This window comes from Hyperolius riggenbachi, chromosome 12, assembly GCF_040937935.1.
Source record: "Hyperolius riggenbachi isolate aHypRig1 chromosome 12, aHypRig1.pri, whole genome shotgun sequence".
Taxonomy (NCBI): Eukaryota; Metazoa; Chordata; class Amphibia; order Anura; family Hyperoliidae; genus Hyperolius; species Hyperolius riggenbachi.
Genome location: NC_090657.1, coordinates 154,014,426 through 154,136,321, shown reverse-complemented (window position 1 = coordinate 154,136,321; position 121,896 = coordinate 154,014,426). Strand labels below are relative to the sequence as shown.

The 121,896-nt window shown below is 45.3% G+C and overlaps 1 protein-coding gene across 1 annotated transcript; it reads right to left on the bottom strand.

The window, feature by feature from the left end:
• Positions 1-9,004: 9,004 nt before the first annotated feature.
• On the bottom strand, positions 9,005-95,748 carry LOC137542351 (BPI fold-containing family B member 4-like). Its single transcript, XM_068264191.1, has 18 exons — positions 95,693-95,748; positions 90,806-90,940; positions 87,162-87,296; positions 86,684-87,080; positions 74,208-74,312; positions 65,137-65,280; positions 64,993-65,056; positions 62,263-62,323; positions 58,142-58,233; positions 54,297-54,482; positions 43,977-44,030; positions 42,841-43,011; positions 39,330-39,397; positions 33,462-33,504; positions 32,289-32,352; positions 16,728-16,804; positions 13,452-13,483; positions 9,005-9,161 (listed from the first exon to the last, which is right to left on the bottom strand). The coding sequence occupies exons 2-17, from the start codon at positions 90,921-90,923 to the stop codon at positions 13,460-13,462; spliced, it is 1,803 nt and encodes a 600-aa protein (XP_068120292.1). The 5' UTR covers positions 90,924-90,940; positions 95,693-95,748; the 3' UTR covers positions 9,005-9,161; positions 13,452-13,459.
• Between the last annotated feature and the right edge of the window lie 26,148 nt (positions 95,749-121,896).

Below are 121,896 nucleotides of genomic sequence, written 5' to 3'. Positions count from 1 at the left end.
TTGCGCTAACCTTATTTAACCTTATGGTTAGAGCTAAACTATATTGGTAATAAATTACGTTTTTACATTCACATTTTTACAATGCGAACTGCAAATCTGTGAAATTCAGAATTTTTTCAGAATTCTGTGCAAAATTTTGGAACATCCCTAATGCAGATATGAGCCCAAAGGTGACAAAGGAGTAAAGGCCAAGTGTCAACAAGGAAACATGACTGATAGCGAATAGGGTTAGGGCAGGAAAAGATGACCAAGACACAGGGCAGGATTAGGCAGGGCCAGTTTAAGGGGCCCCAGGGCAAATTTAAGCGAGGAGCCCCCCTAAACTCTCCCCCCATGGTCATTACTCCACTGCTCTCTGGGGCCCCCATACATGTAGCAGCATTAATCCCTCACCTGTCTTGGCGGGCGGTGGCTGCACTGTCCATGCACTCTTCAGCCTCGCTGTCAGCCTCTTCTGTATCTGGCATGTGTTATGTGTAAACAAGGCCAAATAGAGAAGAGGCAGCTAGAGTGGCTAAGAGTACACGGACGGTGCAGCCACTGTTCACCGGGACATGTGAGGGGGCCCTGGGGAGCAGTAGGGGGAGACATATTGCAGGGGGGGGGGGGTCCAGCAGCGCAGGGACCCATACAGTTGTCAGGGGTCCTGAAGCATTTCCCCTCTTTCCTTATCTGGCAGCCCTGGGATTACAGAGAAAACTGGATACAGGGTGACAGACTGCACCTTGGAAGAACTAGACAGATAACAGTGAAAGTACGCTCTTTCTCAGTTTCCACCTGTTTAAAGAGAACCAGAGCTGAAACATTAAAAAGCTTTTATACATACCTGGGGCTTCCTCCAGCCCCATAAGCCTGGATCGCTCCCACGCTGCCGTCCTCCGCTGCCTGGATCCGCCGGTACCAGGTCCCGTAGTTTCGGCCACTCGGCCAGTCGGAGTCAGCACGCGGCTAATTGTCCGCAACACAGGGGCTCCCTCCATACCCTTACGCGTGCGGCTGCATACTGCGCAGGCGCATGTGTAAGGGTATACCGGGAGCCCCTATGCATGCGGAAAATTGGTCGCGTCCGCCGGAAGTGACGAGACCCGGTACCGGCGATAGAGGAAGCGGAGGATGGCGGCGTGGGAGCGATCCAGGTTTATGGGGCTGGAGGAAGCCCCAGGTATGTATAAAAGCTTTTTAGTTTTTTCACGATCGTTCATCTCTGGTTCCCTTTAAGTTTTAAAATAAAGAGTGTTACTATTGATAATAAACACAAATTGCATTTGGGTATTATCCCGTTTATTGCTTTGCTTAAATGATGTTGTTGGTGCAATGTAAAGTAATAGTGTCTGATTTTGAAATGAAAGTATGTTTTTCTGTATTGTGTGCTATTCTCTTTTTGTACTGTATTAAAAATAAGAATATATTCATGGTAGAAAATTACAATGAGGTTTATATGTAGGGTAATTTTATCTTGTGGAGTGTAGGGCCTCAAAAGTGAGCGTGGTTTAAAAGTGGCCAGTGGCGTAGCTAAGGAGCTATGGGCCCCGGTTCAAATTTTACATGGGGCCCCCCAAGCTCTGTATTCATAACAATTGATATGGTGTACCAAAACCTGCCAAGGACAACCACAGTGTCAGAGTTGCAAGAAGGGGATGGGGAACAGTGTGTTGAGGATTACTACTACTTAACCCCCTTGGCGGTATGAAAAATACCGCCAGGGGGAAGCGCAGCAGTTTTTTTTTTTTAAATTTTTTTTTAATCATGTAGCGAGCCGAGGGCTCGCTACATGATAGCCGCTGCTCAGCGGCATCCCCCCGCCCGCTTCGATCGCCTTCGGCGATCACCGATCAGGAAATCCCGTTCAAACAACGGGATTTCCTGGAGGGCTTCCCCCGTCGCCATGGCGACGGGGCGGGATGACGTCACCGACGTCAGCGACGTCGGGACGTCATTGGGAGACCCGATCCACCCCTCGGCGCTGCCTGCCACTGATTGGCCAGGCAGCGCTCGGGGTCTGGGGGGGGGGGGCGCGCGCCGCACCGGATAGCGGCGATCGGGCGCGCGGCGGCGGCGATTGGGGTGCTGGCGCAGCTAGCAAAGTGCTAGCTGCGTCCAGCAAAAAAAAAAAAATTAAGTAAATCGGCCCAGCAGGGCCTGAGCGGCACCCTCCGGCGGCTTACCCCGTGTCACACACGGGGTTACCGCCAAGGAGGTTAAAGCATCTATAGAAGTGATTATCTGCCTAGATTGCCTTGTGGATGACCCTGCTCTGCTAGACAGCCATAGTGTAAGGGACCTATGACTCTACTCTGCTGCTGTAGATGTAATTACACCTGCTGTGAATATATACATTTTTTTCTTTTACAAATGCAGAAGGTGACATGGCCTGCTTCACACTGCAAGAGCTTTTTTAGCACGAGTGTTTTGAAAAGCTCTTGTCAATGCAATGCTAAGGGTGGAGTTTATAAAATGACATTGCTCCAGTAAGATCACACCCATTACATTAGCAAGAGCTTTTAAAATGAGAAAAGCTCTTGCAGTGTGAGAACTGAGAACCAGCCTGCTAACAATCACCTCCTTTATCTAGCTTCAGATTACAATAACAAGTACATCTTGCCAGATTTGCTTGTGTAAGATTTGACAATTGCACATCATGTGAACATTTGACATCGGCGTCGGTTACTCCTTCCAGGTTTTGATACAGTGTTTCCTTTGTTATATCTGAAATGTCTCATTTAAAAATCAACATATACCTGCAAAAGAAGAAATGTTTGTTCACTCTTGGAAGCTAATGCAGTATGTGTTAATACCATGCCCTTTTATACGGCTAACAGGGCACGTTGGGCAAACAATTTGCCCTATATGCCTACTAGCTTGGGTTTTGTAACCACTTTCCTACTATATACCCTTTAACTACCTAACGACCGTTGTCAGGAATATAGCAGCTAGTTATGATGTTAAGGATAATACAGGAACATATTTTTCATTGTGTGTCACATCACGTGTGTATGGTTGAAGGAGGCTGCTACCTTGAGTCTGTATTCAGTCCTTTGGAAGTGGGATGTTGCTAATTGGATCTCCTGTAGTACATTTGCATCTGAGGGTGAACAATAGCAGTCAGGTCATCACCTTTGATGTGGTCTCAGATGTGATTGTCTGTGTCTGGGTACAGGTAATTACATAACAACATTGCTTGGAACTCTGTGTACATGTAAACAGCTACCTGTGGGCCACAATACAATCTAACTAATTGAGTCTGCCAAGTTCAAAGTGGACAGGAAAAGCCTTGGAATTTACATATGACAGGAGGAAGCCTCACTTCACAATATTTTGATGTATGGACTAGACTATAGTTTTACCTGTGGAAATTGGGTTTATGGAAGTGTTCTGAAATCTCTGAAAAGATCAAACACTAAGGGCCCGTTTCCACTAGTGTGACGCGATTTCGCCGGCATTCCGACGCTTGTAAAAACGCATGCGGGTGCGTTTCCGCATGCGTTTTACCCGCGATTTCGCGTGCGATTAACCATGACACTGCCAGGGCAAAATAACATTGAGAAGGGTGCGAAATCGCACGCGAAATCGCGGGTAAAAACGCATGTAACAAACGCATGCGTTTTTACTATTAAATACATTAGCGGCGATTCGCACGGATTCCCGACGCAGGCGAATTCTGCGGGTCCCGCCGTGCAGATTTGGCCCGCCGCCAAATCGCTCCCACACGCCGCACAGGTGGAAACAGCCCCATCCACTAACATTAAGTATGCGAATCCGCATGCAGTGCCCGCATGCGGATTCGCCCTAGTGGAAACGAGCCCTAACACAGGAACGCTTTGAAGTTGCACATGTTAAACAGGAAATTGGAATATTCCTGGACCTGGGACATTGGGGTGGCCCCGGGGCACACATTTTGCTATAAAACAGCAGCTAGGACAGTCACAGATCATCTTCTCCCGAGACCTGTGGCTGTGTGACTGTCCCTAAAGAGTTAGGGTTCGCAGGTCCCCGGGGGTGAAGGTGGGGGCGCAATTTTTACACCCTTGCTCTTGGTGCAATCTAGCCTAGAAACTGCCCTGGCTGTGCGGATCAGGTAGCTGCTATCCACGCCGCTCTCCACCTCTCCTGAGGCCCACACTTTCACTTTCATGACCTCTGGGTCCTGATACTGGAAGGAGAAAAATCTCTCTCCCAGTGTGCAGGGAGGTGGAGGAGCAGCAGGGGGCGTGGCCAGGGAGAGCTGCCCAATAGCAGCTCTGGAAACCCTGCGGGAGCGCCCCTAGTGGGAGTTTGAGAAGGGAATCCCTCTCCTCCCATTACCCTCCGAGATAGCGTAAAACATAGTCACTAATCTCGTGGGGGCTATAGTGCGGCGGTGGAGGGGCAGAGAGCGGCGGTGGGGGGACACAGAGGTATGTCATGAGGCAGAGAACATTCCTCTCTGTCCCATCTTCAAAGTAAACCTGAGGTGAGATTTATATGGAGGCTGCCATATTTATTTCCTTTTAAGCAATACTAGTTGCCTGGTTATCCTGCTGTTCCTCTGCCACTAACACATTTAGCCATAGACCCTGAATAAGCATATGCAGATCAGATGTTTCTAACATTACTGTCAGATCTGACAACATTAGCTGCATGCTTGTATCTGGTGTAATTCAGACACTACTGCAGACAAATAGATCAGCAAGGCTGCCAGGCAACTGGTATTGTTTAAAAGGAAACAAATATGTCTCCATATCACTCTCGCCTTGGGTGCACTTCAAATACAAATGGCCAAGTCAAGCTGAAAGTTTGTTTCAGAAAACAATTATGCCTTTTGAGAACCATGATAGGTCAGTTGTGGTGATTGCTGTGATCACATGATCAGAGAACACACTGATTGGTCTTAGAGATAGGTACTTACACAACAGCATGCAGTAACTTTCAATGGCATCATTCAATTAAAATGCATCTCTACTTTACCAAGGAGAAAAATTCGGCCCACCAATCCTTTTGTGGTGGCCTCCGAAGCAGACATTAATTCAATGCGGCCTATAGGCCATAGCTGTAGTGCCACATGCAGGGGCCACCTTGTGTCGCTGCTCTGCCACCCCCTTAGCTTGCCTGTAGGCTATTAGCCACCACTGTAGCAGTAGCAGCCACTGATTAGCCACTGCCATTATGCCAGCAGCAGTAACAGCCACTGATTAGCAGCTGCCACTGTGTCATTAGCCTGCATACTGAAAGGGACATGCTAACTGTTAAAGGTATATGGCTTATTTCCCATTTATTTGTCAAGATGTCACATGCATAGTGTACCTGTAACCCGATTTATTCATTAGCACTCAGCCCCTACTGAGAGGAATCCACCAGACACTGACTCAGATGCGATTATAGTCTAATATTTTCTCTGGGTGCGGTCCATGGATCTCTTACGAATCACATGTAGATCAGCTGGGTCTCCATATATCTCTTCTAACACTTCAATGATTGCTTCTAAAGGTGCCCATACACCTAACGATTTTCCCGCCGATATACAGCCGTTTCGAAACAGCCGTGAAATCGCCGCTGACAGAATGATCGATTTCCGTCCGAAATCGATCGTTCCTGTCGATTCCCGTCGACCCATCCGTGCGGAAGATTTTTCTCGGTCGCCGGTGGGTCGGGAGTGCGTCGTTAGCGGCGTTCGAATGCCCGACGACCGACGCAATACAGCGGTAATACATTACCTGCTCCAGCTGGCGCGAGTCCCCTGGTCTTCTTCTCCGCTTCGGGATTCGGGCTCCAGAGCTACACAGAACTTCCTGTTCCAGCAGGAATTTAAACAGTAGAGCGCCCTTTACTGTTTAAACTTCCCCTGGACAGGAAGTTCAGTAGCCGGAGCGTGGCGGGGCCGGAGCGGAAAAGAAAACCAGGGGACTCGCGCCGGCCGGAGCAGGTAATGTATGAGGGGGGGGGGGGGGGGGGGGGGCGGCTGCAGCGGCAGCTCCACAGATTGTGATCGGTTTCATGCTGAAATCGATTTACAATCTGTTTGCAGTAAAGGCAGCCATACGATCCCTCTCTGATCAGATTTGATCAGAGAGGGATCTATCTGTAGGTCGAATCTGATGGCAAATCGACCAGTGTATGGCCACCTTAAGGAGGTTGGCTCAGGCAAATCAGAAGTCACCGCTGTCTTTCTAGCATCTCCCTCCAAAGCCAAGATAGCAATCTCTCGCTGAATGTCAAGGGGTACTTTATAAGATTTAATTGCGCTTCAAATTTTCTCCACCCAATCTTGAAGTAGCATATTGGTGCCATCAAACTTCGGAAAGTAAGTTGCCATCAGACCTACTGATGTCATGCTGAAAGCGGTTGACGCTGGATCAGATCTTTCACCTGCGGCTTGTGAACTAGTGTTGTCCGGATCATGAACGATTCGGATCTTTGATCCGAATCTCTTTTGTGAGTCGAATCATCCGAATCATCAAAATGAGTGATTCGGATCGCAAAAGGGGCGGGGCCAGGAGCGACACGCCCGATCTCAGTGGGCAGCGGAGTGGAAGAGAGAAGAGATGGATCGCTGAGTTGGAGGGGAGCTTGCAGGGACAGATAGATGAGAGAAAGGGGACTTGGTGCCACTGCCAGATATGTGTAGAGCACACGTACTGGCTATAACCTGCTGCTCATTACAGGCTGTCTTTCCAATTTGTTCACTGTGCACAACTACAGAACACTTTTGGCTCAGCACAGCTCAGTAACTTTGCAGGCACTGTGATTGCTGTGCAATATGATTCTCATGCACTGCTCTATACAGCTGCACTTCACTTCTGGGAATGCTTTGGGGAATGGAAGCTGGGAGTATACAGATGAACTTATAGGTGAAATAATACATGTAAAGCATAATGATTGCAGCATGTGGGTATTGTGTGCACACAAACATTTCTGCTCTCTGCTCGTCCCTCCTCCCTTCTCTGTCCACTCCCTGCCCTCTGTCCATCTTCTCCCCTTCTCTGTGTGTCCACCCCCCTCCCCTTCTCCTGTCCTGCTAGTCATTTCACCCCCGAATGCTTCCCTTGTAAAATGATCCGAGATTCGGATCAAAGATCCGGATCTTTTCAATGATCCGATTCGAATCATCCGGATCATTGAAAAGATCCGAACTTCGCATCTCTATTGTGAACTGGTTCCAGGAGTAATGTCTTGACCTTCTTGCTGTAGCTCCTCCTCCATCCTGCCAACTACGGCAAAAAAGTATGTAACCCGATTTATCTGTTAGCACTCACTGTAACTGAAATTAACTGGATAAATGGGACTCATAGGAATCCCCTGTCTAAACATTCAATCCACACAAGGAGCTGCGAGCTGGTGTTCTTTTGGCCAAAGAGATTTGTGCTTTATTTCAACCTCAGCATTCATAGGGGAACTTTGTGCATATTCTTAACTGTCTCTATACTTAGCAAACCTCCACTGAACGCTAGCCCTTTTCTGAACACACACACTGTGGCTTATAGCTGGTGCAAGGCCTATACTCATCTGGCCTGTCAGGGTCGCTCTCCTTCCGTGCTAGCTCGGATCTTGCCTGCACTTGGCCTCTGGTAACTGTCTGGCTCTGTTACCGCGGCCCTCCTCTCTCTGCTGGTGGTCTCTGGGTTGCTGCCAGACCCCTTCCTTGCCTCATGGGGTGACTGCTGCGGACAGTCTCTCCTCACTCTCGTCTCCTGACTCCCTTAAGCGCTCTGAGGGAAACTGGTTAAAACCAGTTCCCTCTGGCTGTGTCTCGTGCGCTCTGTCCCTCTGCGCCAGCGCTGTGCTCTCTGACTGGCCGCACAGAGCTACTAGAAGATTCCACTACTTTGTATACATGGTCGCCTTAGCACACACACACACATATGAACACACACATTACCATATGCACAGACACCTACACACGCATGGACAAACACACACTATATGTACACACAAACACACACAGACAAACAAACAGGTGAGTACTAAGAACCCGGTGGGCCCCCTGCCAAACCCTACCCTGCACACACATTAAGGGCTCATTCACATTAGAAGCGTTTTTGCCCAAATTTATTCGCGGACGTTTTTCAAAAATGCCCTGAAAGCGCTTACACCATTATTCTCTATGAGACAGTTCACATCTGAGCGGTTTGTTTCTGATCCGCTCAGAAAAGCGGTGCAAGGGCCATTTTTGAGGCTATTTTTCCTCAATGGAAGGTATAGGAAAAATGCAAACGCTCACAAAAAAATCGCTTTGTGCAGCGATTGTGTTGGCATTTTTAAGAATAAATACATTGTATTTATTTTTTTCCGGATCAAATAGTTCACTTCCTGACTGACGTCAGGATGTGAAAAAACGCAATCGCTCAGCAAAACCGCTTAGAAAAGCGGTTCAAAACAAACAAACAAACAAACAAAAAAAAACAGTGCGCAGGTAAATCGCCAGGAATCGGAATGAAAAATCACATAAAAAAACCACCAAATGCGGAGGGAACGCAATGTAAACAAGGCCTAAGGGCTGATGCACACCAAGAGCGCTTCTGAGCGCTTTTAAAAATGACAACGCTTTGAAAAGCGCTTGGCTAATGTATTTAAATGGATCACACCAGAGCGATGTGATTTTCTCGCAAACGTGGGTCTTGCAGCATTTCTGCTGATTTCGGAGGTGATTCAGCCTCAATGTAAAGTATAGGAAAGTAGAAAATCGCTCTGAAAAGTGCTAGATCAGAGAGATTTTCAGAGCGTTTTTGTGACAGAAGCGGTTCAGTTACAGCTCTACTGTAACAAAAATAAAAAACGCTACACCAAAACGCTCCAAAAATAGCTAGGCATGATTAGAAAATCATGCCTAGAATCACCTAGAAATATCGCTTCAAAAAGCGCTGAGCGTTTGCGGTTACGCTAGTGCTTTTTGGTGTGCACTGGCCCTAAGACATGCACGCACACACAAGTGCTCACATGCACACACACACACGCTGCAGCACAAACATGCATAGTCCGTACAATGAAAAGACTGAGGTTAACAACCCTTTAAAGACTGTAGATTTCTTTATTGGCAACAGTCATTGATCATCTTCTATGCAGATTTCACGCTTCTGCTGTTCCTTCATTGCCTTTAAGGACCTTTACAAGCAATGAATAAGTATATTCATTCTTCACAGCACTATCCTGGTGATATTCATTTACAAACTTTGCATCAAACTTGAGTTCTGTAAGGAGAGAAAAGTTAAATGTTTACTAAAAACAAGGAGTGTGAAAACCTCTCCCTCCCTTGCTTTCTGTCTCTTGCTTTCCCCCAATATCTAATAATTATATTAGCAAATAGTGTTTCTGATTTAAGAAATTAAAACAAAAACAAATAAACAAAACAATTTACAGAGCATTTTTGTAATAACCTTTAATAATTAATAATTATTTGCCCTTTTGGGATCGGACGGCTCTGGCTCCTTAACGCAATTGGGTCCCTTTAAGGACCAGAGGCTTTTTTTTTCATTCTCTCCCTTCCCTATCTCTATGATTGGCTCACAGTGATCAGGAGGTCAGGAGCAAATGAAAACAGTTCCTGACCAAAAGGAGGAAGCTCGGCTATCACATGACAGCTGAGTTTACTTCCTCCCAGAACAGCAACATTCGGCTCAGGACTGATGTAAGCCGCGGCGTAGAATCTAGAGTATTAGAGTGCCACAGATGCAGCATAGATTCTACCTACTGTAAGGACAAGAGCTGTCTGTTCCTTATTCTGCCCTGTGATTACTGTGATTGGCTTACTGCAATTATGGAGTCAGTCAATGAAAATGACCAAAATGCAGAAGCTCTGCAGTCACTGAGACAGCAGAGCAAGTGGGAGCAGCGACAAAACAGCGGCGCTAGCAGCAAGGATGGCGTGAGTGCGCGAATAGTTGGAATCCACGTCCCGTCAAAGCTGCACAGCCACCGGCAGGATGTGGATTCCAACTACGTTGGTTCAGAATAGCTTAAAAACAAATGAACAAAAACACTATACATTCCAAAATTTAAAGGAAGTGTACCACGACCCCCATGCTCAAATAGCAGGTAAAGAGTATTTCAGATTTTGCTAGTAGAGGTCATGCTCATGCAAACATTCTTTTCAGATGTTTTTTTTCAATGTTGCAAGTAATCAATAAACATTAGGCTCATAGGGCTTTATTCATCAAGCTGCGCTGCTAACGCAGCACAGCTTAATGTTCTGTAGTGCGCGCTATGGATGCCTTACATAGCAGCGCTTGCTGCCATGTAAAGAGTGTGCCTTCCTTAGTTTAATGCATTGCTTCCTTAGCAATGCGCGTAACATTAACTGCGGGTGGTCCTGCTCCTGTGAATTATCGCTACCGCTACTACTGTGTTAATTTATATTATTATGTAAATTAACACAGTAGCGGCCGCAAGTGAAGTATCATGGTAGCGATAATTCACAGGAGCAGGACCACCCGCAGGTAATGTTATGCGCATTGCTAAGGAAGCAATTCGCGTAACTAAGGAAGGCACTCTCCTTACATGGCAGTGAACACTGCTATGTAAGGCATGCATACTGTAGTGCGCACTACAGAACATTAAGATGATTGAATCAAGCCCGTAGAGAGGTATGAGAGTATCAAATGTATAAAAAATATGCTGCAATGATCATACATTAGATGGGTAAATCTTATACACACACTTAGTTACTAGTAACACACTGTTGTTTGTGCGAACACCGTGTTATGATCACAATGTTTCTCTCTGTTTCAGTCGACCCTAGAAGGAGCATGTTGCTTCTAGGGTTGGCTGAGACGACGGGAAAAATTGTGATTAGAACGCGTCGTTTGCGCAAATGTCGGTGTGTTACTAGTAACTACCATATGTAACGGCGTATAAGACGACTGGGCGTATAAGGTCCCCCCCAGCTTTTTCAGGTAAAATATAGAGTTTGGGATATACTCGCCGTATAAGACTACCCCTCTTCCAACACACATCAAATAAAAATGTAAAAAAAATCATATAGTGGTGCTATGGATGAATAGATACTGGTACTGTACTGTATGTGGTACCCAGTATATAATATTTTACAGGTGATTGACTGTTTGGATTGGTCAACTCTCCCTCTCCATAAGTGGATTGGTCAGCTCCCCCTGTCTCCCTGTTTATCAGAGCGGTATGGAAGAATAAATTGCACTGTGTCCATAAAACACGCCTCTTTCACCCGTCTGGCCTGCCTTTGTATCCTATTTACCTCCTTCTCCGCCTCTCAGATCTCGCACATGTGTACCTGCGCTGTTTCACTACAGTCCTCAGCAGCGAGATCTGAGAGGCGGTAACAGGATATGTCGGTCCAGACGGGTGGAAGAGGCGTGTTTTATGGGCACAGCGCGATTTCTTTCTGCCATACCCTGGGTGTCCCAAACGTTGCAGCGCGAGCGATGAGCTACCCCCCCCCCCCAGCATATGCGGTGACCGCTGAATCTCCAGCACCCAGTAATTAATCATCAGCATGTCGTGTATGCGCATCACATATCAGCATTACATAAACATCAGCATGTCCGTATGTGCATCGCGTATCAGCATCAAGTATCACCCGGCATCAAAGACACCCGGCGTATAAGACGACCCCGACTTTTCAGAAGATTTTCAAGGGTTAAAAAGTAGTCTTATACACTGGAATATACAGTAAGTGTGCGTGTGTAAGATTTAAATATCGCTCACCCCCGCGGCTCCATGTACCCCATGGGGGGTGAAACCTGCCGATAGCCACCAGGAGATGTCGAATGCTTCCCTGCACGCTTGTAGAGAAGCATTTTACTGACACGTCAACAGACGCCTGTGTGACCCAGCTATGTACAGAGGAACATGTCTCCTTATTTACATGTAGTCTGGCCTCCATTGTTGTGGTGACTGTTGTCACACTGGGAGCCTGGCATTCCAATAATTTTGCAGTGCCAGGTATTTGTAGCCTGGAGCTATAGTTATTTAGATCAGTGACAAGTATTGTCATATAGGACGTTTAGGGGAAATTATTCATTAGCACTAATTCTATTCTGTTCCCATTTTTTATGCTGGTTTATGAGTAAGTAATTTACTAAATTGCAGAAAGCATTGTATCATTAACTACTGTCAAGTTGTACCTCCCAAATATCAATCATTTTAGCTCATAACCATAATTAGATTTTCTTGATTACTACTGTGAACCCCTATTTAAAGTAAGAATTATATATATATGTATATATATATATATATATATATATATATATATATATATATATATATATATATTTTTTATTATCTCTGTCACCCTATGCAAACCACTGTTATATAGCCTACTCGCTTCTCCCAAGTGGTGACATAAGGGGGTCTGAAATACATTTCTTGACACCTTTCACACAGTGTGGCCTTCTCAAAAGCAGAATTAGTCCAGACATGGAAATGGGACAGTAGTGATTGCTTATTATTTTGGCAAACCAAAAAGAAGCTTAGATTCATAATACATTAATTTTAAGCTATGTTAAACGGGGACAGGCAAAAATGGCGCACAGCGCCAATAGTGTCAGAATGGCGCTGCATTACAACGATATTTATCGTTTTATATGTTCAATTTTTTTAGCAGGGATCGGGCTGGAGAGGCAGTGGGCTGGCAGCGGGGTCGGGCTGGAGAGGCAGCGGGCAGTAGGCTGGCAGCGGGGGTCGGGCTGAAGAGGCAGCGGGGTGGAGGGAGGATTACGCAGCATGTGTATATTGTGTATACATTACCTTGTCCCGGCCGGCGATCGCTCCTTCACTTCATAGCTTGCACGAGTTCTGCATCCAGCCAATCACCATGCGGAAACTGAAGCCGCATGGTGATTGGCTGGATGCAGGACTCCTGTAAGCTATGGAGTGAAGGAGCGATCGCCGGCCGGGACAAGGTAATGTATACACAATATACACATAATGCGTAATCCTCCCTCCACCCCGCTGCCTCTTCAGCCCGACCCCCGCTGCCAGCCCGCTGCCTCTCCACCCTGACACCGCTGCCAGCCCACTACCCGCTGCCTCTCCAGCCCGACCCCCGCTGCCAGCCCGACCCCCTCTGCTAGTTCCCTGCATTTTTCAATGGCGCACCGTTCTGCTGTTTTATAAAACGCTATTTACCGTTTTAATGTATTAACATTAAAACGGTAAATAGCGTTTTATAATCGGCAGAACGGTGCGCCATTATTTCCTCCGCGCCATTTTTTACTGTATGCATCCTAAACTGCTTTGAGTTCCTGTCATTACACTTTTACATTTCTTCCTGGGTTTCAAGAGAACTCAGCTACTGGCCAATCAAATGCTACACCCTGTGGTGAAGGTCCCGCCTCTTCCTTCTCAGCTTTGCCAGTGTCTGTTTAGCTGGTCATGTGATTCACCTCAGATCTGCAACAGTCAGCAAGAGTCTCTCACAGGAGAGTCTTCTGTCACATTTCCTTGATAACTCCTTTGCATATCACTCATCATCTATAGTCTGCAGTTGTGTTATTGTGATGTCTTACCTGCTATATTAAGAGTTCAGTACAACAAGATCCTAAGGGAAACAAAAGGATTAGATGAGAGATTATTATTGGAATTATATTCATTTCAAGCTCATAAAACAATGGTAACATTTCTGTGAGGATTCACAGCCAAATCCACAAGTTGAAAAATTCCTTCTCTGCTGGAGCTTAGTGATAAAGCATAATTACTTCTGCCTACAATGCAAAATCATTTAAATACAACTATTTTTGTGGGTTTTACATCAAACAGACCATCTATAATAAATAGTTTGTGTTGTATTATAAAATAATAAAATACCATCATTACCTTGATCTGGGATGCACCCATAAAAAGCCAGAAAATAAAATTGGTATAGAAATAAAGTAGAACTTTAAATTTAGGGTTGACTTATCTGTGAGCTAGGTCCTCATGCAGCCCTCTTTAAAGGATACCTGAAGTGAGAAGAATATGGAGGCTGCCATATTTATTTCCTTTTAAGCAATACCAGTTGCCTGGCTATCCTGCTGATCTCTTTGGCTGCAGTATTGTCTGGATCACTCACCAGAAAGAAGCATGTGACTAATCTAGTCAGACTTCAGTCATGAAGAGCATCTCAGCAGTTCATTCTTGCAAGAGCTTGGAAATGGATATTATAGTCATGTGAGCAGCAGAAGTTACTGTAGCGGAGCTCTTGCAAAGAATTGAAACAGCAAGGACAGGTCTGGAGCTGTTCAGTATGTACCCTGCCTGTGTCATGCTGTCTAATGCTTACTCCACATATAGGGCTGTGTTGGTCTGAAGCAGAGAAGGTTTAAGACAAAATGGGGTCCAAGGGAAGAGAGGAGTTTTGGCTCCCCCCATAGTCATTGATATACTGTGGTAGAGGGGTCAGAGAAGGCCAGGCCCTTCTATACCCTTTAGGCCCCAGGCTCCTGCCTAGGTTTCCTTGTGGATGATCCTGAAGTACATGTAAGGTAGGGGCTCACTTTTTGTATTATTGGTGCGTTGCCATATTTTGTGACAGAAAATCTAAATGATCAGCTTTTCATTATATCTAAAGCCCTGTTTTCCAATGCTGTGCTGTGTATAAATTCAGGGAACACCTTACTGGCCAAGCAGATTTGGCCCTTGCAACTGGTATTCTGACCATGACTTGATTCTCTGCACCGTTTGTATTCATTTAGCAAACAAATTGATGTCAGCGCCACAGAATATGTTGCCGCTTTATAGATCAATAATACTAGTAATGTTAGAATTTGGTTTGTCCAATAATAGGTTTCGGAGAGTTTTCAGGTGTGTTCACAAGCATAGTCTGCTTTGCCTTATGCCTTTCTAGTAGTCCAAGCATTACACAATGCACAGAATGAACATGGCCTCAATATTTTATAGCGTAAAAGATCTACTACGTTTTAACTAAGGATGCTCAGTTGGATGTCGCGGAAATAAAATTTCTGCATTTCTGATTGGAACTCTGAAAACGGATTTCTGTGGAGATACTGCATTACCGCAACTTGCTAATTTTAGGCCGATCACAGAACCCGGAAGCATTGGACCAATCCGAGAATACAGAGTCAACTCAGAAGCATTTGGCCAATCAGTGAATGCAAAAAAATGACCAAAAAAAAGACTCCTCGGAAATCGGAAAACAGAAATGGGAATTTGGAAATCTGCAGAGTAGGTAATCGGCATTGACAGAACTTGGAATCTCTGTGGAATTGGAAATTGGCATTTCCGCCCATCTCCTTTTTTAACGCATTTATCCAAAACAGGTGTATTGACTAATGAATAAAAAGCAGTGAGGCTAAACACACAAGCATAGTTCTTCATATCGGAATATTAGGATAATCCAAAGCCAATGAAAATATTACAGTTAGAGTAGAGATATGTTTTCTGCACTAAATGCCATCTCCAGGTTATTTTCCCTAACTAGCCTGTTCTTCCCTCACTAACTGAATGCCGCAATGTGTGCCCTCCACTCCCCCTTCCACACTATTATGCAGGAGAACTGAGGTGCCAAGAGGATAAAAGGAAGCTAAATGAGCTTAAAATCCAAATTCTTGGTAAATAGAGGCGGTAGTGGTGGACTTACCTCCTCCAAGTAGACGCACAACGACTGTACAAGAGCCAGGCTCTTCTACTGACCACACACGCTATTGCTCCGTTGTTATTGCCTGATGAAGCGGGATCAAACCTGCGAAACGCGTTGCATATTTGGAGTTCATAAATAAAATATATTGACTGTCTTTACTACAGTCGTTGTATGTCTACTTGGAGGAGGTAAGTCCACCACTACCTCCTTTATTTAACAAGAATTTGGTTTTTAAGCTCATTTAGCTTCCTTTTATCCTCTTGGCTCCTCTGTTCTCCTGCATAATATTGAGTCCACCCTGGGTGGAGGGTTAAACCCCTTTTTCTCATTTACAGAAAGCAACTTCTTATTCCTGAGTGGGGTCAGGAAAATCTCCCCACCTGCCTTTACAGTGGTTGCCTAATGGTAACCCTGGTTTGTGAGTATTAATATTTACTCTATCTAGTAACCATTTACCAGTACATATTACACTATTGGGGCTCTTGGTGTTCCTTGTTTTTATCCCTTCCACACTATGTTCACCTCTGAGAGTCTTCTTCTTTGGGGTCATATTACCCCACCACTGCCAGTCACGGCATGGAGCTGAAATAACTTTAAATGCTTTGGCTCTGACTGGTGTTGTCCAGCCTCTCCCCACCCCTCAACCCCCCCCACTACATCCCAAGAACCTAAATGTCACTGCCATATTGCCACAGCCCCCCAAAAGCATGCCCCACTACCTGAGGTATGTAGAGACGTCTGTAGCTATAATAGCTTGCCCACCCTTTCAATTAGTGGAGAAGTACCTGGGTGACCGGCACAAACATCATGCCACTTTTATATGTCACCATGGGAGGCTAGGTCATTGTGATTGTGTGTCTGCTCACCTCCAGAAGCCAATAAGGAATGAGACAGAAGCCCCACATAATATCATCACTGGAACTCTTAGGGATTCTAGTGAGCATGAGTGGGGGTTTGGAGGGGGGGGGGGGTGAGGTGTGACATTTGAAGTTGTTGGGGGTATGGAGGTTGAGTGATGCTTACAAATTTAATATTTCAGATGATCCTTATTATCACTGAAGAAACCAGTTGGCATATCGACAGCTCAAAGTTTTTGGGGCCTATTCCTGCTGTCTGTAAATTTTTTGAAACAACTATGAACACAGAAACCTTCCAAATGTTATCACTGCCAATCTATCATGATGATTTGTACAGTATGTGTACTTACGTCTAGAATGTCAATATCGGCTCGGCTAAAGTCTATATTCATCAGCTTTGGCAGAGGTATTCCATTTCCTACAACAGCTGTAATAGAAGTAAACGTACACGTGGTAAGTTACAAATTATATTTAAAAGAAAACAATTACCTTACAGCAGTTATTTTTAGCGTTTCTATTTGTGAAATGTTCTCAATGGAACTTTCAGTGTTAAAGTGCCCACACTCTTTCCCGTTCGACTCCCTGCTGATTCAATCGATTAGCAAGGAGCCAATATGCCCAAAATGTCAGAGCTATCGACTTTTGGTCACTTCGATCGAAATAATCAACTTAACTAGGTGAAGGATCTAGTTAGAATGGGGCTAGAGCGGCGGTAGATCGGTTGCACTGCATCGACAGCACGGTAGCGTAGGGATTAGCACTCTCGCCTTGCATGGTTCATGGCCCATGGTTCGAATCCCAGCCAGACACTATCTGCAGGGAATTTGTATGTTCTTGTGATAGAACACGGAAAAGCCGCCGCGTGTACTGCCGGCAAGGCGGCTGATTCCGCGACCAGCGCGGCGGTTTGTCCGCAGCAGGGTTTGGCTGGGTCTGTTAGTTCACACAGGTTGAGGAAAACGTGCGCGCGCGCTGAGAGGCAGACCCTTTATGACAAACGAGGAGGGATCAGCTGACCAGGTTGGTCAGCTGACCTCAAAGCAAGTGGCTATTGGTTGATCGCTGATGGGTGGCACGGTAAATTGGGAGGTAAATTCAGGTATAATTCTATATATAGTCACTGCTGGTCAGTCTCAGGTTGTGTGCCGTTGCGAACACTTACGTGGAAGCACTCAGACCTTAGTCAGATCCTACAGTGTGTTAGAACCAGGAGGACCTGGGAATTCACACTGAGCCAGATTACTTCTGTGTTCAGCCATGGCAGCTACCATACCTATTTAAGAGCTGGAGCTTGGTCACTTGTGGCCTAGGTCACTTGTGCCATTTAATTCCGAAGTGCCATTTATTACAAAGTGCTTTACAACTTACCATGAATTTACCAGGAATTGTAGTACTGCTATATCTACAAGCTGCTTCTTGCATCACCTAACCTGCATTATTTTCATCTTCCTCATCAGGTATGCTTGCTACTCCCTTGCAAAGTCTGCTGTACAATCTGTGACTCCAATCGTTATCTGCACGATTTAATTGGCACACTGCTGCATACATTGCTACTAAGATTGTTTAATATACATTTAAGTAGTTCAGCAGTGTTAGTAAATTCCCATATTACATTTGTGAATCCTTTGTGTTCCGGCCCAGTGAGCAGTAATTATTTATTGCAGCAGGCCTGGTTTTTGGTAGCCACTCCTATCCTCAGCTGAACTGTTTTCCCAATTTCTAATTGAGAATCACTTCCAATTCAGCCATGGCAGCTACCATACCTATTTAAGAGCTGGAGCTTGGTCACTCGTGGCCTAGGTCACTTGTGCCATTTAATTCTGAAGTGCCATTTATTACAAAGTGCTTTACAACTTACCAAGAATTTACCAGGAATTGTAGTACTGCTATATCTACAAGCTGCTTCTTGCATCACCTAACCTGCATTATTTTCATCTTCCTCATCAGGTATGCTTGCTACTCCCTTGCAAAGTCTGCTGTACAATCTGTGACTCCAATCGTTATCTGCACGATTTAATTGGCACACTGCTGCATACATTGCTACTAAGATTGTTTAATATAAATTTAAGTAGTTCAGCAGTGTTAGTAAATTCCCATATTACATTTGTGAATCCTTTGTGTTCCGGCCCAGTGAGCAGTAATTATTTATTGCAGCAGGCCTGGTTTTTGGTAGCCACTCCCATCCTCAGCTGAACTGTTTTCCCAATTTCTAATTGAGAATCACTTCCAATTCAGCCATGGCAGCTACCATACCTATTTAAAGAGAACCCGAGGTGTGTTTAAAGAATGTTATCTGCATACAGAGGCTGAATCTGCCTATACAGCCCAGCCTCTGTTGCTATCCCAAACCCCACTAAGGTCCCCCTACTCTCTGCAATCCCTCATAAATCACAGCCGTGCTGTGAGGCTGTGTTTACATCTGTAGTGTCAGTCTCAGCTGCTCCCCCGCCTCCTGCATAGCTCCGGTCCCTGCCCCCGTCCCTTCCCTCCAATCAGCAGGGAGGGAAGGGATGCAGGAGGGGACTGGAGTTCTGCAGGAGGCGGGGAAAGCAGCAGACTGACACTATAGAGATAAACACAGCCAGCTCTGACAAGCTGTTTGTCAGCAGCGTGGCTGTGATTTATGAGGAATTGCAGAGTGCAGGGGGACCTTAGGGGGGTTTGGGATAGCAACAGAGGCTGGGCTGTATAGGCAGATCCAGCCTCTGTATGCAGATAATATTCTTCAAACCCACCTCGGGTTCTCTTTAAGAGCTGGAGCTTGGTCACTCGTGGCCTAGGTCACTTGTGCCATTTAATTCTGAAGTGCCATTTATTACAAAGTGCTTTACAACTTACCAAGAATTTACCAGGAATTGTAGTACTGCTATATCTACAAGCTGCTTCTTGCATCACCTAACCTGCATTATTTTCATCTTCCTTATCAGGTATGCTTGCTACTCCCTTGCAAAGTCTGCTGTACAATCTGTGACTCCAATCGTTATCTGCACAATTTAATTGGCACACTGCTGCATACATTGCTACTAAGATTGTTTAATATAAATTTAAGTAGTTCAGCAGTGTTAGTAAATTCCCATATTACATTTGTGAATCCTTTGTGTTCCGGCCCAGTGAGCAGTAATTATTTATTGCAGCAGGCCTGGTTTTTGGTAGCCACTCCCATCCTCAGCTGAACTGTTTTCCCAATTTCTAATTGAGAATCACTTCCAATTCAGCCATGGCAGCTACCATACCTATTTAAGAGCTGGAGCTTGGTCACTCGTGGCCTAGGTCACTTGTGCCATTTAATTCTGAAGTGCCATTTATTACAAAGTGCTTTACAACTTACCAAGAATTTACCAGGAATTGTAGTACTGCTATATCTACAAGCTGCTTCTTGCATCACCTAACCTGCATTATTTTCATCTTCCTCATCAGGTATGCTTGCTACTCCCTTGCAAAGTCTGCTGTACAATCTGTGACTCCAATCGTTATCTGCACGATTTAATTGGCACACTGCTGCATACATTGCTACTAAGATTGTTTAATATAAATTTAAGTAGTTCAGCAGTGTTAGTAAATTCCCATATTACATTTGTGAATCCTTTGTGTTCCGGCCCAGTGAGCAGTAATTATTTATTGCAGCAGGCCTGGTTTTTGGTAGCCACTCCCATCCTCAGCTGAACTGTTTTCCCAATTTCTAATTGAGAATCACTTCCAATTCAGCCATGGCAGCTACCATACCTATTTAAAGAGAACCCGAGGTGTGTTTAAAGAATGTTATCTGCATACAGAGGCTGAATCTGCCTATACAGCCCAGCCTCTGTTGCTATCCCAAACCCCACTAAGGTCCCCCTACTCTCTGCAATCCCTCATAAATCACAGCCGTGCTGTGAGGCTGTGTTTACATCTGTAGTGTCAGTCTCAGCTGCTCCCCCGCCTCCTGCATAGCTCCGGTCCCTGCCCCCGTCCCTTCCCTCCAATCAGCAGGGAGGGAAGGGATGCAGGAGGGGACTGGAGTTCTGCAGGAGGCGGGGAAAGCAGCAGACTGACACTATAGAGATAAACACAGCCAGCTCTGACAAGCTGTTTGTCAGCAGCGTGGCTGTGATTTATGAGGAATTGCAGAGTGCAGGGGGACCTTAGGGGGGTTTGGGATAGCAACAGAGGCTGGGCTGTATAGGCAGATCCAGCCTCTGTATGCAGATAATATTCTTCAAACCCACCTCGGGTTCTCTTTAAGAGCTGGAGCTTGGTCACTCGTGGCCTAGGTCACTTGTGCCATTTAATTCTGAAGTGCCATTTATTACAAAGTGCTTTACAACTTACCAAGAATTTACCAGGAATTGTAGTACTGCTATATCTACAAGCTGCTTCTTGCATCACCTAACCTGCATTATTTTCATCTTCCTCATCAGGTATGCTTGCTACTCCCTTGCAAAGTCTGCTGTACAATCTGTGACTCCAATCGTTATCTGCACAATTTAATTGGCACACTGCTGCATACATTGCTACTAAGATTGTTTAATATAAATTTAAGTAGTTCAGCAGTGTTAGTAAATTCCCATATTACATTTGTGAATCCTTTGTGTTCCAGCCCAGTGAGCAGTAATTATTTATTGCAGCAGGCCTGGTTTTTGGTAGCCACTCCCATCCTCAGCTGAACTGTTTTCCCAATTTCTAATTGAGAATCACTTCCAATTCAGCCATGGCAGCTACCATACCTATTTAAGAGCTGGAGCTTGGTCACTCGTGGCCTAGGTCACTTGTGCCATTTATTACAAAGTGCTTTACAACTTACCAAGAATTTACCAGGAATTGTAGTACTGCTATATCTACAAGCTGCTTCTTGCATCACCTAACCTGCATTATTTTCATCTTCCTCATCAGGTATGCTTGCTACTCCCTTGCAAAGTCTGCTGTACAATCTGTGACTCCAATCGTTATCTGCACGATTTAATTGGCACACTGCTGCATACATTGCTACTAAGATTGTTTAATATAAATTTAAGTAGTTCAGCAGTGTTAGTAAATTCCCATATTACATTTGTGAATCCTTTGTGTTCCGGCCCAGTGAGCAGTAATTATTTATTGCAGCAGGCCTGGTTTTTGGTAGCCACTCCCATCCTCAGCTGAACTGTTTTCCCAATTTCTAATTGAGAATCACTTCCAATTCAGCCATGGCAGCTACCATACCTATTTAAGAGCTGGAGCTTGGTCACTCGTGGCCTAGGTCACTTGTGCCATTTAATTCTGAAGTGCCATTTATTACAAAGTGCTTTACAACTTACCAAGAATTTACCAGGAATTGTAGTACTGCTATATCTACAAGCTGCTTCTTGCATCACCTAACCTGCATTATTTTCATCTTCCTCATCAGGTATGCTTGCTACTCCCTTGCAAAGTCTGCTGTACAATCTGTGACTCCAATCGTTATCTGCACAATTTAATTGGCACACTGCTGCATACATTGCTACTAAGATTGTTTAATATAAATTTAAGTAGTTCAGCAGTGTTAGTAAATTCCCATATTACATTTGTGAATCCTTTGTGTTCCGGCCCAGTGAGCAGTAATTATTTATTGCAGCAGGCCTGGTTTTTGGTAGCCACTCCCATCCTCAGCTGAACTGTTTTCCCAATTTCTAATTGAGAATCACTTCCAATTCAGCCATGGCAGCTACCATACCTATTTAAGAGCTGGAGCTTGGTCACTCGTGGCCTAGGTCACTTGTGCCATTTATTACAAAGTGCTTTACAACTTACCAAGAATTTACCAGGAATTGTAGTACTGCTATATCTACAAGCTGCTTCTTGCATCACCTAACCTGCATTATTTTCATCTTCCTCATCAGGTATGCTTGCTACTCCCTTGCAAAGTCTGCTGTACAATCTGTGACTCCAATCGTTATCTGCACGATTTAATTGGCACACTGCTGCATACATTGCTACTAAGATTGTTTAATATAAATTTAAGTAGTTCAGCAGTGTTAGTAAATTCCCATATTACATTTGTGAATCCTTTGTGTTCCGGCCCAGTGAGCAGTAATTATTTATTGCAGCAGGCCTGGTTTTTGGTAGCCACTCCCATCCTCAGCTGAACTGTTTTCCCAATTTCTAATTGAGAATCACTTCCAATTCAGCCATGGCAGCTACCATACCTATTTAAGAGCTGGAGCTTGGTCACTCGTGGCCTAGGTCACTTGTGCCATTTAATTCTGAAGTGCCATTTATTACAAAGTGCTTTACAACTTACCAAGAATTTACCAGGAATTCACCCAGGAATTCAAACAGGATTCAACAGCCACAGGACTCTGCTGGAAACAACTACTCTGCATCCACAACTGCCTCCAATGCTGTTGCTAAAAATGCCACTGCTGGACATATGTTGCACAGCCAAGTAGACTCTGCTTCTTTATTTACACAGGTTTGCTTGCACTAACTGCATACTCATTTAAACTGTTTAGTGGTTGGAAACTTCCTGGTTATAATCAGAGACCATTACCATGTTTACTGCACTTTTTCTTATGTTCTGCCTGTCTGCAAACATCTACAAGTTGCATTGCAATATGCATCCTCCCAATGTACCACACTCCATATTCATTTCACCTGCTCTGCTTTCCTCACCTTACTCAGCTTCTCATGAGCTGTTAGCTCTCCTGAAATCTCTCTCTCCCTCCAGCAGCTCAAAAACCTCACAAACATTTAAATCCCATTCACATTTGCTTACTCTCTCCCTCCTACTCTTACTTGCAGCTGGTGATATATCACCCAATCCTGGGCCACAGCCTGCTGCCAGACAAGCATCCCCTGCAGACCTGCTCCATACACTTCACAGCCCTCTATCCACAAATCGTGACAGTTAATAATGGCGCACAGCGCCAGGGGAATACAAAGGGCGCCCCATAGACTTACATTATATAACGCTATTTAGCGTTATAAGTGTTAAAAAATGGCGCAGGCAGTGTGCCTTACACTTATAACGCTAAATAGCGTTATAATTGTTCAAGAATGCAGCGGGGGTCGGGGGAGGAGAGAGTCAGCGGGACACTGGAGGGCATAGGCAGCGGGGAGGATGTGTGCAGAAGCATACGTTACCTTGTCCCGGCCGCCGATCGCTCCTTCCCTCCACTCCTGCACTTCTTCCATTCGTTTACTGTAGTCCTGCAGCCGGCCAATCACCATGTGGCTTCAGTCTCCGCATGCTGATTGGCCGGCTGCGGGACTACAGCAAACGAATGGAAGGAGCGGAGGGAAGGAGCGATCACTGGCCCAGGATAAGGTAACGTATGCTTCTGCATACATCCGCTGCCTATGCCCTCTAGTCTCCCGCTGCCTCTCTCCCCCAGCCCTGCATGTTTATCATGGCGCACCGCTCTGCAATCAATGTAGCATAAAACGAAATTTACCGTTTTATTGTATTTACATTAAAACGGTAAATAGCGTTTTATGATACATTTATCGGCAGAACGGTGCGCCATTTTTCTCCCTGCGCCATTTTCGGATGGACCCCCACAAATAACCTCAACACCCATCCTCGCTCCAACCTTATTTCCATCCATCCCACCCACAAACATATACTCCCCCTACCCTGCGGTCTTTGGAATGCCAGATCCGTCCGCAACAAACTTACAGCAGTCCACGACCTCTTCCTCTCCAAATCCCTCACCATCCTCGCACTCACTGAGACATGGCTCACCCCCTCTGACTCTGCCGCAGAGGCTGCCCTCTCCTACGGGGGGCTTCACCTCAGTCACACCCCCAGACCAGACAACAGGACCGGGGGAGGGGTGGGTCTGCTCCTCTCCCCATCCTGCACCTTCCGTGTCCTCACACCACCTACCTCTCTACAATTCACATCCTTTGAGGCCCACACCATTCGCCTCTACCACTCCCTTCCTGCCATTGTTGCGGTCTTATACCGCCCTCCGGGCTCCACCCCACAATTTCTCGATGACCTTGCCTCCTGGCTCCCTCATATCCTCTCCTCTGACCTCCCCACCATCATCCTTGGGGATTTCAATATTCCCATCGATGAAGCCCAGAGCTCTGCTGTGACCCGGCTACTCACCATTGCCAACTCACTTGGACTTGTACAACACGCCAACACCCCCACTCACACTGCAGGTCACACTCTCGACCTTGTATTCACTAAATCCACCACCATTGCAGACCTTGACATCGCACCCTTTCCACCCTCAGACCATCACCTTCTCACCTTCAACCTCCTCACGGAAGGCACCTCCAAATTAGCCACCCACCCACCTGGTCGATGGCAGCGAGACCTACGCAAGCTCAACCCTAGTGTCCTTGCTGACCCCCTCCATGCCCTCTCCTCCACTCTCCCCACCCTAACCTGTCCTAATCTTGCTGCAGCTCAGTATCGCCAAACTCTCTCATCAGCCCTAGAGAAAGCTGCTCCACCAATATTTCGCCACAACCGACCCCCTAACCCCCAGCCCTGGCGCACTACCCATATTCGCATCCTCCAGAGGAAAACACGCACCACTGAACGGAAATGGAGAAAAACTAGACTTAACCAGGATTTCCTACAGTACAAGACCAACCTGCTGCAGTTCCACACTGCCCTTGCTCATGCGAAGCAGGAATATTTTACCAAGCTCATCGGAGCACAAGCTTCCAACCCCCGGCGTCTTTTTGCCACCTTCAACTCCCTGCTTAAACCCACCCCCCCCACCCTCCGTTTCCTCCCTCTCTGCCACAGATTTAGCCACCCACTTCACCAACAAAATTGTCTCCATCCGCCAGGAAATATCCAATCTCCAATCTTCACCTCCCACCCCCTCCCAACCAGCTCCTCCTCCACCCTATCCTCCCCTCACATCCTTCACTCCTACTACCACCGAGGAAGTCAACCACCTACTGCAGACTTCCCATACCACTACTTCCCCCCTTGACCCCATCCCTTCTGATTTACTCCAGCCTCACTTCACGGAATTGGCCCCAGTCCTTACTACCCTGTTCAACCTCTCCCTATCCACAGGCACCTTCCCCACAGACTTCAAGCAGGCCATTGTACTACCCCTGCTCAAGAAACCCTCACTCGACCCCTCGCTACCCTCCAACTACCGTCCTATCTCCCTCCTCCCCTTTGCCTTGCCTCAAAACTCCTTGAGCGTCTGGTTCACAAACGCCTGACCCAGTACCTCAATGCCAACTCACTGCTAGACCCACTCCAATCTGGATTTCGGCCTGCCCACTCAACCGAAACTGCTCTCACCAAAGTGGTCAACGACCTTGCCTTAGCTAAAGCTGAAGGTAAATACTCCATTCTTCTCCTCCTTGACCTGTCAGCAGCTTTTGACACAGTAGATCATCCCCTACTCCTCCAGTCCCTCCAGTCCTTGGGCATTCACGATCTCGCCCTGTCCTGGCTTTCATCCTACCTCTCCAACCGCTCCTTCATGACCACCTTCAATGAGTCCTCGTCCACCCCCAACCACATCTCGGTGGGAGTCCCCCAAGGTTCGGTCCTTGGCCCCCTACTGTTCACCCTATACACATCCTCCATTGGCAAGGTTATCTCCTCCATGGGTTTTAACTACCATCTGTATGCAGATGATACCCAGATCTACCTCCACACCCCTGACATATCCACCACTGCCATGGACAAGGTCTCCTCCTGCCTATCCACCATCTCCTCCTGGATGTCTGCTAGGTTCCTGAAACTAAATCTAGACAAAACGGAATTTATGATCTTCCCACCCCGGCCATCCACGAACCTCCCAGATGTGCATGTCACTGTTAACCACACTACCATTCGCCCTACCTCTCAAGCCCGCTGTCTGGGTGTCACCCTGGACTCCGCACTCTCCTTCACTTCCCACATCCAAAACCTCACAAAGTCCTGCAACTTCCACCTTCATAACATCTGTTAGATTTGCCCTTTCCTGACCTCTGCCACCACCAAACTCCTCATCCATGCCCTCATAATTTCCCGCCTTGACTACTGCAATGCCCTGCTGTCTGGTCTCCCTATGACCCGAACAGCCCCACTGCAGTCCATCATGAATGCGGCAGCCAGAATTATCCACTGCTCCCATCGCTCCACCACGGCAGATCCCCTCCTAGAATCCCTCCACTGGCTTCCTATCCAGTCCAGAATCCGATTCAAGATACTGTGTCTGACCTACAAATCTGTCCACAAAACCTGTCCAACCTACATTTCCGATCTTACTCAGAGGTACACACCTAGCCGCTCACTCCGCTCTTCCAATGAACTTCGCCTAACCGCCCCCCGCATCACCCAGTCCCATGCACGCCTCCAGGACTTCTCAAGAGCTGCTCCAACACTATGGAACTCCCTACCTCCACCCATTAGGGCAGCCCCCTCCTTCAACATCTTCAAGAAAGCCCTCAAAACTCACCTTTTCACTCTGGCCTACTACCCCTCACAAGTGCTCTAAACCTACAGCTGAACTCTGGTCCCCTACCATTCGTGTCCTTACCTCTCCCTCTAGATTGTAAGCCTTTGGGCAGGGTCCTCCTCCTTTTGTGTCCTATCTGATCTGGCACCTCCATTACTGTGAACCCATGCTATGCATCTGAGTGAACCTAACTTGCCTAATCTCCATGCTTCATCCAGTGACTGACTAAGCATTACCTTGTACTAATACTGTGCTGTGTGATCTGGTTTTCTTGTATTCCTGTATTGTCATATTGCTGTATGTCACCCCTAAATATTGTCTGTAACCTAAATTAATGTTCAGCGCTGCGTAATATGTTGGCGCTTTATAAATACAATAAATAAATATTATTGTGTTATACTTCAGACTAGTTCCAGGGTGTTGAGACCACGGACCTCACACCCAAGATTAGGGACTCTGTGTTATCACTCTGTTATACTCCAGACTAGTTCCAGGGTGTCGAGACCACGGACCTCACACCCAAGTCTAGGAATACTCTGTACCATCATATTATACTCCAGACTAGTTCCAGGGTGTAGAGACCACGGACCTCACACCCAAGACTAGGCATTGTTGATATCTGTTATGACCTATTGCATTCCTGACTATCCCTCTGCTTTCTGATTTGGTACCTACGTATACCTGATTACCTGTTGCCAAACCCTGCCTGCCTTTGGATACCGAATCAGCCTTCTGTCTTTGTACCTTATCTGTCTGTGTGTTGCCGACCTGGCTTGCCCGACCTAGAGAGCTATCTCTCTCCTTAAGAGATAGTCTCCAGACCTGCTAGTGACATCCACCTTTCAGGTGTCACTCACTCACAGGTCCTTCCTACTTTCATCCTGGGACTCCACCCCTTTGGAGGTCTCAGGCTGCTGGAGGGTTTTTTGTACTTCCCAAAAGGCGGTATCGCCCGTACTGCTAAAGACCACCTGCTCCTCGGGTGGTCTTACTCAAAGTCATTACTGTTGCACCAAACACTCACAGTATAAAGGTGTCCAGAGGTTAGTTATACTTGGATTATCGGTGATTCTGCAGATCATCAATAATCAGGTATAATCTGTATTCTTGGTGATACTGCAGATCACCAATAATCAGATTCTCTCTGTGTGCTGACACCGACCGTTACAGTTCTCCCTGTGTCTGCGTGGGTTTACTCCGGGCACTCCAGTTTCATCCCACATTCCAAAAATATACAGATAATTTAATTAGCTTCCCCCTAAATTGGCCCTAGACTACGATATGTACACTACACGATACATACATAGACATATGACTACGATAGGGATTAGACTGATATATGATAAAAAGATGTGCCAGAAAAAATAAAATACACTAAAAGTGGGAGGTAGTGGTGAATTTACCTCCCAACAGATGACACAATGGGTCTTTCAGTATAGAATACAATCTTTTGGGAATTTTACTCCACCTTGTTGAGACGCATTTCACGGGTCGAGACCGCATCCTCAGGTAATAGGGGAGTAATTGTGAGAAGTCTCTCAGTGCACGGGCGCCTCTGCACTGAGACGATTTTTACAGTTACTCCCCTATTGCGCGAAGAAGCAGGCTCAACCCGCAAAACACGTCACAACAAAGTGGAGTAAAACTTCAATAAAATTATGTTTTATACCGAAAAAGAACCTTTTTTTGTTGTCTGTTGAGAGGTAAGTTCACCACTGCCTCCCACTTTTAAACAGCTTTTATTGTATGTTATTCTTTCCGGCGCCTCTGTTTATCCTATATCAGTCTAGTTGTTGTCCACCCTTGGTGAAGGGTTATTGTCCCTTTCTTGCGACTACAGAGAGCAATTTCTTAAAGAGGAACTCCAAAAATAACGTAATGAACAGAAGTGCTTAATTTTTACAATCATTATGTATAAATGATTTAGTCAGTGTTTGCCCAATGTAAAATCTTTCCTCTACCTGATTTACATTCTGACATTTATCAAATGGAGACATTTTTACTGCTGGTAGGTGATGTCACTGGAAGGAGATGCTCAGGGGCGTTGCTAGCCCCAAACATCAGTAGCACGTGCCTCGGGTCTATTCTGGGGTGCCCCGAATGTCCCCCAGGCAGAGTCAGCTGTGCTGCCTCAATGGCGGGCATGCTTGGAGCTGTGGTGCTTCAATCGGGGTATGCTGGGTGCTGTGGTGTCTCAATGGGAGAGGCCTGTGGAAGCATGGTAGAGGGTTCACTAGAAGGTCAGGGAATGCTATGGGGGGGGGGGAGGGGGGACTGCCCAATAACCTGGCAGCAGGCCAGCACGCCCAGCAGAAAGGCAGACCAGCCAGCACAGAAGCCAGGTAACTCTGCCTAGTTATGTTTATGTGACCGTGCCTATTTATGTGATTTGCTGAATTTTTTTTGTATTAAATACTTGAAGACCGCTCCACGCCAATGGGCGTGGCCGCGGTGGCAGCCCCAGGACCGCCTAACGCCAATTGGCGGCAGGTCCTAGGGCCAGCTAATGCAGGAGATTGCGTGCAGGGTGCGCGCGCATCTCCTGCTCGGGGGACGGAGCTCTGCCCAGCCTTCAGTCTCCGAGCGGCGATTGGCGTGGAACGGTCAGCAAAAGGTTATTACCAGGTTCCCAATGACTTTAACCCAAGTGGGGTCGGGTCTAATCTTCTCACCTGCATTTACAGTGGTTGCCTAAGTGGTAACCCACACTTGTGAGTATTATTTCAGCTGTCAGTTTTGCCTCCAGCAACAAACCTTTATATACTACACTATAGTCGGCTCTCGGTTGTCTCCCCTCCCTTTCCCCTTTTTGTATTCAAGCTATGGTAGGGATTAGATTGTGAGCTCCTCTGAGGGACATTTTAGTGACAAGACAATATATACTTTGTACAGTGCTGCGGAAGATGTCGGCGCTAGCCGCTATATAAAATCTAAATAATAATTATAATAAATCGATCAAATTCAATATATTCCCCGCTAGAATGCATTGAAATCGATGTGCAGTGTGTGGTAGCATCGTTTTGCCACATCCGGTGGCAATCTTTGGCCTAGTGCACACCAAAAAACGCTAGCAGATCCGCAAAATGCGAGCGGTTTTTGAATCGTTTTTTCTATTATTATGAAGCGTTTTGCTAGCTTTTTGCAGTTTTGTGTAGCGTTTTCTACTTAAAGTGAAGCGTTTTTGGTAGCGTTTTTGTGTAGCAGATTACAGATATTGTTACAGTAAAGCTGTTACTGAACAGCTACTGTAACAAAAACGCCTGGAAAACCGCTCTGATCTGGCGTTTTATCAAGCGTTTTGCGTTTTTCCTATACTTAACATTGGAGGCAGAAACGCCTCAGAAATCCAAAAAATGCTGCAGCCCGGGAGTTTGCACTTCAGCTAAAACCGACCCGCTCTGGTGTGCATCACCCCATGCACCAATACATTACCCAAGCGTTTCCTCAGCCGCAAGCGTTCCGGAAAACGCAACCGAACCACTGTGGTGTGCACTAGGCCTATCAGTGTATGTCCAGCTTTCTACTTCAGACTTTGTCACTAGGTGCTCTACTGATTGTTATTAGCCTGTTCACAGAGTGAAAGGACTGGTTGCTGGAAATATAATTTGTATAACCTCCAACATGTCCCACTCCTGCAGGTAAACAATACTCTGCTCCTGCACTATTATTAACCATTTCAGCCCACGGGTATTTTTCACCTTATGGATGAGTGGAATTTTCCCATTTCAGCGCTTCTCCCATTCATTCCCCAATAACTTTATCACTACTTATCACAAAGAAATGATCTACCTTGTTTTTTTTCTGCCACCAATTAGACTTTCTTTGCATGGTACATTATGTTAAGAATTATTTTATTCTAAATGCAATTTAATGGGAATAATTAAGAAAAAAATTGAAAAAATCGTTATTTCTTAGTTTTTGGCATAGATTTAAAATACCACATGCTACCGTAATTAAAATCCACACATTTTATTTGCCCATTTGTCCCGGTTATTGCAAGGTTAAAATGATATCCCTAGTGTAATGTATGGTGACGATATTTTATTTGGAAATAAAGGTACATTTTTTCAGTTTTATATCCATGGCTAATTTTTAGCCCATAAATTTATAATAATATGCCCTCTTGACATACATATTAATTTTTTTTTTATTCCCTAAAGTCAGTAGGTGTAATTGGCCACAAGATGTCTCCGCTGAGCAAATCCTATTAGCGTACAATATGTACGCTACATGGGAAACAATGTGTTGCTACATTGTAACTAGGGAAGTGACGCAGGCAGCGATCACGGTAGCCTGCGGGGAGATTAATGAATGGGTTCCCATTCATAAATCTAACGATCGGCAGTGGAAAGCTGCGGAAATCGGCGGCTGAAGGAATCGCTGCGGCTCTATTTAAGAATAATCACTGTTTTTGAACAAAAGCAGTGTTTATTCTTGGCAGACATGTACGGATTGGCACAGCGGACTTTTGTCCCCTGCAGCCAATACGCCCTGCTACCAGTAACATCGCGATCCACACTAGAGCCCAGTATAGGTGTGGATTTCACGTAGCCATTAGAGATGGTCGATGAGATGCAGACTCATGTAAATGGTATGCAGCTTGAATTTGGACCAATCAGAATAACTTCCTGTCACTTTTTATTGGTCCAATTTCCAAAGGTATAATTGTTAGTGCCAGGGGAACAGTTTTGAATATTTCTGCTGATCTCCTGGGATTCTCAGGTACAGCAGTTTCAATGGTTTACTTAGAATGGGAATAATTACAATAAATAAAACTTCCAGTGAAAGACCGTTTTGTGGAGAGAAATTGTGATGAGAATGGCCAAACTGGTTTGAACCACCAGAAAGACTACAGTAATTCTCATATCCACCCTTTACGACTGCGGTGAACAGAAATGCATCTAAAAATGCAAAACGTGTCAAACCACGCCAGGAGGTTATCTGCTGCTTATGTTCATAACAAAAATAAATGAAAGCAGCAGGGATAGTCATACTATCCCAGGAAACAAAAACGCATATAAAAGTAGATAAATACTTGTTCTACTTACATTTATTGTACTGTCCACATTTTTATTTCAGTGCATTTTATATAGTAAATAAAGAGAAAACTGTTTCTGGCATTTTCCACTTTTCCTTATTTTGACTGAAGCCAATCCTGATGTAATTTCCTCTCTTTCTCTTTTTTTTCCCTTCTAGAAACCGCACTGTCCCATCTAGCTTGCTTTGTAAACACATGTGAGCACAGCATAGATCCGATTTTAGAAGCTTCTCCCATGTTACATTGAACTGCCCTTAGGAAATCATTGAGGAGCAGGAATATGGGAGGGGAGATAACAAGCTTCCTTTCAGCCAGACTGACTGAGATAAGACTTACAGTATTAAAGCAGAAACATTTATGATTAGATTGCAGTGCTTGCAATGCAGGGTTAGTTTGCAGGCTGCATAATGAACACAGAGCAGGGGTTAAATGGAATTTGATTTTGTGACTGAGAATCCCTCTTTATGATGAAAATTAAATTATATCTATTAATGGTAAATGGTGCTTACTGTTAATTGAAGGCAGGAAGGCAAGACTGAAGAGGTTTCCAATCAATCCTTCTAGAGCTGATACCTGTAAAAGAACAAATAAGAAAAGCATGATTATGGCCTTAAAAGCTTTGCATCTGATTATTGCACTTTATCGCATGGTCATGTGAGGGCACTTTCTTTTGTAAACAGAACAAACTTAATATCACTGGAAAATACCCCAAACTGCTGCTTATCGCTGCTTTAGTAAGTCCGCCCTTGTGTGTGTGGCATAGCCCTTAGGTTCCCCATCAGATGTTCTCCCTCATTTCCTGTTCCCTGGACCACCAGTATCATAGTTACATAGTTAGTTTGTTTGAAAAAAAGACATCCGTCATAAATAAATAACCAAAAATTAGGTACATTTCTGTCCTGCACACTCACATCTTCCAGTTGATCCAGGGGAAGGAAAAAACCCTTACAAGACATTGCCAATGAACATTTATAGAGAGAGCAGTCATCCTGGATCAACTCTACTACTCTAGATGTCCTTCAATGCAAGGAAAGCATCCAAGTCTCCTTTAACTGCTTCAGCCGCACGTCCGTGGCTGCTATAGTCGCACGGATATGAGTCATGTCCGTACACTGAGCCGGGTGCTGCCCACGATCGTGCGTTTGGACGAGCGTGCTCCCGATGGTCCCCAAAGCAGGAAGGATTGGTGGAAGGGGACATGTGTACCCTGAGCCGATCCGTGCCTGCGTAGTGAGAATGATTGCTGTTACAGCCAGTTATGCATGAAGTACAGGTCTTCCTGAAATAATAGTGCACGTGACCATCTACTGCAGCATCATTGGACAAAGGGATCTTGTGATCTTATGACCCCTGTGGCTGCAGTGATTGGCCCAAGGGATCATGTGATCCCTTGGCCAATCAGTGTCCTCCTAGTTCCTTAATGATGACTGCTAGTAATACTGATCATTGAAAAAAATAGTTAAAAAGGTGTGTGTGTAAAAAAAATAATTAAAAAAATGTGTTTGCGAGTACCCCGCTTTTTGTGACAAATTATAATTTTCATGATATGCAATACTGTTTGACAAAAATTAGATAAATGATGGTTAGCGACGTGCGGCGATCACAATCGTCTTGATAGATCACTAATACACTGATCGTTCAGAGCAAAAAAAAAATTTTTTTGCTTTTTTAATTACACTTACTTCAAAACGTCCAACTGCAGATGAGACTATAGAAGGGCGAATGCTGCGGAATATAAGAAGAAAAAGATTAGCTGAGGTGCCGCTGTTCTCATCTGAAAGCTCACCAACTGAAGCAGTTGCAGGCTACTGCAGTGCAGAGCGCTCCCGATCCCGGTAGCACGATTGAGGAGGCATGCATATCATGCACTGTAGCCCACTACTGGTGACTTTTTGGAGGAGCACAAAAGAGCGGATCGTGAGGAAACTGAGGGACCTGTAAGACTGCGGGGCTGGAAGAAGCCCCAGGCAAGTAGACTTGCATTTGTTCCTCCCCTCTTCGGTTTACTTTAAATCTGTAATTCAGCCTCTCATTTTTTAATACGTGATGGCAAATTCACATCACTTAGCAGGTCACAGTTTGTGCGCATTGCACACCCGTGTACCGTTTGCTATAAATATTTTGAAAGTTCCCGTGTAGCAGCATCCTCTCTACCTCCTTATTGCCAGTAGACTGAAAGGACACTCCCCAGGGCACAGCTGATCATCACCTAACCCAGCCCACCGCCTCCTATTGTTGTGCAAATCTGCAGTTACTCTCAACAGTTAACCCTTTTCATACCTTCTAAGTGTGTTTATAATAGGCAGTCCTTCCTAAAATAAGACACCATTGCTTTCTGCTCTTTTATTTAAAGTGTGTTCTAATAATAAAAAAGGGTAGGGTGTAGTAGGGTCAATGCTTTATTTAACACAGGCCAGGTAGAGACTAAACAAGACTTGATGAGAAAACTCTGTAGAGCGTACCTGCATTGCTGGCCACAAAGAGTTAACCTTTTTGTATCAGCAGAAAGGAGTTGGGCAGGGTCAACTCTGTGCTCACAGTGAAAGACTGGCTGGTCTCGCCTCCCAGCTCCTCCCTGACTTCCTTATGTGATGATAGATAATGGGATAGGAAGAGAACTAGTTCAAAGACTGTTGCTCAGTCTAATCTAGTTCACTTTGTCTGCCCTAAAGGAAATTTTTGATTAGTGCTTCCAAAGACATTCTCAGTCATTGTCCTCAAAATTTCCCAGGATGTAGCTCAGTTTGTAATCAGTGTCATTCAGCAGAATGGCTAGCATGATGGAGAACATTCCATACTGGTCTGGTCATCTGACGCTATGAGTTGCAGTGTGAGCTCTCTTTCTCAACCCACCTTCTCTAACTGAACTGGCTACATAATTCCCCATTCACGCTCCAATCCATCAAGCAATAGTGCCATCATTATGGACTCCACCTTCTCGTAAGCAATCTTGGTAGGTCTGAAACATACACTGGATAACAACGTATAACAATGCAGCCACAATTTTAATAAGGCTCTTATATGATTCCTTCAGCACATGTAATACTTAAATGCCTAGGAGGAAAGGATCCCACGCACACCCTGGAGTCACCTATTATTTCCCTGAGCAGAAAATAAATACAAGTGGTTGGGGACCATGAAAGAAGGCCTCACATTGGAGCTAATAAGCTCCAGGCAAGCAGCAGGACATTTGACCCTAGGAAGTGGCAGCTACAGGTGCCCAGCCAGCCCTACCTACTCCCTGATAAACTGTAGCGGTGAAAACTGCCTATTGCTAGTAACTCCATGACACCCAGCTGGAATGGAGCTACCTGGTGTCTTATTTTATTGATAAAGAGTGCTTCTGCTTCCATTAAACTCCACTATAATACTTCCACTTTTTCATCCACATAATGGTAGTATAATACATTCAGGCTGGATTACGCTATTTTTCTTCACAACCTTTTCTGTTTTTGAGCCCAAACACAGTGTGAAGCAAGACTACCAGAGAGACATCTTGCGATTGAGCCTGATTTGCTTATTTGTAATTGAATCAGCTACTAATATCGGTGAGAGTGTATTATACTACCATTCTGTGGATGAAAAAGTTGAAGTATTATTGTGGACTTTAAAGGACTATTCTATGCAATGACATGTATGCACAGTGTGAGTGCTGCATAAGCTCTGTTTTGTAATTCTGATAGGGTGGTGATACCGCCCATTTTTTGCAGCGATCCAATTAATTAGTGTGGAAAGGTTATACTTATCCAGTGTTCTCTGTGAGGAGTGCTCATACCGCTATAGAAATAACACTACTCATATAGTGTTAGTACAGCAGAATGTATAGGTCAGCTGCAAAGTCTGGATACAAGCAGTATAGAGAAAGGAGGGGTCAATATACACAGGCTCCATGTACACAATGAAGTATGATACTATACTGTATATGTGTATCAGAATCAGTGCTACAGTCAGGGCCGGATTTGTACTTCTTACCGCCCAAGGCCGACTATTACCAGCCGCCCCAACCGAAACCGTATCCTACCACCTCTCTCCACACACACCAATCCAAAAATTTTCGGGCCGATGGGGTCCACTATTGGGGCTAGTGCCGAGGTCTCCATGGCAACGTGAAGTGAATCAATCATGTCACACGGGGAACTGGTCAATCAAGCGATCTACAGGTGATGGGTGTGGTGGGAGCTGTCCACCACACACACATAGTCAAAAATGGCTCACAATTGGACATTGGGTGGGGTCAGCAACACGTAAAAGTGAGTCCTGTACCCACTGCTGTTTTCAGGGTAACAGTGCTGGCCAATCAATAATTAAGAAATGGGTACTGTGAGAGGCTGCCTTCTGTATTCTGTACTATTTGCTGGTGCTGCCCCTGGTCCTTTCATCCCCCACACCAAGTGCAGGGGCAAACGCAGGATTTTTAAGGGGGGGATTCCTGAAAGGTCTGGAAGCACGTATGTCCCCGAGTGTTTCCGAAGACAGGTGGCTCCATACTGCCCATGCACAAAAGTGCGCTGGCGTATTACGGGGCTACCTGTCTTTGGAAGTACTCAAGGACACGAGTGTTTCTGAGGGCTTCTGGTAGCAGCAAATTTGAATGGGGGACAGCGCTGGCACAACTCCCCGAGAGAGGAATGGGAAATAGACTTAGTTTGGACAATTCAGTGGAATATGCCACAGTGTCACATAGCGCAAGAGATAGCCATATGATGCAGGGTTATATGCATCTGCGGAAGATGGCGGCGCTATATAAATACTAAATAATAATAATTTGCCTCACCAGGATTGCGCTTTTATTTAGCTTTCCTGTATGACAAGAAGATACACCCAGCACTAGGGAAGAGGGAAACAAAGGTGAATGAGGGAGGGTTGGTGCACACCAAGAGGGCTTCTGAGCGTTTTTCAAATCGACAGTGATTTGAAAAGCGCTCGCTTGGCTAATGTTACCCTATGAGGGTGTTCTCACAGCAGCGTTGTGATTTTTTCAAAATCGCAGGTATATTGCATTTAGCATTTTTTTGAGCAATTCATTCAGAAATCGCTCTGAAAATTGCTTCACAAAATTGCACTCACTAATTGCTAGCGATTGCTATTGTGATTTTGGCGTGCATTAGCCCAGTAAGAGGAGGAGTGGAGAGAGACTGAGAATAGCCTGAGATGGAGCAGAGAGCTTATCTGTACTGCAGAAAGCAGCCCTCCTGGAGTCTCGGGACTGTCAAAAAGTTTTCACCTTGTTTTAAGGTGGCCATACACTGGCCCGATTTGCGCCCGTTTCAACAGCAGATTCGATCACTGGGATCGAATCTGCTGCCAATCGTTCGCGCTACACGCCGAATTTCGATCCATTCCGTGCGATCCCGTCGATCGCGCCGTGCGGAAAATAACCATCGATCGCCCGCGGGTAAAGAGCGCATCGATAGCGGCGTTCGAGTGCCCGACGACCGACGCAATAGAGCCGCATACATTACCTGCTCCGCCGGCGCGACTCCCGGGTCTCCGCTCTTCTCCGTCTCCGCTCTGGTCTGCTCTGGTCTCCGGCATGCTTTCCTTCTTCCTGTCCCGGCAGGAAGTTTAAACAGTAGAGGGCGCTCTACTGTTTAAACCTACCCCAGACAGGAAGAAGGGAAGCATGCCGGAGACCAGAGCAGACCAGAGCGGAGACGGAGAAGAAGAGCGGTGACCGGGGGCAATCGCACCAGCGGAGCAGGTAATGTATGCGGGCGGGGGGAGCGGCGGCAGCACCACCACCACAACAGATTGTGATTGGTTTCAGGCTGAAATCGGTTCACAATCTGTTTGCAGTAAAGGTAGCCATACGATCCCTCTCTGATCAGATTCGATCAGATAGGGATCTGTCTGTTGGTCGAATTTGATGGCAAATCGACCAGTGTATGGCTACCTTAACACCTTATCCACACATGCAGTCATTATAACAATGAGGAGAGACCAGACATATGTTTGCCCACGGACCCTCCAGGCAAGCTATACATCATGCTGTGTATATTTACCAGCTTGCCTCCCTCTAATTGCACTTTTATCTGCTAGCCTAGTATTTCACCTGAATACACCAGACACAAATCTCTGAATGAAAGGCTGCCTGGGGGGAGATTGCTCCCCTTCCAGCCAGCACTAGGGGAAGGAGGAAAACAATAGTGAATGCAGTAGTGATGGGTCGTTGGCGAACGAGCCGGCTCTAAGAGCCGGCTCTTTGCTGCGAACGACAAGAGCCGGTTCTCAGTTTTAAAAGAGCCGATGCCTCAGCCGCCCCACACAGCTCTGCTTTGCTCTGTGATAAAGGGCACTGAGGCATGCTGGGAAATGTAGTCCTCCTCTTTCAGCTTGTAGGAGTGTATGGGGCGGAGCAGAGCAGTAGCAGGAAGGATTGCCCCATCAGATAAGCAGTCTGGAGTTGTCATGGAGATGGGGGCGGGCTTTTACTCCGATTCTGAGTGGTGTCTAGTGAGTTTTAATGAAGAGCCGATTGAGAGCCGTAAGAGCCGGCTCTTTAATGGGAGCCGATTCAGAAGAGCCGATTCTCTGAGAAGAGCCGGAATTCCCATCACTAGAATGCCGAGAGAGTATCTGTATTGCAGTCCCACATCACACAGGCTACTTGCATGTGTCTCCTGTCCCTGCCAGCCAAATCCAAAAAAGCTTTATTGGCAGGACCAAATACATTTAGCATTGCCAAAGAAAAAACAAAACATTAACAACATAGTGGGGGGGATTGTGGGAATAGGGGAATGATATAGGTATACCGTCCATAGGGGTGTGGAGGATGTAAGGGATATTCAGCCAGCCTCTCACACAAGCTGCAAGCAGCCCTCCTGGAGTTTAGGGACTGTCAAAACTTTTCAACCTGTTAAATACCTTTTGTAGCTGTCTACATGCAGTCTTTACAATAGTGAAAGAGCTGAGTTTTTGCCACAATCCCTGCAGGAGGCAAGCCTTTACCAGCTCGCCCGCTTCAGCGATTTCAGGGAATTTTTTTTAAAGGGACAGGAGTCTCAGGGGGGTGTTCCATACACCCAGAACCCTGGTCTGGATACGCCAGTGAAGTGCGTGAGCCCCGGCCTTCTGTAACTGCCTGCAGCTGCTGCTATGTCATTGGACAAGGTCTGGCTTTTTGCTAGTCACACACTGTTCACAAACGTTTGGTTAACGGACTGCAGCTGCCTGTAGCACAGCACAGGCAGATGCCAGCTGGTACTAATAGTGCAGTTATCCTGACCACTTTAATTTGTTTGGACACTTGCAAATAATGCCCTGCAAATAATGCCCACTGTCTGCAGGCCGCCCCTTGTTTATCTGGTGCCCTAGGCCATGGCCTATGTGGCCTTGCCAGAAATCCAGCCATGGCTACAGTACAGCTATCCTTTTATTGTCCTTCCATATAGAGAAGAGAGCTCAGTACACACAGACTCCATGTACACAATAAAGTCTGGAATACTGTATAGTGTATCCGAAATCAGTACTACAGAAGGACAGCTATCCATTCATTGTCTTTCCGAAACAGATTTATGTAAAACAGAAGAAAATATATAGTATATATTTACCTTTCTATTGACATGGAGATGATGAGTTTATCTCCTGCAACAGCAAACTTTGCTTCTAAATGAGCATCCTACGGTTAGATATTGACATTGTGTTAAAAAGCTATTAATATAATGCTGTACAGTAATAGACATACATGGGTTGACTAACGGCTAAAATCTGACAATCATCTAACCTGGGAATCAATTGCTTGCATTACTATTCTTTAACTACCTAACGACCGCATCACACCGATGGGCGTGACCGCGGCGGCAGCCCCAGGACCGCCTAATGCCGATTGGCGTCAAGTCCTGGAGCTGCAGTTTATCAGGGAACGCGTGCGCGCATGCGCGACCCTTCCCTGCCGTTCGTGATCAGCCTGTTAGCCACGATCATGGCTTGCAGGCTGTTTTCCACCTAAAGGGGAAATAATTCCCCTTTGTTTAGAGGAGGAGATCGCAGCGCTGTACGGCAGACACACGGCTGTCCCCCGGATTGGCTGGGGAATGAAGCCCTCTCATAGGCTGATGCCTATGAGCGGCAGAGATGAGTGCCGATCACCGTCCTATGGCGACTAGGACGGCACAGGGGGGAGGGAGGGAGAGGGAGGGAGGGAGGGAAAAGCCTCCCTTTTCTCATTAAAAATAAATAAATAAATGAAAAAAGATTGCAGCAGTGATCAGAGACCTCCGGCAGAGAACAAAAGGAGGCAAAATTAATATGTGTGGTGAGCTGTAGGGCTGTGCAGCAACATGACTAAGCTGCACAGCCCTGTATTGAGAAAAATGGCCTGGTCAATAGGGGGGTGTAAGCCTGCGGTCCTGGAGGGGCTAATTACAAAGTGCTGACCTTTACAAAGTAGATCAAATTTGATGAAACAACTTAATTTGGTTCCATCTGTAAATTAATTGCCAGCTAAGGTATTTGATCAGATGCATGCAAAACTTTTGTTTAACCCCGCAAATTCTGGATCTGACTGCTCTGCACAGCAAGCTAAAATGCATTGAATTTTCCATCACCCTTTTCCAATGGCCAACATACATTTTTCATCAGTTTGTGCATCAGTAGATTGTTTGTCAGCTTAGGCAAGATGAGCTAGCTCCCCCTCCCCATATACAGGATCTTCTCAAAAAATTAGCATATTGTGATAAAGTTCATTATTTTCTGTAATGTACTGATAAACATTAGACTTTCATATATTTTAGATTCAAATACACACAACTGAAGTAGTTCAAGCCTTTTATTGTTTTAATATTGATGATTTTGGCATACAGCTCATGAAAACCCAAATTTCCTATCTCAAAAAATTAGCATATTTCATCCGACCAATAAAAGAAAAGTGTTTTTAAAACAAAAAAAGTCAACCTTCAAATAATTATGTTCAGTTATGCACTCAATACTTGGTCGGGAATCCTTTTGCAGAAATGACTGCTTCAATGCGGCGTGGCATGGAGGCAACCAGCTTGTGGCACTGCTCAGGTGTTATGGAGGCCCAGGATCAGAGCTGGGACAAGGTCCTCCAGCACCCAAGGCTGATACAGCAAAGTGCGCCCCTCCATCCCTCCCACCCCAGCCGTCACACACTGATTGCTATTAGACTAAGAGGCGCCACAGGGCCCACATCCTCCCCAACACCTTAATATCTAGTTATCTGGCTTGCAGTCGCTGCCATGTATCCCCTTTTCTTATTTCTTTCTGCTTCAAACACAATTAGGAATGACAGCTGAATGAATTCTGCGACCCCTCCTACATTGCGCCCTGAGGCTGGAGCCTCTCCAGCCTATGCCTCGGCCCGGCCCTGCCCAGGATGCTTCGATAGCGGCCTTAAGATCATTCAGAGTGTTGGGTCTTGCGTCTCTCAACTTTCTCTTCACAATATCCCACAGATTCTCTATGGGGTTCAGGTCAGGAGAGTTGTCAGGCCAATTGAGCAAAGTAATACTATGGTCAGTAAACCATTTACCAGTGGTTTTGGCACTGTGAGCAGGTGCCAGGTCGTGCTGAAAAATGAAATCTTCATCTCCATAAAGCTTTTCAGCAGATGGAAGCATGAACCCACTTTTGAACCAGAAACAGCGGCAGAAGCGCCTGACCTGGGCTACAGAGAAGCAGCACTGGACTGTTGCTCAGTGGTCCAAAGTACTTTTTTCAAATGAAAGCAACTTTTACATGTCATTCGGAAATCAAGGTGCCAAAGTCTGGAGGAAAACTGGGGAGAGGGAAATGCCAAAATGCCTGAAGTCCAGTGTCAAGTACCCACAGTCAGTGATGGTCTGTGGTGCCATGTCAGCTGCTGGTGTTGGTCCACTGTGTTTTATCAAGGGCAGGGTCAATGCAGCTATCTATCAGGAGATTTTGGAGCACTTCATGCTTCCATCTGCTGAAAAGCTTCATGGAGATGAAGATTTCATTTTTCAGCATGACCAGGCCCCTGCTCACAGTGTCAAAACCACTGGTAAATGGTTTACTGACCATGGTATTACTGTGCTCAATTGGCCTGCCAACTATCCTGACCTGAACTCCATACAGAATCTGTGGGATATTGTGAAGAGAAAGTTGAGAGACGCAAGACCCAACACTCTGGATGAGCTTAAGGCCGCTATCGAAGCATCCTGGGCCTCCATAACACCTGAGCAGTGCCACGGGCTGATTGCCTCCATGCCACGCCACATTGAAGCAGTCATTTCTGCAAAAGTATTCCCGACCAAGTATTGAGTGCATAACTGAACATAATTATTTGAAGGTTGACTTTTTTTGTTTTAAAAACACTTTTCTTTTATTGGTCGGATGAAATATGCTAATTTTTTGAGATAGGAAATTTGGGTTTTCATGAGCTGTATGCCAAAATCATTAATATTAAAACAATAAAAGGCTTGAACTACTTCAGTTGTGTGTATTTGAATCTAAAATATATGAAAGTCTAATGTTTGTCAGTACATTACAGAAAATAATGAACTTTATCACAATATGCTAATTTCTTGAGAAGATCCTGTACATCAGTTAATCTAGAAGACCCATAGTCCTGTTGCTGTTTCTCCAACCCAGCTAATCCTGTTTTTTTGGCAGATACTCTGACCCAGATTTCAAGCAAGCAATATTTGACCCTTGACCTTAACCAGGACACTGCAAAATGGGTACAGCACTACTGCTGTGCTAACATGGGGGTCCAAAGCATGTAACATCAATACAACATCTGTTGTTTATTGCTAGCATTAATGTGCTTCTAAGGGTGCTTTTCGACTAGCAATCGCAATCAGAAACGCCAGTGATTGTGATTTCATTCATTGTGTTATGCGATTGCGATTTTTCATTTGCATTGCATCATCCCTCTTAAAATCGCTCCAGAAAGTGATTGCGATTTGTGATTTGCAAATCGAATCAATATATGATTTCTCATGATTTCTATAATAAAGTAGCAAAGCTAGCGATTTAAAAATCACTAACGATTTTGCGATTCAGCTGTGTAGTGGAAAAAGGGACTTATTACTTTTTTTTGCATAATAATCCTGCTTTTGCTAGTATTATTTTACTTACCACTCCGAGAACACAGAGAGACCTCTGTGTGTTGTCTGCACCCAACACAAGCACCTCTGTTTTCACAAACATCATCACATTGGCTTTTTTATTTTGTAGTTTCACCACTGGAGCTTTAGGAACGGTAACCTTCATCACCAAAGGTCTTTCTTCTTTATACATTGCAGCAATCTGTTACAGAAACAAACAAATAAACCCGAAGATTAAGCAAAAAAAATGATGTCAACATGGGTTGATAATGTAATTTTGCTATTTTTAATTCTAGCTTAAATCGTAAAGAATGTTGTGCGTCTGCGCAGTAGCACGAAAGTGCGAACACTACTGGTTGTACAAAATTAAATCATGACGCTCGCCAATGTGATCGACCTGCAACTGAGTAGACTAGTGAGTGGAACAGGACACCACATGTGAGCCATCAAGCCTGGATTGAGGTGTGGAGCTGGCTTTACCTCGCGGACGTGTGATGTCCCAAAAGCAGGCACTTTATCTGCCTTGTACATCTGGGTGAGATCCATCCTGCCATTTGCATCATTACCCCACTTTCGCCAGAGGTTTGTCCTTCATCAGTGTGGGGCCCGACCATCTGGACAGTGTACAGTATGTGAGTTGTGTTTTTTCAAACAGACCTCAATTACAGTCGCACCATTGAGATATCCTATGTAATAAAATGCAAGTGTCCCTGCATCTGTCCCTGTGTCAGTGCTTTGCACTACTACGCATGACAAGCACTGACAGCCTTTGGGACAGGACGCAGGGCGGGCCGGCCGAGCGGGCATGTGTGTGTGTGCACGCAGTGGACAGGTGCGCACACGCACTGACTGGCGGCAGTGGCGGCGTGAGGAGACCTAGAGCCTGTTTTTAAATGGGCTTAGGTCAACTAGTTAGTATATAAAAGGGTAATAGTGATAATTACCCTCCTCCTGATTACTGAAAATACTTGTGTATAAGCTGCCCCATGTATAGGCCAACCCCCAACTTTCCCCCTGAAAACACTTAGTAATGTGTGACCTGCAGATAAGCTGACCCTTCAATGTCTCCCCCCTGTATGTGTGGCAGAGTGCCTCCAATTTGTATGCAAAATAAATGTTTCAGGCAAGTTTGTAGGGCTTTAAATAACAAATCTATTTCTCTCTTACCTTTGGGATGATTCCAGAAAGCGTTGTTGTTGTCAGAGGTGGGACTCCAGGTATCTGAAAGCAATCAGATGTAATCTTACAAGGTGCAGCAACAGGCATGCTGAGTGCCAGTTTGGGCTATGGTACAGCTGATTTAACCAATTGACCACTAATGAGTTGTTCTCTTTATGGACCAGAGCAATTTTCACCTTTCATTGCTCCTCCCATTCATTTGCCAATAACTTTATCACTATTTATCACACTGAAATTATCTATATCTTGTTTTTTTTTGCCACCAATTTGGCTTTCTTTGGGTGGTACTTTTTGCTAACAATCATTTTATTCTAAATGCATTTTACAGGGATAATCAAGAGAAAATAGAAAGAAAAAAAAGTATTTCTTGGTTTTTAGTCATAGTTTTATCACATCATTTAAAATATGTCCCTAGTACCATGTATGGCGACAATATTTTATTTGGAAATAAAGATGTAAATAAAAGTAAGATACCCTCATCATGACATACATATTAAAAAGTTGAGTCCCTAATGTAACTTTTTTTTGAAATGTCACTTTTTTCTATTTTTTTATATAAGTTTTTTATTTTGGTAACTGTGTGTGTGTGTGTGTGTGTGTCTGTGTGTGTGTGTGTAGGTGGTGGTGGGGGGTAAGGGGTTAATTAATAGGATATTTTATTTAATTTGGTGTATGTAGGTGTAATTTGATGATTTGGCTACTAGATGTCCCCTACTGTGTGCTGTGAGTATTGCATATGTTTTTTCACTTTCACTTTCTCAATAACCACCTACATTGATCACAGGCATTTTGATTAGTGAATGGGAAGGTGTTTTCTAACTGCATCGAGAATGTGCGTGGGAGCGCGCACAGTGGCAACTGTGGCGAGGTACGTAAATCTAGGCCCCTGAGGCTAAGATGAAGTCTCAAAGGGCGTACTGTACCCGAAACAATATGTACCTGTCAGTGGCGGACATACGGCCGTGCAGGCCGTGCAAGCGCACAGGGGCCCCTCAAGCTCCGTTTTTGAGGGGCCCATTAGGCATTGCAGGCGTTTTTTTTTTTGTTTTTTTTAAAGTTTTTTCATCCCCGGGGGGCCCGACTTTTATCATTCCCTCACCTCAGCGGGCCCCCCCCCCCCGTTATGCGCGGCGCCGAGCGGGAGATACAGCTATTAATCTACGGGCTGCAGCAGACACTAGAGCTCCAGCCGCCTGTCCACTCCTGTCTCCTCCTCAGCAATACCGCTCTGCACGCACTGAATCAGGAAGTAGTGCAGAGCGGTATTGCTGAGGAGGAGACAGGAGTGGACAGGCGGCTGGAGCTCTAGTGTCTGCTGCAGCCCGGAGACTAATAGCTGTATCTCCCGCTCGGCGCCGCGCATAACAGGAGGGGGGCCCGCCGAGGTGAGGTAGTGATCGGGCCCTCCTCCCAGCCTGAGCAAATAGTCCACCCACCCTCCTGACCAGGTAATCTTATCTTTCACCCTCCCAGACCGACCAGCCCACCCCCCAGGTAATTCTACAGCCCGCCCCCCAGGTAATCCTACAGCCCGCCCCCCAGGTAATCCTACAGCCCGCCCCCCCGGGTAATCCTACAGGCCCCACCAGGTAATTCTACAGCCCCCCCGCCCGGTAATCCTACAGCCCACCCCCAGGTAATTCTACAGCCCCCCCAGGTAATCCTACAGCCCACCCAGACCCAGGTAATCCTATAGCCCACCCACCCACCCCCAGGTAATCCTACAGCTCCCCCTCCCAGGTAATCCTACAGGCCCCCCCAGGTAATTCTACAGCCCCCCCGGTAATCCTACAGCCCACCCCCAGGTAATTCTACAGCCCCCCCCAGGTAATCCTACAGCCCACCCAGACCCAGGTAATCCCACAGCCCACCCACCCACCCTGACCCAGGTATTCCTCCAGCCCACCCACCCAGACCCAGGTATTCCTCCAGCCCACCCACCCACCCAGACCCAGGTATTCCTCCAGCCCACCCACCCAGACCCAGGTAATCCTATAGCCCACCCACCCAGATAATCCTACAGCCCACCCACCCACCCAGACCCAGGTAATCCTACAGCCCACCCAGATCCAGGTAATCCTACAGCCCACCCACCCATTCAGATAATCCTACAGCCCACCCACCCAGATAATCCTACAGTCCACCCACCCAGACCCAGGTAATCTTTCAGCCCACCCTCACCGGTAATCTTTTAGCCCACCCACCCTCATGGGTAATCTTTTGCATCACAGGTTATCTTTTAGCCCACCCACCCTCACAGGTAATATTTTAGCCCACCCACCCTCACAGGTAATTTTATTAGCCCACACACCCACCTACCCTCCCGACCTTTAGAGGAGCTCACACTACTCCTACCATAGTCATAGTTGAATGTCTTATCATATTATTATGTATTTATATAGCTCTGACATCTTCTGCAGCGTTTTACAGAGTACATAGTCACGACACTGACTGTGCTCAGAGGAGCTCACTATCTAATATCTTCTATATGTATAGTAAATAGCGCATCATTTTTTATTAGGAGACAGGGCTTTACTCAAAGTTCCCTGTTGATGTCAACTGCTGAATTAACTGCTGCTAAGTTCATGTACCCGTGGACGTGCGTCATCGCACGTATGATTGCACGTATTTTCTGGGCATATCTGCCGACTTGATTGCACGTATTTTCTGGGCATATCTGCCGACTTGATTGTACGTATTTTCTGGGCATATCTGCCGAAAAGATTGCACGTATTTTCTGGGCATATCTGCCGACATGATTGCACGTATGTTCTGGGCATATCTGCCGACATGATTGCGCGTATTTTCTGGGCATATCTGCCGACATGATTGCACGTATTTTCTGGGCATATCTGCCGACATGATTGCACGTATTTTCTGGGCATATCTGCCAACATCATTGCACGTATTTTCTGGTCATATCTGCCGACATCATTGCACGTATTTTCTGGGCATATCTGCCGACATCATTGCACGTATTTTCTGGGCATATCTGCCGACATGATTGCACGTATCTTCTGGGCATATCTGCCGACATGATTGCACGTATTTTCTGGGCATATCTGCCGACATGATTGCACGTATTTTCTGGGCATATCTGCCGACATGATTGCACGTATTTTCTGGGCATATCTGCCGACATGATTGCACATATTTTCTGGGCATATCTGCCGACATGATTGCACGTATTTTCTGGGCATATCTGCCGACATCATTGCATGTATTTTCTGGGCATATCTGCCGACATCATTGCACGTATTTTCTGGGCATATCTGCCGACATGATTGAATGTATTTTCTGGGCAAATCTGCTCACATTATGTGTATTTTCTTGAGAAAACCTGCACAATTATGTGAATTTTCTGGGGAAAGGGTCACCAAAACTTGGGCCCACTGTCTTTGCGTTGCACTTTTCAAGGGAACCTGAGGTGAGAATAATATTGAGGCTGCCATATTTCTCTCCTTTTAAGCAATACCAGTTGCCTGGTTGCCGTGCTGGTCCTCTGCCTCTTATTCTTTCAACCATAGACCCTGAACAAGCATGCAGCAGGTCAGGGGTTTCTGACAATATTTTCAGAACTGAGAAGATTAAGCTGCATGCTTGTTGCTGGTGTAATTCAGTTTATTACTGCAGCCAAATAGATCAGCAGGGCCGCCAGGCAACTAGTATTGTTTAAAAGGAAATAAATATGGCAGCCTCCATATCACTCTCACCCCGGGATCACTTTAAATTACAGTTAGCTCCGCCCTTATCCGGTCATTGCCACGCCCATTTATGCGCCGCAGGTTCTATCCACACCCGTTTTAGGTTATAGCCACGCCCATTTTTTGCCGCGGCGCGCTTCGCGTGCCGCAGGTCAGGGGGGCCCACAATTGATATTTTGCACAGGGGCCCACTGCTGGCTGTGTCCGCCACTGGTACCTGTAGTTAAAACAGATCTTTTGAAGCCTTTTTTGTGCTGTTTCTGTTGCATTATGTAGATATCCACTGAGTGTGGGATTTTTACCTACAGTATATATTGTACAAGGGAAAGTAAAAAAAAAAATAAAGAAAACATGCCTTTGAATACTGATAAGTATGAACTCATGAATGTAACAGTCTTATCAATTACCCATACCTCCCAATTTTTGGAGATGAGAAAGGACACTTAAGCCATGCCCCTGCCTCACCCCAGATCACACCCCCATCACACCCTTAGTCACGAAAAAATATGTTTTACTCATACCACACTGGTCCTTTCTATACTAGTTCATTTTCCTTCATTTTAACATTTTAAAATTAGTAATATATCAATTTAAAGGATGGGAATAAAGTTTAGAGTCAATCAAACACAATTTTAGTAGAGAAATATACATATTTACATAGAAAAAGGGACAAAGTCCTGAAAGAGGGACAAATGAGGAGGAAAGAGGGACAGAGTGACAGAGTGACAGGGCTCCAAAAGAGGGACTGTCCCTCCAAAAGAGGGACAGTTGGGAGCTATGCAATTACCCATATAAACCTCCTTAAAGAGGAACTGCAAACAAGGGTTTAACATCATCCCACATCAGTAGCTGATACCCCCTTTCCCATGAAAAATCTTTACCTTTTCTTGAATGGATCATCGGGGGTTTGTATAGCTGATATTGTGGTAAAACCCTTCCTACAGTGTGATGTCATGGCCATAGTCCTGACAGTTTCCTCTCTGAGCTCTGTTGTATTGTGGGAAATAACAGCTGTTTTCCAACTGCCAAGTAAAAATTATCTCCCTCTGCGCATGTGTATATCTATAAAAAACAACCTTTTAGCCTCTCGCAATGTTAGGGGGTGTGGTTATATATAATGGCAGTTGGTGCTGTCTGTTTTTTTCTTGTCTGCCAGTAGTAAAGATGATTACATGCAGGTTGATTGTGGAAATCAAACAATATGAACACATTATATGGAGAGTATCAATCATTTCTTGATTTCTAGTCTATTTTTTTTTTAACCTCTCACTTTGCAACGTATTGTAATATTTTTTTCCCTCTTCTCGCTAAAGTTCCTCACTGGCTTTATCGTTCCTTGGGAGAAGAAGCCGGGGCCTACTAGAGTGCTTACCACAGCGCTTTCTGCTGTTGACGAGTCGCTAATGCAAGCCTATACCACTGATTCCCCAGGGGTGATTTGCCAAACTTGCAGCCGCGCAGGACGCAGCATCCCCTAAAATTGCTCCGGAGAGCGCTGGTTGTTATGTACACAAATAGCTATCAAAATCGCTAGTGTCTTTGAAAGCGATTATCTATCTATAGTGGGTCCCAGCCCTTCCTCTGCTCCAGGCCTGTTCCACTTACTTCACCTTGTTATCAGCAGAGATGGCCTGACCGGTTTGACTGCGAACTTATTCGCGCAAACTTCTGTGGTTCGCGTTTGTGGTGAACCGCGAACTATATACGAGTTCGACCCACCCCCTATACTACATCATTAGGGTCAACTTTGACCCTCTACATCACAGTCAGCAGACACAGGGTAGCCAATCAGGCTACACTCCCTCCTGGAGGCCCCCCCTCCCTTATAAAACGTAGGCAGCGTCGGCCATTTCCCTCACTCGTGTGGCTGCAGTAATTAGAGAAGGGAGAGGTTGCTGCAGAGACATTAGGGAAAGCTTAGTTAGGCTCTTGTTAGGCTTGTTAGCTTGCTCATTGCTGATACTTATTGCTAAAAAGCACCCCTCAACAGCTCTTTTGAGAGCTAATGTTGTTCTTGGGATCTATTTTTTTTTGTGTGTCCCACTGACACTTCCATATACAGCCCTGTCAGTCAGTCACAGCTGGCCCTTGGCCCCTTGCTAATTCCTACTGTGCCACTGCAAGGCCCAGCACATTCAGTGCCTACCTTTTCACTGCACGTGTGTGACAGCTGCACATTTGTAATACCAATCACTGCATACCTGTTCATGTTTACTGCACTTGCGTGACAGAAGCTTGCAATGTTATATAGCAGTCACTGCACCTGTTCACAGTAGCCGTGGTTGCAGTAATAAGAGAAGGGAGAGAACCTGCTGACATAGGGAAAGCTTAGTTAGGCTCTTGTGTTAGGCTTGTTAGCTTGCTCCTTGCTGATACTTATTGCTAAAAAGCACTCCTCATCCTCAACTGCTCTTTTGAGAGCTAATGTTGTTCTTGTGATCTATTTTTTTTGTGTTCAGTAGTGCACCTACCTATGTGACTGCAAGCAGTGTTATATTATATACCAGTCAGTCACTGCACCTGTTCACAGTACCTGTGTGTGTGACAGCTGCACATTTGTAATACCAATCACTGCATACCTACCTGTTCAGTGCACCTATCCACGTGAGCGTACGCAGTGTTATATACCACCAGTCACTGCACCTGTTCACGGTACCTGTGTGTGTGACAGCTGCACACTGTATTGATACCAGTCACTGCATACCTGTTCACTGCACCTATGTGACTGCACATTGCATTAGTCAAGTCAGTGCATACCTTTCACTTCATCCCCCCAATATTAGAGATGGCCCGAACCTCCGATTTTTGGTTCATGAACCGCATTTGCGAACTTCCGCAAACGTTCGCGAACATGCAAACTTTTGCGAACCGCAATAGACTTCAACGGGGAGGCGAGCTTTGAAAACTAGAAACATTTATGCTGGCCACAAAAGTGATGGAAAAGATGTTTCAAGGAGTCTAACATCTGAGATTTTGCATGGAGGAGTGGGATACATGCCAAAAGTCCCCGGGAAAAATCAGGATTTGACGCACAGCAGCGTTTTAAGGGCAGAAATCACACTGCATGTTAAATTGGAGGCTTAAAGTACTTTAAAACATCTTTCATGTGTATACATCAATCAGGTAGTGTAATTAGTGTACTGCTTCACACTGACAGACCAAACTCGCTGTGTAACACACCGCAAACAGCTGTTTGTGTAGTGACGGCCGTGCTGGACTAGTGCGCAGTGGCGTAGCTAAGGAGCTGTGGGCCCCGATGCAAGTTTTACTTTGGGGCCCCCCCAAGCACTCTATACATAACAATTGATACGGCGCACCAAAACCTGCTAAGGACAACCACTGTGTCAGAGGTGCAAGAAGGGGATGGGGAACAGTTTGTTAATGATTACCACTATTCAAAGTATCTACAGAAGTGATTATTATGAGCACAGGACCAATAGATAGCTAATACTGTAGTCGAGGGAGGGCCCTTTGGGGCCCCTCTGGCCCAAGGGCCCCGATGCGGTCGCTACCTCTGCACCCCCTATTGCTACGCCCCTGCTAGTGCGCACCATGGCCAGAGTGCAGACCATGGCGGTTTGAAGCCCATATGGTCGGGCTGAGGTAGCTGAATGACAGAACAACGTGTCCAGATGATCGAATTTGGTCTGTCCACAATGAAGCAACAACCTTATCTATTTTCTTGGGTCAGGTGTGCCCCCCAACCCCAGCACACTTATATAGCCGTAGGTCATTGCTTCATTGTGATAGGCAAGCCCCTTCATCGCGGCAAGGCAATGATCATGAAGGGGAATTGACACATGTACATGCCTTTTGTTTTGTTGGTGCAGCTGCAGTGCAGCCAGAAAAATTAGGCAGGCATGTACACGCACCAGAAAAATTATTAAAGTGGCCGCTGCTAGCAGCAGCCTTAAAAATTCAGGAATCCGCCTGGAGTCCTGGTCGACCCTGTTGGTGGTGGCGGAGAAGGCAGTCAAGCAGCCTGCAGGCAGGGGTGCTGTGTGAGGACCGACTTAGTCTTGGGGCCGGCAGTCACACGGCGTGCAAGCAGAGATGCTGTGTTTTGGGACTGACTTAGTCTTCGGGCAGGCTTGAGCGTGCTTTGCAGACCAGGCATCCGTGGTCAGATGGACCCTTGACCCAACGCTGTGTGCCAGAGATATCACCACTTGCCTTTCAACATCACGGTACAGTTTAGGTATCACCTTTTTTGAGAAATAATTGCGGCCTGGTATCTTCCACTGCGGTGTGTGGCTTTGCTTTTGTGTGCTGCTTTTCCTCAGGTGGTCATCCAATTGCAGTTTTTGCTTCGTCATCATGTGCCTTTGTAAGGTAGTTGTCCCTATGCGGGTCTTGGTCTTTCCACGACTCAATTTTTGATGAGGTGATACCCAAACTGTACCGTGATGTTGAAAGGCAAGTGATGTCATCTCTGGCACACAGCGTTGGGTCAAGGGTCCATCTGACCACGTGGTCTGCAAAGCACAGTCAGGCCTGCCCAAAAGTCAGTCCTCACACACAGCATCTCTGCCTGCACGCTGTGTGACCTGTGTGACTGCCTGCCCCAAGATTAAATCGCTCCCCACACAGCATCTCTGCCTGCAGGCCGCTTGACTGCCTTCTCCGCCACCACCAACAGGGCCCAGGACTCCAGGCAGATTCCTGAATTTTTAGGCCGCTGCTAGCAGCGGCCGCTATAATAATTTTTCTGGTGCGTGTACATGCCTGCCTAATTTTTCTGGCTGCACTCGGGCTGCAACAACAAAACAAAAGGCATGTATATGTGTCAATTCCCCTTCGTGATCGTTACCTTGCCGCGGTGTAGGGGCTTGCGTATCACAATGAAGCAATGACCGCCGGCTATATGAAAATGTTGGGGAGCAAACCCAAGATAATAAGGTCGTTGCTTCATTGTGGACAGACCAAATTCGATTAGCTGGACAGTCACTGTTGTTCTGTCATTGAGCTACCTCAGCCCGGCGACCATATGGGCTTGAAAACCGCTATCGCCTGCACTCTGACCATGGTGTGCACCAGTCCAGCACGGCCGTCACTACACAAACAGCTGTTTGCAGTGCATTACACAGTGAGTTTGGTCTGTCAGTGTGAAGCAGACAGTACGCTAATTACACTACCTGAGTGATGTATATACATGCAAGATGTTTTAAAGCACTTTAGGACTCCACTTTAGCATGCACTGTGATTTCTGCCCTTAAAACGCTGCTGTGCGTGAAATTCGGATTTTTCCCAGAGACTTTTGGCATGTATTCCACTCCGCCATGCACAAACCCAGGTGTTAGAACCCTTGAAACATATTTTCCATCACTTTTGTGGCCAGCATAAATGTTTCTAGTTTTCAGAGTTCGCCTCCCCGTTGAAGGTTATTGCGGTTCGAAAAGTTTGCACGAACCAAACTTTTTGCAGAGGTTCGCATTCGAGGTTCGCGAACCTAAAATCGGAGGTCCGAGCCATCTCTAGTTATTAGATGTGAAGCTGTGACTATACAGTGTCCCTCTAAGTGCACACGGTATATTATTAATGCTTGCATTTGTAGAGCTCTTTCCTCCTGTCCTACACCGCCTTTATATCTAATCTGACATGGAGTCCTTCAAATCAGTATAATGCTGGGACTACACGATTCATTTCTGTTGGTCGATTCTCCGCTCGATCGTTTTTGCCGCTCGATTCTGCAGTCGATTCTTTTATCTTCCGCTCGTTTTCCTTATCTTTTTCCATTTACTTCTATCTGTAATCAAGCTGCAAAACGATCGAAAGTGAGATCGGACATGTCGGACATTATCTATCTAACCATCTATTTGCCTCAAAAATGAGCCGTGTATTCCCAGCATAAAACCTTTACTTTGAACTCCCCCAGCACCACACTGTGCCACATAATAGATTATTTCGCTGGAGCATACGTATTGTGAGTAGGGATGCTTATTCAGATTCCACGGAATTAAAATTTACGCATTTCTGATCGGAAAATGGAAATCGCAACTTGGTGATTTTAGCCCGATTACAGAACTCTGAAGCATTGGACCAATCAGAGAATGCAGAATTTTTCCGTAAAAATCGAATAACCGCAGTAATTTTAAACCAATCATAAGAATCTGATTTCCCATTTCCCATTTTTTGTCATTTTTTTGCATTCTCTAATGCAAAAAATGACTAATAAAATACTCCTCTGACATAAAAAAAAAATCAGGAAAAAGGTGAATCGGAAATGGGCATTGGCGGAAATTGGAATTTCTGCGGAATCGGAAATGGGCATTTCCGACAATTCCTTAATGTGAGGGGGAGCTAGAGTACGTGATTCGGCACCGGCCTTGCCCCCACTCTGATGGACGGGTCTATTTCACACACTAGATCCAGGAGGTGGTCAGATCCCACCAGCTCCCTGGCACAGCACACAGAGATCACCCACATCTCCCAACCCACACAACGGATGGGAAAGCCAGTGCTGGGGTGGATGGGGATGTGGGTGGTCTCAGTAATGGTTTGGAAAGGGTAAAGCTAAAGTATTTGCCTTGAATTTAGGAACAGATCTTTTCAAAAGCATGGCTCCATGAAGTCACTTTTTGAATGAATTGTAAAGGTCACTTACATCTCCATCCCTGACTTCAAGATCCATTAGACCTTCTTTCTGCAGAGCAGTGAGTACACAGCCCAGAAAATTGGAAGACAAGACTAGCTGGGATTCTGAGGCTTCCTTCATTGGTGGTAAATAAACTTGTTTAACATTTCCAAGAGGGTAGTCAATCAAGCCTCCACCCAGCTGACTCACTACTGTCTGTGGAAGGCAAAGGAAAGAGTTAATAGATGAACATTATGAGCAATTTTACATTTAAACATATCTATGGTCGTGAAAAAGGTCAATAAAGCATTCTTACTTTCCTCCTCTTTCAGTTTAATTGTATCCTGACCCAAGGGTTAAGTCGGCAACAATGATCTACTCTTCCGCCATTTGTCCTCACCATTCCAACCATTAGTCCAATCATCATTAGATGAGCACAAATTTTGCATAATCGTAATTTCGCATCATAGCTCGCAATTATGATGCAAAATCGTAATGTAAAATTTCAGGAGAATTCGTAATTAATTTCTCTTAAAAACCTTGTCTTGTTCCCATCGTTTTTCTTAAAGGGAACCTTAACTCTAAAAAAAATGAGTTTCACTTACCTGGGGCATCTACCAGCCCCCTGCAGCCATCCTGTTCCCTCGCAGTCACGGCTCCTCCGGTCCCCCGCCAGCTAGTTTCGTTTTTGCCGACTCGGAGTCGGCGGGCCGCCATGTGTACCTTTGCACGCATTTCCGCTGGTGCAGGACATCAACATGTACATTTTTACATGTTGCAGATGCAACGCGTGAAAATGTTTGTGTTAATGTCTGCGATAGCTTCCTGCACTAGCGGGAATGTGTGCAAAGGTACGCATGGCGGCCCGCCGACTCCAAGTCGGCAAAAATGAAACTAGCTGGCAGCGGGGGACCGGAGTAGCCGTGACTGCGAGGGCACAGGATGGCTGCAGGGGGCTGGAAGATGCCCCAGGTAAGTGAAACTCATTTTTTTTAGAGTTAAGGTTCCCTTTAACCACTTGCCGACCGCACGCTTATACCGTGCGTCGGCAAAGTGGCAGCTGCAGGACCAGCGACGCAGTATTGCGTCGCCAGCTGCAGCCTAATTAATCAGGAAGCAGCCGCTCGTACGAGCGGCTGCTTCCTGTCAATTCACGGCGGGGGGCTCCGTGAATAGCCTGCGGGCCGCCGATGGCGGCTCGCAGGCTAAATGTAAACACAAGCGGAAATAATCCGCTTTGTTTACATTTGTACGGCGCTGCTGCGCAGCAGCGCCGTAAGGCAGATCGGCGATCCCCGGCCAATCAGCGGCCGGGGATCGCCGCCATGTGAAAGGGGACGTCCTGTCACTGGCTGCACAGGACGGATAGCGTCCTGTGCAGCCCAGATCTCCCGGGGGTGGCAGGTAGGAGAGGGAGGGGGAGGATTTCGCCGCGGAGGGGGGCTTTGAGGTGCCCCCCCCGCAAAATGCCAGCCAGGAGGAGCGATCAGACCCCCCCTGCACATCATCCCCCTAGTGGGGAAAAAAGGGGGGCGATCTGATCGCTCTGAGTGCCCTTTGATCTGTGCTGGGGGCTGCAGAGCCCACCCAGCACAGATCACCTAAAACAGCGCTGGTCCTTAAGGGGGGGTAAAGGGTGGGTCCTCAAGTGGTTAACATATGTAGCATTTATAATATCATGTAGGGGAGCTTTGCTATTAACCATTAACCACCAAGTCGGCATTAAATTATGTGAAAATGATGTGAAAAATAATATTGCTTGAAATTATGAATGGATTACATGAAATCAGTTGAATGTTCAAATCGTAACTACGTATGCCAATTATTGTGAAACATCACTTAAATTTGACGTAAATGTAATGAGTAGTTTATGATCATCACTACCAATCAAGATAATGGTAGTATTGGCTTTATCATTCAAAACTGTACTAATCCCTAGCTGAACAGAGAAGACGGGACTGGAAAACTGAGGAGGAGGACCACTGGACCAGAACTTCATTTATGCTCCAAGTGCTTCTTGTGGAAACTCTGCATGGGGTCTGGTAGTAGCAAGTAGTTAAAGGACAGGACTGGGCTGGCCATATGAGGTTTCCTCCCTAGATTTGTCCACCTCTAGGCATGTGCCTATGAAGTCTAGAGGGAAATCCATATTTGTCCATGACAGGCATCTTTGTTGAGTGTCCAGTTCCTTCAGTAAAGACTGACTGAAAGAAAACACCTTCCCTTCTCTCCCTGGATTATTGCACATAGGCTTGCATTGTATTGTAGTCTCACATGACTCTACATTATAGAAAGTAGCCTTAAATGCTTAGTACTAATTGCCTGATGTCTATTTAGCCAAGAGTTGTCTATAATTGCATAAAACGTAACCTAGTCCCTGCTGGCTGTTATGTGGTTGGGAAAATGAATATAGACTGCGTGTCCTAGACCCTTCAACAGCAATCAGCAACACATTGATTGCTGTCTGTCAATTGCAGTCAGGTGACGAGTAATTTGCAAGTCCATTGTTTCCAATCACAGCAACATTAGCCTAATCAATTAATCAATTCCCTAGTGAAGATCAAAATGATTTAACACAGAAATACATTTTCCTAAAAAAAATAGAATTACAAATAGACGCACCCACCATTCAGTATGAAAATTGCTACTCTGAGTATAAGGCGTTTTTCAAAGTTTAATCATTTTGGCTGAAGTAGTAGTTATGGTCTTGGTTGCTCTCTGCGTGAGGCAGTTCAGAGCAGGTCAAGAACAGGTTTTTTTGAGGGACAACAACATTTGCTGGAAGAACAATAGAGTGAAGAGGAGTTGAGGCTAGGGAGGCTCACTCTGATAGACAGCTGCTGAGAGGGAGTTATAGGTATTATATCAGTGCCCATTTTCTGAGTGGTGACATGCTGCAGAATGTTAGGAATTATTACTATACATGTAATTAGTGGCTGCCTAGTGTACTAGTGGCTGCATAGTTTACTGGTTAAGGGCTTTGCCTTTGACATGCGAGACCAGGGATTGAATCCTGTCTAGGGTCAGTACCTAGTCAGTAAGAAGTCCTTGGGCAAGACTCCTTAACACTGCAGGAGAACCGCATAGTACAAATGTTAGGATTATATTAGATGAAATGAATTGCTAAAAAAATACTTTCACATTTGTTACCCTTTATAAATATTATGTAGCTTTTTTATAAATATTTCAGTTATAGACCTGCAATAGATGCAGTTTTAGGGTGTCAACAATGTAACTACCATGAGACTGCTCATTGCTTTGGACATGTAGGACGTGGAGTTTAGGAAGTTCCAATTGTGGAATATCTAACAGCTCACATCACTAAGGCTGCGTTCTCTAGTTTCAATCTAAAACTGTTTCCAGCATTCAATTTCATCTACAATCACGCTGACCGTACTTTAGGTAAGCAGTGGCCATTGGCCAACAGTATCACGCTCTGAACAAGCCATGGCTGGAAGCTAGGTGGACACCTCCAGGAGGTGGCATCCACTCAATTGTCTAGTGTACTAACACAAATTTTACAAATATTAATTTTGCAAGAGATTCTGATTTGTTGCTTGTAGGGTACATGCACACACTTGTCACACATGCATGTACTGCCTGCTTGACATGCAGTAAGGAATTACCTAAACTGTAGGGAAACTAAAGATTAATGGACTCTATATCCAGAACCTACAACAGTAGGATCTGGGGCTTTACATCACTATCATAGATACAGTTCGATATATAGTATATAGATCATTTCCATACGGTCTACATCATTTCCTTATGTGCGAACAGCAGAGTAGCATTTTTTGTTTTTGCCTATTTATTTAGATATTCCACTCTGGAATTTTTTTTTCAGCCAAGTCTTAAACAAAAAAATACAAACTTACATTTAAATCCAGCTCAATGAATTGCCCCGTTATGATAGGAAGACTGGATACTGTATACTGAATGCTGCCGAGCAACCCAAGAGGAACAAGTGCTGTATGAAAAGGACAATTAATCACAAAATGTTTCAAGTGGAGCTAAAGTCATGTTAGAATTTACTGAGCAGATAACCTACCCGTCAGTGGCATAGCTAAAGAGCTGTGGGCCCCCGATGCAAGTTTTACATGGGGCCCCCCCAAGCACTCTATACATAACAATTGATACGGCGCACCAAAACCTGCCAATGGCAACTACAGTGTCATAGGTGCAAGAAGGGGATGGGGAACTGTTTGATAATGATTACCAAAGTATCTATAGAAGTGATTATTATGAGCACAGGACCAATAGAGAGCTAATACTGCAGTTGGGGGAGGGCCCTTAAAGGCCCCTATGGCCCAACGGCACCGATGCGGTTGCAACCTCTGCAACCCCTATTGCTATGCCCCTGCTACCCGTGTGTGTGTGTGTGTGTGTGTGTGTGTGTGTGTGTGTGTGTGTGTGTGTGTGTGTGTGTGTGAGAGAGAGAGAGAGAGAGAGAGAGAGAGAGACTGATGACAGAGGGAAGCTCCAGGAAGTCCCTGTAAGCAGATGTCCAAGTACTCATGCAGTGCGAAAAAAGGGGTAGCGTTTAAGGTTAATGCACCTGAGGTGCGAGGGACTTTAAACAATTATACATACCTGGGGCTTCCTCTAGCCCCCTCCAGGCTGATTGTTCCCTCGCCCTGCACTACCTGAATCCTCCCTAATTCAGCCCAGAAAGTCCTTCATTCGGGGCCAGTCCGATCAGGCACAGTTCCGTGGCCGGGAGCGTTTTGCACCTGCGTAGTAGTAGTGCGAAGGTGCAGGACACTCCCAGCAACTGAAGCGCGATGGGGTGTGTGAGCGGCTGGGAACACGCATGTGCAGTATGCCCCAGACCGAAGAACTTTCCGGGCCAAATTGCAGAGGATCCAGGCGGCACAGGAGGGCGGCGAGGGAGCGATCAGCCTGGAGGGGGCTGGAGGAAACCACAGGTATGTATGATTTTTCTTACATCCCCTCGTCGCAAGCCCCAGGTATGTATAATTTTTCTTAAATCCCCCCGTCGCAAGCCCCCAGGTATGTATAATTTTTCTTAAATCCCCCCCATTGCAAGTTCCCTTTATCAGTCGTGGGAGGGTTCAGCTTGAGAATAGGCTTAGGTTTAACTGTAGTAAAATATCAGTATTTTTTTTTCCACTTGAACATTCTACTACCGGATTTTCTGATCCACCAAATTTCCAGGCAATTTTTTTTATGTATGTCCCTAAATGCCCCTCTGGATCTAGGCAGTGGTGTTGGTGTTGAAATAAAAATGTATTGTTTGAGTTGGATCACAGAAAAGTGAATACTGCTTGTATTTCCACTTCTATGTTTAGCTGTTTATTTACCTCTCCCCTTTTCCTCCAATAATATCTGCTTTTTAGAACTCGTTTACACTTTTCTAATTGCAAAACGCAATCACAAACGCACTGCAATTTCATTGTGATTTTTACAATTTTTTCTGCGATTTTTGTTTGCGATTTTCATATGATTTTAGGAACAGAAGAACAAATATTTCAAAACTGCAGCAGGAGCAACATTTGCGATGAGGCAAAACTGAATTATACTAGTATAAAAGGACTCCTACGATTCAAATTCTTTGCAGATGTCCATGTGTTTTGTAATTCGCAAACAATTGGAAGCAGATTGATTAACACACCAAATCAAGTGTAGTGTAAAAAATGCATTCATGTGTTTTTATGGAGTGCTGATGATGGATGTCGACACCAACAGAAACCCTTCTGCACTTCAATGGAATTCTTATTCAAATTTAACCCAACCATTGGAACTCCGTTGGCCAAATCTGAACAAATCTGAGGCAAATTCAACTAATGCGACTAGGCAGGCACCTATCGATCACATTCTGTGTACATCTCAGGTCAATGTGCAGTAAAACCTTATCAGCAGAGAAAGGTTGTGTTTACTTCCGCGTGTCGCTGTGCGCTGCGTTGCTGAATGTGAACGCGCTGCACCTTAAATTGTACAGACCACATTATCCAAACCCACTTTCTACAATGTGTTTCTGAATAATGTATATGAGAGAAAAAAAGGATGGTGGGCAGGCACTCAGTATGAAGCAGTACAGTGGAGACCCTTCCAAGCTATCAGCAGGTGTTGAGACGGCAGAAGTGTGCTCAAAGCTCAAGAAATTTGCACTGCAAAAGTAGGAGAGGGAAACAGGCTTGGCACTACTAATGACATTTATTTCCAGTCAAGTACATTCAAAAGTCCATTAACAAAAGCATGTTTATACATGTGTATACTTATCATGGCTGGCTGGCAGTGTGCTTGGATAGCAGTGGGTGCTGGTGGTGCACGGCCTGACGACCGTTTCACTGTGCTATGATTCTTCTGAGGCTCTTTGTGCATGTACAGCCTCAGAAGAGAGCCTTAGAGGAAGCAAAGCACATCGAAACGGTCGTCAGGCCATGTACCACTGGCACCCACTGCTATCCCAGCACACCACCAGCCAGCCATGATAAGTATACACATGCATTTGTCAATGGACATTTGAATGTCTTGTACTTGTCTGGCAATAAATGTCATTAGTAGCGCCAAGCTGGTTTCCCTCTTTTAATAAAAAAGGTAACATGCTCATTAGAACATGCAGAGTGCCTATTGTGTTTTGCCCGTGCTGTAGCAAGAGTGTCACGCAACATGCATAATGTGAACTTCTCCAAAATTAGAGGAATCTTACTCTTTCTTTACACATTATGTAAACTTGGTTTGTGGGCAAGTGACAACACACCTATTTTCTATGTGCCCAACTTTCTTGGTGGAATCACAAGAGATTCGCAAGGAATGTACTGTATAAGTTAAATATAGTAATCATGATTAAAATTAGCACTAATCCCAAATGTAATAATATATCATGTTTTTCATGAGCTTGGTAAGCTCATGGGAAATTCATCTTTGAGTTGACAATAGTCACATGTGTTTACACTCAAATGAACATATTACACCTCAGATATGATGAAAAGACTTTTTGTGATGTTCTATAATCCAGATTAAAATGATGAATAAATGCCAGGATGCATACTAGCTTAGTTGGACGTTACCCTGTTAAAACAACTACACAAAGAGCTTTATTATTACAGTAGGTAAGTACTTTAATATGACGATAATATGTGAAATAGGACTTTTATATTGTATTTTCAAATGACTATTTAAATATATTGGTATATATTCCTTAGCTTTGCTTCATTGTCTCTGCTGCTGATTTTTCAAAATCTAATGGAAATACATTGGTGCTGGAGTTCTTAAGATATTATTCCTATGTTTTTTTTCAGTTATTTATGGGGCAGGTCATTAAATCCCTTATTAAGCAAAGATTCACAAAAAGCAAGAAAATAATTTATTTTAGTGCAAACATTTGCTAAAAATGTTAAAATCACCAACTTATTACAAAATTATTTCGGATAACATTTTTACTCGAAAGTCAAATTTTAGGCGCAAAAAGAATATTGGCATTTTCGCTCATCACTAATCTTGAATCCCACCTGGCAATTGCAGTTGTCGTGCCATACAAAGCCAAAAGGATGCCTTTTGGTAGTCCTTCAGTTTAGTAAATCAGACCCACACTTTAGAAAAATGATTTTTGACTAAGAATTTGATACGTGCGTTTACTGGAAACTGGCTGCTTGAAACTTTTGGCTCTACTTAACTAAGCTCTTTGCTGTTGAAACAATGCATTGCAACAGCAATGTTAGAGCACAGGTGTCGAACTCCAGGCCTGGAGGGCCAGATCCATGCCAGTGTTTAGGATGGACTGAGAAAGAGAGGAATGTTTTCTACCTGATGGACCACACCTACCCTGATTCAGACCCATCAATTAATTTGAGCTGTGTAAAAAATGTGTGAGGACCTCGACCCTCGAAGGACCGGTTTGACATCCATGTGTTAGAGGGACACCCACTATACACACCTTTTCCACTGTACCAAGAAAAAAATATTAGGGTACTCCTTAAACTAATAATTGAACTTATTACAATAATCAACACACAGCTTTGTATACTGAACTTACAGTTCACCGATATTAGAAGACCATTGACCAGATCGAGTACTACATTTACCACTGGACATAGCTGTAGAATAAAACCAATCACATGTTCAGTTACTTAATTTCAACTGAATTTCCATTTATATCACATTTCTATGCTCTCTAGCAATATTTGAATGTCTTATATTTCAAGAAGAGATTCCCTATGACTAGAGATTGTCAATGACATGCACATCATTTCGAGTTGATGCAGCATCATGCAAATTTTATTTGCAAATTTATGTTGTTTGAAAATGAACCAATCAAATCCTGCTGAAGTAAAATTTCGATTGGTCCATTTTCAAGCTGCATACATATGCATACCAAATTTGCATAATCCTACATCAACTCAAAATTATTTGCAGCTCATTGGCTATCCCTACTTATGACTTCATAACCTAATGTCACGTTTACTGCAATGGGGTGAGATGTCTCACAATTTTCACCAACAGCAAAAGACAGTATTTATTTATCAATGTTCAGAGCTGCTGTGTACCTCCTCTGGTGCGCTAAAAATTCTGATTCTTAATAACTAAAAAGTATCTCTATAACCGGCGATCTGAGGGTCTTCCCCCATTCACACAATTTAATTACAATCCTTTATTGACCGTGTAACCTAATACATTTTTTTAAAGTAACAGGTTCATGTTAGGGTGTAGAGTAATCTTTCACTTAATAAATATTATTTTCTGTTGAGGATTCCAGCAATATTCACATAAAAAATAAGAGCTTTTCATCAAAGTAATCTTTATTATAGAGGAACTGTAGTGAAAATAATTTATAGATTATTAAGTCAGTGTTTGCCCATTGAAAAATCTTACCTCTCCCTGATTTACATTCTGACATTTATCACGGGTGGTGATATCTTTAGGCGAGTCAGGTGATCTGTACGGGACCTGTGGTTGGGTCACAGGCTCCTACGATTGCGCAGGCGTTCCCTGCACCTCTTGTGATTGCGCTCCCATGTCAAGGAGTGCTCTATGCCTTTGCAGTTCACAAAGACTGCAAGGACAAATTGCTACCAGCCACAGGAGCGTTATTGTGAGAGGCGCATGGCGCACGTGCATGTGCAGGAGCTTGCAACCCAGCCGCGGGTTGCGATCTTACGGAGGGGACAACAGCAGCCTGGAGGAAAAGGAAATGCACCGTTGCAGTGGATAGACTTTTAGGGACCAGAAGAAGCCTCAGGTAAGTAAAGCTTCACTAATTTCTGTCAGGTGCCGACAAATGTACTGACTGTATTCGCTTGCTGTAGAGAGTTGGAAATTCTTCAGAAAAGATGGAAAGTTTCTGCCTTTGTGCAATCTTAACAAAGTCAAAAGATCAAGGGCGGGTGGGCAGCAGGCTACACTGAGGGGGGGGGGGGGGAGGGTTACCTGGCTACCTATACTGGAAGGATGGGGTCATCATGCTATCTATATGGAAGAGGGAGTAATTTGGCTTATTATACTAGTTGGAGGGGGAGGGGGTTCATTATGGCTGCCTATACTGGAGGAAAGGGGGAGGGGTTATCTGGCTACCTATACTGGAGGTGAGAGCGGTGGGAAGGGTCATCTAGCAGCCTATACTAGAGGGGAGGCTCAATGGGCTACCTATAATGGAGGGAGGGGGAAGGGTCATCTGGCTACCTATATTGGAGGGGGAGGGGTCATCTGGCTACCTATACAGAAGGGGGGGGGGGGGCAACTGCTGACAGTGGCCTTGGGTGGTAAAGAGAAGAAATCTGGCCATGCCTGATTGGCTTTCTGAAATTTCTCACAGGCGGCAACATCTTCAGTGCTGGCAAGTGATCCCTGCAGAATGTACGTTACCGAAGGCTTTAAAGCCAGTACACAATCATTGCTGGTCTCCCAGAATGCTCTGGAGGAAGGGGGGGGGGGGGCTACAATACCTCATAATAAACAGCCTCAATGGGAGGGCGGGGCTACATACCAATATACAGCAATACAGTAAATAGCTATAGGAAGTTTACTGAGGCTGAAAACAGGATACTTTTTGTAAAAGTGGTTATTTTGAACAATTTCTTGCATTCTACTATGTGCCGTTACAGTTCCTCTTTGATTAAAGAGACTCTGAAGCGAGGTAAAAACTCGCTTTTTAGCTTATAATCATCATGGGCATGCTTGCCCCAGCTAAAACGCTGCTATCCCGCGGCTGAACGAGGGGTCTTTACCCCCCAAATCCCCCAATGCAAAATCCACGACCAACTTGGTCGTAGATTTTGCTGCTGCTGGAGGAAGGGCTAACGGCTGCAGCCCTGCCTCCATGCACGTCTATCAGCGGCGGATCTCCGCCTCTCCCCCGCCCCTCTCAGTGAAGGAAGACTGAGAGGGGCGGGCAGAGGCGAAGATACGCGCTGATAGACGCGCTGTGAGGCAGGGCTGTGGCCATTAGCCCTGCCTCACCAGGAAGAGATCCCCGGCGAGCACGGAGTGGATTTGGGGGGTAAAGACCCCCCGTTCAGCCGCGGGATAGTAGCGTTTTAGCTGGGGCAAGCATGCCCATGATGATTATAAGCTAAAAAGCGAGTTTTTAACTCGCTTCAGACTCTCTTTAAATTTATTGCAAAAAAAGGTACATACATGCACAAATGTGCTAATTAAAGCAACATGTACAGTCTCATGAAGGTAAAGTAGAGGTTTAATCATTTTCCCACAATGCCTTTAAACTAAACCTATTTGTATAAAATATTAGTAGTTCGCTCTGGATGCTTACAATTCCAGGTAAGATGTTCTGAAGAACATTGGTCAGCAGTCCATCCAAAATCCCAGAAAGCAATCTGTATAGATACACATGATTACATTTGTTACTGGAGTATTTACATTTTCACATGTATGAGAAGGCATTATGGCCACTTACCCTCTCAGTAGTCTGATATTTATGCCACCAAGCAGTGCACGGCAGTCTTCAATTACTAAACGGGGAACTCCACTTGCCTCCTGTGTTAGTCTCGTTTTTGCAGTAATATTTACTTCAACCAAGATGTCAAGAAATCCTAAGAGGCTTTAAAAAATGCAGGTTTGAAGGAAAAGTATAGTATTTATACATTTTACTCAGGAAAATAATAAAGCTAGAATTTGAGTCAAACCTTCTGCATCCTATGAACAGACAGTGTAACTGGTATGGTCAATAAATCGATACACCTGAGATGTTTACATGTAACATTTCAAACGTACACTAATGAGCCAAAACATCAAACTCGCATGCCTAATGATTTTGTAGTTCCCCTTTGTTGCCACCAAATTTCTGACTTGTCAAGGGATGGACTTCACAGACCTCTGAAGAAGTCCTGTGGAGCCAGAGCATCCTGTCATGCTGCCCCTACCCTTTGGAACGCCTCACCACACCCAATCAAGACAGCTCAAACCCAATCAAAACTAAAAAGCTACCTGTTTACTCTGGCATTTATGATCACATAAGTTTTTACCCTGTAATTTATCACAAAACACAACTATTCATTGATGTGTGAAAAGCCTATGTGCTTTGGGTCCTATAAGAGAAAAGTGCAAGTGTTTTGTTGTTGGTATAAAGCACAAAGTTGTTGTTAGTTGCAGATCCTTCAAGCCATTTATGTTTTTAGGGCATTGATTGGACTTGTTTTTCCAGCACATCCTTCTAATGCACAGTTCAGAGAGGAGATATGGTTTGAACAAGAGAGACCATAAGTAAAAGGCCTTCTAGATAGAAGGATATCCAAGAAAAAGTGAGATCCCCTAATACTTAAAGAGAACCAGAGATGAAGCACCCTCATGTATTTTACCATATATATCAATGGGAACATGACAGTAAACACCTACCCTGCTCTCTGTTTCATTTTTCTCTGCTAAATCTGCCTGTTATCAGCCCTGATCAGAATCCCCGAATGAGCATTCAGTCTAGGTTTTTCCCGGAATGATTATACCTGAGTCAGTCTTCTGTGATGTCTTTTCAAGCCCAAGCCTGCCCCCTTGTGACTCTGCTTTGCTGCTTCAAGGATAAATAGCAGGAAATCAGACCCAATAGGGGGCAGACTTGGGCTTGAAAAGACACCACAGAAGACTGACTCAGCTATAATCATTCCAGGAAAAGCTAGACTGAATGCTCATTCAGGGATTCTTATCAGGGCTGATAACAGGCAGATTTAGCAGAGAAGATTGAAACAGAGAACAGCGTTGGCGTTTACTGTCATGTTACCATTGATATATTGTAAAATACATGAGGGTGCTTCGTCTCTGGTTCCCTTTAAGGAGCAGATTGTGCTCAATAGTGTTTAAAGTATAGTACAGATCAAGAAGTATGAGAATGGAGTAATGGCCTTTGAATTAAGCTGTTAGGACACAGGTGTTAAACACCAGGCCCGTGGGCCGAATCTGGCCCTTCACACCATTTTATTCGTCCCTCAAGAGCTTCAAGTCTGTAGGATTGAAAGCAGCAAATGACAGGAGGAAATGAATCCATGCTGTATACTGGCGGCCCTTGAAATATCCAGGGATATGGCATGCCATTGCAGATGTATGCACGTGCACACAGTGGCGTATCTAAGGAGCTATGGGCCCCAGTGTAAGTTTTACATTGGGCCCTCCATCACTATATACATAACAATTGCAGTGCACAAAAACCTGCCAATGACAACTACAGTATCAGAGGTGCAAGAGGGGGATGGGAAACAGTTTGTTAATGATTACCACTATTTAAAGCATCTAAAGAAGTAAGTATTACCAGCAAAGGACCAATAAAGAGCTAATACTGTGGTTGAGGGTGGGCCCAGGGGGCCCTGGTACGGTCACGACTGTGACGAATATTACGGAAAGTCGTGCGCAAAATCGCCATCGACTTTCGCATGGTCGTGCACAGTTCCTGTCAGTCTTGGGTAAATGCACAATAGATGTCAATTTCCCTCTCTCTTACTGAGAGAGGGCAGCCCTCCCCCACATCCTGTTCAGGTCAGGAAAGAATTCACAAGTGGCCAGACCACCTGGGCAGCAGCCTTTTGGTCACACAGCTCATGTTCCACCAAACCAGCTCAAACTGGTTGAACTTCAAATTTCCCTCCAAGCTTATAGCTTCACACAATGGGAACATTTACTTTATTAATAATTCAAGATGGGTTTGGCACAGAAAGACAACAAACACATTTCCTGATACCCAGAAATCACTTCAATCACTCACATGATTTATAATTTTCTGGCTATCAGGAATCAATAGAGAGACCACTTTATCCGGCCTGCGTAGAGCAAATTCGCCAGACTAGGCGTGTATAGTCTCATTTAATACAGAGTCGCATGCTGCTTATGAATATGGTCTCGGATTTGCGATGCACCCATCTGGGGCGGAATTACACAAATTATTAATAATTGGTACCTTCCTTGCTCCAAGTCTGTGGGTGGCAACCTGACTGCCAGGAGGTAACCCTGCCTCAAACACACCTACTTTCCAGGTAGTGACCGCCCCAAAACTCTGGTCAGTAAAAAGCGTTTGCAAGGAACTCCTCCCAGTTCTCCAAATTCCATCGACTAAGGAACGTCTATGCAGGCGCTAAGGAGAGCCAGCGCCTGCAGTGTACAAAGGACTTTTAAACTGAATGCCTACTTTTCCACTGGACTATTTTCTTCATGCTTCAAATCGACTGCTCAGCTAACTAAGTAAGAACTTTCTGATTTTATTCCTTTTATTTTTAAGCTCTGTGTTTTATATGTTAATAGGTGTATATAACTGTATGTAATGCATTTGTGTTATTAAACGTTTAAAAATCGTTTAGCGGTTATGACCTGTTGCTGAACATACACAACCGTACCTATTCTCCTGAACTCGCTACCCTGTGTTTAATAGAAGTACACCTTTATAACCCATATGCGAGAACCCGGCCCAGATATAACGATCTGACCCAGGTTCCTGCATACTGCTAAGGGTTAATAGAGCGTTCTCGAAGTCCTAGTAAAATTACAGTAGCGGGCTGTGTAACTCGCTTGGTTGCAGATCTTTGAATTGTATATGTGTGTGGAGTGATTCGGTTGGTATCAGAACGCTCCCTTCGCGAGTCAGTTCATCAAATTGCGAACGCGGGTTACCCTTCGTGATGAACAAATGACCGTGTAAGAGGATTTCTGACGCTGATCGACTGACCCACCCACAGACCGGCCTAGCGGTCTGTGACATTGTTTGGCAGCTTTTTGGGATTTGTGTATGTTCAAAACATCAACGGCAACGTTATTTGATTAACCTGCCAGAACAGATCAAAAATCTGTGGTCGATAACCGGTGCATTACCATTTATATAGACTAAACGTGTAGCACAGAGTTCCTCCCCAATCTCTTTTGCTATCCTATCTTTTATTTGGCAAAAGTGGCTGCAGCAAGATACAAGAAAATGTCAGTGGCAGACCTAGTAAACTTGTGTGAGGAAAAAGGCATTGTGACTTATAGAAAAAAGAAATCGCAATTGATCGAGGACTTGTTGCGACTGAATACCCAGCCGGAGCAGATGCTGGGAGAGCACACTCCTGGTTCAGACGGTGCTGTAACTGGGGCAGAGGAAAGTGAGCGGTTGGAGCAAAGCAACCCACTTCCAGACCCAGAGGAAAACGGTACCGCGTCTGAACCGGTCGCTGTAACTGCTGAGGAGCATGGTGGCCGGCAGGAGCCCGCCCATGCCAACCTGTTCTGAGTTCCTGATGCTGGAATGCAACCTGGATTACAAAGGCTGTTGGAGACAAATCCTGAGCTGTACATGCAGATTGTCAGAGAAAATGCTGACCGTGCAGAACGCCAGCGCCAGGCGGAAATAGAAGCCTCAGAACGCCGGGAGCAGGCAGAACGGGAAGCCTCCGAGCGCCGGTGGTTTGCTGAGAGAGAAGCGGAAAGAGAGGAGAGAGCAGCCGCACGCAGACATGACCTTGAAATGGCCAACCTGCGAGCGCAAGGCCAAAATCCCTCGCAAAGTGCTCCGGAACCCCGGCCCACAGCAGGCCCGTTTGGGACTCCAAAGTTTAAATTCCCAGAAATGGAGAAGGGAACCGACCCGGACACTTATTTACACTCCTTTGAAAAGACTTGCCATCAGCATCATCTGCCCCAGGAGCAGTGGGCGAGATATCTGACACCCAACTTGCGGGACAAAGCGCTTGAGGCGTTTGTGGACTTACCCGCTGAGAAAGACAATGACTATGAGGCGATAAAAGCTGCAATTATCGCCAAATACCAGTTGACCCCAGAGGTCTATCGCAAAAAGTTTCGCTCCCTGCAGAAAGGCCACACCGACTCTTACACAGACCTGGAGAGTCGCCTGCTGACCGTGTTCAGGCAGTGGTCACGGGGCCTCAAAAAAGACTCTCACCAAGGTCTGGAGGACCTCATCGTGCAGGAGCAGTTGCTGAACTGCTGCACTCCAGATGTCCGGCAGTTTGTCTTGGAGCGGAAGCCTGAATCCGCCAAAACTGCCGCAGAACTTGCAGACACTTTTGTGGCCACCCGTGTGCCGGACAGCCGCAAACCTCCAGCCCAGAGCTGGAGAGGGGGGAGACCTATGCGACCCAGCTCTCCTCCCCCTGCTAACCGTGGGAATCGGGTCCCACAGCCACAGAGGCCAGATGCTGCACCTGCTACTCATCCGCCTGATGCCACATATGTTCCGAAGTGTTACCACTGTGGACAGCGAGGACACCTCAAGTCTGCCTGCCCTGAGGTGAGGACGCCGTCTCCAGAGCCTAGCACAGAAGTGGCTAGCGCATCCTCTACTGCACACGCCTACCTCGTCATGGGAGCAGCAAATCCTCAACTTTCCGGAAATCATCAAGTCATGGAAGTTAACGACCAGATCGCTGTTGGTTTCCGCGACACAGGCGCAGAGCTTACCTTGGTTCGCTCTCATCTTGTAGCCAGGGAGAATTTCCTGCCTAATGAGCGTGTCACACTTTTGGGAGTTGGTGGCGCACACGCACGCATCGCCAAAGCTCGTGTTGTTCTCGATTGGGGAAGGGGCCGCCAGTCAAAAGTTGTGGGGGTGACAGATGACATCCCAGTGCCTGTGCTGTTGGGCACTGATCTTGGCACCCTACGATCCTTTTATGAACCTGTGATCAACACCCCGGATTGCCAGTCTGGACCCACTCAGGTACTGTACAAGCTTGGGGTGGGACAGAGGGAGGCAGCAAGGGTAATGGTACCTAGCCCTCCTAGGGAAGGAGGCAAGGAAGCGGTACCTGTTTCTAATGGACAGCTGTCTTATCACGGTTTGTCTGATTCTAAACCTGTCACTGTTGTTCCAGATACCTGTGTACATGATGTGAAAAATGAACGTAACTGGGATGTTAATGTTGTACCAGATGTTGCTAATAGATTTCATGCTGAATCTCCTATTACTAAAAATGATTTATGTTTAAGTGTGATTGCCTCTAACCTAAGAGGTAACAGTCTTGTGTTGCCTGGGTCATATCCGTGCTTGGCAGTGGAAGCAGGCCAGGTGTCAGAGCAGGCAGCTGGGGGCCTAGACCTCCCCTCCTGCTATGACAGCCAGAGTGCTCCACCATTGCCTGCTGTTTACAAACAGCTGGTGGAGACAGGCCGCACCTTCCCTGTCTCACCCTTGCATGTTTTCCCCTTGCAGAAGCAACCCAGTGCAAAACTGCCCAGAGGTCCGCCCTCTATCCTTCCTGGAGAAGGGGCAAGCCTCGCCACCCCGGTAAAGGCTGATTCGTTTTTTAAAATGTGCTCTAATGTCCACCTAGGTTGTGCTGACCAAAATGTTGTGCCAAGGTGTAGTCAGTTAGAGCAGGGGTATGCCACGCTGCTTCCAGATTCGCAGGCTGACACCCGAGAGTCAGGAAGTGACCCGGATGTCAGCCAATGACTCTCTACCTTACAGGAAGCGCTACGCAAACCCAGCCAGGCCTTTAGAGGTAAGCCTGTTGGTGTGCATCGCACCGTCAGCAAAGCGGCCACTGGGACACACCGGACCATGAGGCCTTATGCTTCTGGTGAGTTGTCTAAAGGGCAGTCAGATAAGAAGTCGAGAACCCGTTCAGTAGCTAAGCGGCGCGTAGAGCGGGTCTGGCAGACTCACTCTGTGCGTCCGACTGGTAGGGGGAGATGTGACGAATATTACGGAAAGTCGTGCGCAAAATCGCCATCGACTTTCGCATGGTCGTGCACAGTTCCTGTCAGTCTTGGGTAAATGCACAATAGATGTCAATTTCCCTCTCTCTTACTGAGAGAGGGCAGCCCTCCCCCACATCCTGTTCAGGTCAGGAAAGAATTCACAAGTGGCCAGACCACCTGGGCAGCAGCCATTTGGTCACACAGCTCATGTTCCACCAAACCAGCTCAAACTGGTTGAACTTCAAATTTCCCTCCAAGCTTATAGCTTCACACAATGGGAACATTTACTTTATTAATAATTCAAGATGGGTTTGGCACAGAAAGACAACAAACACATTTCCTGATACCCAGAAATCAGTTCTATCACTCACATGATTTATAATTTTCTGGCTATCAGGAATCAATAGAGAGACCACTTTATCCGGCCTGCGTAGAGCAAATTCGACAGACTAGGTGTGTATAGTCTCATTTAATACAGAGTCGCATGCTGCTTATGAATATGATCTCGGATTTGCGATGCACCCATCTGGGGCGGAATTACACAAATTATTAATAATTGGTACATTCCTTGCTCCAAGTCTGTGGGTGGCAACCTGACTGCCAGGAGGTAACCCTGCCTCAAACACACCTACTTTCCAGGTAGTGACCGCCCCAAAACTCTGGTCAGTAAAAAGCGTTTGCAAGGAACTCCTCCCAGTTCTCCAAATTCCATCGACTAAGGAACGTCTATGCAGGCGCTAAGGAGAGCCAGCGCCTGCAGTGTACAAAGGACTTTTAAACTGAATGCCTACTTTTAAACTGGACTATTTTCTTCATGCTTCAAATGGACTGCTCAGCTAACTAAGTAAGAACTTTCTGATTTTATTCCTTTTATTTTTAAGCTCTGTGTTTTATATGTTAATGCAATGTATTCTAATGGGGTTGAACCCGGTGGCGTTGGGCAGCACGGTGGCGTAGTGGTTAGCGCTCTCGCCTTAGCGCTGGGTCCCCGGTTCAAATCCCAGCCAGGTCACTATCTGCGCGGAGTTTGTATGTTCTCCCCATGTCTGCATGGGTTTCCTCCCACATCTCCAAAAAAAACATACAGATAAGTTAATTGTCTTCCCCCTAAATTGGCCCTAGACTACAATACATACATAGACATAGGACTATAGCAGGGATTAGATTGTGAGCCCCTCAGGGGGACAACATACTCTGTACAGCGCTGCGGGAGATGCCAGTGCTATATAAATACTAAATAATAATAACCCACAAGTGCGATTAGGAGCATCGGTATTGCAGAACATGCAGCATTTTTGGCGAGTTTGCGCTCAATGCAAAGTATTTAAGCGCTGCAAAATCGCTTTTCAAAGGCATTTTGCGTCGATTTGGGGGCCAAACTTTTTGTACCTGTAAATAAAGTTAGTTATACTTACTGAGTGTTTCGATGTCCGGCCCGTAGCCCTGCAGAAGAGGTCACAGGCACTTCTCTGATTGGTCCTTGAGAAGCACCTATGACCTTTTCCGCTAGAGGACGGGGCTATGGACTGAATCCGGACATCGGGACACCTGGTGACTATAACTAAATTTATTTACAGGTACAAAAAGTGACAAATCAGCAATCAGAAGTGCTGTACAGTTTACTGTACAGCGATTTAAAGCGCCACCAATCGCAAATGCTAAATACCTAGGAATCACTGCACATAGTGCTTGCGTGATTAAAAAGCACTGCAGCCAAGTGTGCTCCAGGCCTTAGACTGCTTTGTAGAATAGAGTGTGTTCCTAGAGTCATTTAGAGGTTTTTTTTCTATAAGCAAGTTTCGTATTAATGACGCCATAACAATTTTTTGTTAAAACTGTAAAATATCCTTAGTAGGCATTGAAAGCATTAGTAAGTATTGAAAAGATAATGGCCCTTCTTCAGTTCACTTTTTCTTCTAAGTTTTCTCTTAGGACAGGGAGTCTAAAGCCAAATGTGGCCCCCGAGCTTTTTCCAGTGGCCCTCAAAGCTTTTGTGAGATTTGAATTGCATGCAGCCCGTAGGTTGTTGCTGCGGTGCCACATGCATCAATTTTTAGGGCCATCTTGTGTCATCACTCTGCCTCTCTCTCCGCTCTCCTGTAGTCCCATAGGTAATAATATAGGACTACAAAGAAATGGCCGCTGGAGTGTATACTTGGTATACACTGGAAAATATGTCGGCCATTTTGTAGTTCTATAGTGATTACTATGGCACTCTGGGAAACAGCCGCAGAAGTCCTGATTGAGGAGGAGGAACAGCAGAGGGGGGAGAAGAACAGAAACATGGACCTAGACTTGATAAGTGATGGGTAGCTGCTTATGCCAGCAGTAGCCACTACGCCAGCAGCAGCCACTAATTAGCAGTCACCACTATCTCAGCAGCAGCAACCACTCATTAGAACTTGCACACCGAAGGGGACATGGCGAGAGCATCTTTAACCACTCCCCGACCGCCCATAGGTGGCCAAAAGTACGCGTTTATGCACGTACGTGGGTGCGCGTGTACATGTGCCCCCCTCGTGGCACCAGCGGCTGTATCTTAATCCTCTGCTCTGCAAAGAGGAACGTCCGTTTTGCCGGAAGTGGTTAATTTTACTAGATCGGAACGCTAGCAATGTTAAGATCGGTAATATGGCCCTTGGTCCAAAATGTTTGAACACCCCTGTCCTAGGAGAACATTTTTCATTTTCTGTTTTAAAATAACTTTCAGCAATTGCAAAAGGTAGGTAAAAAAAGAACTGTCAATATTATTCAGAGTATTTTTTTTGTTAGCTGGTGGCTTGAAAGGCATTTTATTGAAAAGGTGTCAAAATATCACCTAGGAGAATAAAAGTTAATAAGGGCCATTATTGCTCTTACCTGTTACCATTAAGAGCCACTTTGGTGTATAGGTTAAGATAAACACCAATGCCTGGCAGAAGGTGCAGTGACACTTTAGGAAGAGTTAGGTCTAAAATCCTAAGGCTGTAATAGAAACCAAAAAAATTAATTGCAGAGCAGTTAACATTACGTAGGACAAAAAAAAATACAAGTGTTACAAAATTGCAAGACTATTCTTAAAGGATACCCGTGGTGACATGTGACATGATGAGATAGACATGGGTATGTACAGTGCCTAGCACACAAATAACGAGGCTGTGTTCCTTTTTTTCTTTCTCTCCCTGAAAGAGTTAAATATCAGGTATGCAATTGGCTGACTCAGTCCTGACTCAGACAGGAAGTGGCTACAGTGTGACCCTCACTGATAAGAAATTCCAACTATAAAACACTTTCCTAGCAGAAAATGGCTTCTGAGAGCAGGAAAGAGATAAAAAGGATCAATAGTTCATAGATTTTAGCTCTGGCATACTTCAATGAATGTGTCATTGAGCAAAAACAATAAAAGAGTTAAAACTTAAAAAGTAGATTTGAACATAAAATAAAACTGGGGACTATCTTAAAAAGTCATTTTTAGGAGAAGGAAGATAGATACAATCGTTTATTTCATTCGTTTATTTTCGCCTCGGGTGTCCTCTAACCACGTTGTCCTCTAACCACCGAGGCGATTGAAAAAAAAACCTAGCTTTACTTACCTGGAACTTCTTCCAGCCCCTAGAGGTCACGTGTGTTCCTCAGTGCAGCCCTGGTCTTCTCCCGGGTCCGGCTGGCCGCCTCTGAAGTATTGCCGAACACCGATGGGTCGTCAACTTCAGCGCATGCGCTTAAGTCAACGGGAGCATACTACGCCTGTGCAGTACCACTGTGCAGGCGCAGTACACTCCCAATGACGTGGGCTTTCTTGCGCATGGTGTAAGCGCATGCCCGCACATGCGCAGAAGATGCTGACCCATCTAGGGTCAACAATACTGCATAGGCTGCCAGCGAGACCCAGGAGAAAACCGTAGCTGCAGTGAGGGACACACACCTCTAGGGGCTGTAAGAAGCCCCAGGTAAGTAAAGCTAGGTTTTTTTAAATCACCTCGGATATGATGAATGATGCAGCAGTGAAACCCCAAATGCTACCTGAGAAATATAATACCATACACGTCCAGTGAAAAATGGCGCTGGTGAAATAATGGCACACGCTTCCGCCCGATATTTGTTTAAAACGATATTTATTGTTTTAAAGGTTATAATGGTACAGACTTTGCGAACGTAATTTATTGTTTTAAATCCTGCTTTTTGTCCTGCCTGAACGTTATGTATCATTTTAAGCCCTGCTTTGCTGCCATTTGAAAATATGTCCGCACGCCGACTGTAACGTTTAATAGCAAAGCCCCCTTAAAGAGGATCTGTAACATGAAAAGATCCCCTGGGGGGTACTCACCTCGGGTGGGGGAAGCCTCCGAATCCTAATGAGGCTTCCCACGCCATCCTCCATCCGTCAGGGGTCTCGCTGTAGCCCTCCGTGGAGTCCGTGCAGCGGTGACGTCAATATTTACCTTCCTGGCTCCTGCGCAGGCGCTCTGACGGCTGTCGGCTCCGAACTACACGGAAATACCCGATCGCCGTCGGATCTGCTCTACTGCGCAGGCGCAAGTTTCCTGCGCCTGCGCAGTAGAGCGGACCCGAATGAGATCGGGTATTTCCGTGTAGTTCGGAACGGAAAGCCGCCACAGCGCCCCCGCTGGAGCCAGCAAAGGTAAATATTGAACTGACAGTCGGCACAGTCGCCGGCTGTTCGGAGGGCTGCGGCGAGACCCCCGTGGGACAGAGGACGGCGTGGGAAGCCTCATTAGGATCCGGAGGCTTCCCCCACCCGAGGTGAGTACCCCCCAGGGGATCTTTTTAATGTTACAGAGTCTCTTTAAAGAGAACCAGAGATAAAGCACCCTCATGGGCTTGATTCACAAAGCGGTGCTAACTGTTAGCACGCCTGTGAAAACCCCCTTAGCACGTCTAAACAAGCTTTTCGCGCATAAAACTTTACGCGCGCAAAACTTTATGCGCGTAAAACTTTACGCGCGTACTGCACAGAGCGCAGGGCGCACCGCACGAAGTGCCCATTAAAGCCTATGGGACTTAGCGCGCGTAAAACTTTGTTTTGTGAATCAAGCCCCATGTATTTTACCTTATAAATCAGTGGGAACATGACAGTAAACGCCTAATCTGCTCTTTGTTTCATTGTTCTCTGTTTAATTTGTCTGTTATCACCTCTGATAAGAATCCCGACTAAGCAGTCGGTCTGGCTTTGCTAAAGAATGATTATAGCTCAGACTGTGTTCTTTGGTGTCTTTTCAAGTCCAAGCCTGCCCCCTGCTGGCTCTGCTCAGGAATCATTATAGCTGAGTCATTATAGCAAAGCCAGACTCAATGCTCAGTCCGGGATTCTTATCTCAGCTAGATAACAAACACTTTTAGCAGTGAGGATGAAACAGAGAGCAGGGTAAATGTTTTCTCTAATGCTCCCACTGATTTCTATGGTAAAATACATGAGGGTGCTTCATCTCTGGTTCACTTTAAAAGCTAGAAATACCAAATTTTCAGGTTATATTAAGAAGAACAGTGGGAACAAGAGGAAAACATTTTCAAAAAGACCTTATCATTTTTGAGAAAATCGAGTTTAATGTTTCAAAGGAAAAAAAGTTACATTTAAATGCGTAAGTTCTCAGGGAAACAATTCCTGCCGACTTTAGCAGTTAATATCAAAGGCCCCTTACATCCTAGCAACACCAAATTAACAGGATATGTTAAAAAGGTAGTGGGAAACAATATTTAAAAAAAATAAAAAACATTTTGTGTGCTGGTAGTGGGAAATTTCCCCCCCCCCCAAAAAATGACGTGCCCCCCCCCCCCCTACTGAGCCTCTGTAACCCCTTGTCTCCCATGCAGGCTGGGAAAGCCAGCATGCGGAGCCCCAGCTGACTGGGGCTTCGCACCCTGAGCTATACCAGCCCGCATGGTCCATGGTATGGGGAGCTCTGGGGGGAGGAGCAGCCAAGCCTTCCCCTCCCCCCGAAGCCCTTGTCCATGGATTGGACACCTCCGGTGCCCCAGGAGGAGGTGGGAGCGATGACTCCCGGGGGGGGGGGGTTTCATGGTGGCATCTGGGAGTCCCCTTTAAGAAGCGGACCCCAGATGCCTACCCCCTCCCAGGAGAAATGAGTACCTATTTCCATAAAGGGTTAAACAAAATAAAAACGCAACAGCGAGAAGTCCTTTAATGTTCTTAATTAACCACTTCAGCCCTCAGTCGTGTTTCACTTTATGCATGCAAGCAATTTTCACCTCCCATTCTTTCACCTATAAATTTATCACTACTTATCACAATGAACCGATCTATATCTTGTTTTTTTCCGCCACCAATTAGTCTTTCTTTGGGTTGTACATTTTGCTAAGAGATACTTTACTGTAAATGTATTTTAACAGGAAGAATAAGAAAAAAACTGAAAAAATTCATTATTTCTCAGTTTTCGGCCATTATAGCTTTAAATAAATACATGCCTCCATAATTAATCTTCCTGGCGGTAAGCCCAAGCTGAGCTCGGGCTATGCCGCGCAGGAGGATTGCTCAGGCCCCACTGGGCCGATTTTCGTAATTTTTTTTCTTGCATGCAGCTAGCACCTTGCTAGCTGCGTGAACTCACAGATCGCCACCGCTCCCCCGCGATTCGCCGTCGCTCGCCGCGTTAGAGGGTGGCCCCCCCTGACCCCTGCACAGCCTGGCCAATCAGTACCAGGCAGTGCTGAGGGGTGGATCGGGACTTCCTTTGACGTCACGACGTCCATGACGTCGGTGACGTCATCGCGCCCATCGACATGGCGACGGGGAAGCACTAATGGAAATCCCGTTCAGAACGGGATTTCCTGACGAGCCTGATCGCCGGAGGTGATCGGAGGGGGTGGGGGGATGCCGCTGCTCAGCGGCTGTCATGTAGCTAGCGCTAGACTAGCTGCATGATTTAAAAAAAAAAAAAATTAAAAAAAACTGCTGCGCTGCCCTCTGGTGGTTTTAATTGACCGCCAAGGAGGTTAAAACCCACGTATTGTACTGTATTTGCCTAATAGTCCTGGGTATTATACCGTTTAAATTGTGTCCCTATCACAATGTATGGCGACAATATTTTATTTGGAAATAAAAGTGCATTTTTTCCGTTTTGCATCCATCACTATTTAAAAGCTTTTTTTTGGAGGGTGGGATGTAAGTAGTAATTTTTTTATGTAAATATGTTTTTTTTTTTCATGTAGATGTATTTTTACTATTTGGCCACAAGTTTGTTTACATTACATCCCTCTAAGCATGTACGCTTAGAGGGACGTTGTGGGGATGTAAGAGGCAGAAAAAGCGAGGCTTCCGAGAGAAGCCGTCGCTTTTTCTGCTGGGGAAAGGGATCAATGATCGGGCACCATGTCCCGTTTCATTGATTCCCTAGCTAACAAACCGTGGCCCGAGAGTGCGCATGCACGCGCACTATTGGCCGCGGGAGCGGGCGGAAGTGCACATGCAGCCTTTTTTGGACGTATATTATACATCCAAAAGGCCAAAGTAGTTAACCAGAAATACTTACCTGTACCTTTAAAAAATGTTCCCATGCCTATATCCTCGGTAATGTCCCACGCCAATATCCTCTAATCTTGCGATCTTCTGAAATATTTACCTGTACCTTTAAAAAATGTTCCCACGCCAATATCCTTGGAAAAGGTCCCACGCTAATATCCTCTAAACTTGCAATATTCTTAAGTTGATTGAAGATCACAGACGACACACACAACGTCCCCCGTGCAGCTCTCCGCTATACTTAGTATAGCTGAGAGAGTGTCCGCATTGGACACGAATACTGCCGGCTCCCGCTGTCGTTCCTGTCCCCCACCGGCCCCCACCTGTCACCATTCACCATTGCTGTTTTCCCTAAGAACTGTCTTTTTGTTCTTCTTAACATAACTTGAAAATTTGGTGTTTCTAGCTTTTAAGGGGGCTTTGCTATTAACCGCGAAAGTCGGCGGGCATTTAATTTTCCCACGGTCAGAAGGAGAATTTTAAAATCAATTTTCTAAAAAAAATAAAAGGTCTTTTTGAAAAAAAATTTTTCCTCTTGTTCCCACTGTTCTTCTTAACATTCCTTGCAAATTTTAAGGGGGCTTTGCTATCAAACGTTAAATTCTGCGGGCAGACATTTTCCAAATGGCTGCAAAGCAGGGCTTAAAACGATAAATAACGTTCAGGCAGGACAAAAAAAAGCAGGATTTAAAACGATAAATTACATTCACAAGGTCTGCGCCATTTTTTAACATTTAAAACGATAAATATCATTTGATAATGTAAGTTAATGGGGCATTATTTTTATCTGTCCACGCTGTGCGCCATTTTTCACTGTTCCGTACCATACAAATAGTTCCAACACAAGGTTCAAGCTCAGCATCAAGCATCAGCACATGCTCTCCATTTATATATACAGTATTATGACACATTTCTCCTACAGAGATGGTGATCCCAGCACTTCAGTGTCTGTGATAAAACAGTCCCACTGTGGATGAAGTCCCAGGATGGGAAGCAAGTGTTTATAAAAAGAAGCATGAAAAGCAACCCACACTATTGCACAGGTTTAAAACACTTACACTGCTGGTCCATAGTGATGGCAGAACTGTTTGTCAGGCAAACGGTTCCAGATGAACATTTGCCATTCGCCAGCTCGCATTAGATGCGAACAATATGGGCTGTTCGCACCAGCAAGTCAGGGGGGACAGGATGACCAATCCGACCTGATCACCAACTAGGCCACTCCCCCCTTATAAAAGGCACGACCCCGGCAGTCATTTTCACTCTGCCTACAGTCAGTGACGGGACATGAGATGCTGCTGCAGATACAGGAACAGTGTTAGGTAAGCTGTATTGTGATATTGTGCTGTGTAGCTGCTTCCTATGTGCACTGCTACTTGTAGTGCACCAGCTAGAGACGCCCAATAGTCCTTTTGACTTGAGGACTCTTCCTGACCACATATTGTAGCAGGAGGAATAGAAACTGGTACTGCAGGCATGCATTTATTCTTCTGTCCATACAGAATCGTGGGTTACATAAAATGGTTCACTTACCATTGCAGACAAGAGGTGGCATCTAGGATCAGTGGGTGCAAGGTACTGTGAGGCTCCACTGGGCAGAGAAAATCATCTGACCCAGTTTACCTCCTCCCACTGTTTAACCACCCTGGCGTTCTATTAAGATCGCCAGGGCAGCTGCGGGAGGGTTTTTTTTAAATAAAAAAAAAACTATTTCATGCAGCCAACTGAAAGTTGGCTGCATGAAAGCCCACTAGAGGGCGCTCCGGAGGCGTTCTTCCGATCGCCTCCGGCGCCCAGAATAAACAAGGAAGGCCGCAATGAGCGGCCTTCCTTGTTTTGCTTAGATCGTCGACATAGCGACGAGCGGAGTGACGTCATGGACGTCAGCCGACGTCCTGACGTCAGCCGCCTCCGATCCAGCCCTTAGCGCTGGCCGGAACTTTTTGTTCCGGCTACGCTGGACTCAGGCGGCTGGGGGGACCCTCTTTCGCCGCTGCTCGCGGCAGATCGTCGCAGAGCGGCGGCGATCAGGCAGCACACGCGGCTGGCAAAGTGCCGGCTGCGTGTGCTGCTCTTTATTTGATGAAAATCGGCCCAGCAGGGCCTGAGCGGCAGCCTCCGGCGGTGATGGACGAGCTGAGCTCGTCCATACCGCCAGGCTGGTTAAAGGGATGAATTCTTTGTGCCAGTACTGCAGCTGCAGTTCAGCAGTTTCTCCATTTTCAGTGTGCAATAAGTAGAGTTGTCCCGAACGGTTCGACCGCGAACATATTGGCATGAACGTTGGTGGTTCGCGTCGAAACGTGAACTTTATGGCGAGTTCGACCCGTCCCTATACTAAATCATTGGGCTAAACTTTGACCCTCTACATCACAGTCAGCAGACACATGACAGCCAATCAGGCTGCACTCCCTCCTGGTGCCCCCCCCCCCATATAAGGCAGCTGCATCGGCCATTATCTCACTCGGTGTTGCTGCAGTAGTGAGAGAAGGGAGAGAGTTGCTGCAGAGATTAGGGAAAGCTTAGTTAGGCTCTTGTAGCTTGCTGCTAGCTGATATTTGTTGTTTGAAAAGCACCACAAAAAGAGCTCTTTTCAGAGCTAAAGCTAATGTCCTTGTGAAGTTGTTTTTTTTTTGTGTGCCACTGACACTGCATTATACAGACCTGTGTGTCGCAGCTGGCCCTTGCTAATTACTATACTGTGCAAAGACCAGCACATTCAGTGCCTACCTTTTCACTGCACCTGTGTGTGACGGCTGCACATTTGTAATACCAGTCCGACCGTGCATATCTGTTCATGTTCACTGCACCTGCGTGACAGCACGCAGTGTTATATAATACCAGTCACTGCATAACTGTTAACTGCACCTGTGTGGGACAGCTGCACATTTGTAATACCAGTCCGACTGTGTATACCTGTTCATGTTCACTGCACCTGCGTGACAGCACGCAGTTTTGTATAATACCAGTCACTGCATAACTGTTTACTGCACCTGTGTGTGACAGCTGCACATTTGTAATACCAGTCCGACTGTGCATACCTGTTCATGTTCACTGCACCTGCATGACAGCATGCAGTGTTATATAATACCAGTCACTGCATAACTGTTCACTGCACCTGTGTGTGACAGCTGCACATTTGTAATACCAGTCCGACCGTGCATACTGCACCTCCGTGACAGCATGCAGTGTTATATACCAGCAGTCACTACATAACTGTTCACTGCACCTGTGTGTGTGACAGCTGCACATTTGTAATACCAGTCCGACCGTGCATACCTGTTCACTGCACCTGCGTGACAGCGCGCAGTTTTATATACCAGTCACTGCATACCTGTTCACTGCACCTGTGTGACTGTACATTGTTAAATCAGCAGTCACTGAATACCTTTCACTGCATCTGTCACTGCACATTGTATTATACCTGGGAGTCAGCGCATACCTTTCACTTGAATGGATGGCAGACTTGTCATCCATAACAGATTCTCGTTAAAGGCAAGTGGTGTCATCTCTGGCACACAGCGTTGGGTCAAGGGTCCATCTGACAGATGCCTGGTCTGCAAAGCATGGTCAGGGCAGGTACATTACTTATACAGTACATTTGGGTCCTTCCTTGGATGTGTGGTGGTAGCCATTTCTCAGGCTCCCACTCCGGACCGGAATAGAACCCTGATTCCCCGGCCATTACCCGTGGTCACCATGGTGCAGAAAGTACCAAAGAGAGTTGACCACACAGTTGAATGAATGGCAGACTTGCCCTCCATAACAGATTCCCGTTAAAGGATTTCAAGTGTACTCATCATTATACAGGGCCTCGGAAGAGTCCTGTATTCAGTGGCGGCGCTACACTGGGGCTTGCCCAGGCTTCAGCCCCAGCTGGCAACTTGTTAGCCCCTCTTAAAGCCCCCCCGCACTTGTCAGATGACAAAAAATGATCGAGGCGCCAGCCGCGCTAATAAGGGATGCGGGAGCCTGCTTTATTCCTCCCTCCCTCCTCCCTTCCTATGAATGCGCCCCTACCTGCTGTGAATGTCCTTCCCCCCGTAGGCAGTGCGTGCGGAGCAGAGCGGAGCGGTAGGTCCTCTTACCGCAATCCATGCTCACCGGCAACTAGTCTCCTGCTTCCTGTTTACCATGACGTCACAGGAAGCAGGAGACTAGTTGCCGGTGAGCATGGATTGCGGTAAGAGGACCTACCGCTCCGCTCTGCTCCGCACGCACTGCCTACGGGGGGGGGGGGGGGACATTCACAGCAGGTTGGGGCGTATTCATAGGAAGGGAGGAGGGAGGGAGGAATAAAGCAGGCTCCCGCATCCCTTATTAGCGCGGCTGGCGCCTCGATCATTTTCTTCCTGTCTTCTCTCCCCAGGGCAATCTCCTCACACACAGGGGCACCTCCCCACCCACGGGCATTCTCCCCCCTCCACTGACGACCCCCCTACCCACTGGCACCCTCCTCCTACCCACTGAGACTATCCTCCTACCCACTGGCACCTTTCTCCCCCACCCAGTGTCACCCTCCTTTCCACCCACAGGTACCCTCCTCTTCACCCACTGGCACCCTCCTCCTACCCACTGACACCCTCCTCCTGCCCACTGGCACCCTCCTCCCCACCCAGTGGCACCCTCCTTTCCACCCACAGGTACCCTCCTCCCCACCCAATGGCACCCTCCTCCCCACCCACTGGCACCCACTGAGCTGCCCTGGGGCCCCCAGCCCACCACCACCAGCCAGGCCTGAGCTGCCCTGGGGCCCCCAGCCCACCACCACCAGCACGGCCTGAGCTGCCCTGGGGCCCCCAGCCCACCACCACTAGCCAGGCCTGAGCTTCCCTGGGACCCCAGCCCACCAGCCACGCAGGCATGAGGCCTCCAGCCCACCACCAGTCAGGCTTGAGGTGCCCTGGGGCCCCCAGCCCACCACCACCAGCCTGACTACATATACTGGGGACAGCTATACGCCTGGCTACATATACTGGGGACATCTATACACCTGGCTACCTATGCTGGGGACACTGTCTGTCATTATGTGCATGAACTGGTGAAAAGTTGTCCCTTATGTGCATTTACTGCGGAAACGCAGTCTGTCATTATGTGCATTAACTGGTGAAAAGCTGTCCCTTATGTGCATTTACTGCGGAAACGCAGTCTGTTATTATGTGAATTAACTGCTGAAAAGCTGTCTCTTATGTGCATTTAATGGGGAAACTGTCTGTCATTACATGCATTAACTGGTGAAAAGCAGGCTCTTATGTGCATTTAATGGGGAAACTGTCTGTCATTACGTGCATTAACTGGTGAAAAGCAGGCTCTTATGTGCATTTACTGCGGAAACGCAGTCTGTCATTACGTGCATTAACTGGTGAAAAGCTGTCCCTTTATGTGCATTTACTGCAGGAACGCAGTCTGTCATTATGTGCATTAACTGGTGAAAAGCTGTCTCTTATGTGTATTTAATGAGGAAACGCTGTCTGTCATTACGTGCATTAACTGCTGAAAAGCTGATTCTTATGTGCATTTACTGGTGAAAGGCTACCTGTCATTATGTGCGTTTACTTCATTTTTTTTTTCATGTAACTACGTTAGCTGGTACAACTACATTAAAGTTAGCCCCGCCCACATGACATCATGACCACGCCCAAAAAAAAGCCCGGCCTGCCAGCCCTCGTGCCCCCTTTGAGCCCCCCCAAAAATCTGAAGCTGGAGCCGCCACTGCCTGTATTGTTATTTTTTGTCACTACCTACCCGTGTCGGGACTTGCGTGCCGTGCCTGCTGCCTTCCTTGGATGTGTGGTGGTAGCCGTTTCTCAAGCTCCCACACCGGACCAGAATCGAACCCCGATTTCCCGGCCGTACCCTTTCTTTAACAACGATAGAGAAAGAACCATCGACAGTCTGAGCAGCCATAAACCCCTGGACTACTGGGTGAGCAGGCTTGACCTATGGCCAGAGCTGTCACAATTTGCCATCCAACTTCTGTCTTGCCCTGCCTCAAGCGTCCTAGAAAGGACATTCAGCGCAGCTGAAGGTATTGTCAGTGAGAAGAGAAGTCGCCTATGTCAAAAAATGTGTTCAGTACCTCACCTTTATTAAAATGAATGAGGCATGGATCCCAGAGGGCTACTGCCTACCCAAAGACTAAGTCAGTCCTCACACACACAGCATCTCTGCCTGCACGCCATGCGACTTCCTGCCCCAAGACTAAGTCAGTCCCCACACAGCATCTCTGCCTGCAGGTCACTTGACTGCCTTCTCCGCCACCACCAACAGGGTCCAGGACTCCAGGTGGATTCCTGAACAAAAAGAATAATAATTTTTCTGGTGCGTGTACATGCCTGCCTAATTTTTTCTGGATGCACTGGGGCTGCAACAACAAAACAAAAGGCATGTACATTTGTCAATTCCCCTTCGTAATCGTTACCTTGCCGCAGTGAATGGGCTTGCATATCACAATGAAGCAATGACCGCCGGCTATATGAGTGTGTTGGGGGGCACACCCAAGATAATAAGGTCGTTGCTTCATTGTGGACAGACCAAATTCGATCAGCTGGACACTCAGTCACTGTTGTTCTGTCATTCAGCTATCTCAGCCCGACCATACGGGCTTGAAAACTGCCATCGTTTGCACTCTCGCCTTGGTGCACCCCAGTCCAGCATGGCCGTCACTACACAAACAGCTGTTTGCGGTGCATTACACAGTGAGTTTGGTCTGTCAAGCAGTACACTAATTACACTCCCTGATTGATGTATACACATATAAGATGTTTTAAAGCACTTTAGGCCTCCAATTTAGCAATAGAATGGGATTTCTGCCTTTAAACCCTGCTGTGCGTCAAATCCGGATTTTTACCCGAGACTTTTGGCGTGTATCCCACTCATCCATGCCCCCCTACAGGTGTTAGACCCCTTGAAACATCTTTTCCATCACTTTACTGGCCACAATGAATGTTTGTAGTTTTGAAGGTTCGCTTGCCCATTGAAGTCTATGGCGGTTCGAAAGTTCGCATGTTCGCAAACTTTTTTCGCGTGTTCGAGTTTCGAGGTTCGCGAACCTAAAATCAGAGGTTCTAGACAACTCTAGTAATAAGGAATTTAATCCTTACTATACCTTCCTTATTGTGTTTATCAAGTCATGAGTCATGGGCCTCATCACCCTACCTGTCAACAATAAGAAATTATTCATTTTATTTAAACTGTGGGATGGTGTGGGAGGACAAAATGTGTTATTACACCCAGAGCAGAGAGCAACTAGTCAGGAGTTCACGATGAGACTCTGCATAGCTGTAGTCCTGTCCACAAAGAGTTAATCTCAGCAGCATAGGGCAGAGGTGTGTAGAGTTCATCTCCCCACTGGCAGTGAGTTGCCACTTACTGGATCTGAGTCACTGCAGTCTATAGCTACACATAATGTACCCGAGGGGGTGGGGGGGCTATATGGGTAGGGAAGGTAAAGTCATTGTAGTGCTATGCAATGCAATGCGATCAATATGTTTAGATAGATGGTATGATATATGACCAGTTATTGAGCAGCTCTCATTTAGGGAAAAGATGTGAAATTAAAAAGAAAATACAAAAATGTTTTAAGTGGGTTTCATAGTGTGCCGTATTTTACACAGTATCCATGAAAAGAAAACACAAACCTGAACTATGGCTTTCATTAAACTCACTCATTAAAGTGGATTAACTACTAATGTGATGGAAAGGTTACAGCTGAAATCAGCCTGACAAGACCGGCGTGTACACATAAATGTTACACATGAATGTTAAAATATGGAAATAATAATAACATTTAATTCAATGCACATGCCACTGGGTATTCTTAAAAAATAGTAACACAGAAATAATGTATGTAACCTACCCCGTGATGCCTTGAATTGTGCCCAGAAGGCCTCCATTGCCAAGTATTCCAAGAATACCTCCATCTCCAAGCAGTCCTCCAAGCAATCCTCCATTTGATAGGATGCCACCGTTTATGTGAGGAGGAGCAAAATCTCCAGGAGCATTCCCACCTCTTCCACCACCACCACCACCACCCAGAAGGCCTCCTAGAAGACCACCCCCACCAGAACCCCCAAGTACTCCACCAAGTAGTCCTCCTCCACCACCACCACCACCGCCACCAGAACCTCCAAGTACTCCGCCAAGAAGTCCTCCTCCACCACCACCACCGCCACCAGAACCTCCAAGTACTCCGCCAAGAAGTCCTCCTCCACCACCACCGCCAAGAACTCCCCCAAGAAGGCCACCTCCACCACCTTCTCCACCACCAAGAACGCCCCCTAACAAACCACCTCCCTTGCCACCTCCCAACACTCCACCCAAAAGGCCACCCTGACCTCCTCCTCCACCAAGCAGTCCACCAACCAACCCTCCAACAAGGTCCCCACCTCCACCACCACTAGGTGGAGGCATTGGCGGAGGCATTTTCATATTGCTTTGTGAAGGTTTTCCTTTCATTTCGCCGGAAACAGCTAAAAAAGAAACAAAAAAAATGATTAGTCCTTAATCATTATTGCAGTTAAAATGATTTTATTACACCTACCATGTAACAAATACATTCTATTTTGCTGTGGGTAGAGTGGGGATAGTTTAGATCATCTGTCAGGTTTAAACTACTTTCTAGGATCTAGATGGAGAGAGTTTTCTCATGCCTTTAATCAACATAAAATAAAAAAAATCGATATTTAAAGTGGTAGTAAAAGTCGTTCCCTGTTTGCTGTAATTGTGTTTTGTTTGGGGTACTATCTTGGTTATTCACAGATTGACAGTATGTTGCAAACAACTTCTGTATAATACTTCCTTGTTTGTATCTTACTTTGGTTACTACAAAATGATGGTGCCATATACTGTACATAATATTATTATTATTAATAATAATAATAATAATAATAATAATAATACCACTAGCATGCCCCTCTTTTTATGATTTAGGAAGATATGAGGCATTTATTGTTGTTATGTGAACAATTCCTTGTTCCCTGCCCCAGTACCCCACAAAAAGCAGAGGCCATATAATGCAACTTAAAGTAAAAGTCGTATTTCATGAAACACTTGCTATAAACGTACCAGAACTGAAGTACAATTAAAATCTACCTTTCCATTTTAATTGATAGCCATCTATAAATTTTAAAAGCTGGCTATAAGCATATATTGTACTACTTTACATAAGATCTGTCAGGCAGTTCCTAGGCTAAACTGCACCCAGGGCTAAGGGTATAAAAATTGCCCCCCCCCCCCGCTGGACTCAAGAACATTATTTGCAATTCAGTATTTATCCCTCCCCGGCATAGGTGCCCCCAGTATAGGTAGCCAGGTATAGGTACCCTCAGTATAGGTAGCCAGGTATAGATGCCCCCAGTATAGGTAGCCAGGCATAGATGCCCCCAGTATAGGTAGCCAGGCATCGGTGCCCCCAGTGTAGGTTAGCCAGGCATATGTGTCCACAGTATAGGTTAGCCAGGCATAGGTGCCCACAATATAGGTTACCTAGTCATAGGTGCCCCCAGTTGTAGGTTAGCCAGGCATAGGTGCTCCCAGTATAGGTAGCCAGGTATAGGTGCCCTCAGTATAGGTAGCCAGGTATAGATGCCCCCAGTATAGGTAGCCAGGCATAGATGCCCCCAGTATAGGTAGCCAGGCATCGGTGCCCCCGTGTAGGTTAGTCAGGCATAGGTGCCCACAATATAGGTTACCTAGGCATAGGTGCCCCCAGTTGTAGGTTAGCCAGGCTTAGGTGCTCCCAGTATAGGTTAGCCAGATATAGGTGCCCCCAGTATAGGTTAGCTAGGCATAATTGTCCCCAGTATAGGTAGCTAGGCATAGGTGCCCCAGTACAGGTTAGCCAGGCGTAGGTGCCCCCAGTATAGGTTAGCTAGGCATAAGTGCCCCCAGTATAGGTTAGCCAGGCATAGATGCCCCCAGTATAGGTAGCCAGGCATCGGTGCCCCCGTGTAGGTTAGCCAGGCATAGGTGCCCACAATATAGGTTACCTAGGCATAGGTGCCCCCAGTTGTAGGTTAGCCAGGCTTAGGTGCTCCCAGTATAGGTTAGCCAGATATAGGTGCCCCCAGTATAGGTTAGCTAGGCATAATTGTCCCCAATATAGGTAGCTAGGCATAGGTGCCCCAGTATAGGTTAGCTAGGCATAAGTGCCCCCAGTATAGGTTAGCTAGGCATAGGTACCCCAGTATATATTAGCCAGGCATAGTTGCCCTCAGTATAGATTAGTCAGGCATAGGTGCCCCATTTAAGGGTTAGCCAGCCATAGGTGCTCCCAGTATAGGTTAGCTAGGCATCGTTGCCCCAGTATAGGTTAGCCAGGCATAGGTGACTCCAGTGTGGGTTAGCTAGACATAGCTCCATGGAAAAGAATCGGGAAGTTGAAAACGGTTCGTGTAGTTCACAATACTCGTGAACAGGGAGCAGCGACCATTCGCCGGCGAACGTGTTCTGCCATCCCTTATTTGCCAGTCCTAAGCAGGCAATCAGACAGATCGACTCTTTAAAAATATGTTCATCAGCACACACCTGTGTCAATCATGGAAAAAAAATGCTCTAACATAAAAAGTACCAATAACTTATAAACTTATAAACATTCATTTCAAGTGTCTAGAACTGTGATAAATATGGGAATGAGAAAATGTCTACTGAACTTTTGGCACTTTTATGCCAAAGGACTCTTTGAAAGGTTTATAAACAATACCTATAGGCTCGGTTCCCATTTCTGACTTATTACATGCAGCCAGCGGAAGCAGACAGTGTAGTGTCCGCTCTGATGGTCAGCTGTAGTCCGGCTGTAGTCCGGCTGTAGCCCCGGGCGGGTTGACATGTGTGAACGCCTCCTATATATAAAATAGGAGCCATTCACTGTCAGTTTTGCAATGAGGATAGATCAGACAAAAAAATGTTCATGCTCAGCTCAAGTGGGAACACAGCCTAAGGCGGTTTGTAAGTGATTTCATGAGCGTTTTCTGGCGATTTCGGTAGCATTTTTAAAATGTCAGCTTTTTGCCAGCGATTGTGTAGCGATTAGCGTTTATTCTGATCGGTCCTTTCAATTTAAATTTGTTTACAGTGGGCAGTAATGTACAAATACTAGCAAAATTGCTCTGCGTAGGTTTTGATGAGCGATTACGCCAGCGTTCATATACTTTACATTGCAGAAATGCTAACGCTAATCGCTAAACGCTAAAAATGCTGCATGTCCTGCGTTTGCAATTTTGGCAATCGCTTCAGTGGAATTTAGCCCATCCATTAACATTAGCTGGGCTTTTAGGAAAATCGCTACTGTTTTCAATTGCTCCCTAAACGCTCACAAAATCGCTCTAGTGGGTTCCAGCCCCAAGTGTCTAAGTCCTCAATTCTCAAACGCTTGATAACTGCTATCACAGCAGTTATAATGCGCTCTGCTGCTCGCAGAGCTTATCACGCGAACAGCGTTAGTTCACGTGATAAGTAGGTTATCGCACGATCACATGCGCTCTTCATGTGAACTGCGCACGTGTTTGTGCGATAACCTTCGCTTATCACATGAAGTAACGCTGCTCGTGTGATAAGCTCTGCGAGCGGCAGAGCGCGTGATGACTGCTGCGATAGCATTTATCACACGTTTGAGAATCGAGCCCAATCAGTGATGCTGTTGCCAAGGAACCCAAAACATTTAGAAACACATGAGTCTAAAGGTGGCCATACATGGTACAATTTTTTTTTTTTTCGATTAGATAATTAAGTTCGATTATTCCGTTAGATCGAATATAAAGATATTTCCAGCATGTCCAATCAGATATTTCTCGAAAAAACGGGATAATCGTTCAAATTTCTTGATCGAAAAAAAATATTTTCAACTTTCATTCGATTCGATCGTTTAGATCGAATAAACGGGAAAATCGAACGTTTTTGTTGTACCGTGTATGGCCACCATAACACTTGAAAATTATACCCCTTATTATTTTAACAAAAGCATAAAAAAGGATAACCTCACCTTTGTTTAAGGCTTTTTTAGACACACGAAGCACAGCTCCCTTGTTTCCGGCACTGCTAACATAATGAGCATGGACCAGCAGACAGCATATAATGGTAACCCGCCACTGCCTGAACATCTTTGGACAGTTGAAGGCTAAAGGAAAACAAAACAATAGCAATGTTATTCTTTTGTAAAAGGTATCATAAAGGTGGTACCTGAAGAATAATATTGTTTGCATGGAAATTTTGGCATTTCATTATTGTTACTTTGAATAGTGTTAGGAAGGTTAAAAACCTACTGTTTATAATGGACCTTAGATATGTAGGACCTGTGCAGTGGCACCGGGCGCCATGAGGAACACAGTCTAAAGGTGAATACTCACCTCACAAGGCAGAAAGATGGATCCCAGCGACATCCCGCGACAATGAGCGATCCCTGATCTATCTTCCTGCCTGCGGATATACGCAACATCAAGCGACGGTACATGACAGGCGCGAACGAGAGTTTAAGTCATCACGGTACTTTGTGCGGGAGTTGTTCGGGATCTTAAAGATCTAATCCGCCGTGACGGTCATTGTCACAACGCATCGCCAAACATGGTTTGCGTAATTGTGTGCCTGTACCCAAGCCACGAGATCATGGAAACGATCGCACATCGTTCAAAAAATCGTTTGTAGTCTTAAAAATGGATGGGAAAATCCATAGTGGGTATGGGGCTCAAGAGGGGGTGCCAGCTCTCTGCAGATATTTATATAATGTTGCCTGTGTATTGTGCAAGCAATGTTAACAAACTTGATTGCCTTAAAGCGGAATATAACCCTGCATTTCAACTTTGCTCTAAAACATTATTTACAGCATATTATATGCAACCAGCATTTTTTTTTACTAGACCAGCATTGGAAGGGTTGCACACAGAGCTTTCAAGTTCCGTGGATAGAAATGCAGACACATCCGAAGTTTAGATAGATACATTTAAGTAAACACAATGTAACAAGTGTGGAATGTGACACACACTCTCTGACTGTGCAGGAGCTGGAGGACAGCCAGAGAGTGTGTAACATTCACAACTTGTTACATTGTGTTTACTTAAATGTATCTATCTAAACTTCAGATGCCTCTGCATTTCTATCCACGGAACTTTAAAGCTCTGTGTGTAACCCTTCCAATGCTGGTCTAGTAAAAAAAAATGCTGGTTGCATATAATATGCTGTAAATAATGTTTTAGAGCAAAGTTGAAATGCAGGGTTATATTCCGTGGGAACTAAAAGTAACAGCAGGGCAGGGGGTAACTGCAGGGAAGCAGCAAGGAGGCTTTGGAGCTGTGGATGGAAGGAGGAGAGGAAGAATGAGCAGCAGATACTTATCTTACCTCCCTCCAATACATTGGTTTGTCCTCCAGATCAGGTGATTTTGTGGTTGCACTTGTTATGAGTGTGAGGAATAGTATCATGATGGCCACACTTGTTTCATGAACATTGCAAGATGGGCCCCCAGGTTACCAAGAGTAGACAAGGGGAAAGGGATATAAACATTGGGGTGTGGGGGTGCTTTATAGTTTTGTGGGTGAAGCCATGATTTGAAGCTACACCCCTGAATAGCCGTTTATTGGATTCTTAAATTGAATGGCCAACACAACACTTTAACATTCCTTGCCTGATAATAAGATATTTTCAGAGATCTAAAAGCCTCTGCAATGACCCAACAAAACTGGGCAGGATTGTTTTACATGAAGGTTTGTTGTTAGGTGGGGGACTAGGGGTTAGACTAGGGCGTGGGTTCACAAAGTTTTTTTTTTGAATTGTCTCACCTTACTTATTTCACAGTTTATCACTCCTTAAATTGCAGGTATGGTGGGTGGACTAAAAACAGCCTAAGGAAAAAAGCACAGAGACAATAGGAGCACCGATGGTGCAGTATGTCACAGATAATATAATAAGTGAAAAATGTAGAATGCGGTACTCACAAAGGGAGGTTGCAGACGGGCAACCAACCACTGCAGGCAGGTGGAGATGAACAAACCCAACTCCACTGGGGTTTGATGAAGAGTGCTCTGAGCTGACTCTAAGCCGCCTCTCTAAAGGCCCATACACACGTTGGTTTTTTTAAACGACGGGTCGTTTGGATGTCCCGTCGTTCAGTCGTCTGGACGTCAAATCGGGCATGTGTACAGTCCGTCGTTCAGGTGATAAGAGTGGTCTTGAGCTCTCCTTAAATTACTTAGCTCATGATCTATCTGTTATCTCATGAATTATCGCTCCTTATTTGTTTATCATGCATAAGCTCTCCTTATTCCCAGTTAAGTGGATGCAAAATAGACATGGTAAACATACCGCCGCCGCTCGGTCCCTCTCTCTACTCAACCTGGAGGCTGGCAGAAGCATGGGGCTGTCCATAGGCTGCATTGGGCCAATTCTCCCTATCAACACAACATTTTCATTGGCCCACCATTAACCAATGAGAATTCTCCTTGCTGTTGAGGATTCCCATTCGTCTTTTGCAGCCCAATGGGGATACCTATGCTACTTCCCTGTGTACAGGGAGCAAGTGGCGGCTATTGGCGTAGCCCATGGCAGGTGCAGACGCATCCGCCTGCCCGGGACTATCGCGGACTGCACAGAAGTGTGGACCGGATACTGCAGCAGATCCCGTGGATACTACTACTAAAAGTAGTATGCTATCAGCACACACTGATCGCATACTACTCCCTCTGTATAAACCATTTATAATGCCACATCTGGAATACGGGATACAGTTTTGGCATCACAAAATAGAAAGGACATTGAAGTTTTAGAACAGGTACAGTGACTGAGGCGCTACAACTGCTATTGCCGAAATTCTGTTTTGTCCCCACGTTTATTGCCTGATGAAGCAGGCCGGGCCTGCGAAACGCGTTGCACTGTTTTTGGGGTACCGTATAATAAATGTATTGATTTATATGAAGACAGGATCTCGTGTCTGCTTTTGGGAGGCAAGCCCACCACTTCCTCCAAGCAATTTTTAAAAATTTTATTGACTTTTATCCTGCTGGCGCCTCTGTTCTACATACAAATACTCTGTGTCCACTCCTGGTGGAGGGGAGGCTTACATCCGAAAATGGCGCAGGGAGAAAAATGGCGCACCGTTCTGCCGATAAATAAAACGCTATTTACCGTTTTGCAGAGCGGTGCGCCATGAAAAACCATGCAGGGGGCTGGGGTCGGTAGTACAGGCAGCGGGGGCTGTTAGTGTAGGCAGCGGGGAGGGGGCTGGAGGAGAGAGGCAGCGGGACACTGGAGGGCATAGGTATCGGATGTATGCAGAGGCATACGTTACCTTGTCCTGGGCCGGCGATCGCTCCTTCCCTCCGCTCCTTCCATTCGTTTGCTGTATTCCTGCCACATGGTGATTGGCCGGCTGCAGGACTACAGTAAACGAATGGAGGAAGTGAAGGAGCGGAGGGAAGGAGCGATCGGCGGCCGGGACAAGGTAACGTATGCCTCTGCACATCCTCCCCCGCTGCCTATGCCCTCCAGCGTCCCGCTGCCTCTCTCCTCCCCCGACCCCCGCTGCATTTTTGACCACTTATAACGCTATTTAGCGTTATAAGTGTAAGGCACACTGCCTGCGCCATTTTTTAACACTTATAACGCTAAATAGCGTTATATAATGTAAGTCTATGGGGCGCCCTTTTTATCCCCCTGGCGCTGTGCGCCATTTTTAACTGACACCGGAGGGGAGTGCTACCCCCTTTCTTGTTTCTTTACTACAGAGAACGACTTCTTAATCCTGAGTGAGGACAGGTCTAATCTCCTCACCTGCCTATTGAGTGGTTGCCTGAATGGTAACCCATGTTTGTGAGTATAAATTCTCTCACTAAACCACTTACCAATTGTCTTTAAAATACTACACCATATTGAGCTCTCGGTTTTTTCTATTTTATTTGTTTTGTACGTGTTATCCCTTAAATAGTATCCTCCTGTGTCCCCCATGTGTCCCCATGTCTTCCCCATGTGTCCTTCTGTGTCCCAATGTCTCCACCATGTGTCCTCTTGCATCCCCCATGTGTCCTTCATGTGTGTCCCATGTGCCCGGGGGGCCAGACAACACGCGGTGGGAGCCGTACACACAGCAAGGGGGCCAGAAAACATGGGAGGTGTGCCATGCAGACATGCGGAAGGCATGGTGGAGGACACATGGGGAGACAGGAGGTCACACACAGGCAGGGAATCCCCGACGTGGCGGCAGTTCGTATCGGCATGCGTTCGGAAGTCGGGGATTCCCTGCCTTTGCCATATAAGACGCAGGAACTTTTTCTACCCATTTTTGTGGAGAAAAAGTGCATTTTATATGGCAAAAAATACAGTAGCTGAATTTTTTTTTTATTTTTTGGTTATAAAACGGCGCTGGATAGAGCCGAGAAAAGTGATAAAGCTGGGAAAAGCGATTACTATGACTTAACTTCTCCCTACTCTGACAAAGAACCCTCCCTTGGTGGTGCCTAACCCGAAGACCCCCCTGGTGATGCCTAACCCTAAGATCCCCCTGGTGATGCCTAACCCTAAGACCCCCCCCAGTGGTTTCTAATACTAAGACCACCCTGGTGGTGCCTAACCCTACGACCCCCCCTTGTGATGCCTAACCCTAACCCCCCTCCCCCCGGTGATGCCTAACCTTAATCCCCCATGGTGATGTTCAATCTTTGCTGCATTTCATGTCAAACATATATATTATTTTGAACTGATATAACGGAATCAACTGAATTTAGTCACCTACTGATATAAACAATCTTATAGATGCATTTATATAGCCATACACAATCCCAGCTATATACTGTGGCCTTTTATAGCTGAACAAAAAAGTATATATTGGAGCACTTTTTACACAGATGACTCCGGCGCCCTTTTCAACTGATACCGGACAGTATACCTTTTTCATGGGCCAAATGTGCTTGTCAAAGTACAGCACAGCTTGGTCCCTGTCCTAAAACAAGAAAGGGGAGAGGTCTTAATCCAGTATGGATAGGTGCACAGCTGCAGCAAACACAGCATCCCAAGAAATATTTGAATTTGAAAAATCCAGTTCCAAAGTTAATACTTATAATTTACACCGATCAACATAATTGCATTCACAAATTGCCTTGTTCAATTTTGGATTTGTATGATCTTTGCTTGCTCGAATTTGGGAGCAAAAACAGTACTGAGAAAACAACAGTGGACAAGTGGAGGTCATTGTAATAGACTTTTTCAAGGTATGTTTTAAGAATTTCAAGGATAGACATGCTAAAGTTATCAAGGGCTGCAATATATTGGAAAACAAAACTAACCCCACCAACCTTTACCTTCATTAAAGGGACCCCGAGCAGTGCCAGAATTTAAAAGCCGGGCCGGGTGTCGGGCGGGCTCTTCCTGGTTCTTGACGCTCGTTGTCATCACGCCGGCCACTTCGCGTGATCACGCTGGCCGGTGTGACAGGTCTGCACATGCGCAGTGCGGGTGTCGCCGGTAACAGGGGCCGGCGGAGGCACGCGGAGAGGAGCCAGGAGGACGCCGGGGGACCTCGCCACTTATGGTAGGCTGGAAAAAGCCCCAGGCAAGTGTAATCTTTTAAATTCCAGCATTGCTCGGGGTCCCTTTAAGGAACACCTGTAACATAAAAAGTGCTTTTGGTGTGTACTTACCTTGGGAAGGGAAAGCCTCTGGGTCCTAATAAGGCTTCCCCATCCTTCTTAGTACCCCCGTTACAACGCTGGCAGCCCCCCAGTAGTCATCCAGCTCCAGGACCATAACAATCCTGTTACGCACCTCGCGTAGGCGCAGTAGCGGCTTTTCCAATGGGCTCTGACGGAAATAGCCAAGCCTGATCGGATTTGCTTTACTGCACAGGCGCGAGGCATCTGCACTTGCGCAGTATAGCGGATCTGATCAGGCTCAGCTATTTCTGTCAGAGCCCATTGGAAAAGCCGCTACGCGAGGTGCGTAACAGGATTGTTATGGTCCTGGATGGTTCAGGAGCTGCCAAGGCAGGATCAATAGGATGGAAGAGGATGGAGAAGCCTCTTTAGGATTCAGAGGCTTCCCTCTCCCGTGGTAAGTATCCCCCAGGTGCACTTTTTTTATTACAGGTTTTCTTTACCAACTGTCTGCTAATAGATGACAAGAGTTTTTAAAGGACACCTGAACTGAGAAAGCAATAAAGGCTGCCATGTTTATTTCCTTTGAAACAATACCAGTTGCCTGGTGATCCTGCTGATCTTTCATGCATCAGTAGTGTTTGTATTACACACCTGAAACAAGCATGTGGCTAAACCAGGTGTGACCCCTGCCTAAATTTAATATGAGTAAAATGTAACTTGTCATCTTTCCACCATCTTTCTTTTCTCCTCCATCTGTGGTCACTATAAATGTGGATAACACTTGAATAGCCTCCTAATGCCTGCTGTTTGAGGACAATATTTGAGCTTTCATTAAGCCTTGCATTATTAGCTACATCCTGCAACTTCGGACATAAAAATATATCTCACATATACTACAGTAGAAGAGGTTACTAAAATGCTTGAGCATGCCCTACAACATTGTACTCTGCAGCCTATTGAAAAACAGATTGGCTGATCTCTGGGTACAAACCATGCAATTTCTAGTCAGATCGATGGGAAGTTGCATCGTGTGTTTGTGTCCAAACTGCTCTTGATCGATAACGGGATCGATTTTCAGATCATCACAAAATGGATCCCGGTATCAATTGGACAAGTCGGAAGTGTTGCCAATCTGTTCCCAACCTGTTCTGGACTGTAAGCTTGCAAGGGCAGGGTCATTCTCCTACTGTTTATTGTCTTTGCACAATTCTAATAATTATTTTAAATGAACATACACCTGTATTGCTAGATGCTGTCGTACCCTTCATCAACTATGTATGTAGTGTTGCACTTGTGTTGCTGGAGGTTCTCTTTGTAGTGTGCAGAAACTGTATATATTTACGATACTCTCTGTTGTCTGTATAGTATTGTATACTGTACAGCACTACAGAATTGATTGCATGATAAACGTTATAGCATGACATATAAACTTGTCGGACAATCGACCATCCGATTAGATTATTATAATTGGAATCGGATGAAAATCGGGGCCGCCAAGTGCATGCCCGATCAACAATGCAAACAATTTCAGGCCAAAATTGGTATATATATTTATATATTGGTTGGACATGCTGCAAGATGTCGTTTCGATTTGCGTGATCAGGTAATGGAAAGCGATATCGGGATGAGCAACAAACATTTGAAACCTCCAGCGCTGTTCCCACAATGTATAAATGTGCTGTAATGTGCGTTTATGCATTTCCCGTCTTGTGTCGCTGTGTCCGCCCAGCTTCCGCTGCTCTTCCATTAGCCGCATACACACTGCCGGCGCATAGCATTCCAGCGTGTGAAGTCACACACATGTCTCGCTGGCAGCGTGTATGCAGGTAATGGAAGAGCAGCGGAAGCTGGGCGGACACAGCGACACAAGACGGGAAATGCATAAACGCACATTACAGCACATTTATACATTAGGGAACAGCAGCCCATAACAGCAGATTCAACCGATTCCCAAGAGATTTCATGCTGAAATACACCGGGAATTGGCCTGCGGTGCATGGTCAGCCGAAAGCTCTCTCTCTAATCTGATTCGATCAGAGAGAGGTTTGTCTCTTGGTCTAATCTGCTCATCTTTGCTAGTTGTATGGCTACCTTTAAGGTGCGTACACACGTCAGATAAAAGTCTTTGGAAAATGAAAGATCACAGACCAATTTTACCCCCTTTCATGTAGTATGAGAGCCATTCTCTACACAGTCTATTCTATGGAGCTGAACTCCCCATCAGACAGAAATCTTTGCAAGATGCTGCACACAAAGACCGCTGTACACATTCAACAGATCAGTATCTGCAAAAGATCTGTTCCTGCAAAAGATCCGTTCCTGCAAAATGCATTCATAGTCTATGATATCTGCAGATCCCATACACACCTTGTTTAATGGACATTCATCTGCAGATCAGACAATTATCTGCCGATCTGAAGATCCAACCTGGTGGATCTGATCTACAGATAATTGTCCGTTAAACAAGGTGTGTATGAGATCTGCAGATATCATAGACTATGAATGCGTTTTGCAGGAATGGATCTTTTGCAGGAACAGATCTTTTGCAGATACAGATCTGTTGCATGTGTACAGCGGTCTTTGTGTGCAGCATCTTGCAAAGATTTCTGTCTGATAGGGAGTTCAGCTCCATAGAATAGACTGTGTAGAGTATGGCTCTCATACTACATGAAAGGGGGAAAAATTGGTCTGTGATCTTTCATTTTTCAAAGACTTTTATCTGACGTGTGTACCCACCTTTAGTCTCATATGACTCCAGCAAGTGCTGCAATTTGCCAAGCTTGCAAGTACATTTATGGTATATCCTGCAAAGTTCTCCAACCCTGCAGAATTGTTTCATGGTGTCCTCTATTTATATTCCTTACCTTTGTCAAATCACGTATGAATCTCTGTAGTCTTTGTGCACATCTTCTAGTCTAAAGAGTAAAGTGTGGTCAGAGACCCTTATATCGTGAACCAGAATAACACCTGTAATCCTTCAAAGTTAGCAAGATGCCAAACCCACTGAGGTTGTATGGGTCATCCAAAGTAAACTATCAATGACTAATCAGGAAAGATTAGAACATCACAGTCCAGCATCAGTCTCCACTATTCTCCATTGTTCCACCTACAAGGACTACAAGATCATTGTTCTCTGCTTATCTTTGATAAGGATGTACTTTCCCGTACTTGGCAGTTGCAACATGACACCGTATTATACAACATCCTTTATATTAAATTAGCATAGCGTAGTGCTGTTTTGGGCATCATTGTTTTCTTCATTGCAGAGCTGTATCTTCCTCCCTCAATGTATTCATGTACATTGGGTTTAGTTGAAGTTACCGAGTGTTACAATGGGCCAGTGGCTGCTGGTTATCCAGTGCTGACCAAAGAAAAGCAGCCAGTATTCTAATAGGTAACTGCATTTCATGGGACCTCTTTTCAAGGATTAGGTAGGGCCTCAAGCCCTAGACCCTTTTGGACAATTATGCCTTTTCTCTTACTTCCTCCATGCATATAACTAGACATGGCAAATACACAGTTACATATAAACTACAGACAAGAAAGCAGCCGTACAGGATCTCAAGCTGTACTCAGTGGCGTAGCAATAGGGGTTGCAAAGGCTGCGACCGCATCGGGGCCCCGAAGGGCCCTCCCTCAACTACAGTATTAGCTTTCTCTTGGTCCTGTGCTCATAATAATCACTTCTATAGATATTTTGAATAGTGGTAATCATTAACAAGCTGTTCCCCATCCCCTTCTTGCACCTCTGACACTGTAGTTGCCATTGGCAGGTTTTGGTGCGTCGTATCAATTGTTATGAATAGAGAGCTTGGGGGGCCCCATTGTAAAATTTGCATCGGGGCCCACAGCTCCTTAGCTATGCCACTGGCTGTACTCCTGTTTGTACCAACTGCAAACACAGTGAATAAGTCTTAAGAACTAAGAGTCAGAGCAGGATCATCCTCCAAGCCCCCTAGGCAGGTTTCCTGTGGCCAAGTGGGTGGCAAGGGGCCCACTTGCTATGTTCTCTGATCTCTCTCCATTTTAGCTTAAAAAACGACCACAAGGGAGCGCCAAATCCAATATCTTGTCTAGGGACCCATTACATCTTTATCCATCTCTGCTAAGAGTGCACATCTAGTCCTGGACCATATAGAAGCTGTTGTAGCTGCTACGGCCATTACTATATCCTTGCCAATATTCACAGTTCTATCTGACTGCAAACATTGCTTTTGCAGCCATGCTGGAGGCCTGAAAAATTGGGCATTAACCCGCCTAAGACATTGTTTTTGCAGCCTCTAAGCTGCTAATTATGATTATGCAAAATTTGCGCACATTTTCGTAATTATGGTCATACGTAATTAGGATTTGGACGTTCAACTGATTTTGTGTTATCCATTCATAGGGCCATATGCAATTCACTTTTTCTCCTGAGTTTTCTCCTAGGAGATAATTTTTCATCTTCGATTTAACATATCTTTTTAGCACGTTGCAATTGAAAAAGTACCAAAAAGTAGGTGAAACAATACTGTAAAAATTATTTTGAATATTTTTTTGCTTACTGGCAATTTAAAAGGCATTTCATTTACAAATTGTGAAAATATCACCTAGGAGAAAACTCAGGTGAAAAAGTGAATTGCATATGGGCCATAGTTTCATGTAATTTTTGTGTAATTTTGTGCCGACTTTAGCGCTTAATAGCTAAGCCCTTGCAGATGACATCATCACCAAAATTACTACGTATGTTAAGGAGAAGGGTGGTAATAAGGCAAAAAAAAAAATGTTTTTCAAAAAGACCATGTAGTTTTTGATCAAATCAATTTTAACCTCTTGAGGACTGCAGTGCTAACCCCCCCTATTGACCAGGCCATCTTTAGTAAAATAGGCCAATGCAGCTTTAAGGCTAAGCTGCAGGGCCGCACAACACAGCACACAAGTGATCCCCCCCCCCCTTTTCTCCCCACCAACACAGCTCTCTGTTGGTGGGGTCTGATCGCCCCCACATTGTTTATTTTTTTTTGTACAAATATTTTTGTTACTGTTTTATAATAAAAAAAAGCATGTTTCTTTAATTTATTCCTTCCCTCCCTCCCTTCCTCCCTCCCTCCCTCCCCACAGCCAGCCAATTATGGCGATCGGCTGTCATAGGCTTCTGCCTATGAGAGCCGATCACTCTCCAGTGTCCCAGGGGGACAGCCGTGTCACATGGCTGTCCCCAGTACAGCGCTGCCGCCGATCGCAGCGCTGTACATGTAAATAGACGTCGATCACGCCGTCTAACAGTCTCCCGAGCGGCAATAGCTGCTTGGAGACTGAAGGCGGGGTGGAGCTCCGCCCCCCAAGCAGGAGATGCGCACGCATCCTCCTGCATTAGCTGGCCCCAGGACTTTACACCAATCGGCGTTAGGCGGTCCTGGGGCTGCCGCCGCGGCCACGCCCATCGGTGTGACGCGGTCGGCAGGTGGTTAAAATGCAAATGAAAAATGTTTTTTAAACTCAGAAAAATTAGCTTAAAAGCCATTTTTCCTTTGCATTTTTTAAAATCGATTTCCTGAACAACTACAAGGTCTTTTTTGAAAAATTATCTTTTTGCCTTATTCCCACCCTTCTCCTTAACATGGATATGTAGCAATTTTGGCGATGTTGTGAATGGGGGCTTTGCTATTAAACCCTAAAAGGTCACATGGGTGATGGCGATGGAACACTTCACATGACCTGCAACAGGTTTGTCACAAATGTCAGCAGTGACCTTTTTTTAAAAAAAAAAAAAAAAATGTTTTTGATAACACTGAAAAAATATCAAATGGGTAACACTGACTGCATGCATTGTGTCACAAATGTCAGTGATACTCAATCCCTTTTGCACAGTGATGGGCTATGCACAGACGGCTTTGTGCAGTGACGCAGCCACACACTACACTGTATACAGGTGCTGTGATGTATATAAGCTACCACACCATGAACAGCAACAACAAAAATCTAGCAGTAGAATCATCAATATCAATGTGGTCAGGATCAGTTTTGGGGTCACAATCAGTTCTTGTAGGGATTCTTGAGGTAAATAGCTGATAGCAATAGTGAACTGCAAGGTGCAGAGCTCACTCCTTCCATTAAAATAAATATAGATGTTGTGCTCCTCCACATAGATTTGACCAAAGTTTTAAGTACCGGTTCGCAGACACCAAACAGTCACCTGATGCAATCCCTTCCAAGGTAAACTCCTTTGTACATCCATTTCAGTGAAGTCGACAGTCTGATAATCCACTATAGTTTGAAGTGCTCCTCAGAGAAAATATAGAAAAAAGAAAATGACCATAATAGTGTAGTATGGCTTAAATCATATGCACCTCCACCCTCATATATCCAACGGTAATAATAGTGCAGGTAATTTCACGGTGAGGTGGAGGTTCGGCCGCATGGGAAGTCTCTGTACTGGCATGTCTACAGACGCCTAGGGGACCTCACGGTGAGGTGGAGGTTCAGCTGCATGGGAAGTCACTGTACTGGCTTGTCTACAGACGCATAGGGGACCTCACGGTGAGGTGGAGGTTCAGCTGCATGGGAAGTCACTGTACTGGCTTGTCTACAGATGCATAGGGGACCTCATGGTGAGGTGGAGGTTCAACTGGTTTGGAAGTCACTGCACTATTATTACCGTTTGCTTGCTTTTGAGGAAAATTGATATTATCATCAGCTGTGGCAGAGGATGGATGGATATCTATGAGGATTGATCATGGTTATATGACCCATGCCCTTAAGCTGTTTGTAACCGAGCAGCATATACTTTTGGTGAGCACATTGTACTACTGATTATTGGGTGTTACAATTAAACTCCCACATATATGAGGGTGGAGGTGTATATAATTTAAGGCATACTACACTATTATGGTCATGTAACATCCTTACCTTCCAGCCGCAGGTCCCGCGGCGTCTCCGGCGTGGTCCAGGCAAGCAGCGGGGCTTCTGTGGCGACATCCTCTGGCGGCGTCCCTGGCGTCCCTGCGGCATTGAGTTCCGGCGCGCGCGTGCGCAGTACAGCCAATCGTGCGCGTGCAACTTTTGACATCCTTCTAGGCTAAGGAGGAGGATCTAGTGATGTCAGCACTTTGTGAGAAGCATCATCTAATTTGGGAGTGGTTTTGCGGTACTGATCATGTGTATTTAAGGCCACAGCTATCAATCACTCGTTGGCTTTGATACTAATCAGTTTGCTGGTTCCTAGCCTAGATAGATTCCTTGAGCTACATTAATATATTGTGTGGACGCACAATATATATGTACTCCAGTTAGTCAGTTATTATTATTGTAATATTATCTATTGTATATTTCTCTGTGTACCGAACCTCTTGCCTGACCCTTGACCTTGCTTTAGCCTAATCCTTTTGTACCAATGCCTTCTGATACTCGTGCTCGACTCAGCCTGTCCCTGATTACGCTTCTGCCTCATCCTACTGTTACGACTGACATCTGATTCACGTGTATGACCCGGCCTGATTAGATTACTGACTCCGATTTCTCTCACCGATTTTGTACTTTGATATCTCTGACTGTGTGCATGACTTCAGGCCTGAAACTGACTAGTCTTATTTACTGTGTGTGACTAGTGCTAGTTACGCTATCACCTCACCAGAAGCGTGACAGGTCATTTTCTTTTTCCTATATCTTCTCTGATGAGCACTTCAAGCTATAGTGTATTATCAGACTGTCGACTTGACTGGAATTGATGTACAAAGGAGTTTTCCTTAGTGGGCCGTATTGAGCGCATACACCTTGGAAGGGATTGTATCACTCCTTACATTGACTCCAGGCAGAATGAAAATGGCTGAAGAGATTGTGCCTTTTATATGCTAGGGAATGGCCCGGGTGGTGATCATGTCTGATTGGCAGTCCTGTTCCACCTGACTGGAACAGGGTGAAGGGTCAAAAAATGGCTTCATGGGGAAGTATAGGGCAGTCACAAACATCCTGTATAGTTCAAGGTTTAATGTGAATGGTCGAGCCACTGCTGAGAACTGTTAGGGGGTGAACGTCTTCGCCCATCCCTAGCCACACATATTATGGGTGAAGGGCAAAAGTCATTGCTCATGACATGAGGGGGAAAGGAGGCAGCATGTATTAGAATAAATAATTGCCACACATGTTAAGTGGGAGGATGTTGGCTGCTATAAAGAGGAAGGGGTTTACAGTAACTGCATGTTACATAGACCTTTATAAGTCCTCCAGCCACAGTGATCACCACAGGGATAGGAGGTTACAGAGAGAGTTGTGTCCCATCAAAGTTATGTTGGGAGTTGTTATGATTTGTAGTTTTGACCCTCAGGAGGTACAGTTAATACAAAAAGTGTACACATCCCTGTTAAAAGGTTCCTAGCCTAGATAGATTCCTTGAGCTACATTAATATATTGTGTGGACGCACAATATATATGTACTCCAGTTAGTCAGTTATTATTATTGTAATATTATCTATTGTATATTTCTCTGTGTACCGAACCTCTTGCCTGACCCTTGACCTTGCTTTAGCCTAATCCTTTTGTACCAATGCCTTCTGATACTCGTGCTCGACTCAGCCTGTCCCTGATTACGCTTCTGCCTCATCCTACTGTTACGACTGACATCTGATTCACGTGTATGACCCGGCCTGATTAGATTACTGACTCCGATTTCTCTCACCGATTTTGTACTTTGATATCTCTGACTGTGTGCATGACTTCAGGCCTGAAACTGACTAGTCTTATTTACTGTGTGTGACTAGTGCTAGTTACGCTATCACCTCACCAGAAGCGTGACAGGTCATTTTCTTTTTCCTATATCTTCTCTGATGAGCACTTCAAGCTATAGTGTATTATCAGACTGTCGACTTGACTGGAATTGATGTACAAAGGAGTTTTCCTTAGTGGGCCGTATTGAGCGCATACACCTTGGAAGGGATTGTATCACTCCTTACATTGACTCCAGGCAGAATGAAAATGGCTGAAGAGATTGTGCCTTTTATATGCTAGGGAATGGCCCGGGTGGTGATCATGTCTGATTGGCAGTCCTGTTCCACCTGACTGGAACAGGGTGAAGGGTCAAAAAATGGCTTCATGGGGAAGTATAGGGCAGTCACAAACATCCTGTATAGTTCAAGGTTTAATGTGAATGGTCGAGCCACTGCTGAGAACTGTTAGGGGGTGAACGTCTTCGCCCATCCCTAGCCACACATATTATGGGTGAAGGGCAAAAGTCATTGCTCATGACATGAGGGGGAAAGGAGGCAGCATGTATTAGAATAAATAATTGCCACACATGTTAAGTGGGAGGATGTTGGCTGCTATAAAGAGGAAGGGGTTTACAGTAACTGCATGTTACATAGACCTTTATAAGTCCTCCAGCCACAGTGATCACCACAGGGATAGGAGGTTACAGAGAGAGTTGTGTCCCATCAAAGTTATGTTGGGAGTTGTTATGATTTGTAGTTTTGACCCTCAGGAGGTACAGTTAATACAAAAAGTGTACACATCCCTGTTAAAATGCCAGAAATTTGTTATGTAAAAAAAAAATAGACCACAATAAATAATTTCAAAACTTCTCTCACCTTTAATGTAGATATATGTAGGGTCATGCACCTTGGACGGCACCATTGGCACAATGGTAGAACACCATATGAGATAACTGGCACACAGCTGGGAACAGCAGACTTGGAGAAATACTTGAGAATATTGGTTGTTAACAAGTTTAACAACCATATTCAATGCCAAGCAGCAGCTAAAGCAAAGAAAAAAAATTCTGGGATGCACAAAACAGGATATAAAATCATGAGATGCTAGTATACTACTTCCTCTGTATACATCAATTGGAAGGTCACACTTACCAAGAAAGATTGGAGAAACTGGATTTATTTAGCTTGGAAAGGGGGTGGACAGATTAACATGTATAAATACATCAGATGGTAATACAAAAGCTTGGCAGATGAGTGTTTGTCCCTTGGTTTGTACAAAGGACAAGGGGGTGTTATCTGTGAATGGAGGGAAAAAGGCTACCTGTCTCTCTGGACTCTTTACAACCGCTTCCTCTTGCACGGTTCTCATGTATCCATATGCTCCTGATGAGTAGCTTTACGCGATGAAACTAGTAGAGCCGTTAGCAGATGTGGAAATAGCGTGGAAATGGCATGGACAAAACATCGGAGGTTGATGCGGAGGAGAAAAAGGCACGACCCAAGCCAGCCCAGCCTCACGCATGGGGTAGAGCCTGCCAAAACCATATGTGATTTTATTCATCGCTTTATTGAATGTGTGTGCTCTTATTCATATTAAACTATCTATACGATTTTACGCTATGGTGGCCTGAATGTTTTTTATCTGAAAAGTATGGATACATGAGAACTGTACAAGAGGAATCAGTTTAAGAGAGGTGGGGGCGGCATACAGTAGATGACCCCCTTGCACTGTGGATCAATCTAACAGAGGGTCAGATATAAAGGGTGAGTGCCCACTTCTGAGGGTGAGGTGGTGGTATCTCGCTTTGAAATAGTCTGAAGATTGCCTTCTCGGATGTGGACCTCAAAGCTGCTGTGGTGTTATTTGGTGGAAGAATACTGTGTTTTTATATGCATAAGGTCTTATGTTATCTATGTGAGCAATCATAATATTACGTATTGGACCTTTATTTTGTGTTGTTTGAAATGCACCACTGGGACTGTTAATCAGTTGTAGAACCTCCTACCCAAGTGGTATATTGTGTCAAAGCAGCATATACCTGTCAGAAGTGGAGGAAAAAAGGTTTGGGCATCTATTTAGGGAGAGGTTGCTGGAGGGCATTTGATGGACTTCGGGGGTTTATGACTCCTATCTACTGCAAGTCACTGGCACTTGTCCTACACCTTGTTCACTGTGGAGATCTTCTGCAATAAATTACTAGAGGTTTTCCATTATTAAAACTGAGTGTGCCAATCTTTGTGGATTGCATAGATGTCGATTGTGTCTGGTGCTCTGTGGTTTGATCGATTGCACCTCACTTGCGAGAAGAGGTGTGTGCGGATGGGTACCCTTGCTTTGGTGTACCAGGCTTATCCCTTTAATACACAATTGAAAGCTGCCTATAATATGTTTTTTTTCCTGATATTGGCTTTAAAAAAAAAAACCCAAAGAGACAAAACAAAACATAAAAGATTTTCTCTGGATGCCAAAATTTGAAGTGCTTCTTCCTTATGAAGTGAGATCTTATTAATAGATGTGAAACATTTAAATGACCCTTGTGCCCTTTTTCTGTAAATGATAGCCCTTTCCTGCGATTAGTCAATCAAATCACACGTCATTATACATTAACACAAGGTCTGTTTATCTTAATCTTATTATCAAGCAGCACTACTAATGCACAGATCAGGAAATACAGTTGTGTAATAATATTTCTTTTGACCTCTATCCGGGTTACTGGAAAGTGTGTATACAGTATAGCATTATGACTCACAATGGGGAGCCTTGGAGGGAACATTTTCTTAAAGGTACAGATAAGTATGCAGCCTATTGAAAAACAGATTGGCTGATCTCTGGGTACAAACCATGCAATTTCTAGTCAGATCGATGGGAAGTTGCATCGTGTATTTGTGTCCAAACTGCTCCCGATCGATAACGGGATCGATTTTCAGATCATCACAAAATGGATCCCGGTATCAAGTGGACAAGTCGGAAGTGTTGCCAATCTGTTCCCAACCTGTTCTGGACTGTAAGCTTGCAAGGGCAGGGTCATTCTCCTACTGTTTATTGTCTTTGCACAATTCTAATAATTATTTTAAATGAACATACACCTGTATTGCTAGATGCTGTCGTACCCTTCATCAACTATGTATGTAGTGTTGCACTTGTGTTGCTGGAGGTTCTCTTTGTAGTGTGCAGAAACTGTATATATTTACGATACTCTCTGTTGTCTGTATAGTATTGTATACTGTACAGCACTACAGAATTGATTGCATGATAAACGTTATAGCATGACATATAAACTTGTCGGACAATCGACCATCCGATTAGATTATTATAATTGGAATCGGATGAAAATCGGGGCCGCCAAGTGCATGCCCGATCAACAATGCGACCAATTTCAGGCCAAAATTGGTATATATATTTATATATTGGTTGGACATGCTGCAAGATGTCGTTTCGATTTGCGTGATCAGGTAATGGAAAGCGATATCGGGATGAGCAACAAACATTTGAAACCTCCAGTGCTGTTCCCACAATGTATAAATGTGCTGTAATGTGCGTTTATGCATTTCCCGTCTTGTGTCGCTGTGTCCGCCCAGCTTCCGCTGCTCTTCCATTAGCCGCATACACACTGCCGGCGCATAGCATTCCAGCGTGTGAAGTCACACACATGTCTCGCTGGCAGCGTGTATGCAGGTAATGGAAGAGCAGCGGAAGCTGGGCGGACACAGCGACACAAGACGGGAAATGCATAAACGCACATTACAGCACATTTATACATTAGGGAACAGCAGCCCATAACAGCAGATTCAACCGATTCCCAAGAGATTTCATGCTGAAATACACCGGGAATTGGCCTGCGGTGCATGGTCAGCCGAAAGCTCTCTCTCTAATCTGATTCGATCAGAGAGAGGTTTGTCTCTTGGTCTAATCTGCTCATCTTTGCTAGTTGTATGGCTACCTTTAAGGTGCGTACACACGTCAGATAAAAGTCTTTGGAAAATGAAAGATCACAGACCAATTTTACCCCCTTTCATGTAGTATGAGAGCCATTCTCTACACAGTCTATTCTATGGAGCTGAACTCCCAATCAGACAGAAATCTTTGCAAGATGCTGCACACAAAGACCGCTGTACACATTCAACAGATCAGTATCTGCAAAAGATCTGTTCCTGCAAAAGATCCGTTCCTGCAAAATGCATTCATAGTCTATGATATCTGCAGATCCCATACACACCTTGTTTAATGGACATTCATCTGCAGATCAGACAATTATCTGCCGATCTGAAGATCCAACCTGGTGGATCTGATCTACAGATAATTGTCCGTTAAACAAGGTGTGTATGAGATCTGCAGATATCATAGACTATGAATGCGTTTTGCAGGAATGGATCTTTTGCAGGAACAGATCTTTTGCAGATACAGATCTGTTGCATGTGTACAGCGGTCTTTGTGTGCAGCATCTTGCAAAGATTTTTATCTGATAGGGAGTTCAGCTCCATAGAATAGACTGTGTAGAGTATGGCTCTCATACTACATGAAAGGGGGAAAAATTGGTCTGTGATCTTTCATTTTTCAAAGACTTTTATCTGACGTGTGTACCCACCTTTAGTCTCATATGACTCCAGCAAGTGCTGCAATTTGCCAAGCTTGCAAGTACATTTATGGTATATCCTGCAAAGTTCTCCAACCCTGCAGAATTGTTTCATGGTGTCCTCTATTTATATTCCTTACCTTTGTCAAATCACGTATGAATCTCTGTAGTCTTTGTGCACATCTTCTAGTCTAAAGAGTAAAGTGTGGTCAGAGACCCTTATATTGTGAACCAGGATAACACCTGTAATCCTTCAAAGTTAGCAAGCTGCCAAACCCACTGAGCAGTGGCGGCTCCAGCTTCAGATTTTTGGGGGGGCTCAAAGGGGGCACGAGGGCTGGCAGGCCGGGCTTGGGGGGGGGATTTGCGGCGCGGCGAAAAATTGGGCGTGGTCATGATGTCATGTGGGCGGGGCTAACTAATGTAGTTGTACCAGCTAACGTAGTTACATGGAAAAAAAAATGAAGTAAACGCACATAATGACAGGTAGCCTTTCACCAGTAAATGCACATAAGAATCAGCTTTTCACCAGTTAATGCACATAATGACAGACTGTTTCTGCAAGAGCCTGCTTTTCACCAGTAAATGCATGTAATGACAGACAGTTTCCCCATTAAATGCACATAAGAGACAGCTTTTCACCAGTTAATTCACATAATGATAGACTGCGTTTCCGCAGTAAATGCACATAAGGGACAGCTTTTCACCAGTTATTGCACATAATGACAGACAGCATTTCCCCAGTAAATGCACATAAGAGACAGCTTTTCACCAGTTAATGCACATGACAGACAGCCTTTCACCAGTTAATGCCCATAAGAGACAGCTTTTCACCAGTAAATGCACATAAGAGACAGCTTTTCACCAGCTAACGCACGTAATGACAGACAGCTTTTCACCAGTAAATGCACGTAATGACAGACAGCTTTTCACCAGTAAATGCACGTAATGACAGACAGCTTTTCACCAGTAAATGCATGTAATAACAGACAGCGTTTCCCCATTAAATGCACATAAGAGACAGCTTTTCACCAGTAAATGCACGTAATGACAGACAGCGTTTCTGCAGTAAATGCACATAAAGAGACAGCTTTTCGCCAGTTAATGTACGTAATGACAGACAGAGTTTCCCCATTAAATGCACATAAGAGACAGCTTTTCACCAGTTAATGCACATAATGACAGACAGCGTTTCCCCAGTAAATGCATGTAATGAGAGACAGCGTTTCACCAGTTAAAGCACATAATGACAGACAGCCAGTGTCCCCAGTATATGTAGCCAGGCGTATAGCTGTCCCCAGTATATGTAGTCAGGCTAGTGATGGTGGGCTGGGGGCCCCAGGGCACCTCAGGCCTGGCCGGTGGTGGGCTGGAGGCCTGAGACCTGGCTGGTGGTGGTGGGCTGGGGGCCCCAGGGCAGCTAAGGCCTGGCTGGTGGTGGTAGGCTGGGGGCCCCAGGGCAGCTAAGGCCTGGCTGGTGCTGGGTGGCTGGGGGCCCCAGGGCAGCTAAGGCCTGGCTGGTGGTGGCCGGATGGGGGGCCCCAGGGCAGCTCAGGCCTGGCTGGTGGTGGTGGGATGGAGGGCCCCAGGGCAGCTCAGGCCTGGTGGGAAGGCCTCAGGCCTGGCTGGTGGGATGGGGGGCCACAGCCCCCAGGGCAGCTCAGGCCTGGCTGGTGGTGGTGGGATGGGGGGCTCAGGGCAGCTGAGACCTGGCTGGTGATGGTGGGAGGGGGGGGGCCCAAGGGCAGCTCAGGCCTGGCTGGTGGACTGGTAGGTGGGCTGGGGCCCCAGAGTCAGGCCTGGGGCCTGGGGGTTGTTGGTGGTGGTGGTGCTGCTGGTGCTAGGCTAAGTCAGGAGGCCTGGGGGGGCTGCGGCAGAAAGACAATTTGGCAGTTGACTGGGAGAGGACAGCCACCGCCCACCGCACCCACCTTGTCGCGGAGTTCCGACTTCAAGTCCTGCTCCTGCTGCCTGGCTAGCCTGGCTGTGTCAGTGTGTCAGGTCCAGACGTCCAGCCCCGCCGCTGCCGCTGTCAGTGCCTGGGTGTCTGTGTGACACATGCAGCGTGACTAGCCCGCCCCGGCCCCGCAGAGAGAGTCTGACGACTGTGACGCAGTCACACTTTTATAACGCCGGCGCCGGCGAGTCGCCACCACCACGTTACCCCTGGCTGGGGCGGGCCGCTCTGCGTGACTGAGTGACGGAAGCCGAAGCGGACATGTCGGCCGGCCAGCCCAGGGGGTGGGTGGGTCCGTGGGATCGCTGCTGGGGTGGGTGCCAGCCCAAGCCCTTGCCCAGTCGCCCTCCTCCCAGAGTCCCAGTTTCCCAGACTTGAGGCAGCCCTGCCCTCGGCTCCACTCACTGGCAGTGCAGCCAGAGAGTGATGATGAGCCAGGTCGGGTCGTCGGACACAGCCGGCGGCGGCGGGGGGGGCTCAGAGGGAGGCTAATGAGTTGCCAGCTGGGGCTTAAGCCTGGGTAAGCCCCAGCGTGGCGCCGCCACTGCCACTGAGGTTGTATGGTTCATCCAAAGTAAACTATCAGTGACTAATCAGGAAAGATTAGAACATCATGGTCCAGTCTCGACTATTCTCCATTGTTCCACCTACAAGGACTACAAGATCATTGTTCTCTGCTTATCTTTGATAAGGATATACTTTCCTGTACTTGGCAGTTGCAACATGACAACATATTATACAACATCCTTTATATTAAATTAGCATAGGGGTTAAAAATGACCTAGTGCTGTTTTGGGCATCATTGTTTTCTTCATTGCAGAGCTGTATCTTTCTCCCTCAATGTATTCATGTACATTGGGTTTAGTTGAAATTACCAAGTGTTACAATGGGCCAGTGGCTGCTGGTTATCCAGTGATGTCCAAAGAAAAGCAGCCAGTATTCTAATAGGTAACTGCAATTCATGGGATCTCTTTTTAAGGATTAGGTAGGGCCTCAAGCCCTAGACCCTTTTGGACAATTATGCCCTTTCTCTAACTTCCTCCATGCATATAACTAGACATGGCAATACACAGTTACATATAAACTACAGACAAGAAAGCAGCCATACAGGATCTCAAGCTGTACTCAGTGGCATAGCAATAGGTAGTTGCAGAGGTTGTGACCGCATCGGGGCCCTTGGGCCAGAGGGGCCCGAAGGGCCCTTCCTCAACTGCAGTATTAGCTCTCTCTTGGTCCTGTGCTCATAATAATCACTTCTATAGATACTTTGAATAGTGGTAATTATTAACAAACTGTTCCCCATCCCCTTCTTGCACCTCTGACACTGTACTTGCCATTGGCAGGTTTTGGTGCGCAGTATCAATTGTTATGAATAGAGAGCTTTGTAAAACTTGCATCGGAGCCCACAGCTCCTTAGCTATGTCACTGGCTGTACTCCTGTTTGTACCAACTGCAAACACAGTGAATAAGTCTTAAGAACTAAGAGTCAGGGCAGGATCATCCTCCAAGCCACCTAGGCAGGTTTCCTGGGGCCAAGTGGGTGGCAAGGGACCCACTTGCTAAGTTCTCTGATCTCTCTCTATTTTAGCTTAAAAAATGACCACAAGGAAGCGCCGAATCCAATATCTTGTCTAGGGACCCATTACATCTTTATCCATCTCTGCTAAGAGTGCACATCTAGTCCTTGACCATATAGAAGCTGTTATAGCTGCTGCGGCCATTACTATATCCTTGCCAATATTCACAGTTCTATCTGACTGCAAACATTGCTTTTGCAGCCATGCTGGAGGCCTGAAAAATTGGGCATTAACCTGCCTAAAACATTGTTTTTGCAGCCACACAGGATGCCAGAAATATCTGGCATTGACCTGCCTAAAATATTATTTTTGCAGCCACACTGGATTCTGAAATATTGGGCATTTACCTGCCTAAGACATTGTTTTTGCAGCCTCTAATCTGCTAATTATGATTATGAAAAATGTGCGCAAATTTTCACAATTCTGGTCATACGTAATTAGGATTTGGACATTCAACTGATTTTGTGTTATCCATTCATAGGGCAATATGCAATTCACTTTTTCTCCTGAGTGTTCTTCAAGGAGATAATTTTTCATCTTCGATTTAACATATCTTTTTAGCACGTTGCAATTAAAAAAAGTAGCAAAAAGTAGGTGAAACAATACTGTAAAAATTATTTTGAGTATTTGTTTGCTTACTGGCAATTTAAAAGGCATTTCATTTACAAATTGTGAAAATATTACCTAGGAGAAAACTCAAGTGAAAAAGTGAATTGCATATGGTCCATAGTTTCATGTAATTTTTGTGTAATTTTGTGCCGACTTTAGCGCTTACTAGCTAAGCCCTCGCAGATGCCATCATCACCAAAATTACTACGTATGTTAAGGAGAAGGGTGGGAATAAGACAAAAAAAATAAAATAAAGTTTTTCAAAAAGACCTTGTAGTTTTTGATAAAATCTATTTTTAAAATGCAAATGAAAAATGTTTTTTTAAACTCAGAAAAATGAGCTTAAAAGTCATTTTTCCTTTGCATTTTTAAAATCAATTTCCTCAACAACTACAAGGTCTTTTTTGAAAAATTATTTTTTTTGCCTTATTCCCACCCTTTTCCTTAACATGGATATGTAGCAATTTTGGTGATGTTGTGAATGGGGGCTTTGCTATTAAACCCTAAAGTCAGCATGAAATGACGCAAAAATTATGCAAAATTGTGTTCCTGATTATGTTTACAAAATTAATTACGATTTCACCCGAAATTCCACATCACAGTTGAAATTTTGTCTATGCAAAATTTGTGCGCAGTCACACTGGAGGCCTGAAAAATGTGGCATGTAGTGAAATAGAATAAACTTCCAGATGATCCGGAGGAGGGATCAGAGTTGTGCTGTGTATAGTTGGTATAGCTTTCAATTTCCATGCAGGACGGCTAAGATATATGGAGGGGCTGCAGCACACAACAGGAAAAACAGTGGCAGGGGCTCTTGGTTACGCTTTAACGCGCTTAAGCTCACCAACTGTGCCAAAGTGTCCCGATCTGGTGAGTTCTACATGCAGCTGCATTGGGGGAGAAGATGGCTAAACGGTTGGAGGAGATTTTAAACTAGGATCTGGGGGGAGGCGGGAGGATAAAGTCTCAATATGTAGACAAGATAAGGTAAAAAGACAGTGGGAGCCTAACATTATGGGGGGTGGACAGGGGGGTGGGGACAGTGTAAAGATTAAGGAGGTTGGTAAAACTTCAAGTAGCCCATTTCGTGTAAACAAAATTGGTAAATGTGTTGGTAAAAATATAAAGTGCATGGTAACCAATGCTCGGAGCCTTGCAAATAAAATAGACGAACTAGAGTTCATTCTGAATGACAAAGGCTATGACATTGTGGGAATAACCGAGACATGGATGGATGAAAGCCATGACTGGATAGCTAATTTAAAAGGATACAATGTGTTTAGGAGGGATAGAACAGGGAAAAAAGGTGGAGGGGTTTGTCTCTTTGTTAAGAATTCTTTTACAGCTGTCCTCAACGATGAGATGGAGGAAGATTGTGAAGATGTGGAGTCCGTTTGGGTAAATATTCATGGTGGAAATAAAAGTTGCCAATTGCTTATTGGGGTATGCTACAGACCACCTCTTATTAATGAAGCTGCAGAACTGCGATTACTACAGCAGATTGAAAAAGCTGCAAGTAAAAATGAGGTCATAATTATGGGCGACTTCAACTTTCCAGACATTGACTGGGGTATTGAGGCTACCCATTCTGGTAAAAGCAGCAGATTTCTGGCAGCACTACAGGACAATTACTTGACTCAAATGGTAACGGAACCAACTAGGGGGAATGCGTTACTGGATTTGATCATTTCTAATAGACCAGATAATGTATCAAATGTGCAGGTTCAAGAACATTTGGGAAATAGTGATCACAACATGATAACGTTTGATCTGGTGACTGATAGGCCACGGGGCAGCGGGACCACTAAAACTATGAATTTTAGAAAAGCAAAGTTCAATCAAATTAGGCAGGCACTAAGTTTGGTGAACTGGGATAATGGATAAAGGGAAGGACACTGAAGGGAAATGGCAAGCTTTTAAACGTATTCTCAATCAATATTGTAGTATGTATATCCCATATGGAAACAAAATGTCTAGGAATAAAAAAAGGCCTCTATGGATGAATAGAAAGGTTAGGGATAAAAGGAAGAGGAAAAAGAATGCCTATAAGGTCCTAAAACAGGAGGGGACTGAGGCTGCACTAAGCAATTATAAGGAGTGCAATAAAAATTGTAAAAAAGAAATTAGACTGGCAAAGATCGAGGCTGAAAATCAAAATGCTAGGGATATCAAATCTAACCCAAAAAAGTTTTACAAGTACATCAACTCTAAAAAAAGAAAGGTTGACTGTATAGGAATCCTAACGGATGAGGGTGGGAACTCAATGGTGGATGACCAAGGTAAGGCAGAGTTATTAAATGCTTTCTTTGCTTCTGTCTTCACAAAGGAAACAGCACTGTTGCAAATTACAGAGGCAGAAGAGTCTCAATCTTCTAACTGTAATATTAAATACTTAATGCAGGAAGAAGTAAAGGCAAGACTAAATAAATTAAAAATAGACAAGGCACCTGGCCCGGATGGCATGCATCCTCAGGTCCTAAGAGAATTAAGTTCAGTTATAGCTAAGCCCCTTTATCTTATCTTTTGTGACTCTCTTGCAACTAGCAGAGTCCCAGTGGATTGGCGTACAGCCCACGTTTTCCCATTATTTAAGAAGGGCAAAAAATCTGATCCAGGAAATTGTAGACCTGTAAGCTTAACATCAGTTGTATGCAAACTATTTGAGGGGTTACTAAGAGATACTATACATGACTTCATAGTAGAAAATAATCTTATTTCTCAGCATCAACATGGGTTTACTAAAGACAGGTCCTGTTTGACTAACATGCTCAGCTTTTATGAGGTAGTGAATGCTAATATGGATATTGGGAATGCTGTAGATGTGATATACTTGGACTTTGCAAAGGCCTTCGACACTGTTCCCCACAGAAGTCTGGTGCAAAAGTTGAGGATGCAAGGACTGGGGAAGAGTTTGTGTGCATGGATAGGGAACTGGCTAATGGACAGAAAACAAAGAGTTGTGGTCAATGGATCGTACTCAAAATGGGAGACTGTTAGCAGTGGGGTCCCACAGGGGTCTGTACTGGGTCCAGTGCTCTTCAATTTATTTATTAATGACCTAGTAGATGCAGTAGTGAGCAATGTTGCTATTTTTGCAGATGATACAAAATTGTGCAGAATCATCAACTCTCAGGAAGATAGTGTCATATTGCAACAGGATCTGGATAGGATGGCTATATGGGCACATACATGGCAGATGAAATTCAATGTTGACAAATGTAAAGTCATGCATTTTGGTCGTACCAATGGTCTAGCACCATACAAAATAAATGGGATACAGTTGGGAACATCAAACTTGGAGAAGGACTTAGGAGTACTCATCGACAACAAGTTAAATAATCGTACTCAATGCCAAGCCGCTGCAGCTAAAGCGAACAAAATTTTGGGATGCATTAAAAGGGAAATAAAAACTCGAGATGCTAGCATAATATTGCCTCTGTTTAACTCTCTAGTAAGGCCACATCTGGAATATGGAATTCAGTTCTGGGCACTGCATTACAAAAAAGATATTGCAGTTTTAGAGCAGGTGCAGAGACGAGCTACAAAATTGATACGTGGGATGGAAGGTCTCGTTTACCAAGAAAGGTTAGATAAACTGGGTTTATTTAGTCTAGAGAAAAGACGCCTTAGAGGAGATCTAATTAACATGTATAAATACATCAGAGGGCAATATAATAGCTTGGCGGATGAGCTTTTTGTCCCTAGGCCTTCTCAAAGGACTAGAGGACATGAGCTGCGCATGGAGGAAAAATGTTTTAGCCATTTATTTAGGAAAGGGTTCTTTACAGTAAGAGTGATTAAGATGTGGAATGCATTGCCACAGGAAGTCGTTATGGCAAACTCTATACCTGCATTTAAAGGGGGCTTAGATGCTTTCCTTGCGTTGAAAGACATCCATGGCTACAATTACTAGGTTATGCCTAATGATGTTGATCCAGGGATTTTATCTGATTGCCATCTGGAGTCAGGAAGGAATTTTTCCCTTTTGGGGCTAATTGGACCATGCCTTGTAAGGGTTTTTTTTCGCCTTCCTCTGGATCAACAGGGGTATGTGGGGGACGGGCTGGAGTTGTACTTTGTACTGGTTGAACTCGATGGACGTATGTCTTTTTTCAACCAAAATAACTATGTAACTATGTAACTATGTAACCATACAATGCTTGTTTTTATCAGCAGTCTAGTGGGAACTAATCCAAAAACCCAAGAGTCAACTAAATGGGAGAAAAGGAAATTAAAAACACCTCACCTTCCACTATCTACCAAACGATCTCTCTGGACATGTGCAATGCACTCATTTATATGCTTAACTGTGCTAGAGGTGGGCGTGGTTATGCAGGCTCACAGGGGAAAATTATAATCAATTATCAAGGGGTGCTGCTCATATTTCTTGTGGGGATTGGGGTCTCCACTGCTGCGTGCATACTTTGCAAAAAAATTGCATTAAAGTTGGTTTGTGCTGCTCACCCCTTGATAATTGGCTAAGATATATGGAGACAAAGTAGAAGAAAGCGCACTCAGTGTGTGAATTATGAAATGTGGCCAGTCAACTGTAGAATGATCTCACCTCAGTGAAGTGCTGGTTAGCCTGCATGGGTTTACCAACTTGCAGGCTTTAAGCCAGGGACCAGGCTCATGGTAAGGGGATTCCTTCATTCCTCTCCTTTTGCAGCGTTCTGCACTATGCAGGTGCTCAGAGCCGCAGCAGCAGCCAAATATAAGAGTATCTTCCCTTTTTGGAGGGGTTCTTGTGCAAACCGTCTTCCACCTTCCTGGATAAGCATTGGCTGCACTCTGTGGGTGTTTGTTATCTGGTCGTGTGTAAAGGAGTAGGTAGGGGTGAGGTGCAAGTCTGTGCAAACAATGATACATGGGAAAGCCGTGTAACGGAAAGATCTATTTATTGTAATGCATGTAGAAAGGGATAAAGCTGCCCCTTCTTCTTAAAAAACCCAAACGCATTGTAAGGTCACATGGGTGATGGCAATGGAACACTTCACATGACCTGCAACGGGTTTTTCACAAATGTCAGCAGTGACCTTTCTTTTTTTTTTTTTTTTTAAATGTTTTTGATAACACTGAAAAAAGCAAACGGGTAACACTGACTGCATGCATTGTGTCACAAATGTCTGTGATACTCAATCCCTTTTGCACAGTGATGGGCTATGCACAGACGGCTTTGTGCAGTGACGCAGCCACACACTACACTGTATACAGGTGCTGTGATGTATATAAGCTACCACACCATGAACAGCAACAACAAAAATCTAGCAGTAGAATCATCAATATCAATGTGGTCAGGATCAGTTTTGGGGTCACAATCAGTTCTTGTAAGGATTCTTGAGGTAAATAGCTGATAGCAATAGTGAACTGCAAGGTGCAGAGCTCACTCCTTACATTAAAATAAATATAGATGTTGCGCATCCTCCACATAGATTTGACCAAAGTTTTAAGTACAGGTTCGCAGACACCAAACAGTCACGTGATACAATCCTTGCAAAGTGCTCACAATGTGTCTACAGCTTGAGTGTAGGAACCCACTATGGCGTTTTTGGCAGCGTTTTGGGATCACTGACAATTGCCGGCGATTCCCAAGAAATGGTTGCCAATGAAAGTGAGTGGGGGTGAACTCATTAGTGCAATTGCGATTAGGGACATGCAGCATTTTGAGCTCATTTGCAAAATATATAAGCGCTGCATAAATCGCTTCGTAAAGCTCTTTGGGGGCTCAGCGATTAGCTTTTTAAAAAACTTTATTATACTTACCGGGTCTCTGTATTTCTTTCTTCTATCCATAGCCCCACCCCCTAAAGGAAGTGGTAACAGGCGCTTCTCTTATTGGTCATGGAGAAGAACCTATGACCACTTCCTTTAGGGGGCAGGGCTGCAGACGGAAATAGGAAGCCTGGTGAGTATAATACAATTTTATTTAAAGAAAAAAAAAGTGAATTGGAAGTGCTGTACAGATTACTGTATGTATGTTACGGCAAATGCTCTAGGAATCGCTGCACATGGTGCTGCAGAGATTTTAAGTAGTGCTAGTGGGTTCCAGGACTTAAGGTGCGCACACACGTCAAACTTTACGCCTGATTGTCGTTTAAACTGGTCGTTTGAACGACTTGAAGTGCAAACAAGTTGTTCAAACGTCCTGTACACATTGATCAACAAAGCGGCTATTATCCTAATTTATATGCCGTGCAACCAATTTGATAATGGACACTGGATTGGATAAAACAATGGACTAGACTAAACAACTGATCAAACGACTGTATGTTTGAACGTCTATTAGTTGCACAAAGACAAACGTCTAAAAGTTGTTTGTACACGTGTACGGACCTGACAGTCGTTTGCACAACAGTTGGTCCAACTGATCCGCTAAGCAGATTGGGTAAACTGGCTGTTGTCAGTCACTCGACTGTGTGTACACATGTCCAACTTGACGCTCAAATGACAAGTCAGACCACAAGAAAACCAGGACGTGTGTACGTACCTTTAGTGAGCACTCCTCCTTTGCCGAGATAATCCATCCCACCTCACGGGTGTGGCGTAACAAGATGCTGATTAGACAGCATGAATATTGCACAGGTTTGCCCAGAGGCGTATCTGGGTTAGGCCCAGTGCACACCAAAAACCTCTATCAGATCTGCAAAACACTAGAGGTTTTTGAAGCAGATTTCAGAGCGATTCTAGCCATGTTTAGAGATGTTTTCTAAACATGCCTAGCGTTTTTTTTGGAGCGTTTTTGTGTAGCAGATGTCATATTTTGTTACAGTAAAGCTGTTACTGAACAGCTTCTGTAACAAAAACGCCTGGAAAACCGCTCTGATCTAGCATTTTTCAGAGCGGTTTTCCACTTTCCTATACTTTAACATTGAGGCAGAAACGCCTCAGAAATCTAAACAATACTGCAGCCCCCGAGTTTGCGTTTGTGGAAAAACGAGCCGCTCTAGTGTGCACCAAAGACTGAAATTGCCCTTGGATACATAAATTCAGAATCCATGGTCCCCTAGATATTAGAATTAAGTAACCATGTGCCTCAAAATTAAATTGTGACATGCTTCCAGATAAGATAATAAAGTAGTCACATGCTTCCAGGTAAAGTAATCAAATAGTTCCACGCCTCCGGATAAAAGAATCAAGTAGACACATGCCATCAGATAATTCATCAAGTAGTCATGTGTTGCCCAATTAAAAAAAAAGTGTCACAATCATCCGGATAAAATAATGAAGTAGTCACACGCCTCCAGATAAAATAATTAAGTAGGCAGGTGTCTCACAATAAAACAAATTAAATAGGCAGGTGCATCAAGATAAAATGATTAAGTAGCAAAGTCTGCCATACATACATACATAAATCATGTAGCTATGTTCCCCAGATAAAAGAATTAAGTAGCCATGTGCACACACACACATCCCCCTACCGTAGATATTAGGTAGCCATGGCTGTCTCTGAATTGCTTGCTGGGGCAGGATGCTGACTGCCTGGGGCATGGTGCAGGCTGAAATAGGGTGCTGCTTGGGGCAGGGTGCTGTCTGAGGTAGGTTGTTGGTTTGGGCAGGGTGCAGTCTGAGGTAGGGTGCAGGCTGGCTTGGGCAGGGTGCTGGCTTTCTGGGGCAGGGCAGGTGGCTGACTGGGGGGAGGGGGGGGGGGGGGTTGCTGGCTGACTAGAACAGGGTACTTGCTTACAGGGTGCTGGTTTGCTAGGGTGGGGTGCTGGTTTGCTAGGGCAGGGTGCTGGTTTGCTGGGGCAGGGTGCCATTTTACTAGGGCAAAGTGATGATTTGCTGGAGCAGGGTACTGGTTGCCTTGCGGAGGGTGCTGGTTTGCTGGGGCAGGGTGCTCACTGGGTGCCATTACACAGACCTCAGTTTTCTGCAAATGCTTAATTTGTTCAAGTTGGTATTGTATTTGCACTGTATTTGTGTTTGTATTGTATCTGTACTTGTTGGATAGCTGTTTGTCAGCCCTGTATGCCAAGCCCAATTCCGGGCACGACCCTGTCGTGCTTGGCAAAATACACGATTCTGATTCTTATCATGGCTGACCAGTCCTCCGATTAGTGCTGCCGCTGCCTGAGCATCCTCTTCAATGACATATCAGAC

What these genes read in the sequence shown, in the direction of transcription:
- LOC137542351 (XM_068264191.1), bottom strand. Translation starts at nt 90,923, where the DNA reads ATGTTCAGGCAGTGGCGGGTTACCATTATATGCTGTCTGCTGGTCCAT. An exon ending in TCTTCTAATATCGGTGAACT is followed by an intron (nt 58,234 to 62,262) that starts GTAAGTTCAGTA and finishes CTTTTCATACAG; the next exon opens with CACTTGTTCCTCTTGGGTTG. An exon ending in TCATTGAGCTGGATTTAAAT is followed by an intron (nt 54,483 to 58,141) that starts GTAAGTTTGTAT and finishes TGCCTTCCACAG; the next exon opens with ACAGTAGTGAGTCAGCTGGG.